We start from the raw sequence: 144,179 nt of genomic DNA on the forward strand, positions 1-144,179 counted from the left end.
CTACGTGGTTTTTCTTGCCTGCTGGGCTAGAGCTATATCTGCTAGGCGTGTGCCTTATATTTCGATGACATGTTATAACTGTTCATGAGCATAATAGGTTTTCTTGCTGGGCTTCAGCTCACGGGTGCTATGTGGTGCAGGTAAAGGCAAAAGAAAGTTGGACCATCCTTGAGTTGGAGAGCTTAGGTGATGATATGTACATATGCAGCTACTCGTCCACCACGGCCGAGGTTTGAAGACGAACTGGGGTTAAACCCTGTTTTGCCGCGTAGAATGGCCTGTTGTAAATATTTTCTTGTAGTAGACTTTTAAATTATAATTTTGGGATCCCAACATATATATGTTAAACGTTATAATGAAACGTTATATCTTATCCAAAATTTTTAATCCTTAAACTGCTAATCATACTTAGTTATACGATTTTGGCCAAATAACTCGATTAGCAAGTTTTAGCACTGTTTACAAGGCACACCGTAACGGTCCCTAGAGTTTAGGGCGTTACAGAACCCTAGTTCTTTAATCACTCCTTTGAGACCTCATATCAATAATAGCTTAAGAGGACGTAGGTCATTACCAGTTCTTGGGGCCGAACCACTATAATTTCTTGTGTCATTTACTGTTTTTGTCATTACATTCATTCCAACACCTCTATCCACGTCAAGCGTTTTGACTTCGTGTCAGTTGGCCAAATCGAGGGTCAACAAGACCCTATCCATGTTGATTTTCATTAATGGAGGTTATAATTGGTTTGTGATTAGATAACCGCTAAGGAATCAAAAGTCGATCGTTCTCAGGAGCCGTTCTTGTTATTGTTTCTCGCTCGAACCAGAGGTAAGAAAACTGCACCCCATATGTGACATGCATGGTTATTCTTGAGGCATGTTGATTGTGTAAATGTGGACATGGATTGATTACTGAATGCTTAGCAAATCTTGCTTACTTGTGCATGGTACTGACTCATTAGTCAGATTTGGCAAAGGTGTCTATATCAACTGTGAAGCTGTGACTCATTAGTCAGGTTCGGTAGTGGTTCTGGCACTGCTCACATAGTGCTGACTCATAAGTCAGGACGGCCTTAGCGTGTTCAACGCAAGCCAATAAAGATTAGATCTAATCAATAACTGCATTGGATGACTCAAAGAGCATTAATGCCGGACCGACCTCAAGTTCGATGAATATTATAAGCGCTTGTGTGGCTTACCCATCAGTCACTCATCTGTTAAGTTAGAGACTTACCTATCAGTCTCTCATCTGTTAAGGCTAGTGGCTTACCTAGCAGCCACTCTTCTGTTCAAATTAGTGACCTGCTTGACAGTCACTCAGTATGGTTTTCTAGAACCTCAAGTGATATTCACTCATCTGTTTAAGAGCTATAAGCTCTGTGTGATTATAATGATAATCATTTGATAATGTTTATATCCAATACTGTGTTTTCTTGCTGGGCTTTGGCTCATAGCTACTATGTGGTGCAGGTAAAGGGAAAGAAAAGCTCACCCAACCTAGAGTGGAGAGCTTAGGTGGTGATGTGTACATATGCGGCCGCTTGACCACCACGGCCAAGGAGTTCTCAGAGGAACTAGGGGGTTTACCCTATTTTTGTCGCTTAGGTCAGCGAGCTTGTAATTTTTGAAATAGTAATGACCTTTTTGAGTTGTAAATAACTTGTAAATGTTCTTGTGGGCCCATGAACAGTTTTATGTATTAAATAAAACATATCCTTTCCTTTTTGTTGAATTTTCTACCTTAGCCTGTTAATAACACTTAGAACACGTTTTAACCAAAGGACTCGGGTAGCGGTTCAAATTTCCGGTTCACCGTAACGATTCTGGGGTATCCAGGGCGTTACACCACCCCAGCCACTCGGACGCCCATGCCTTCGAACAGGCTGCTCCTCGGATGCCCCCAACCGCTCGGACACTTGCCACCATCCACTTGGACACATGCCACCATCTGCTCGGACGCAGCCCCAGCTGCTCGGACACGCAGCCAACATCCGCTCGGAAGCAGCCCCAACTGCTCGGACACACAGCCAACATCCGCTCGGACGCAGCCCCAGCTGCTTGGACACGCAGCCACCATCCGCTCAGACATCAGCCATCACCCAACCTATCGGGCGTATGGCATAGCTATTTAAGCATATGCCTAAAACTTATCCTTCCAAACACCATCAAAACACCTTGTTTGAATCTCTCCAAAGTATTTTGAGAGATTGATTTCTCTCAACCAATCTTGGGGAAAATTGACTTCTCTTCTCAAAGACATTTTTTCACCATGTAGTATTTACTTTGCATTCATTTGTTCGTGTTTGTTTGATTCATTCCAGGGACTCATCGCTGTCAGTCATGCTCAATAACAGATTTTCCTACTCGACCAGTGATATATGCTCAGCCGACCAGGGAAGTTGTATCTGCTCTCCTGACCAGGAAAACTTTGCACCTGATCAGCTAAACTTTGTACCTGGCCAATAGTTTACTCTTTTTTCTTGTGAAGACAATTGTTGCTTAGCAGCTTTGATCTTTTTCTCGTACAGCCAAGCTGTTGGCATTTATACTTTACTTTTCTTTGCTAACTTGAAACATTCTAAGTCTTTTTAGACTTAAAACATTATAAGTTTTTTGTGAATAGTAAAATCACTCTGATGTATGCCTTATATTTTCTCATGAGTACTTAGTTTTCTAACTTAGAAATTCTAGGCATTTCATAAGTCCATACTAAGTATACTTTTTCACACTCTTATTGCACTAACATTTTATGAGCATAATGTTTATTGTCACACGAATATTTGCTTCTAATTTGAAATTTTGAAACATTCCAAGTTACTTAAGCTTTGTCAAACAAGCTAGCTTAATGGCCTTTTTTGACTTCAAAATTTTACAAGTCAGCCTAAAAACAAATATGTTTACTTGTGCTCTTATTGCATGTGTTAAATTATATACCAGTATACCCCATGTGCCCCACAAGTGATCGAGGGTTGAAAGATCCTTAGTCACTTGCTACTTGACCGAATCTGTTCGAGTAGTTAATTACTTGTGAAACACATAGAATATATGGAAAATATTCGAGCAGTTGAACACTGCTTGAATGTATCGACCAGTTGAACACTGTCCGATTTTACCGACCAGTTGAACACTGTTCGGATAATTAACACACATGCATATTTGTAGCAAAAATCGTCCACGCTGCGCGTAGTCTCTTTTATTACTCGTAAATTAAAAAAGGACAAAACGTGTCTAATAACGAGTCTGAAACAAAAAAAATTGTTCAAAAATAAAATGACTGGTTAGCAAATAACCAGCTCATAAACCAAACTTAAATAACAAGTCAAACAGCTTGAAATTAAGCTACCACTCTGAAAGCGGTATTTAGAAATAATATATTCACAGACGCTCCCCGTTCCAGTGGTTCCTGATCCTAGCACTCCCGCTCATGTCGAAGTGTCTCGACATACCTCTCCCTTGCTTTGTTGCTATCCTCAACCAAGTGTGGACCTCCACATATAGTGTCTAAGGTAAATTCCACAGGCCCGGGCTGCAAGGGTGGAGATCTTTGTCATTTGAACCTAGGATTGTTGCTGCCTCCTTCTCCTTGGGGTGTCTCTGCCTGGTACTTTCTCAACTTGCCTGACCGGAGAAGAAATTCTATCTCGTCCATGAGGTGATTGCATTAATTTTTGTCGTGGCCATAATCTCCATGGAACCGACAAAATTTGTTCATGTCCCTCTTAGATATCTCTTTCCTCATGGGTGAGGGTTTCTTGTAGGGAACCTCTTCATGACTAGCAAGACATATTTCTACTCAGCTAGTCGAGAGAGTGGTGTAATTAGTGAACTGAGGCTCATACATGGTTGGTTTTTCGTTTGAACTCAACTTAGCCTTCTTTTCTTCATGGTGGTCAGACCCGTTATTCCCACGTTTCTTTCCACCATTCTGATCGTTCCCACCATTCTTAGGGAGGTCAGCTGATCTGCCCGGATTGTTTATGCCATTCTCCTCTTTCTCGATTGCATCATCCAATTTCATATACTTGTCTGCTCGGTCAAGAAATTGTTGAAGTGTTGAAATTGGATTTCTATGTATACTATCCCACAAAGGGCTCCGATAAGTTATCCCAAGGGATATGGCAACCATCTTCCCCTCGTCTCCTACAGCAGTTGCTTTATTGGCTTCTCTCATGAATCTCTGTATATAATACTTTAAAGACTCATCTTTTCCTTGTTTGATATTTGCCAAGTGGTTTGCATAAACTGGTGGAGTCTGGGCAGCGCTGAACTGTGTACAAAACTCCTTCCTGAATGCTTCCCAAGAGGTAATGAAATTCGGCTTAAACTTCCAATACCATTCCTGGGCAGTATCCGACAATGTAGTCGGGAAAAATCTACACCGATAATAGTCACTTACTCCGAGCAATTCCATCTGGTCCTCGAATTTCCCAACATGTCTAATGGGATTTGTCTTTTCTGTATATACTGGCAGAACCGGTGCTTTATATTTTGCCGGTGGCTGGGTTGCTCTAATCTGAGCACAAAATGGACTGCCACTCCGGTGGTTTATCGCATCCATCGCGGAAGGTCATTTTGACAAACCTTGCACTGCAGCCGTTAGCACGTCAAGCTGGGCTTGGATGGTTGGCGCAATTGACGAAGTTCCGAGGTCTTGACCGCCTGGTCGGGCATTACCATTTGGTGCACTGTCGTCAAGTATTTCTACTTGACTGGCAGGGCGGTTCAGATTTTGCCCTTCGACCAGGACGGTCCTCCTCTTGTTGGTGATAACGTCCGTTAGATCCTTCCGGGAAACATGCTCTCCTACCCGATCGAACACCGTACTTTTCGATTTTTCAGAGGGCTTACTACGCGGAACTTGCTCTCTCCCACTACGATGCTGGTCGGGGTGTAGTGGAGGCTTTTCGGTACGTCTTGGGTAGTCTTTTCCTCCTTGTGGCACTACAAAAAACCTCACTTTTGCCGACGCAAATTTGTGCTGGCAAAAGTAAGGTTTTGCGCTGGCAAAAGCCATATGGGTTTTGCCGACGCAAATTTGCGCCGGCAAAGGTCCACGACGTACCCTTGTCGCTAATTTCACTTTTGCCAACGCAAAACGTAATGCACCGACAATGGTATCTTTTGGCGACGAAAAAATGTGTCGGGAAAAATAAGGATGCTCCGGCAAAAAAATTTGTCCCGTTGTTGTGGAAAACACTTTTAGCGGGGCAAAATTGCGCTGGCAAAAGATGACTCTTTTACTGGCGCATTTTTGCGCTGGGAAAGTTGTATATATGCAGTGAGGGTTGAGATTTTTGCAGACGTAATTTTGCACCGGTAAAAGTATTTTTTAAATAATTTTTTTTGTTTATATTACTAATTTTATTTTCAATATATTAATTAATAAATTTCGATTTTAATATATTAATAATTATTTAATTTTTTAGTAATATTATTTAATTAGAAATAAAATTAAAATTTTATAAATAAATAAAAAAAATTACAACTATTAATATTTATTGTCTCCACCAAACATGAAAATATAAAAGTAGTTTAGTAAAATAAATGTCTAATAAATTAAACTTTAAATAAATAAATAAAAAGTTCTATAAATGAGTACTGCCCGCCTCATCATCCCTGCCCCCGTCAGCATCATCGTCTTCGTCCGAATCCTGTTCTGGTAAGTCAACAGTAAAACCAGGAGTCATTTCACCAACCTGCTTCAACAAAGCACTGAGCAGGAGATCTTGACGCCGTTGACGACTCTCAAGTTTAGTCGTATGCTTTTGTAGATTCAGATTTTCTAGCATAATGTCCTGATTTTGCTGCAAAATGGTTAAGAGAAACAAATAAATATAAAGCATTAAAATAAAAATTAATGTTAACGACTATAATTTTTGTAATTAATGTTAATTTTCCTAAGACTAACGAAATTTTACCAGCATATAATGACTATATTTTAAACTATCCCAAAATTTTATAAAACCTGCAAACTACACACAATATACAGAATATTCCCAGAGCAATATACAGAATATTCCCATAGCATGCACAACATAAACCAAGATTAATAACATATATCAAATCTTTTTATATCAGTAACATCAAAACAATTTATTTAGTAAATATTTATAAACAAATAATATTTAATATAAAAAAATATAATATATATATTTTTAATATACATAATCTAATCTATTTTTTAATATACATATAAAGCATTAAAATTAAAAAATATACATACTCAAATAAGTTTTTTTTAATAAATACTAAAACCATATATTTTTTTCATTATTAATCTCATTTTTCTAAAACTACACAGATTTATTTGTTTTTTTTAACAGAAAAATATAATTATAATACCAAATATCACACACATACATATATATATATTAATAGTTCACAATTAATTAATCAATTTTCTAAAAAAAATTAACATTAAATAAACATATGTACACACACATTTACATATATACATATAAACATATATACATATATACATAAACAAACATATATACATATATAAAAAAAACAGACATATAAATATAAATATATACATATATACAGACATATAAATATATATACATATATATATAAACAGATATATACATATATATATAAACCGATATATATATAAATAGATATAAATATATACATAAACTAACCTTTGGAGTTGTTCTACCGAAAGATTGGAGCTGTAACACCTATTTATAAAGAGAGAATAACAAAAAAAAATACAATTACAAAATGAGATATAGAGAAAAAAATCTAAAAATGTTAAAAATTTTCCCATTGGATTTACTAACCTTGAGAGAGAAGAGCATCACTATATGAGCTGAGCCACGGTGGGATTATGGCATGGGGTGGTCGGATTCCATTAACACAGAGGAGAGAAGAAGTTTTTTCTGAAAAAAATCTGAAATGGGGAAGAAGGGCTCACGACGGGTCTAATATCGCTATGACTTTTGCCGACGCGTTTCGTTGCGCAGGCAAAAGTCTTTAATAAACCCTAGGACAAAACGGTGTCGTTTTACTTAGTCCGACTTTTACCGACGCAAAATAGACTTTTGTCGGTGCAACAAAACGCACCGGCAAAGGTCTAGCCACCCACTTTGTTGAAAACATGCACAAATTAAAAATGCACGTTTGACTTTTGCCGGCGCGTTAGGTGAAATGCGCCGGCAAAAGTCTATGATATTTTTTTTTTTGAAAAACTGATGTTACTTTTGCCGGCGCAATTCACTAAATGCGCCGGCAAAACCCTTGTTTCTTGTAGTGTGGGTTGTTGTCTTCTTTATCCTTTGACTGGTCGGTGTGATGACTATCAGCCTCATCACGACCATGCCCATCTTTGAACTGTGAAGTCCTCTTATCTTGAGGAGTCCTAGTCTGATCCTGCCTGGGTGGAGTCCTTTTACTGCCCGATCGGTGACTCCCTGATCTAGACGTTTTTGATTGGTGGCTCCTGGAGGGGGTCCTAGAGTTCTCCCTTTGCGTCGAGGCAGTTCCGGATCGGACCCCATCATCTTCCCGACCAGTGGGGTTACTCCTGCTTCTGTCCGGTCCCCGAGAATTAGCTCTGTTAGTGGTCCTCCGACCGACATTATTATTTCTTGCTCCCTGGGTGGCTGCTTGTGCCGCGGCTTAAGCATTGGCTTGGGCCAATTGGGTAGCCGCTTCTAGAGCAAGTTCCGCTTCACGATGTCTCCGGTCGACTTCCTCCTGTCGTTGTCTGAGCTCTTCACTTCTGGCCTCCATATCGCGCCTTTGCTGCTTTAACGCTGCACTCTGCCTGGCCATCTCTTCAGCGAAAGACTCCTGCCGAGCATTGAATTGCATCATCTCCTCTTGGAAAGCGCCTATTGCTTCCTGAAGTTGTTCAACTTCTGGAGTGGTCTCCTCGAGAGAGACCCTGGGCTCAGTCTCTGGGTTCTGCGGTCCAGGACCTTCTGATCTAGCAGGATCTTTTGACGCGCCTGACTTTTTGGATGCCACGTTGGTATTCTTGGGCGCCATCTTGATATGATAGTCGTGTGTTTCTTCTCTTCAGGCTCTCAATGAAAGCACCAAAATGTTGACCACGATTGAGCTCAGTAGACGTCAAAACTACAATAAACCTTCAAGAGAAAAATACGACACTGATAATTTTATAGTGGTTCAGCCCCAATTTATTGGTAATAGCCTAATCCACTTGGAGTTGTGATATATATCCTACACTTAAGATCAGATGAACTTGAGCCAACTGAGTTTCTTAAGTATAAGTAGAAAAATACATAGTTTCTCTCTCTAAACTCTCTCAGATAATACCCCAAGAATACCCCAAGTATCAGTCCCAAAGTCTCCAAACTAGAGAGTTTTTCTCAGTCTAAAAAGATCATATCCCCCCAAAATGATGCCATGAGCTATTTATTTATAGGCTCATGGATCGTACATCAGATATCTCCCTTTGACCGGATCCTTGGTTCTTCCAACAGATTTTAATTAATCAAATATAAATGAATTTATATTACAATAATATAGCTATTATTTTGGGATATTTGAGAGATTCCCGCGGCAGTTAAGAATGATTCGGGTTGAAGCTGTTACTGAGAACATAGGCAAGCACCTCTCATCGGCAAAGCACACCTCTAGCACACCTCTGGTCGGTATAGGCAAATCACTCCTCTAGCACACCTCTGGTCTAGCATGACACATCTCTGGTCTAGCAAAACACTTTACTGGTCGGGCAAAACGACTGACTGGTCGGCCAAAAAAGATGACTGGTCGATCAAAACGACTGACTGGTCGGTCAAAACGACTGACTGGTCGGCCAAACAGATGATTGGTCGATCAAAACGACTGACTGGTCGGCCAAACTCCTAACTGGTCAGTCAAAAATATTTACCGGTCGGACATAAATTCTATCAGGTCGGTCTGATCACTTTATCACAACTCCGAAGAGCCAACACATTTATTGACTATTAATGTGCCATTTACTGACCATGCATTGCCACTTGTCACTTCTGATTGCCACGTCATCAAACTGAAATTTTGGGGATAACATTAAGCGTGCTTGACCTGGAGTAATCTCATGATGGGTGAACTCCAGGAAGCAACCATGAGGACAAAGCACGCTGGAAAAACTTGTGTTGGTTTGTAGGGCAAGTCATCATTCCAGGAAGCAGCCATAGTTACGTGGGACGCTACATGTTGTCTGTCTTTCCGGGTGTTTTTTTTTGGATTAGCCATTAAACATATACTTTAAATAGATAATCAACTTACTTGGTTGGAAGATATTCTACCAATGTGTATCAATACTTTTATATATGAAATTTGTCAATGTCAAAAATAAAAATAAATGGAAGCACTTCAATATTTTAAAATAGAAAATTAACTTAAAAAGGCAGGCGCCTCCTCCGCTCTCTGGTACTTTTCCGGCAACAAAAACTCCACAGCCACCATCTTCTTCCCCCCCCCCCCATTCGGTCTTTGTCACCACCGGCGCCGTCACAGCAATCTTTTCGCCTGTTTTGATGATCACCGATGCGGCCATGTTGATCTTCTCCGGCTTAGTGTTTTGGGGGTTGCCCAAGGCGCCTATGTAGTTGGCCAAGAGAGTGAAACCACCGTCTTTGTTGCCTCAGAACTCGGATGGGTCATAGGTGACTTGGGCCACCACGGCTGGTGGGTGTCGCCGGATTTCGTAGTCGGCCGTGGTCTGAATTACTTCGTGGTTGGGAGTTTCGACGCTGATTTTTCCGAGCACTGAAAATTGGGTTGGTTTCGATTTCTCGAGAAAGCTAGCTTTCAGTGAGTGGGCTGGTGTTGATCGAAAGGGTCTGAAAATGGAGGACAAGAGTTATGTGTAAGTGTGTATATATATATTGGCCGTGATTTTGCATGGCTGAATATGGTGATGTACGTGGACTGTCTTCTTCCACTAGTTTTTCCTTTGAATACGTTAAAGTAGAATGAAAAGCCCGGACATGGAAGGTAACAGTGGAGGTGGAACTCTGCAACAACCCAAGAGTAAGGCGTTTCTTTACTGTATATATATAGTGTGTGGAGATAAGCTCGTCTCTATTTTTCTTTTGACAAATTATTTTCAAAATTTCAGTTTTTACAGATAGACGTTACTGCTGCTGCTACTACTTAACTTAAAATTTTAATTATTGTCACAACGATTAGAGTTAAACACTGTTTGTAGCATTGCATTGTAGGTTTTTTTTTTCGGTTCATTTGTGGAACATGGAGTTCATCAGTAACGAGATAGTTCACCCCTAATTAATTAATTTTCATACATCAAAATTATTCCACCATAATTATATCATATATTTTGATCATTGCGGTAAGTGTGTCAACTATATAAGATTGTTATTCATATAGTTCTAAGATTATTTTTTAATAATAATGATTTGTAGTGTATATGATTGTGAATTCAATAATTTTAGGCAATGTTGCTTTTCATTGACTTATTCATATATTCTGACACTTTGTTATTTTAATTATAAAGGTAATGATTCGTAGTGCACGTATTATTTCAGTTAAGTAAGTATTTATTTATTGATTTAATGAACATGCTCGTATCTGTTCAAATAAAAATATCTTATTTCAAATTAGTTTGTATTGTTTCAATAATTTGAGTAGTTTTTCAGAATTACTTTCTCAATTCAACAATTCTTTTGTTATTATTATTATTATTATTATTAGTGTTATTTTTTTCTCTTCCATATATTTTCATTTTTAACAAAGCGGTTACATTATTTCAACACTGTTCCATTATATATAATGTATTTTATCCAAATTATGTATTTTAGAATATTTATTATTTTATTTTATAAATTTTATATTAATTTTCAACAAAGATTTTAAACGTGTATATAAAGTATTTTATCCAAATTATGTATTTTAGAATATTCATTATTTTATTTTATAAAATTTATATTAATGTTCAGCAAAGATTTTAAACGTGTATATATTTTTTTGTTATATTAATTAAATACAATAGTAATTATATTTTCCCTACATGTATCCTTGTTATTGGTAATTTGGCTTTGGTTATTGGGTTTTCCTCACGACAACACTACAGAGCTATGGTAACACCTTCATGACTTCAAAGATAAGTTTTTTGTTTCTTTGTTCTTTATACCTCACATGAATTTTTTTCTAAAACTTATATTAGAAAACTTATCTACCAATGTAAAAAGTATATATTTTTCTTATTATTTAGTAGTTGCTTGATTAGTAGTGAAAAATACACATTTATTGATTTTAATTGTCAAAATAAATTAAGTTTTAATTAATATTTTCATGGAATTAATACAACTTATTTTATAAATGAAAATATTTGATTATGATTTAATTTATTGTTATTTTGTAGGAATTAAAGATGCATTTTGTCATAAAGAAAATAAAAAAGAAAAAAGAAAAAAGAAATAAAGTTGAAGAAAGGAGGAAAAGTTGACATTTTTGCAAAATGGAAGCCCAGAAATTCGGCCCAAAGCACCACAGGCCCAAAGCTTTCCCTTCTCTCCAGCAGCCACTTGTCGCGCTCCCAGCCTGCCACGCGTCCCAGGAGCAACTCTCTAGCGCGCCACTTGTCACGTTCCTCGCATGCCACGCGTCCCAGCATCCATCTTTGACCCACCTTTGACCCATGTTAGCCATTTGCTTCATTTCAACGTGACCCTCCAAACGCCCAGCAGACTCCTTCAACGTGGCAGAAACCATTCAAAGCCCAGAACCACATTAGCCCAAACCAAAGGCCAAACTGAAGCTCCCCCAACGCAGGCCCATCTAAACCAGCCCAATCCTCCCAGCCAGTGCCTACGTGGCGCGCTCCCATTGGTTGGGAGTGGGTCAAAACCCTCATCTGCCACAGCCACTTTGATGGACCCAAAACGGGTATGTTTTAAAAATTTATACTCGCAAGCGCACGAATCATATTTATAGAATAGTATTCGTGTAAGCACGAGGTCGAACCCAAATGGGTTGACTTAAATCAAAAGAGAAAACTATTTTTACCAAAGTGAAATAAATTTCTAACCTAGTTCCAAAGATTAATGTGTTTTGTTTTAAAATAAAGAAAGAAAATACTAAAAGAAATTTTTTTTAAATAAATAAACTAAAAAGATTTGTTTTTAATAGTTATTTATAAAATTATTAAGATTTTAGAATCCACAAAATATAAATAATAATATTTATTAATATGTTGACTTCCCAATTTTTAGTGATAATTGAAATCAATCTAATTACCTTTTCCAAAACATTATACTTCCCTTCAGTTCTCTTTAATTAAAAAATATAGATTTTCCTTCACTTCAATAGTATAACTTCAAAGCATTAGTTGTGAATCAATTTAATGAAACTACAAAAAAAATCAAATAATGTTATTTCTAAAGCAAAATATAGTATTTTTGTTCTAAGCATTGGATGTGAACAATTTAATGACACATCTTAATCAAAGAATACTATATTTTTGCATAATTAAGAACCAAGTAAAATATGTTCTAACAATCTAAAATACATGATATTATAGATGAAAGAAATATTTAGAAGAAGAAAAATCATAAACTTTATTGCTCATTTTGGGAGGTCAACATAAAATAAACACTATATAGTTATATCTTGGTTCATCATCCACCTTAATAATTTTAAGTGGATTAGAAACCCATAACTATCAAAAACAAAATAAAAATTACAACATAAATAGGAAAATTTGGAGGAGGAACCTCCAAATTATTCCTCTAAAAATACATAAAAACTAATCTAAGAAAAGAAAAAGATGGAGATAATAGAGAGATGGAAGAAGTGGTGTAAGAGAAGGTGTGCTTGAAATGGTGAAATGAGACTCTTGTTTATAGATAAATTCTTTGGTAAATGATAACACTCCTATTGGTCTAAAAAAAAAAGCACATGGATTCATGCTCAAAATTGTCATCTTTTCCTATAGTTACAAATCCAATGGTGAAGAAAGAAGCACATGGATTGATGACATGGCATTGTCAAGAATTGGATTGGGCCTTTCATTTTGGGCTTAATTTCTTCATTTCTTTATACCAACATTTTATCAACATTTCATTTGCCCCAACAAATACACCTACATAAAGAAATTAAACACACATAAATTAGTAACAACATAATTAAACAAAATAAATACAAAAAATAAATAAAAATACATAAAATCAAAATAAAACTAATAAATTCAAAATTACTTAAAAAATTGATAAATTAATTTAAAACTCAAGAACTAAGCAACAATTGACTTATAAAATGTGGTAAAATAACTCTATTTTGTAGAGTTATCACACTTTCAACCCATATTTTGTGGGTATTGGGCCTTGCGAAATTGCCATTTTGAGCTTTAAAGCTCATCTTTTTTGGTGTTTTTGAAAAAGGGCATTTGACCATACACCAAAATAACTAGGTTAATATTTATAATAAGATTTGATTTTTCAAAATCATATTTTATTATTAATATTTCAGATTTATTTTGTAAACCTCAAATTGTTATTTAATTTCTTTTTAGTCATTTTCTCCATCTATAAATAGAGACGCTTTCTTAACATTTTCTATGTAATTTTTAGGTAGCAAAACTCTACCAAATTTTAGTCTCATTTCTCATATTTTCTCTCTAGAATTTCATGAGAATATCTAGCATAATAGGCTAACCTTCTTAGGAAGGTTAGGATGATCCTATATGCACTATGACTTTGTTTGGTATTTTTGATTCACCATGTGCTTAAAGTTTATATATTTTAGTGATTTATTTTCTTTCATCTCTACTTCTTCATCTTATTATCTATATTTATGTTTACTAATAGTATATAGATTTTGTCATGCACTTTCTATGTATTATCAAATTAGTGAAAATAATATAGATAATATCTTTATCATTTTCTCCATCTCACTCATATATATGTACTTTTGCTAAAATCTATATAGAATTAGTCATGCTCTTTCTATGTATTTTATAAATAGTAAAAGTAATATTTGTGTTAGGTTTTATGTCCAATCTTTTATTGCATTATTGCCAATGGTATAATGTCATTTTTAGATTTCTCATAAGATTTATCTCATCATTTCATGGTAAAGAATATTAATCACTTGAATGCATTTTTGTGAAACATATTTGTGCTTTAATGTTAAATCTTCCAAAGAATAGTTGGGATGTGAACTATCCATTTGTGTAATTTTTGTGAATCAAATATCCAAATAAATAAGTATGCATATTGGTGACTCTTGATCTTTCCTATTTGTTACCTATTGTTACATCACATTTTAATCTATCTTTATTTCTAATATTTGAATTTCAAAAACAACAAAAATATCACTTGTTCTATTTTCCTCACATTATTTATCTCTTAAACTTTATTTATTGATTAACTTTATTTTCTTGCCTCCTTGTGGAATCGACCGCCCGATCTATACTACGACAACCGCTAAGTGGAAGTCACGTTTGGGCGTTAAACAAATTTTGGCGCCGTTGCCGGGGAAGTAATAGTGAAAAAAAAAAGTTTTTTAATAAATTTTGTAAAAGAGGTAAGTAATTCTATCCTTTTTTTTTTTTTTGTATATTTCTCTTAGGATTTTTTTTTGTATATTTATCCTAAAAAAAAAATCACTATATTTTTTTTATTGCTCATTTTTAGTTAGTTTGTCATTTTTTTGTTTGTCATTGTTGTACTAAAAGAAAAAAAAATTTGCTATCATTTATTTTCTAGGATTTGGTAGTTTTATTCTTGGTTTATTTTGTTATTATTTTTCTTTTGTTATTTTTCTTTTTCTCTTATTCTATTTATTCTTGTTGCAAAAAAAAAATCAAAATCAAAATCAAAAGCTTGTTGTGTGTGTATTTAATTTGTTAATTTATTTTTGGTAACTTATTTCATTTTTTTTTCTTTTTGATGCTCTCTTTCCTTGTTAATTTAAGCTTGTTGTAAAAAAAAAAAAAGTTTGTTGTGTGTTTATTTAGTCTTTTTTTCTTGTAGCTTATTTTATTTTATTTAGTTCTTTTTTTCTTGTAACTTATTTTACTTTATTTATTTTTTGTTTTGTTATTTTTCTTTCTCTTTTTTTTTTATTATTGTTAAAAAAAAATTAAACAAAAAAACTTGTGTGTGCATTTAGTTTCTTTTTTTTTAATTTATGTTTGGTATCTTATTTTATTCTATTTTTTCTTTTTTTTATTGTAGTAAAAAAAAATAATAAAAAAAACAAACTTGAAAATATATATATATATTTAAATTGGTTGCTTGCCTATTTGTTGGTTTAGTTTTAATTTATTTATTTTTTTTATTTTAATTATTGGTTTCTTAGTTTATTGGTTGCTTATATTTGGTTAGTTTAGTTTGTTGGTAAAATATTTCTTTTGTTTAAATATTTTTTTTTGTGTTATTTTCTATTGTTAGATTTGTATTTTTATTTTATTTATTTATTTTTTGTTGTTAGTTTTTTATTTTTATTTTTAGGTTTTAAATCTTAAAAAAAAAATCATAAAATACAAAAAAAATTATAATAATAATAACAAAGCTTGTTTTGTCAACATAAGCACTTTTTGCTTAAATGCCAATTTGAGTAAAAGTTCCCTCCATGCTTACTTAGTAACCTCGGGGAAGAGGACTGTTTTTATGAATTGTGGCCCCTCCACAATTATCTAGTAACCTCGGGGAGTTCTAGATGAAGTGTGGGTTTTAAGTGGGACCGTTCTAAAAACCTCAAATCGACATGGAAACAAGTAAAACCAAAAATAACAACAAAATAAAAAAAATCAAAAATCAAAAAATCAAAAAATAACAAAATAACAAAAATCACAAAAGCCAAATAAAAAAAATGAATGAAGAAGAAAAGAAACGTTTCGAGATGTATTTTCCCATGTATTATTCTTCATTCAGAAATAATCGTAATTCTAGTGCTTTTGAGGGTACTAGCCATTTTAGGAGTGCATGCAAACTTAGTGTAAGAGAATACCGAGAACTTGAGGTCTTAGAAATTAAGTTTGAAAGAGGAAGTTACGAGGTTCCCGAGGTAGATTATGATGAACATTATTGTGAGTTTGAAAGAGTCGACCATAGGAATCATAATTCTAGTTGGACCAACCCCGTAGATTTTAGTTGGAAGCCTGAGTACAACTACCATGCACCGCCTCCCATGAATTTTGAGCCACATTTTCCTAACTTCCCACATGAACCTCCATATAATGTCTACACTAATACAAATTCCTTAGAGGACACTTTACACACATTTATAGAGGAGCAAAGAGAATTCAATAGACAATTTGTGGAAGATTTTAGGGAAACTAGTACTCAACTTTCAGAATTGACCAACGCTATTCTTTCACATAATTTAAGTCAATTCACGTCCCAACCTAAGGCTATAACACCATCCCATACTCCTAGTGTTATACCCAGATTTCGAGCCGTAGCAAATATGACCTCGAAAGCTGAGTTCGCATTAAATGGTCTCGTGAGGGTTAAGGGTATGCTCTACGATTGTAAATCGGAGCCTGCAAAGTATGGTACAGACCTCGAATATGGTGACCTCGAAATGATCTCGATCTCGAAGGATAGCTCTGTGAGCCCCTCATCTTCAGAAGCAACTTCGGAGCAGGGATCTCGAGCTCGATATGCCATCTCGAAAGAAATGTCAGCTCGGGAAGTGTCAGTGGCTCGCACAATGACGTGAAACCTTGGAGATACGCAATGACTACCTTGAATATCTACAAGTGTTGTAGATATGGGATATGATCCTCATTTATTGATGTAAATCCCCAAAAATCGTGGGATATTATTTAGTCAGTTATGCGTTTCCTGATCTTTGGGGAACGTTTCCTTCTATATCTGATTATTGGCATTTAAGGCTATTTATTTTTATTCACAAAAGAGTAACTACCCAAAATATGTGGGATAGTATTCTGCATCATTCTCTATAAATAGAGAAGTGATGCACCATTGTAAAGGACCGAATTTCTGATTCTTGAGAGAAAACTCTGGAGAATTCATGCTAAAGGATTGTTCAGAGATAATCTTGAGATTAATAACAGAGACTCGTGGACTAGGCAGATTTAACTGCTGAACCACGTAAAAACCGCGTGTCTGACTCGTTTGTTTGTTTTAGCCATTGTCTTTAATTGTTTACGTGCTCTCTTCTTTTATCTGTTGGCGAAAAACGGCGTCAACACCTAGTTCAAAACTCGATGAGGATGATGTTATTACCATTTGGAGTGAAACTTTTTCCAATACCGAAATTCTTCCAACCACTCCAAAGAAAAATGGAAGCTATCATACTGATGTGATAGACTTAATCGTTGAGGAAATCATAAACATATTTGCAATGAAACTTTCACCCAATTTCCTTCACGATTTTGCACCCAAACATTTTCTTTATCCTGAAAATATTACTAACACTTCTATTTTTGAGATGCAGGATAAAATAAAATTCATTTTTGATACAGGATAGTACGCAAATCTGCAGTTGGTAGACTTACCTGAGAGCGATGCTTTTGTCTACCAAAGACTGATCAAGTTTTATCTTTCTTTTTAGTGTGTTTTATTTAAATTTGTGTCTTTATTTTATGTTGCAAATTTTACTTTTTGGGGTTTTGTTGTTTTTGTTGGTGATCATATTCCATTTTTCTTGCACAATGCGCTTAACGTTAGACATTGAGGACAGTGTCTCCATTAAAGTTGGGGGTAGTAGGCATATTCATGCGTTGACATATATTTTGAGTACTATTTTGAAATTTTGAGTTAAATTTTTGCAAGATTCATGACAACAAAATTTTTGTGAGATAGTTTTTGCTATTTTTACTATTAGGAAGTAATTTTTTTAAAGTAATTTCATGCACAACCAGACATTGAAAAAAAAAAAATTTGTTAACACATTCAATTGAGAAAAATCCCAAAGTTTAAAGCTTTTAATTTTTGTGAGATGTGAGAATGAGAAAACAACTTTGAAAACTTCTATTCATCATTTGAGTTGGTAAAATTAATTTTTGGGATTTAAAACATGACATTTACTAGAGGGATAATTTTGTTTTAAAGAGCCTTTTGTTATATTTTAATTTTCCTTTTAATTTCTTGTATATTTATGTTGTCTCTTGTCAAAAAAAATTATAAAAAAAAATAAAAAAAGAAGAAAAAGAAGAATTATTTAAAAAAAAAAAAATCAACATTACTACATTTATTTTCAATTTATGTCATAAAAAAAGAGAAAAAAAAGAGAAAAAAAAGTTTGTGTATTTTATTTTTGTTTTGTTCTTTATTTTGGCTCTCAACATCATTTTGTAAAATCCCGAAGGTTCTAATGTCATTTAGATTCCAATTAATTGATTAACCTATCTTTTGATCAATATTCGTTAACATTGTTTGTCCTAAAACGATAACATCCATTTTTAAGTGTGAATTGATAAATTTCCAACTCCAAGAGTGTCAACCATCTCCCATAAAAATACTTTCAATACCTTTGTGAGGATTTGGAGTTGAGACTTTATTCTTTGGTGATTTTTCAATATTGTTTGTGTTAATTTTGGAAAGAATGATATGGTTTGGTGCACACACACAAAACTCTTGAATTACAACTTTGATAGTTTTAAATAGCATTTTCTAAATTCTCACTAAACATTTTGTTAAATTATTTTGCATAATTTAGCTCACTAATTCATCTTGGTAATAATTTTTATTCGCTTGAATTGCTAGGGACTAGCAATAAGCTAGTTGAGGGTTGTGATTAGTAGTGAAAAATACACATTTATTGATTTTAATTGTCAAAATAAATTAAGTTTTAATTAATATTTTCATGGAATTAATACGACTTATTTTATAAATGAAAATATTTGATTATGATTTAATTTATTGTTATTTTGTAGGAATTAAAGATGCATTTTGTCATAAAGAAAAGAAAGAAGAAATAAAGAAATAAAGTTGAAGAAAGGAGGAAAAGTTGGCATTTTTGCAAAATGGAAGCCCAGAAATTCGGCCCAAAGCACCACAGGCCCAAAGCTTTCCCTTCTCTCCAGCAGCCACTTGTCGCGCTCCCAGCCTGCCACGCGTCCCAGGAGCAACTCTCTAGCGCGCCACTTGTCGCGCTCCTCGCATGCCATGCGTCCCAGCAGCCATCTTTGACCCACCTTTGACCCATGTTAGCCATTTGCTTCATTTCAACGTGACCCTCCAAACGCCCAGCAGACTCCTTCAACGTGGCTGAAACCATTCAAAGCCCAGAACCACATTGGCCCAAACCAAAGGCCAAACTGAAGCTCCCCCAACGCAGACCCATCTAAACCAGCCCAATCCTCCCAGCCAGTGCCTACGTGGCGCGCTCCCATTGGTTGGGAGTGGGTCAAAACCCTCATCTGCCATAGCCACTTTCAACCCATATTTTGTGGGTATTGGGCCTTGCGAAATTGCCATTTTGAGCTTTAAAGCTCATCTTTTTTGGTGTTTTTGAAAAAGGGCATTTGACCATACACCAAAATAACTAGGTTAATATTTATAATAAGATTTGATTTTTCAAAATCATATTTTATTATTAATATTTCAGATTTATTTTGTAAACCTCAAATTGTTGTTTAATTTCTTTTTAGTCATTTTCTCCATCTATAAATAGAGGCGCTTTCTAAACATTTTCTATGTAATTTTTAGGTAGCAAAACTCTACCAAATTTTAGTCTCATTTCTCATATTTTCTCTCTAGAATTTCATGAGAATATCTAGCATAATAGGCTAACCTTCTTAGGAAGGTTAGGATGACCCTATATGCACTATGACTTTGTTTGGTATTTTTGATTCACCATTTGCTTAAAGTTTATATATTTTAGTGATTTATTTTCTTTCATCTCTACTTCTTCATCTTATTATCTATATTTATGTTTACTAATAGTATATAGATTTTGTCATGCACTTTCTATGTATTATCAAATAAGTGAAAATAATATAGATAATATCTTTATCATTTTCTCCATCTCACTCATATATATGTACTTTTGCTAAAATCTGTTATACCCAGATTTCGAGCCATGGTAAACGTGACCTCGAAAGCTGAGTTCGCAATAAATAGTCTCGTGAGGGTTAGGGTATGCTCTAGGATTGTAAATCGAGCCGGAAAAGTACGATACATGACCTCGAGTATCGTGACCTCGAAATGATCTCGATCTCGAAAGGTAGCTCTGAGAGCACCCTCATCTTCAGGAACTTCGGAGTAGGGGTCTTGAGCTCGATGTACTATCTCAAAATACACGTGATCTCGGGAGATGTCGTTGGCTCGCATAATGACGTGAGACCTGGGATGCTAAAGCCTTAGAGATACGCTATCACCACCTTGAATATCTACAAGTATTATAAACATGAGATGTAATCCTCATTTATTAATGTAAATCCCCAAGAATCGTGGGTATTATTTAGTCAGTTATGCGTTTCCTGGTCTTCAGGGACGTTTCCTTTTATATCTGATTAAAGGCATTTAACGCCATTTATTTTATTCACAAACGAGTAACTACCCAAAATATGTGGGATAGTATTCTGCAGCCTTCTCTATAAATAGTGAGGCCATGCACCATTGTAAAGGACCGAAATTCTGATCCTTGAGAGAAAACTCTGGAGAATTCGTGCTAAAGAATTTTTCAGAGATAATCTTAAGATTAATAACAGAGACTCGTGGACTAGGCAGATTTAACTGCTGAACCACGTAAAAAACCGTGTGTTTGATTTGTTTGTTTCGTTTGGCCATTGTCATTCATTGTTTTTGTGCTCTTCTTTTATCTGTTGACGAAAAACGGCGTCAACAGTTTGGTGCTTTCATTGAGAGCCTTAAGCATCCATCCCTGAGAGATTCATGGCTACAAACAATCAGAACACCCCTGATGAAAGCTACCCAAGGCGTCCTGGAAAACAACCAATGGAGAACCCGGAGTCTGAGGAGAGAAGTGGGTCCTCCGATTCCCGGGGACCACCGCCTCCACCGAGGGATGAGGATATGTACTACAATCCTGAGCGTTACGTTCCTATTGTAGAGCTGGAAAACCGGCAGTTGAAACAACTGTTGGCAAAAGCCAACAAACGGAATGAGGAGTTGACTAGGATGGCCGCAGAGGCGCAGGTGGCTCAGCCCCCGCCTCCGCACGAAAACCAAGTCCCTCCTCCAAGGGACGTGCATGTTCCTCCCCAGAGGCCCCGTGGACGACCGCGAAAAGATGCTGCCACGAGGAGGCCGACTCAACCTCCGGCACCAGCAGAGCCATCTGCTCCTCCTAGGCCCCAGAGGAGTAGCCGAGCTCGGGTCCCGCCTAATCCACCTGTGGAAGTGCCTGCAGGAACTGAGAATAACCGAGCTCCCACCGAGGCTCGGACTCAGGTTCCTGGTAGCGCACCGAACGCGACTGACCCATCTCGGGCAAATTCTGGACCCTCTAGGCCGAGGCAAGGGAGGCAGCCACCGTTGCATATACGGTTCCCTCCGTCTCCCATAAGACATCCTTCACCTCCCCGCAGAATCGCTCAACCTGTTCGAGATCAGGATCAAGGGCGTACAGGGGAAAGACAAGGAAACAGGAAGACATTCCAGGAGCGGAGAGACGCACCATCTGAGAGAAGTCAGACGTCTCGGTCTCGAACTGCGGAGACGAGGCGACGTGGGAAGAATCCACCACGAAATGACCGATCAATGAGTTTCACCAGTGATGAGTCCGGAGAGACCAGGTCCGTCAGTAAACACGACCGAGGTCGTAAAAATACTGGAAGTCGCAAGAATCGTTCTGACCTGCGAAATCATCTAAATCAAAGCAGGGGGAAGGGAGATCAGACAAATTCGGACCTAAGGAATCACCTAAATGGGCGTAGAGATCCCTCACGGAGACGCGAGACTGGGATCATGATCAATGACTGTCAATTCCAGACACCACCTAAGGACCCAGTCCAAGAAAGGATTGATCAGCTCGAAAAAGCCTTTAGGCTTTTAAAGAATGAACGAGGGAATGGTCAATACGAGGACTCTGATGAGGAGCTCGAGCCGTTTGCTCCCAATATTTCTAATACTCAGTTTCCTCAAGGGTTCCGGATTCCTCACGTCCCAGCGTTTGAAGGAAAAACTGACCCATGTAGCCACCTGAGTACATTCAACACTATTATGAGAGCTAGTAACGTGGGTTACGAGCTCAGGTGCATGTTGTTTCCGACATCACTGGCCGGACCTGCCAATAGTTGGTTCGAGAAGTACAAGAGACACTCGATAACTTCATGGGATCAGTTGTCTAGAGACTTCAAGAAGCAGTTCCGGGCTATGATGGGAGTCAGACCAGAGGCATCCACTTTGACTAACGTCCGACAACAGCCGGGCGAAACACTGAAAAGCTACCTGACAAGATTTAATCTAGAGGTCGCCCGAGCTCGAGATGTGGATGACAGTGGGCACCTGATGGCTATCCGAGCTGGTGTGTTGCCTGGAAGTGCCCTTTGGGATGACATGCAAGGGAAACCGGTGAGGTCAATAACCGAGTTTAACAGACGGGCGCAAAGATTTGTCAATGTAGAGGAGGCGAGGTCAACGCTCAAGGCAACCTCGCAGACCGAAACTACAACGATAAATATTAACTCCGCCTCAACCTCGGCTGACCCAGCGGCTCCACAGCTTACCTCGGAGAATCCCTCCAAGAGGAAAAAAAGTGAGGGAAATAACCCCGAGGCTGAAGGAGGAAAGAAAAAGAAAGGAGAAAGGTATTTCTCCGTATATAAAGTGCACACCGAGCTCAACGAGTCTCAGGAAAACATATACCTGGCTAATGAAAACCAGGTCCCCTTCAGGCGTCCGGACCCAATGAGAAATCAAAAATCCAAGAGGGATTCCAGCAAGTATTGCCGGTTCCATAGAGACACCGGACACACCACTGACGAATGTCGACAGCTGAAAGACGAGATCGAAGGGTTGATCTTGAGAGGTTACTTCCGGAAGTATGTCAAAAACCAGAGTACTGGACAGACTACTGCGAGCCAGAGAGTAGCCGCGCCTTCGACGACACAAAATAATAACTCCCGATCTCGGGAAGAAGACAGGCCCCCGCCGATAGATGGAGAGGACGTAATAACCATCTCGGGTGGGCCTCATCTCGCAGGAGGGGGTAGAAATGCTCAAAAGCGATACGTGAATGAGCTGAAGACAGGGGACGGGTCTCCTTATGAACCCGAACCTAGGGCACCAAAAAGCCAAAGAGTTGAAACACAACCTATAACCTTCACTGAGGAAGACGCCTCCCATGTCCAGTTCCTTCATCACGATCCACTGGTCATTACCCTGCAGCTTGCCAACAAAAGAGTGCGCCGAGTTCTCATAGATAATGGGAGCTCAGTTAACATTCTTTATAAGGCAACACTAGAGAAAATGGGACTCTCCCTTCGCGACCTGAAGGCTTGTGCAACAACTTTGTACGGCTTTTCAGGAGAAGGGACTGCCTGTATGGGATCCATTGAACTCCCTGTGACCTTGGGAGACTATCCAGTCTCGGTGACCAAGATAATGGAGTTCGTGGTGGTAGATTTACCGTCTGCCTACAATGTACTGCTCGGGAGACCCGCCCTGGTCGGGCTGGGGGTAGTGTCATCTGTAAGGCATCTGGCCCTTAAGTTCCCGACCCCAAGCGGGGTTGGGACATTAAAAGGAGATCAATTGGCAGGAAGGGAGTGCTATAGCATTTCTTTGAGGGGAAAGAAACAAACGAGCGCTCAAGCACTCGTTATCATACAAAATAAAGATGGGACGGTTTTAGAAATTGATGAGGAGATCGATCCAAGGATCGAGGAAAAAGTTGACCTCCAACCTTTGGAGGAGCTCGAAGAATTTCAGCTCGAGGAAGCAGATCCCTCGAAGAAGGTGAAGGTCGGAAAACACCTCTAAGACGAGGTAAAATAGCAATTAATTTCCTTTCTGAAGAAAAACCAGGATGTCTTCGCATGGTCACACTCAGACATGGTGGGGATAAGCCCGAATGTAGCGAGCTACGCATTAAATATAGACAAAAGCTTTCCCCCGAAGCAACAAAAGCGAAGACAGCTGGACGAAGACAGAAAGAAAGCACTAAAGGAGGAAGTTGACAGGCTGAAAGCAAACAATTTTATTAGGGACGCTTTTTACCCTGACTGGGTAGCCAATCCAATGTTGGTCCCGAAGCCCAATGGGACGTGGAGAACCTGCATTGACTACTCAGACCTCAACAAGGCCTGCCCAAAAGACTGTTTTCCGCTGCCAAGAATTGACCAGCTCGTGGATGCCACGGCGGGGCATGGCCTGATGTCGTTCATGGATGCCTATTCTGGATATAACCAGATTCCCATGCATGCCCCCGACCAAGATCATACGAGCTTCATCACAGATAAAGGGCTCTACTGCTACAATGTCATGCCATTCGGACTCAAGAATGCTGGAGCCACGTACCAGCGGCTCGTAAATATGATGTTTTCAGAGCAAATAGGGAACAACATGGAAGTTTATGTTGATGACATGCTTGTAAAGTCTCAACTTAACAAGAACCATGTTGATGATCTCGAAGAGTGCTTCGGCGTACTCAGGAAATACAACATGAAGCTAAATCCTCAGAAGTGCACTTTTGGGGTATCTTCGGGAAAATTTCTGGGCTTTATTGTCAACTCTCGAGGGATCGAGGCTAATCCCGACAAAATAAAGGCCCTGATTGATATGCCTTCACCTCGGAAGCATAAAGATGTCCAAAGCTTGACTGGCAGGATGGCCGCCCTGAGCAGATTCATCTCGAAGTCAACGGATCGTGGCCTTCCATTCTTCAACTTATTGAAAGGAAGTAAGAAGTTTGAATGGACAGAGTAGTGCGAGCTGGCCTTTCAGGAGCTCAAAAAGCACTTAGCTGAACCGCCCATCCTATCGAAGCCTGAGACGGGAGAAGTATTGTTCCTATACCTCTCAACTACCGAACACGCGATAAGCGCGGTGCTCGTTCGAGAAGAAAATAAATTGCACAAACCCGTCTATTACATCAGCAAAAGATTACTGGGGGCAGATTCAAGATATCCATTGATGGAGAAGCTTGCCCTCAGCCTAATCCACTCATCTCGCAAGCTCCGCCCCTACTTTCAAGCACATCCCATCCATGTACTGACAGATCAACCACTTAGGCAAGTCCTGTCTAAACCAGAGGCGTCAGGTCGGCTCCTTAAATGGGCTGTTGAGCTCGGACAGTTCGAGATCACTTACCATCCAAGAACGACCATTAAGGCACAAGCCTTGGCAGACTTCATAGTGGAGTGCACTGGTATAGCCAACGACGAGGTAAGAACCACGGCCCACGAGCTGTGGAAACTTTACGTCGACGGCTCGTCAAATGAAAATGGAGCGGGGGCAGGAGTTATTCTGATCACTCCTGCAGGAAGCAAATTTCACTCTGCTTTAAGATTTGGTTTTAAAGCATCTAATAATGAAGCTGAATACGAGGCTCTACTTGCGGGACTACGAATAGCAAAAGAGCTCAAGGCCAAAGCTATACATTGCTACAGCGACTCCCAGCTCGTGGTTAATCAAATCTTGGGAGAGTACCAGGCTCGTGGCACAAGAATGCCAGCTTATCTGGAGAAGGCAAAATCCGCATTGGAGTATTTCGAGTTTTATGCAATCGAACAGGTTCCCCGAGAACAAAACTCAAATGCAGATGCCTTAGCTCGACTCGCCACTTCCGCCGAAAATGAAGAGCTGAATGTTGTACCCGTAGAACACCTATCAGCACCCAACATTACTGAGCCAGACGAGGAAGATGTGTGTATGATTGAAACAGAACCGACCTGGATGAGTCCAATAGTTGATTATCTCGAAAATGGAATTTTACCGAAGGATCGGAACCAGGCTCAAAAATTGATGTATCAACTTCCTCGTTACACCATTTTGGACGGAAAGTTATACAGAAGAGGGCATTCCATGCCGCTGCTTAGGTGTGTAACACCTCCCGAAGCAAAGAAGATCATCGAAGAAATTCATGAAGGGTTCTGCGGAGACCACACCGGGGGGCATAGCCTGTCAAAGAAGATCATACGCCAAGGATATTTCTGGCCAACCATTAAAACAGATTCTTTCGAGTATGTGAAAAGGTGCGACAAATGCCAGAGATTCGCAACGATACCCCGAGCTCCACCTTCCGAACTGACCATGTTGACATCCCCATGGCCTTTCGCAGTATGGGGCATCGACCTCATAGGCTTTCTCCCAACTGGAAAAGGTGGAGTGAAATATGCTGTAGTCGCCGTCGATTACTTCACGAAATGGACGGAGGCTGAACCGTTGGCAACTATAACTTCGAAAAAGATCCTTGATTTCGTGGTAAAGAACATCGTATGCCGATATGGAGTACCGAGAAAGATCGTATCCGATAACGGAACCCAGTTCGATTGCGACTTATTCACCAACTTTTGTGAAAAGAACGGCATAATAAAAAGTTTTTCATCAGTGGCTCACCCTCAAGCGAACGGTCAGGTCGAAGCCGTTAACAAAACCCTCAAGAGTTCTCTAAAGAAAAAGTTGGAGGAGGCAAAGGGACGATGGCACGAGTAATTACCTCAAGTCCTTTGGGGATATAGAACTACAGCTCGGACATCAACGGGACATACCCCGTTCTCTCTAGCGTACGGATGCGAGGCAATGTTGCCCATCGAGGTCAAAATCCCAACAATTCGAACTCAGATTTACGATCAGGATTCAAATCACACTCGGCTCGAAGAAACCCTAGACTTGATCGAAGAAAAAAGGGAAGAGGCTCAGCTGAGAAATGCTGCTTACCAGCAACGAACCACAAGATATTTCAATAAGAGGGTTCGAGATCGAAAGTTCGGAGTGGGAGATCTGATATTGAGACGCGTATTCTCAGCAACGCAGCTGGAGTGCTCGGGCCAAACTGGGAAGGACCGTACCAGATAGAATCAGTCATCCGACCTGGCGTATACAAACTTGCGAGATTAGATGGGAGCCTGATACCACGAGCATGGAATGGCGAACACCTTAGACCATATTATCAATAGTGTAGGAAGTGTTGCCTGTAACCATGAATTTCTATCTGTACTAGATTGTTTGTTTGTTTCTGAATTTCATCAAATAAAAGGTCTGCTTTGTTTCACATGTAATGTATTTTTATTTTTGCAATCTCTCTTAATTTAATAACCTATGGTCACACTCATAGGATATTAAGGGGGCATCATTGGTATACATACCACCAGCTTAAAAAATAAAAAATAAACATAAAGTATTTGGATGTAACCAAGTACGCGATCTTAGATAGTTCGGACATAACCGAATTATCAAAAACATAAAGTATTTGGATGTAACCAAGTACGCGATCTTAGATAGTTCGGACATAACCGAATTATCAAAAACAAAGTATTTGGATATGACCAAATACGCGAGCTTAGATAGTTCGGATATAACCGACCATCAAGAACGTAAAATATTTGGAGTTAACCAGATATGCAAACACAACAGGTTTGGAACAAACCAGCCAAATTATCGATCAATGATAAATGGGAGCCTAAACCTATTGCGAAATATGTCGAGATCGAGGCTGGAATATCTTAAAGAAAAATAGTTTCGAACTCATAACCTCGGAGCCAAAATACTGAGGATGAGGAAAAGTGACTAAAAAGATAACCAAATCATTCATATTACATACCATATAAGTACTTTTCAGTTCATGGTTAAAGTAATATCCGACCTTGATAAATAACGAGGTCGGAAGCGGATAATTCGAATAAACTATGCATAAGTGCATCGAATTTCGAGCCTAAGTCCAAACTATGTTTGTATGAATAAATAAACATAACTAGTTCATCAATATAGAATATGCAAAATATTTCGAGCCAAGAAATGTAAAGCATATAAAAGAATAGTAAAGGAAATTGTATCAACCCCGTGGGCATAAATTAAAATAATTACAGAAATAAGGGGACGCAGCCCCGATAACTGATCTCCCCGAGGCCAGATTCAAGGAAGAGGAGTCTCCTTGGCCTTCTCAGCATCAGTAACACTGGACCCACCAGGATGAATAGCATGACTATACTCCTGAGCTTCCACCGAAACGGTGCCCGGAGCAGCATTTTCTCTCTCGAGCTGCTCAGCCTTTTCCTTCTCGAGCTGTTCGGCCTCTTCCTTCTCGAGTCGAGCGTTCTATCGCTCGAGAAGCGGCGCCTCGTGGGGACCCAAGAAGCTGGTGTCCAGCTCTTCGTTATAAGCCCACATCCGGTACATGGCTGAGTCGACTGCCTTTTCCTTCTTTTCTTTGTACTCGGCAGTAAGGCGAGCTTTGACATCCTCTATGAGGTCGAAGGTGGCGGTCTTGTCCTCCTCGAGCTTCTTATTGGTCTCCCGAAGCTGGGTGTTATCTTTCTTTTGCTCCTCGAGTTCAGTTTTCAGCTTTCCGAGCTCCTTGGCCATTTCCTCACGCTCCTTAACCACTGCCTCGAGCTTAGCATTCGCCGCCTTCAGATCATCGTTCGCTCTAAGGTGGAGGTCCTTCGCCTCTTGGGCATGAGTCCTGCTCGAATGAATCTCGTTATTAAGCTCGTAGTTGAGCTGGGCCGTGAAGGCAAGAGCCTGAAAAAAGGAAGAAACCACCATTAGCCTCAAGACAGCATGGATATAAGCGAAAGAAATATGGAAAAATACTTACTGCAACGGTGTGCTCGATACTCTTCTCGTAGAGAACAGTGCGGTCTCGGGTGCCAGTTAGGCACTGCCACTGGGGAGCTTCGAAACTGTCGTAGCTCTGGCCGATCCGGGACATGACATCCAAAATCAGCGTAGATCCATGAGGTCCAACAGCGTTATCCACCACATATGAGTCCATATGGGTGGAGATGGTTAGCTTCTGAGCTCGAGAAGCAGAAGTTCTCTTGGCGAGCTGAGCAGAAGACGTTTGACCCACCACAGGAGGTTGGGACTCAACCACGACAGAGGTACCAGCCATCGAGGCCGGTGCCACCGCAGAGACGACGGCCTGCGAGGATGGCATTGTCGTGGGGGAGCTGATCTGGCCAGTCGACGCAGCAGCAGAGCTCGAGGCCGGCGGGGCAGGAGGAGGCGTTTTCTTAGATCTCTTGGAGCCTTTCCCCGACTGGCTGGTTTTCAGTGACCCTGCCCTGGGGCGTTTGCTCCTCTTGGCACCCGCATTGTCAATAAGGGTGTCAAGGTTGGAGTCCATCTCGCCTGCACAAATCAACACAGTGAGTCAATAAAAGAGGTGTACAAGTTACTTCAGTATCACAGACGTATAGAGTGATGGTAGAAAAAACCTTACTGGAACTTTCCCCCGAGCTCGAGCTTGGGGACCATGAAATTCCCCCGTCTTCAGGAGAGGCGGGGGGAGTGCCTTCCCTATAAGTTGGTGATAACCTCGAAAGGTCCCTATAATCATTGGTCCCATACTGCACAGCTATCCCATTCCACACCTCGTCCGTGGTGTACATAGTGTCGTATTTCCCGAGCCCACTATCAAACCTATGGACACAATTGTCTACCCAACTCCATATGTAGAAGTGGTATCTATCCTGTGGGCACGAGACTAACCTATTGGGCCTGTGTTTTAGCAAAGTGGGGGACCACATTCTCGAAGTAGGAAGGGTTTTACCTTCATCTGAGTCCGAGCTCGAGGCCTCTTCGTTGGCTTCATTCCCAGATCGCGGACTCCTCAAGCGAACTGGGAGAGATGCCCTCTTTTCTCTCCTCGGAAGAAGGGTGCTTGTGGGCTGTGGCACCTCCTCCCAATGTTCGTATTTTTTGTTAGACCAGTCAGAGGTTGACTGGCCTTCTCCCAACAACCCACAGGCTCGGAGCTTGCCCTCTTGAAGAAGATACGAGAGAGACCTCCTACCATAAGGAAGTCGGAGCAAGGCCTCTCTGTGCTCCCTCATTGCCTTGGTCGGGGAGGGACGCTGAAAATTAGCTAAAAGGCGAAACACATTTCAGCTAAGTATGGTCTTAAGGGCTAAAATTCTGAGCTCAAAAAAATAAAAGTAACAAGAGTACTTACGAATCCGCCTGAACGAACAATGTCGAGACGGGGACAGACCGTCTGTCCAGAAAAAAGCCTTTTTGGAGTCAGGAGGGTGGTTTGGAAGATCTTCAAAAATCTTCGTCTCCTTGGGGTAGCTCGAGAGATAGTAAAAACCATCCCCTCCCCGAGCTCGGGAGGGGTTACTTTTCAAACAAAAGAGATACAAAATCTCTTGAGGTGAGGGTCCTTTCCACTGCAGCTCATGATACAAGGACCTCAGGGCAGACAGCACCCTGTACGAATTGGTGTTGAGTTGGAATGGAGCCAACCCAACGAAATCAGTGAAGTCTCTGAAAAAGGACTTCAAGGGCAGCAGAGCTCCTGCCCTTATATGTTCCTGGATCCAGGCCGTGTATTTCACACTGGCATCGCGGCCCCCAGGGGCGAAACAGCTCCGTTCATGACTAGCCGGAGCTCGACACTTCAGGGTGTCCAACGAACTAAGGCCATGGAGGGCCAAGATGTCAGTTATTTGGTCGGTGGTGGTAACCGAGCTCTGGTAGAACTCGGCTTCGAACATCTCCCTCCTAGGCTGCGAAGACGAAGGCTCCGCCATTAAAGAAAATTGGAGTTCCCCCGGATGATATGCAACCGTGACTTTTAACGCAGGGTCGAGGGGGATTGGCCTAGGTCCTGGGTTGGGCTCCGGATAGATGGCCTCCCAAAGAACTCTTCTCTTCTTTTCAATGACCTCGTCTATCTGACGGCGATAGTGGGCTCGAATGTCCTCCTGCTCGCGCGCAAGCTCATATTCTTTTATCCGACGTTGATTCCGGACAAACGGTGATTCTGGACTCGGAGATTTAGGCTCGTAAGGGATGGCTTGCAATGACCCCCACCGTCTTTCCAGATTCTGTGACATCTAACGAGAAAGAAAAAATGGTGAGGGCCATACATGCAAGAATCACGAGCTCGATGGGATGAACTCGGAGATTTAAGAACAAGAAACTAAATATTGAGACCCTTACTAAAGAGTCAGAGCGTGTGTTCCACAGGAAAGAAAAGGAGCGTGGATGATCTTTTGAAAATCCTGAAATTCAAGGGAAAGAAAGGTGGCGGTTAGCCAGGAAGGGCATTCTTGGGTTTCGTGCATTTGTCAAGGACAAGGGTTTTTACCCGAAAACTTAGTAGACAAGAAACATGGCCTAAGATTTTCAAAACCCAGAAAATTGAAACTTCACTCAAACGTTAAAACTGGATATAAACCAGTGATGCGAAATCCAGCAGGGGAAGTTTAGGAGACTTGAAAGCCTATCGAAACGAAACCCCCTATCTTATTATGCTAAGAACGTAAACTAGCATACACAATAAGAACAGTATGGATAAAAAACTGAAAATAAAAATGGCATACTTACACAGTGATGGTGATTGCAGAGAAATCGTCGATTGGAGAAGAGGTTGCAAGAAAGAACTCACTGACTCGAACAGACCAGGATTCCTGTGTTTCTTTGGCCGAGAAAACATGCACAGAGTAGAAACTGTGGCAAGAGGTTTCTGGGTATGTTTTTCTTCTTCTCTTGCTTACGAGGAACAAAAGTGAAGGAGAAGATGAAGCGGGGTCTTGTATATATAGGTGGGAAAACGGAATTAATCAGGAGCATTGAATAAAATCCTCACTAGATCGAACGGATGGGGATCAATGGCAAGAAGGCGCCGAAAAGTTGTCAGACGGACGATCGTGGGCGTGTTTCCAAGGTACTCAAGTACCTAAAGTGAGCAATACCTAGCTGACGCGTGTCCATGTTCGAAAGTGTATGACGGTGCGGTTCCCAAAGAAAGTAGTTCAAAAGTTTCCTTCTCTTAGGATTCGAACAAATACTTTTGAGGGGGCAAGATGTTATACCCAGATTTCGAGCCATGGTAAACGTGACCTCGAAAGCTGAGTTCGCAATAAATGGTCTCGTGAGGGTTAGGGTATGCTCTAGGATTGTAAATCGAGCCGGAAAAGTACGATACATGACCTCGAGTATCGTGACCTCGAAATGATCTCGATCTCGAAAGGTAGCTCTGAGAGCACCCTCATCTTCAGGAACTTCGGAGTAGGGGTCTTGAGCTCGATGTACTATCTCAAAATACACGTGATCTCGGGAGATTTCGTTGGCTCGCATAATGACGTGAGACCTGGGATGCTAAAGCCTTAGAGATACGCTATCACCACCTTGAATATCTACAAGTATTATAAACATGAGATGTAATCCTCATTTATTAATGTAAATCCCCAAGAATCGTGGGATATTATTTAGTCAGTTATGCGTTTCTTGGTCTTCAGGGACGTTTCCTTTTATATCTGATTAAAGGCATTTAACGCCATTTATTTTATTCACAAACGAGTAACTACCCAAAATATGTGGGATAGTATTCTGCAGCCTTCTCTATAAATAGAGAGGTCATGCACCATTGTAAAGGACCGAAATTCTGATCCTTGAGATAAAACTCTGGAGAATTCGTGCTAAAGAATTTTTCAGAGATAATCTTAAGATTAATAACAGAGACTCGTGGACTAGGCAGATTTAACTGTTGAACCACGTAAAAAACCGTGTGTTTGATTTGTTTGTTTCGTTTGGCCATTGTCATTCATTGTTTTTGTGCTTTTCTTTTATCTGTTGACGAAAAACGGCGTCAACAAAATCTATATAGAATTAGTCATGCTCTTTCTATGTATTTTATAAATAGTAAAAGTAATATTTGTGTTAGGTTTTATGTCCAATCTTTTATTGCATTATTGCCAATGGTATAATGTCATTTTTAGATTTCTCATAAGATTTATCTCATCATTTCATGGTAAAGAATATTAATCACTTGAATGCATTTTTGTGAAACATATTTGTGCTTTAATGTTAAATCTTCCAAATGAATAGTTGGGATGTGAACTATCCATTTGTGTAATTTTTGTGAATCAAATATCCAAATAAATAAGTATGCATATTGGTGACTCTTGATCCTTCCTATTTGTTACCTATTGTTACATCACATTTTAATCTATCTTTATTTCTAATATTTGAATTTCAAAAACAACAAAAATATCACTTGTTCTATTTTCCTCACATTATTTATCTCTTAAACTTTATTTATTGATTAACTTTATTTTCTTACCTCCTTGTGGAATCGACCGCCCGATCTATACTACGACAACCGCTAAGTGGAAGTCACGTTTGGGCGTTAAACATTGCTCCACTTCTATTTGTTTATTTTGTAGGTTACTATTCTATCAGCACATAATAGAGGATCATCCTTCTTGGTAGCTGATGCGGTGAAATCACATGAACTCAAGGCTCTGTCCACTTATCTCGCTTTCCTTTTGATGCTTTTGTTTTTGGTGGCACACTTCGTAGTTTTTGAAGCTTCCTAGGAATTCTCTTAGTTTGCTGAGGCCAACCCATATGGATATTTTAATGCTTTGACCCTTTCACTTCGTGCTTCCAAAGTGGCAGAGGCATTGTCTATTACTTATGTTATACAATGATGTTTGGAGCTTGGTTTCAAAGCCACTTTTGTAGGGACTGATTCTGAAGTTGAAAATTTTGTTATTTCTTCCTAAGAGGATGTTTATCTTTGGGGTTGTCTTCTTAGGAATATTATATCATTGTTATCTGTCTTTCCGGGTATGTGTCTGACCCATGTATTGCGCAATGGTAATAATGTTACTCATGAATTAGTCAGATATGCACTACAGATAGAAAATGAGATTACTTGGTTGGAAGAGTTTCCACCATATATTATGACCCATGTACTTGAAGATTCAAATCAATGAGTATTGGGTGATTTGTAAACCAAAAAAAAAAATGGAAGCACTTAAAAATAAATTAAAATTGTTGCCATATATTGTTTCTAAATATTTAAAACTACAACATCACTTTTTTATTTTTTATAATAAAATACAACATCACTTTTATTAAAAGTATTTCCATATATTTTTTAAAATAAAAAAATTAAGTATAAGGTAACAATTTAGAGAAGCTTTCCCTTATACTCCTACTTCTATATTATTTTTTGAGTAAATGACAGGTAAAATACTCAATATTTTTAAAATGTTGCATTTTTATACCCAATTTTTTTTTGCGGTAAATATACTCAATCTTTTCAAAATGTTGCACTTTTATACCCAAATTTTTTTTGGCAGTAAATATATCCATTTTTAAAATGTTGCACTTTAATAATTTTTTTTAATTATTTTGATAAATAATAAGAAAGTGAAGGAAAAACATAGGATTTTAGTTATTTTTAAATTTTTAAATTATTTTCAGTTTCAAAATAATAATAAAAAAAATTAAGATTCTTAAAATTAATCAAAATAATTAAAACTTATATTTTTCATTTACTTTTTTTTTTTTAAAAACTTATATTTTAAATTGATGAAAATATATAAGTTTTTAATTATTTTTGTTAATTTTAATAAAACATTTATTAATCGTAAATTTAAAATAGTTATTTTGAGAAAGAATAAGAAAAAGAAAATAATTTAAAATTTTAAAAATAACTAAAATCCTATATTTTCCACACTTTCTTATTATTTATCAAAATAGTTAAAAAAATAAGTATAAAAGTACAACATTTTAAAAATATTGGGTATATTTGTTAGGAAAACTTATACATGATCTTTATTTATTTTCATGTATATCTAATATTAAACAAATTAATACGAGATAGCCTAAAACATGTTTTTAAAATTGAATTAAAAGAGAAACAAAGAATAGAATACTTACAATATACGCAGCGGAATGAAACAGTCATTCTTTCAGTTTCTCTAACTCTTGTATCCTCTTTGTCGCAGAGTATTATCAAGAAACTGAACCGATCTTCTATTTTCTTCACAATTAATCTTCCAATATCCTTAGAACCACCTAGACTAGTGTGAGCAATTCTCAACACATGAAATAGATATAGAGAGAAGAAGAGAAAATAACAAAGAGGCTTAGAAATGACTTGTGTTTAGAGATGTTATCCCCATTTCCTGCTTTGGGCCTGGGACAGTGGTCTGGCCCACTAACTAGGCAATGGGGTTTGGCCCAGCCCAGACTCGTTTGGCAGGAAGTGGCCAGGGTCGACGGCCCAAGTGTGGGTCTAGACCCGGACGATGTCCAGGAAGGATGATCTGGGACGATCATCTGGGAGACGTGCAGCCGTTTGGGGTTACGGTCGAAGTGTATGCAAAACGGTCCCGGAGCCTGGTAACGATTCGGGACCTGTGTGAACGATCCGGGCCTATGGTAAACGAAGAGGGAAAGAGGTAAACGAACCTGGGTCAAGTCCTCAGGGTTGGCAGGATAAAGCATTCGAGACCCTGACGCCGCCCTATGACGCGTGGGAGTTGTCCCCACTTTTCACCTGCGGAAAAGGCCACTTCGGGATTGCACGCCGCTGGTTCAGACCTGTGCCGCCACTACACTGATTGATCTTGTCCCCTGAATCTACCTCATAACTCGGAATGCCCAGACCAAAAGCCCCATTTTGTCAGGCGAAATATAGGCTTTGGGCTGCCCCAGTGGGCTTCGATCATTCTCTGTCTTTTATATTTTTATCCTTTGTATTGGGCTTCCGATAGAGAAGCCAGGGGTATTTATATCCTTGTTGGGCTCGGGTCAGCCCCGGCCCAAGCCCAGTGCTTTGTGAGCCTATAAATACAGGTGATAAAGCACTGGAGAAGGAACCTCTTTTTGGCTTGTATACAGTCACTCTGCTAAAACATAGAGAGAAACTCCATTGATAAAGACTTTCCAAGCTCTAATACAACTGTCTCGTGGACTAAGGCTCATTAACGCCCTAACCACGTAAAACCCTTGTTTATATCTTCCAAATCTCCCATCATTAATCTTGCTTAATTTTTATTAATATCGTTTCTAAAAATCTCGGTAAACAAGAGAGAATCTAAAACTATCAGAAAACCAGTGATTAAACTTATTTGTCGTCTCAGAAATCTTAACTGATGACTTCTCTCTAAGCACTCATTTTATAGACTCAATTAGGCCATTTAATTTAATTAAAAAATCAATAAAATAATAGTCATTTTAAAGCCCTAGGTCGAAATTATCATGGACTATAGGCCCGTGAAATTTCACATTTGATTATAAGCTTATTGGACTTAAAATCAAGGCCTGTATTATTTTCTATTGATTTAATTAATTAAATAATTATTTAAATCCTTTATCAAATTAATTATTTATAATTTGAACCTTGATTTAAACTTATTTATTAATTTAGATATCAATTTATCTTAATTAATAAATCTGCTATAAATTCTCTTTTCTTCTCAAAATTATATACAATTCTATGAAACTATCCAAAATTGACCTGGTCAACTTTGATAATTCTAATTCATAATTAAATCAATTAATTGAGACTATCTAGATGATTTTATCCAAGGTACAATAGGGACCATGGGCCTATGAAATCAAGCTTCAATAAGTTATCATAAATCTAACAAATAAATTTACAAACTTATTAATTCCTCGTGACTCCACTATAGACTCAGAATTGCACTCTTGAATTCATAGAACGCTCTATAACAAATATAGATACACTATTAATTATCCATTGTAATTGTCACTCACAATCCTCTAGGTCTACAATGAGATAGGACTTAAAACATCGTTTTACCCCTCATTGTATTTTATCCTTAAAACACTTAGTTCCTTGTAAATGATATTTCAGTAAACTAATTTAATTACTGAAATGAGATCTATATCATTTAACACATTGAACCAAACTAAAAGGAAACCATCGTTTCACTTCTTCATCAGAAGCTATAGATGTTCATATCTATGATTAACACTCCCACTCAATTATACTACCGAGTTCCCAAGATGTAAGTATGGGCTAGTCCGTAGGGTAAGCTGGTAACGAACAAGTCAAAGAACTCAAATAATACAATTAGTTAGAATACTAACCACTCAGAATTGAGATTGAATTGACCTATGGTCAACTAATATGACTAGAATATATAATAACGGTATGTTTACTTATCTTATTAACTGTCAATATCGGTCATGTCCGATGTAACAAATACATCCGATCTTATCTACTTTGCTAATGTTCTGGAAAGAACATAACACTGTAATGTGTAAGTAGATCATATCGTAGATTGACAAGTTAGTGTAAATCCTGTGCACTGACTAATCTTAGGACTAACTTATTTTGAACATATAATCATATTTATATTCCACTGTGATTACGTCACTATAAATAAGATTAACTATATGCTCGGGATTTAATAAAAGTTTATATTAAACAAATAATCATGAAAATAAAATATGTGAGCAAAGTGATTGACTAAGTCAAAAAATGATTTCTATTCTTTTATTGATAATAAAATGAGATTACAAAAAATTTGAGTTTTAATTAGAGCAGAAAACCCCACCAATATTTACCGCAAAAAAAAATTGGGGTATAAAAATATAACATTTTGAAGACATTGAATATATTTACGGCAAAATAAAAAAGATTGGATATATAAGTGCAACATTTTGAAAATATTGGATATTTTAGCCGTCATTACTCTTTTTTTTAAAGAAAATTTTCCTCTTTAATTCCGCTAAAAAATAATGTTGCCAAAGCTAATTTCTTCCAAAACTTAATTAAGAAAGCATGTTGATTTTTTTTTTCTTCAAATGCTGATTTTCTTCTATACACTAATCATAAGGATTTTTCATTATTTATTTTTAAAAAATACTATAATAGGATGGAGAAGTCTTCAAAGCATAACAAATAATAATAAAAGTATATACATATACAAGCTATACCCTAACGTTGATAACAATAGTACAATACACATCAAACTGTCATCACAATAATCAGACAAAAGAATATGCTTAGAGTGCTCGATTCTCACAAGAAATGAGAGCACTATAACTATGTTGTCCCACTTCTTTTCTAAGAGAAATTTCAATTGATGCAATAAAATTATTATCCACAAATTAATTAAGCTATAGAGATATATAATAGATACTTTATCATGTGCTACATAGTTGATTGCTAGTTTCGTCCCAATTCAAAATGAAATCAACTCAGTGCAATTTTTCATTGATAGTTGGCTACTTATGGGTTGCTATCGTTTTCGTCCAGTGTAGCTTTTCATTGGATGATTCTTCTTCTCCACCCTTGGTTGATGCACCTGGTAAATATGTTTGCACATTTTACACTTTGGATTTTGTCCTTTTTAAGAACTAAATCTTTTTATTTATGCATACCAACAACCACTAGAATTTAGCATATTTTTATAAATACAGAAATTGGTAACCATTATATCAATATAGTTATTAATCAGACTGTTTTGGACTTAACAGAATTTGTCATCACTTTACAACAAAATCTCATCCATATTTGTGATTTAAAAAAATTATTGTAGTGTAGTACTACTATATAAAAGAAAAAATAAATTGTTTCTTTATCGGCATTTTCGATTTCTCATATACGTTTGGTAACACTAACCAGTTCATATATATCTCTTTTCAATATTTTATATATAAATTAAAGTAAAACATGTATTGTCAATAGAAAAAATGGTAATAAAATACTCTTTCAAATTAAAAAAAAAAAAACTATAAACCCTCCTAAGAACTAATTGTGGTCCACACATGTTTAATTTTGAAAATGTAATGTTTTTTGGTTTAGTTGGATTTTTATTCACCTTATAATATGATCAAGTTACAAATTCTAATTTAAGAAAACTATGTGTGACTTATTACATAATGGTGTTAGGCACCCACATAGCAACACTCTACAATTTATTATCCATTTCATGAAAATACATGCATACAGGGATTTGTGTATTGAATTTTACGCAAAATCCATACCAACCAACCGGAGAATGCTTAAAAAAAGACCAAGAGAGAATAATGCAATGGGATAGCTTCCGCACAACCGTTTGCTGCCGCAACGCAATGACGGCATTGTCTCAAGCCCTAGCCCTGCGGACACTCACGCAGCCACCTGCCAACGCCACAATCTTCATCGCCAATGACCTCTGGAAAAGCTGTACAGTTGGCCCTTTCTCCAGGCAACCCTCAGTGTCTGCAGACTTGTGCGGCTTTGGTGGCTTCTTCTACGGCGATAGTACTATTACTGGTAGTCACTGCTCCAACTTAACTTTACAAGACGTAAAACAACTTAAGACGTATCAAGGTGCTGTCACCGCTTGCAACACTCCTTACGACGATTTTAATGGTGCCTGCTCTAATTGTACGATGGCATTAATGATTTTGAGGGATGAACTAGTGGTCGGATCTGCCGAAAAAAGCGATCAGAAGACTGAGACTGCCGTCTGCGCCGTTGCTGCTGTGGTCTCTATTGTGTCAGCGATTTTGGATAGTAGTTTGAGTACTGGGGATCTGTACCGGTGTTTGCTTTTGTTAGACAAGTCAGGTAAGAAAATATATATATTTAGATTAACAACTTAAACAAATATAAACATCAAGGACTGAGGATATATTTATGAACTTATAAAAAAGAGATAGTACATTTCTAAATATTTGGTTTGTGATATGTTGCAGATCCAGATTACCTGAAGATTAAATGTAAGTAAATTACGTACGTACGTAGAAACTTATTTTGTTTTTCTTCTGGTAAATAACATTCTCATCATATATAATAAGAATTTGATGGATGATCAGATGCGTTGGCTCAAGTATTGTTGGCAATCGTAGTAGGGATAATAGGAATGCTACTGATCATAGCACTGGTAAAATATGTGAGCAAGAAGACGAAGGGTATGAAAAGGAGTGAATCATCGAAAGAGCAGTTTCCGTCTTGGTCGGGGCTGTATAGATTCTCAAAGACGGAGATAGAGAAGGCGATAAGCTTCGGGAACTACGAGAGCCTGGGAAGTGGGAGCGCAGGGCATGTATTCAAAGGAATTTTGCCGAGTGGGCAAGCGGTGGCCATCAAGCACATAAACCAGAACAACAACGAGCATGCCGAGTCTTTCAAACGCGAGGTCGAAGGTCTTTCCAGGATTCGACACCCCAACCTTGTTTCCCTCTTTGGTTTCTGCATTGAAGACGATTGTCTTTATCTTGTCTACGAGTACTGCTCTGGAGGAAATCTTTCTCACCAACTTCTAAGTACGTATCTCTCTCTCTCTAGTAATGATACAATTATAACTACGTACTCTAAAATAAGGCTATTATTCCACGTAAATTCTAATTTAATAAATATTAGGTATAGCTAATTAATCATGGCTCACATCTCACTTATGGTATATATTCAACAAGTTAAAATATCAAATATCAACACTCGTTATTATACACTCTTTAAAAGTAGTACAATGCTAGCCACTTGTCCCCATAATTAACATGTATTTTTGAAAAATGCTTGAGAACTAGCTTAAAAGACAATCTTAATATTGTCACTTTCTAATTGTTCAGTGCTATGCAAAAGTTGGCTTTTCACAATTTTTGCATCGTCTTCGACCAATTAGAATGGGACGACAAAGATGAAGACATTGGACAAAAATTTTAAAAAAAAACCTATATATATGGCTTGTTACAAAGCATTTTAATTCCCTAGACATTAATTTTTTTATTTATTATGTTTGTTTATATGTATTTTGGATATATATCCAGGGAAAAATACCCTTCTAACATGGGATATACGAGTGAAAATTCTACGAGAGTGCGCCATTGCACTTAGGTATCTTCACCATTACGGAGATGGTTGTATTGTTCATAGAGATATCAAGGTACGTACGTGTGTATATATATATATATATATATATACTAGATAGAAACAATGATGCAATTAGTTTTATTTATAAAATTGATTAATTATTTTTATTAAATTTATATTAATATTATATAAATTTTGAAATAAATATCATATTTTAATTAAATAATTTTTTTTTATGTTTATGTTTATATTTGTTCTAGTTTTTGAATTTGGGAGTAACAAGCAGATATTATATATTATATGTTTAATGTAATATTAAATATTATATGTGGATTTTAAATTTAAGTTTATTGAGTTTGTTGAAAAAAGTAATTTGTTGCTAATTCATAGTATATTATATTATATGTTTAATATAATATTATTAAATTAAGTTTAAATTTAATTAAATTTTATTTAAGTTATAAAAAGTATAATTTTATTATTTTTAAATAATTATTATTGTAAAATATCTAAAAAATATCATATTTTAATTTGTTTAATTATTTATTACTTTTAAATAATTATCACTGTAAAATATCTCAAAAATATACAATTTTTATTTTTTTTAATTATTTATTTTATTTAAGTTTAAGTATTTACAAATTACGGTTAAATATAATAATATTCTGTTAAAATTAACCTTAAAAAAATAAAAAATCATTAAAACAAAAAATTTCCATTTCTACACATTTATCATAGGGTTTATACTTTTTTGGACCCTGTGTTTTGACAAATTATTTTTTGGACCTTATGTTTTGTAAAATGGTTAAAATAGAACCATAAACCTGATTTTTGTTAATGTTTTCTCAACTAAAATCACAAATAATTTACCAAACTAATAATTCATAACAAAAATAAAATCATTCTACTTAAAAACTGTGTTATTATATTCAATTTTTTCTTTATCAAAATGGAATTTAGGGTTCTATTTTAACCATTTTACAAAACATAGGGTCCAAAAAGTAATTTCTCAAAACACAGGGTCCAAACAGGTAATGGGAAAAACACAGGTCCAAAAAAGTATAAATCATTTATTATATAGAAGTGATATATATTTAACACTTATATTATACCTATAAATATTATTAATTCTCAACCAGCTTGTTGATGATGAAGATGTTTTATTATTAATCTCATATGGATGTTGATAATATTATATATATATGTGTGTGTGTGTGTAGCTTACGAACATCCTTTTGACTGAGAAATTGGAGCCAAAGCTGTCGGATTTTGGGTTGGCAAAGCTGTTGAACGTGGAAGAAAGTAGAGTATTCACTGCTATTAGAGGAACCATAGGTTATATGGACCCTGAATACATGAGCAACGCCAAGTTGACATGTGCCAGTGATATCTACAGTTTTGGCATCGTCACTCTCCAACTTTTGGCTGGCCAGAGAGTTATCGAGCTTAATCTCGTTGCTAGTGATCAACTCACAAGAAAGGTATATAATATAATAATAATAATAATAATATTCGTATTAATAAGAATTTGGAAAAGAAAAAGAAATGTATATATAATATTAATACATATGTGCAGGCAAGAGATGTGAACTTGGGGAATCGTCCTATTGAGGATTTTGAAGACCCTCGACTGAAAGGGAAGTACAATAAGGCTGATTTCAGAGCCATACTTTCGATTGCTATTCTCTGTGTTGCAAGCTCGAGTGAAGATCGCCCAACTATTGAAATGGTCGTTAATGAGATGAACAAGGCCTGGAAGAACACCGATGAATACAAGGTCTGCTATTTCATAGGAATTTAATTCAATATATATATATATATAATTTAACATATGTTGTGTGACTTTCTTAGATGCCGATATACTAAATATATACCTTGCTAATTAACATATATAGTACTCGGAAATAACTATGGCATCTCTAGCTAGTACGTAGAATACTAATTAATTCATGTATTAATGTTAGGCGTTATTTATAATGTTGTTATTATATGAAAATGTCACATAGAAAATTACGTTTGTTTCATTATTTTTCTCTTGAAGCGTGAAAAGAAGAGGACAAAGCAAGGGTCATCGAGTAATAATGCATCAGCAGCGTCTCCATCGTTAGAAGTGGTTCTTGGTTGAGAACCATGGCCTAGAGTTGAAGATATCAATGTGTACGTAGTTTTGTACATTAATGTATGTACGTTACTATATTTGTTATTGAAGAGTGCAGAGGAGAGATTTGTGTATCTCTGGATTAGGAAATTAATTAAAAGATATGTTACAAGTAAATGGAGCTCCCAGTACAACACTTGATGATGATGAACTACAAAATTATAATTAACCTCTTCTACATCCATCAAGACCATAGATCACTACTCAAATCAGTAGTATATAGCTTACCTTTCTCTTGTCCGGACCAAAAAATGTTGAGTACTAGTGAAAAAGAAACAAGTATTGGAAGCTGCCCTTTTAAACTCCTCAGATAGCAATGATGTAAATCTAAAACTTTTTCTTTTTTAATGGTAAAGAGACAAGGTTATTGTGTAATTTGTTCTACACGAAGAGAAAGAGATCAGGGGTTGGAATATCTTGAAACTCTTACTTTCATGGACTCTCAAACATATCTAATCTACCTAAGAATACATTTTTAAGATGCTTATTAAAACAGTCAACATATAAAGATGTGTATATGCAATATTGGGAAACATCAATGGTGGCAAAGCAAGCACTTTAATTAAGAGACTTGTCTAAGTTTACAAGATAATATAAAGTTTGAAATTCTGGCCTTTATACTTTTATGCTAGCTCAAGACTCAAATATATGCTACTTGATGAAATTTGATGTTGACAAAATCAATACAATAATGACAAAGAAGAGGATTCAAGTTCTACATCACTAAAGATCATTTCAAAAAGAGTTCACAGCAAAAGAAGTTGTTCCATTAAGATTCAAAGTCAAACCATCAAGTACAGCCGGTGGCCTTGTAATCAAGCTTCTCAATAATGAGATTCATACCAAGTACCAACCACCTGTTCATGAATAACAAAGAAATACCCCTAAATTAAATAAGTAAATGAAATAAAATTTACAAAGAAAAAAAATGGTATTTTTCAAATTATGTTCATTCAGTCTGACACTTTCCAAAACGAGTAATATTTATCTTAAAACAACAAAGTTTGCTATGTAAGTCCGTGATTATGTTTTTTCTTGTTTAATTAATTTAATCCTAGTTGCTAATGTATAGGATTCTCAACAAATACCAATATTTTCATGTTTTAAAAAAACCCACATGTAAATGAAGTTTTGGAAAGTACCACATTTTAATAAATTCTATGAAAATGCAGCTCTGCATTTTTTTTAATTTAAAAAGAAAACGTTAAAATGAGAAGTAATTTTAGAGGAGTACGTAAGAGAGTAGATAAAAAAAAATGCTTACCATTCAAGATAATGTTGTAAAGCTTTCACAATAGAGAAAATTGTCCCATAGGACCTTCAACTCGTTCTTAAGCATCTCGTTAATAACACTCGTATCGACCTCTCGTTTCTGAATATAAACAGAACCGGAAAAAAAAAGTGATCAATTTACGAAAGAGAATTATATAAATATAAATTTCGATAAGCTATGACATTATTTCTATGTTATCTGCAAGTTTCACAGAATCTATATATGTTAAATGTTAAATAAGAAAATTTATATACCAGTAATTCTGAAGACAATCCTTTCAAAGACATAACAACCTCCTTTGTAGCTAGCCCCTTTGAAGACTTAAACTCATACTGATCGACATCATTGATCTTCAGCTTCAACGATGGACATTTGTATATTTTAGTTGTTGTGTGCGAGACTAAACGAACACAAAATTTATCACCAGAAACAGTCTTCCCTAAGGGCCATCTCAGACCACCCTGAACATTGCTATCGACTATAGCAGAGCCAATCAAATCTCTGATCATTTGCATGTCATTTACCTGTAGCAGTATGATGAATTTAGCCGTAAAAAATATATCATTGTAGAGAGAATGCTACAACACAAAATCTCTAGTCTTATAAAAATAGTATTTATTTAACCACATAAGAGAATGAAGAGATTTCGAGGTTTTGAATTCTACAATGGTGTGTGTATGTCAAGTATATATATGTGCATTTTCAGTTAAAGAGACAGGGAACTCACATTTAGATCAGTTGTAGTTTTTTTGAAGATTACATCCAATCTCATGTCCAAATTCTTTTCAAGACAAGATATGTTCTTTAGCAGATTGCGCATATAGCAGGGTTGAATCTGAAAGAAAACATACTTTCAATGTAAGGACTCTAAATTCTTGTCAAAACGTCTCTAACTTTCTTGTATTTCTGATCTGAGAACACAATGTTGAATTTCCAAATATGTGTTCAGATTACAAGTTGTTAACCTCTTTAGTCAATAGTAATTTTCAATAAGAAAGGAAACTTTTATGCAGTTACAGAAGAAAAGTAAATGGAAAACAACTGAATTAACAATAAGCCTTAAGCTGATCCAATTTGAAAGAAATACATAACAAAACAGAAGGTTGGTGAAGAAGGCACAAGCCCCAGAACTTGACTGAAAGTAAATGTAATCAACCTGTTTTCTTGTTACAAAATTTAGAAGTCATGTATGTTCACTAACTGTGGTATTTGTAATCCACATAAAAGAAACAAGAAGTCTTAACTATATGATAGTTAATGTTAATATAGTTAAGGTGGTTAAGTTAGTTAATAGTCTCGGGTTAGTTTAGTCTTTTGCTCTCTATTTAAACAGATGGTTAGAACTCTTTGAAAAACAGAGTATTATGAGTTAGTGAGATTGATTCATACTGAATCATAGCTAAGGAGATTAAAGTTTGAACAAGAATCACTTTTCTTGTTCTCAAGTGATTTGAGAGGCAAAAGTTTTCCCGAGAGTATTTTTTGTATTTGTTCATGATCATGGTGTTTTGATCATTGAGAGATTGAGCTGCTGTAATCAAGAGTTGTATACACATTGTATCAAGATCAATAAAGGGGAGAAACTGGAAGTAGGAACTACCATTTGGCCGAACCAGTATAAAACTGTTTGTGTTTCTTGCTTTATTTTCTTTTCTGTTTTGCTGAGAGAATTGCTGTAGCAATACTTTATCATTCGACTGTTTGATTGGCTTTACTGTGTTCTTGTGCATCAGTTTTATTATTGCTAACATTTAGTATTAGTTTGTAGTTGTGCTTGCTGTTTAATTGTGTTAGCAGGGATTACCACACTAACCAATCAAGTAGGTAAGAAAAAAAAACTTGCCTTGTAAATTTGAAGCATTTCATCTTCTTTTAGCACTCTACATTAGCAAATAATGCATTCATCTGGTTCTCTGGTGTCACCAATCTATAGGAAAAATGAAACAAGTTAGACATTTGATAGGCAGTTAAGTGTTAATTTGATGCAAAATATTGTTGAACAAAGACTTACATATACACGGTACACTACTTTTTCCTTTTCAAATTCAAGTCCACTCTTTGAGGCACCTTCCCTTGTAATGTATTTTACATATGAATTAGGAATATTTGTGTGAAATGATCTTTTCAGAGGTGCCAGTGCATCAACGGAAAGCGAATTCTTTGTGACAAATTCTTGACCGATCGAAGGCCTAAAGAAACAATAATCATTCATGAAATAATTTATTTTGGTGTTCTTCTTATTTGATCTCATAAAGTGGGAGAAGAAAAAGATAGACTAACCAAAAGAAGAGAACTTTGCCAAATCTAACGATTATAGTTGGCTTATATATTACGTCTTCAAACTCCCTTTCACTCCTCCAATCTTTAAAATAAGAAAGCAACTCTTGCAGCACATTTTCTGCTATGTATTCCCATGGTCTTATTGTAAAGCTCTCTTTTACTCTGCTGTAATTTTCTGTGAAGCAAAATTATTAACATAACCATAAAAGATGTAATGAAGGTAAACAATTTTGACACCCAACCATTAAAAAAATTACTTACTTTCAGCTAGATCACTGTTAATTAAAGCCAGAGCCTTAAAGACAACATATTTCTGCTGGGGAGATTGTGATGAAAAAGGTAGGAGATGAATAGAAGGTGGAAACTGATCAAGATCATCCAAACCAACAGCAAACCATTGGGGTCTATGTCTATCAATGTCTTCATCAGTGATATCCTTTGGAAATCTTTCACAGCAAAGAATGTTGTTCCATATAACCTTCAAGTCATTCTTAAGCATTTCACTTATGAGATTCCTATCAGCATCTTGTTTCTGAATATTGAGAACAATATAATAAAGGGCCATGAATCATTAACAAAATAAATAAGTTACCCAACAGAAGATAGCATAATCTATGTTCTATGTTCAGTAGGCTTTGAAGAATGTTTTATATACCGTTAATTCTGAAGCTACTCCTTTCAACATTATAACAACTTCAGTTGTAGCTTCCCCGGGTGGAGACCGCTCAACATCTCTGATCTTAAGCCTTAGCGTTTGATTTTTGTATGTTTTACCTCTCGTTCGCCAGACACCAACCACGCATAATTTTCCCCCCAAAAATGCCTTTCCCTTAGGCCATGTTAGTCCACCCTTAACTTCTCTGTCTACAACAGCAGAATTAATCAAATTTTTGAGGCTTTCCAAGTGATCGTCCTATAATAGCATGAAAATTTAGCAATAATCAGCATCATTATGAAGGGCTAAACCAGATATATTTCTAAACAAGTTTTCATCCATTTAATCCCTTTGTTTGTTTGTTTTTTTAAACACAAATGATAAACTACCTTCATCAAGTTTTTTTTTTCTTTTCAAATGTTTTGATATGCAATTAAACAAAGAGGACTTACAGGAAGATTAGTAACAGTTCTTTTGGTGCATAGATCCAGCCTTATGTCCAGATTCTTTTCCAGGCAAGATATGTCCCTGAGCATGTGACGAGTATAGCTGTGTTCAATCTAAAAGAAAAAATCTTTCAATGTAAGTCTCATCACTAAACTTGACCCCATAACACAACCAAAAGGAGAAAAAAAAATATAATTGGAAAAAGCACAAGCCTTAGAACATGATAGTGAAAAGTAAATATCATCAACCTGTAACCTATTACAAATTCAACTGTCATGAATATCACTAGTGTACTGTGGTACTACACCTCTTCTTGCAAAGATAATCTCGCTCTACAATTTCAAAAATATCAAATAAAAAAAGAACAAAATAAAAAAACTTGCCTTGTATAGATTAAGCTTTCCATCTTCTAGTACCCTACATTTGCACATACATACATCCGGTTGTGATGCATCACGAAACTACATAAGAGGGATAAATATTAGAAATTTGATATCAGTACTCATAAGACATGTTTGTAGATTATGATAAGATTGGATAATTTTGTTATGAAAAATTTGGTAATGATTAGTGAAGATTTTAAAAAAAAAATTAATCCAACAATAAACCATTGAAAATTTTGGAATATTTTATAATACAATGCCGCTTTCCAAATGGGATTAGAAAGTATAAAACAAATACAATTGGAGAAGCATCTTAACTAGAACCCTTTTAAAGGTCATATTCTGCCTACTATCCAATACATAAGAAAAATACATTTATTAAAAATTGTGATACAACAAAACTAGTACATTTTTACCATAGCATTCGATTCAAAAGTTTATGCTGAGCAAAGACTTACAAATACACGATACACTTCTTTCTCTTGTTCAAATCCAAGTCCACTCTTCGAGGCACCTTCTTTTACCAAGTATTCTATGAATGAAACCGGAATCTTTGTGTAAAATGAACCTCTCAGTGGCCTCAGTGCTTCTTCAGAAAGCGATATTCTTGTGACACTTTTTTGTTCACAATCTGAACGCCCCCTAAAGAAACAAGTCCTTTTCAGTTATGATATTAAAGTTGGTTTGGCCTGTGAAAGCATGCAAGTTTTTAATATATTTATATAGTAACACTAACCCACGAAAAAAAACTTTGCCAATTCTAGTGATTATGGTTGGAGTAACTTTTCCATGGTTCTGATCAGACTCCTCCATTGTGTTCCTCCTAATATCTTCAAAACAAGAAAGCAAGTCTTTCATCACATTCTCTGCTATGTATTCCCATGGCCTTCTTGTACAGCTTTCGGTTACACTGTTGCTACTTTCAGCTGAATCAATGTTGTTAAACAAAGCTAGACGCTTTAGGATCTTTCCATCGAATGATTCCACTGAAACAGGTTGGAGATGAACAGAAGGTGGAAAGTGATGACGATCATCCAAACCAGCAGCGAACCACCTGAATATATCTTCATATTCATAAGTCGAGCTCCGGTAGTGGGCAGTAGAAGTAGTAGTAGTTCTTGCAGCATACTTGTGTTTGGGATTTTTGTAGTTTATCAGAAATGGAGGCAGCTCTGGCTTTGGTATGGGACTCTGCGAAGAACCCTCGCCATCATCGTTCTTTGGGAGTCGTTTATGGGGTGGAACATAAGCCATGCTCGTTGCTCTTCTCTTCAAATTCTCAAGACAAGTCTTTATATATTCCCTGCTGTCTGCTCTCCAAAGTGATTAGAACCATTGGATGATACTTCATCGACGGTTCAGAAAGAATGATTGACTTGACGATTCACTTAACATTCCATTATTTTTCTTTCCCTTAGTCCGTAAGTAGTCTTTTGGTTGGTTTTAGGCTTAGCTTGATTGTTTTTTTTAAAGGGTATTGTTTTCTTTAAGAAAACGATAAAATATTTATTCCTTTGCAATTTAACTAAATCGCTTAATATTTTTATTTATTTATTATGCTTTTTAATATTTGAAATTAATTTTTTGTATTTTATGACAATAATGAAAATTTTCTCTATTTAAAATATACTAAATTAGTTATAATAAAATAAAAATATATTATTAAAAAAAATTGAGTGAACAAGCTCTTGTCACAATACCATGATCAAATCATGGTAATGGTAAGTCAAGAGGAAATTATGATGACAAAAGAGATAATTGTAGTCAATTAGGTTCTTGGAGATAAGTTGAATGTTATTATTGTCACAAAAAGGACATGTGTCTGAGAATTGTGAAAAATTGACCAAACATCTTGAAGCATCGAGAAATCAAAAATGCAAAGAGAGTTTAGAATTTACTAATGTTGTTGATGAAGGTTTTTAAAGTGATAGTGATGTATTTTTTTTTTGTCATTACTAATGAAAAAAAATTTGACTCTTAGATTTTAGATTCTGGTTGTTCATTCCACGTGCGCCTATATGAGGAGTGTTTTGATACTTATAAGACATATGATGGTTGTATTGTTTTGATGGATAATGATTCTAGCTCTAAAGTTGTTGAAATAGGTACTGTGAAAGTGAAGATGTTTGATGGTGTTGTGAGAATATTGACTAATATTAGACTTCTTCGTAAATTGAAGAGATTAATCTCCTTGGGAGTCTTGGACACTAGGTTGTGACTATTCTAAAAAAATGGTGTAATGATTATTAAAAAAAAGTGATTTGGTAATCATGAAAGGTCAGGAGGAGCAAAATTTGTATAAACTAGTTGGGAAGATGATTTTAGGTGGAGTTGTGATGATGGAGTCAAGTTATAAAATATCATCATTTTGTGTTGTGAAAGAATGCAATAAGGTAGTGAGGACCCCTATAGTTAGATGTTGTTTGAAGAAAGAATACATAACACTCTTAAGAGGGGTGAGTCTTTGAATAATGTGAAGACAAGTGCTCGTGTGAAGTTCAAAGATAGTATGAACTCAGTGCATATATATTTTTATTGATGATTTTAATTGTGAATTTATAGAATTTGAGTCAAAATAGAGAAATTAATTTATTACGGTTTTTTATATATAGAGTTTTATTTTAGGTAATTATTAATTTGTGTAAAATGAGTATCTTGTTGGGAAAGTTATCTTGGTGCCCAAGTTTTACAACTTTATAAATGTGTTATTTATGTGTATTAGTGTGTGGGGTTTTTTTTTAAGAGAAGTGAGGGTGGATTTTTTGAAGGCAGAAGTGAAAAAGGGTTGAGAGTGAGAAGCAAAGAATGTATTGGAATGATTGAGAAAAGATTCAATACATATAATATTGAAGATTGAAATGAAATAGAAATATTTTTGTGGGTTTGGTAACATACCGAGTAAATTTCTTTACTTCTTTTTATTGTTTTTTATGCGCTTGAAAGTTATTTTTTTCCAGCATAATCCAATGACAGGAGCAAAGCCTAATAATATACCTTATGGATTCTCAAACCTCTGGCCGAAAAAAGTTTGTGCAAATTATTACCAAAAAAAAAAAACATTTTTAAGATGCTTAAAGTAGAGCAGTCGACTTATAATAATGTGTACATGCAATACTAGGTAGTAGCAGTATGTATCGTTCACAGCAAAAGAACTATGCTCAGGACTCAAATGTTTATATTCTACTTGATGAAATTGGATGTTGTTGATACAAAATCAATATACTGTTGATCATGACAAAGATAGAGGGTTCAAGTTCTACATCACTTGAGATCATTTCAAAAAGAGTTCACAGCAAAAGAAGTTCCATCAAAGTCAAACCATCAAGCACCAGCCGGTCGCCTTATAATTAAGGCTTCAAATACCAATCACCTGTTCCTTATTAACAAAGAAATACCCCTAAATTAAATAAATAAATCAATCAAAGTCTGTGTGGATTCAAAATAATTAAAATCTACAAAACACAAAAAATGGTATTTTTAAAATTATCCTCATGTAATCTGACACTTATCAAAGCGAGTAATATTGATCTTAAAACAGCCAAGTTTGTTACGTAAGTCAGTGATTATGCTGTTTACTTATGTTAATTTAATCCTGGTCGCTATTGTATAGTTTTTTCAACAAATATCAATATTGCCATATTTTAAAAACTACCACATTTTAATAAATTCTTTGAAAATGTGAATCTGCATTTTTTTTTTAATTTTCAAGGAAAACCTTAATATATATATTTTTTTGAATAAATTGCATTTTTACTCCTCGAATTATGACCACTGTGTGATTGTGTCCTTGAATGATTCGCGATGTTAAAAACTTCCCCTGAACTATGCACGTTACTGAAATTTTGGTTTTTTATTAGAGTTCGCCCTAGCTGGCTAATGGATTGATGATGTGGTATTTTGTCTTTTGATGTAGCACTACCATATATAGTATAATTAACAATTTTGCCTCCCAAACTTTGACCGCTACCAAATAATATCTCTTTTATTAAAAAAAATTTAATATTTTTTCTAAAAATAATAATTAAATCCTTAAAAAAGTACAAATTTAATTAATAACAAATAACTCTTTTTTAGTTTTAGTTTTTTTTTTTTTACAATATAAAATAAATTTATTTTAGAATAAAAATTTAAAATAAATACTAAAACAGAGAAAAAATATTTAATTAAAGATGATGATGAATGATGAAGGGCTTAAATAAATAAAAACTTTTAATTCAAGAGGAGATGATAAAGGGGAACAAACTTTCTTTTAGAAATTATTTTTAATTTTTATTTTAAGTTATATTTATTTTATATTGTAAAGAAAAGAAAAAGTAAAAAAAAAGTTATTTGTTATTAATTAGATTTTTAATTTTAAATATTTATTTAATTAGTTTGAAGCATTTAGTATTGTTTATTTTCTTAATCATTTAAAATGATTTTTTTAAAATTTTGAAGGATATAATTATATTTGGGCAATTTTCACTTATATACAACAAAAGTAAAAAAAATTACTGTAATAACATCAATTAAACTAATTACAAAAATATATACAATCTATACCATTTTAATATATAAAATTATGAAAATGCAATCCCTCCCATAACAGTTACGGTGAACTGGAAATTTGACTCGCTACCCGAGTCATTTGGTTAAAAACGTGCTTCTAAGTGTTATTAACAGGCTAAGGTGGAAAATCAATAAAAAAGAAATGACATATTTTATTAAGTACATAAAACTGTTCATGGGCCCATAAAAAACATTTACAAATTATTTACAACTCAAAATGGTCATTACTGTTTCAAATTTACAAACCCGCCGACCTAAGCGGCAAAAATAGGGCAAACCCCCTATGTAACGCCCTACCACCTTAAAGCCGTTACTAAGTGAGTTTAAAATGTGCAATTAGCTCGCTAGACGAGGTTTTAATAATAAAAGTGTGATTAAATAGGAATCTAGGCTGTAATCTTTAAAAGTACTCTGTTACGTTAAAAGTTTAAGAGTTTAACATTCGGAGTATGCTCGTAAGGTTTGGAATATGCTCCAGGATTAAGTATCGAGCCTGCAAGGGATAGACGACCTCGAATATGATGACCTCGAAGTGTTCATGATCTCGAAAGGTAGCTCTGGAGACGCATCCATCCTCAGGGATGACCTCGGATCAGGGGTCCCGAGCTCGACGCACAGACGATCTCGAAAGCCATGTGACCTCGGGAGGTGCCTCTAGCTCGAAAGCTGGCGAGAATCCTGGAAAGCTAAAAGCCTTGGAAATATATGATAAAGACCTTGAGTATCCATAAGTATTGTCCATACGGGATGTAATTCTCATTTATTATTGTAAATCCCTAGAATCGTGGGATATTATTTAGTCAGTTATACGCCCCCTGGTCTTCAGGGGACGTTTTCCTTTTATATCTGATTGTAGGCATTCAAAGCCATTTATTTCATTTATACAAAAAGAGTAACTACCCAAATATGTGGGATAGTACTCTGCAACCTTCTCTATAAATAGAGAGGTCATGCACCATTGTAAGGGACCGAAATTCTGAACTTTGAGAGAAAACTCTGAAGAATTCATGCTTAAGAATTTTCAGAGATAATCTTGAGTTTAATAACAGTGACTCGTGGACTAGGCAGATTTAACTGCTGAACCACGTAAAAATCGTGTGTTTGTGTTGTTACATTTCATTGGCTATTATCAGTTATTGTTTACGTGCTCTCCTTTCACTGATTGACGAAAAACGGCGTCAACAGTTTGGTGCTTTCATTGAGAGCCTTAAGCATTCCTCCCTGAGAAAATCATGGCCGCTAACAATCAGAACACACCTGAGGAAAACTACCCAAGGCGTCCTGGAAAACAACCGATGGAGAACCCGGATGCTGAGGAGAGAAGTGGGTCCTCTGATTCTCGGGGACCACCTCCTCCACCAAGAGATGAGGATATGTACTACAATCCGGAGCGGTACGTTCCTATGGTGGAACTTGAAAACCGGCAATTGAAGCAACTGTTGGCAGAAGCCAACAAACGGAATGAGGAGTTAACAAGGATAGCTGCTGAGGCGCAGGTGGCTCAGCCCCCGCCTCCGCGCGAAAACCAAGTCCCTCCTCCAAAGGACGTGCATGTTCCTCCCCGGAGACCCCGTGGGCGTCCACGAAAAGATGCTGCCACAAGGAGGCCAACTCAACCTCCAGCACCAGCGGAGCCATCCGCTCCACCTAGGTCCCAGAGGAGTACTCGGGCTCGGGTCCCGGCTAACCCGCCTGTGGAAGTGCCTGTAGGAACTGAGAATAACCGAACCCCTGTAGAGGCTCGGACTCAGATACCTGGGAGCACACCAAATGGGACCGACCCATCTCGGGCGAATTCTGGACCCTCTAGGCCGCGACAAGGGTGGCAGCCACCGTCGCCTATACGGTTTCCTCCGTCACCCATAAGGTATCCTTCACCCCCCCCCCCCCCCCCCCCCCCGCAGGAATGCTCAACCCATTCGAGATCAGAATGAAGGGCATACGAGGGAAAGACAAGGAAACAGGGAGACTTTCCAGGAGCGGAGAGGCGCCCCATCTGAGAAAAGTCAGACGTCTCAGTCTCGCACTGCGGAGACGAGGCGACGAAGGAAGAATCCATCACGAAATTACCAAGAGATGAGTTTTACCAGTGAAGATTCCGGAGATACCAGGTCGGTCAGTAAGCATGACCGAGGTCGCAAGAATACTGGAAGCCGCAAGAATCGTCCCGACCTGAGAAATCATCTGAATCAGAGTCGGGGTAATGGTGATCAAACAAATCCGGACCTGAGGGATCGCTTGAATAGGCGTAGAGATCCCACGCAGAGACGCGAGCTTGGAATCACGATCAATGACGATCGATTCCAGACAGTACCTCCTACTGACCCAGTCCAAGAAAGAATCGATCAGCTCGAAAGAGCCTTTAGGCTTTTAAAGAATGAACGAGGAAACGGTTGATATGAGGATTCTGACGAGGAGCTCGAGCCGTTTGCTCCCCATATTTCCAACACTTAATTTCCTCAAGGGTTTTGGATTCCTCACGTCCCAACGTTTGAAGGAAAGACCGACCCGTGTAGTCATCTGAGCACGTTCAACACTATCATGAGAGCCAGCAACGTGGGTTACAAGCTCAGGTGCATGTTGTTTCCAACATCATTGGCAGGACCTGCTAAAAGTTGGTTCGAAAAATATAAGAGACACTCAATAACTTCTTGGGAGCAGTTGTCCAAAGACTTTAAGAAGCAGTTCAGAGCAATGATGGGGGTCAGACCAGAGGCATCCACCTTAACAAACGTCCGACAACAGCCGGGCGAAACACTAAAAAGTTACCTAACGAGATTTAATCTGGAAGTCGCCCGAGCTCGGGACGTGGATGACAGTGGGCACCTAATGGCTATCCGAGCTGGTGTATTACCGGGAAGTGCCCTTTGGGATGACATGCAAGGGAAACCGGTAAGGTCAATAACCAAGTTTAACAGATGAGCGCAGAGGTTTGTCAATGTAGAGGAAGCGAGGTCGACGCTCAAAGCGACTTCCCAGTCCGAAACTACAACGATAAACATTAACTCTGCCTTAACCTCGACAGGCCCAGCAGCTCCAAAGCCTTCCACGGAGAATCCCTCCAAGAGGAAAAAGAACGAAGGAAGTAATCCCGAAGCCGAAGGAGGAAAGAAGAAGAAAGGGGAAAGATATTTCTCCGTGTATAGGGTATACACCGAGCTCAATGAGTCTCGGGAGAGCATATACCTGGCTAATGAAAACCAGGTTCCCTTTAGGCGTCCAGACCCGATGAGAAATCAAAAATCCAAGAGGGATTCCAGTAAATATTGCCGGTTCCACAGAGACACCGGTCATACAACAAATGAATGTCGACAATTGAAAGACGAGATCGAAGGGTTGATCTCGAGAGGTTACTTCCGGCAATATGTTAAAAACCAGAGTACTGGTCAGACGGCCGCGAGCCAGAGAGTAGCCGCACCCCCAACGACACAAAATAATAACTCCCGAACTCGGGAAGAGGACAGGCCCCCGCCGATTGATGGAGAAGATGTAATAACCATCTCGGGAGGGCCTCACCTCGCAGGAGAGGGCAGGAATGCCCAAAAGAGGTACGTTAACGAGTTGAAGACAGGGAACGGGTCTCCTTATGAACCCGAACCTAGGGCGCCAAAAAGCCAGAGGATTGAAACACAACCAATAACCTTCACCGAGGAAGACGCCTCCCATGTTCAGTTCCCTCATCATGATCCGCTGGTCATTACTCTTCAGTTGGCCAATAAAAGGGTCCACCGAGTTCTCATAGATAATGGGAGCTCAGTCAACATCCTTTATAAAGAAACACTCGAGAAGATGGGACTCTCCGTTCGCGACCCGAAAGCATGTGAAACTACTTTGTACGGCTTTTCAGGAGAAGGAACTGCCTGTGTGGGATCCATTGAGCTCCCCGTGACCTTGGGAGACTATCCAGTCTTGGTGATCAAGATAATGGAGTTCATGGTAGTAGACTTACCATCTGCCTACAATGTGCTGCTCGGGAGACCCGCCCTGGTCGGGCTGGGGGCAGTTTCATCTGTAAGGCATCTGGCTATTAAGTTCCTGACCCCTAGCGGAGTCGGAACATTAAAAGGAGACCAATTGGCAGGGAGGGAATGTTATAGCATCTCCTTGAGGGGAAAGAAACAAATGAACGCTTAAGCACTCATTATCATACAAACCAAAGACGGAACAGTTTTAGAAATTGACGAGGAGATTGATCCAAGGATTGAGGAGAAAGCTGACCTCGAACCTTTAGAGGAGCTCGAAGAAATTCAGCTCGAGGAAACTGATCCCTCGAAGAAAGTGAAGGTCGGAAAACACCTCCAAGATGAGGCGAAATAGCAATTAATTTGCTTTCTGAAGAAAAACTAGGATGTCTTCGCGTGGTCGCACTCAGACATGGTAGGGATAAGCCCGAATGTAACAAGCCACGCTCTAAACATAGACAAAAGCTTTCCCCCAAAGCAACAAAAGCAAAGACAGCTGGACGAGAACAGAAAGAAAGCACTGAAGGAGGAGGTTGACAGATTAAAGGCAAACCATTTCATTAGGGATGCCTTTTACCCTGACTGGGTAGCCAATCCGGTTTTGGTCCCGAAGCCCAATGGGACGTGGCGAACCTGTATTGACTACTCAGACCTCAACAAAGCTTGCCCAAAAGACTGTTTTCCGTTACCAAGGATTGACCAGCTCGTGGATGCCACGGCGGGGCATGGCCTGATGTCGTTCATGGACGCCTATTCTGGATATAACCAGATTCCCATGCATGCCCCCGACCAAGAACATACGAGCTTCATCACGGATAAAGGGCTATACTGCTATAATGTCATGCCATTCGGGCTCAAGAATGCTGGAGCCACATACCAGCGGCTCGTAAACATGATGTTTTCCGAAAAAATAGGGAACAACATGGAGGTTTATGTTGATGACATGCTTATCAAGTCTCGACTTAACAAGAACCATGTTGATGACCTCGAAGAGTGCTTCAATGTGCTCAGGAAGTATAACATGAAGCTAAACCCTCAGAAGTGCACTTTCGAGGTATCTTCAGGGAAATTTCTGGGCTTTATTGTGAACTCTCGTGGAATCGAGGCTAACCCCGACAAGATCAAGGCCCTGATTGATATGCCCTCACCTCGAAGGCACAAAGATGTCCAAAGTCTGACTGGCAGGATGGCGGCCCTAAGCAGATTCATCTCGAAATCCACTGATCGTGGCCTTCCATTTTTCAACTTGCTGAGAGGAGGTAAGAAGTTTGAATGGACAGAGGAATGCGAGCTGGCCTTTCAGGAGCTCAAAAAGCACTGATAGACCCAAAACGGGGTATGTTTTAAATATTTATACTCGCAAGTGCACGAATCGTATTTATAGAATAGTGTTCGTGTAAGCACGAGGTCGAACCCAAATGAGTTGTCTAAAATAAAAAATAAAACTATTTTAAATCAAAATTAATAAATTCTAACCTAGTTCCAAAGATTGATGGGATTTTTGTATAATAAAAATAAAATAAAAGATAATAATAAAGATATTAAAGACAAATATATACTTAAATTAATAATTGTAAACAAAATGATAAAACAAGATTATTAAGGATTAGAATCCACAAAATATAAGTTCAATAATATTTATAAGTACATTGATTCCCAAGTTTTAGTAATAGTTAAGATAGATCAAACTATCATTTTCTAAATAGATTTATAATTTTAAGCACAAATTTCTTCCAAAAAGATAAGATTTTTCTTCACTTTTCAAAGTTATAATTTCAAAGCATGTAGTGCAAATCAATCTAATGAAATAACAAATAAATCAATGAACATTATTTATAAGGCAAAACATAATATTTTTGTTCTAAGCATGGATGTGTACAATTTAATGACACATCTTACACAAAGAATATTATGTTTTTGCACTAATGAAGAACAGAGTGTAAATATATGCTAACAATCCAAAATACATGATATTTAAGATGAAAGAAGATATTTGAAGAAGAAAATTTCATAAACTTTGTTGCACAAAATGGGAAATTAACATACAAAATAAATACTATCTAGTTACATATTGTTTCATCATCACCTTAATAATCTTAAAAAGATTAGAAACACATAACTAGAATAGCAAATACAAACTAAAAATTACAAACATAAATAGGAAAATTTGGAGGATGAACCCCCAAATATTTCCTCTAAAAATACATAGAAAATAACCAAAAAGAATAAGAAGATGAAGAGAATTGAGAGGTTTTGAATGTGTAGAAATTATGGTATAGTAACCTCCCTAAAATATGACACCCTAAATAGTCTTCAAAACTCCCTATTTATAGCCAAAATGAGATATTAAAATAATCAATTTAAATTAATTAAATTGATTAAATTAATTTAATTAATTATAATATGGTAAATAGGAGTAAATTATAGAGTGTAATAATGATGTTTTGGGGTAAAATGTGTAGAAAGTTGGGTAAAAAATTGGTATTTTTGGCAAAGGGGACAAGTAGACAAAATGTATTTGTTGGGCTCAAAAAATAGGAAAATGGCAGCTGTAGGAGGCTCATGCATGTTGGGGTCTTCGGGCTGGGGCAGCATGCTTCAGGCGCGTACGGCTGGAAGGAGATGCCTGCTGAAGAAGCCAGGCGTGAGCTTGCTCCTGGTGGGCTGGTGGAGATAGGCGGGCTGGGCCTTCATTGGTGCATGGCTGTGAGGAGTGCTTTGGGTGGCATCAATGAAATGGCTGGATGCATTTGAACGTGAGGCACAACAAGGGAATGGTTGGAGGAAATGGTGGGCCTGGGCCATGGCTGGTTTGGGCTTTTGATAAATACCATTTTTTCTCCTTTCTTTTCCTTTAAAACACCATATTTTTTCTTCATTATTCTTGCTTTTCAAGAGCACAAATACACCAAAATCCCTAACAAAATAAACATAAATTAAATCAAAATTAAATATTTTCAATTATCCAATAAATCATATTAATTCATTGAAAATATTAATTAAAATTTAATTTAATTTAACATTTAGTTTCAATAAAACACATATTTTTTACCACTAACTTAACAATAATAATTCAAATAATTAACTACAACATTTTACAACAAAATAACTATAAAAACACACAAAAGTATATAAAATCATGATAAAACTAATAAATTCAAAATTACTTAAAAACTTAATAAATTACTTAAAAACTCAAGAATTAAGCAACAATTAGCACATAAAAAGTGGTAAAATAACTCTATTTTGTAGAGTTATCAAGCACCTTGCGGAACCACCCATCCTGTCAAAACCTGAAACAGGAGAAATACTGTACCTATACCTTTCGACTACCGAACACGCGATAAGTGCAGTGCTCGTCCGAGAAGAAGAAAGGGTGCAAAGACCCGTTTACTACATCAGTAAAAGATTACTGGGGGCAGAGTCAAGATATCCACTGATGGAGAAACTCGCGCTCAGCCTGATTCATTCATCCCGTAAGCTCCGTCCCTACTTTCAGGCACATCCCATCCATGTGCTGACTGATCAACCACTTAGGCAAGTCCTGTCAAAACCAGAAGCTTCAGGTCGACTTCTTAAATGGGTTGTTGAGCTCGGTCAGTTCGAGATCACCTACCACCCGAGAACGACTATTAAGGCACAGGCATTGGCGGACTTTATAGTGAAATGTACTGGTATAGCCGACGACGAGGTAATAACCACGGCCCACGAGCTGTGGAAACTTTACGTCGACGGCTCATCAAATGAAAATGGAGCGGGGGCAGGGGTCATTTTAGTTACCCCCGCAGGAAGTAGATTTCATTCTGCCCTAAGGTTTAGCTTTAAAGCATCGAATAACGAGGCCGAATACGAAGCTTTACTCGCGGGACTTCGTATAGCAAAGGAGCTCAAAGCTAAAGCTATACATTGCTATAGCGACTCCCAACTCGTGGTTAATCAAGTCCTAGGATAATACCAGGCTCGTGGCACTAGAATGGCAGCTTATCTAGAGAAGACAAAATCCGCATTGAAGTATTTCGAATTTTACGCAATCGAACTGGTTCCCCGAGAACAGAATTCAAATGCAGATGCCTTAGCTCGACTTGCCACATCCGCCGAAGATGAAGAGCTGAATGTTGTACCCATAGAACACCTATCAGCACCTAGCATCCGCGAGCCAGAAGAGGAAGATGTCGGTATGATCGAAACAGAGCCGACCTGGATGATCTCGATAGTAGATTACCTCAAAAATGGAACTCTTCCAAGAGATCGGAACCAGGCTCGAAAGTTGATGTATCAACTTCCCCGTTACACCATTTTTGACGGAAAACTATACCGAAGGGGATATTCCATGCCATTACTTAGGTGCGTAACCCCTCCTGAAGCTAAGAAAATCATTGAAGAAATTCATGAAGGGTTCTGCGGAGATCACACCGGGGGGCATAGCCTGTCCAAAAAGATCATACGCCAGGGATATTTCTGGCCAACCATTAGAACAGATTCTTTCGAGTATGTGAAGAAATACGACAAATGCCAGAGATTCGCCACGATACCCCGAGCCCCACCATCCGAGCTGACCATGTTGACATCCCCATGGCCTTTCGCGGTATGGGGCATCGACCTCATAGGCTCTCTCCCAACTGGCAAAGGTGGAGTGAAATATGTTGTAGTCCCCGTGGATTACTTCACAAAATGGACGGAGGCTGAACCATTGGCAACTATAACCTCAAAGAAGATCCTTGATTTCGTTGTAAAGAGCATCGTGTGCCGATACGGAATGCCGAGGAAGATCGTATCCGACAACGGAACCCAGTTCGATTGCGACTTGTTCACTAACTTTTGTGAAAAGAACGACATAATAAAGAGTTTCTCATCAGTGGCGCACCCTCAAGCAAATGGCCAGGTCGAAGTTATGAACAAAACTCTCAAAAGTTATTTAAAGAAAAAGTTGGAGGAAGCAAAGGGACGGTGGCCCGAAGAATTGCCCCAAGTACTTTGGGGATACAGGACCACAGCTCGAACCTCAACAGGACATACCCCGTTCTCTCTAGCATACGGCTGCGAGGCAATGTTGCCCACTGAGGTGGAAATCCCTACGATCCGAACTCAGATTTACGATCAAAGTTCGAACCACACTCAGCTCGAAGAAACCCTAGACTTGATTGAAGAAAAAAGAGAAGAGGCTCAGCTGAGAAATGCTGCCTACCAGCAACGAACTACCAGATATTTCAACAAGAGGGTTCGAGATCGAAAGTTCGGAATGGGAGATCTAGTGTTGAGACGCGTATTCCTGGAAACTCGAGATCCAGCAGCCGGAGTGCTCGGGCCGAACTAGGAAGGATCGTACCAGATAGAGTCAATCATCCGTCCTGGAGTGTACAAACTTGGGAGATTGGATGGGAGCCTAGTACCGCGAGCATGGAATGGCAAACACCTTAGACCTTACTATCAGTAGTGTAGGAAAAGTGTTGCCTGTAACCATGATTTTCTATCTGTGTTAGTTTATTTGCATTTGAATTCCATCAAGTAAAAGACCTATTTCGTTCAATATGTTATCTCTTTTTATTTTTGGCAATCTCCCTTAATTTAATAACCTATGGTCACACTCATAGGATATTAAGGGGGCATCATTGGTATATATACCATCAGCTTAAAAAATAAAAAATATATAAAGTATTTGGATATAACCAGATACGCGAGCTTAGATAGCTCGGACATAACCGAGTTATCAAAAATATATAAAGTATTTGGATATAACCAGATACGTGAGCTTAGATAGCTCGGACACAACCGAGTTATCAAAAATATATAAAGTATTTGGATATAACCAGATACGCGAGCTTAGGTGGTTCGGACATAACCGAACTATCAAAATAATAAAAAAAGAAAACGTTTGGAGATAACCAGATGTGCAAACTTAACAGGTTTGGAACAAACCAGCCAAAAAACTAATCGACGATAAGTAGGAACCTAAACCTACTTCGGGATAAGTCGAGATCGAGGCTGGAATATCTTAAAGAAAAATAGTTTCGAACTCTTAACCTTGGAATAAAAACCGAGGACGAGGAAAAGTAACTAAGCAAAAAAAAAAGATATAACCAAACCATTCACGTTACATATCATATAAGTACTTTCGAGTTCATGGTTAAAGTAACATCCGATTTTGAAAAATAACGAGGTTGGAAGCGGATAATTTGAACAAAATGTGCATGAATGCATTGAGCTTCAAACCTAAATCCACAATATGTTTGTATGAATAAATAAACATAAATGATTCATCCATAAAAAATGTGCAAAATATTTCGAGCCGAGAAATGTAAAGCATATATAAATAATATTTAAAGAAATTGTATCAGCCCCGTGGGCATAAATTAAAAATAATTACAAAAATAAGGGGACGCAGTCCCAATAGATGATTCCCCTGAGATCAAATCTAAGGAAGAGGAGTCTCCTTGGCCTTCTCAGCATCAGCAGCGCCGGATCCCTCAGGACGGATAACATGGCTGTCCTCCTGAGCTCCCTCCGAAACGGCCTCCTGAGCAGCCTTTTCCTTCTCGAGCTCGGCAGCCTCCTCCTTCTCGAGTCGAGCATTCCACTTGTCAAGAAGTGTCGCCTCGTGAGGACCCAAGAAACTGGTGTCCAAGTCTTCATTGAAGGCCCATATTCGATACACGGCCGAGTCAACCGCTTGATCCTTCTTCTCTTTATACTCAGCAAGGAGATGAGCTTTTTCATCCTCCATGATGTCAAAGGTGGCAGCCTTCTCCTCTTCAAGCTTCTTGTTGGTCTCCTGAAGCTGGGTGATCTCCTTCTTATGCTCCTCGAGCTCAGCCTTCAGCTTCCCGAGCTCGGTGGCCATGCCCTCACGTTCCTTGGCTCCTGCCTCAAGCTTCGCATTCGCTGCCTTCAGATCATCGCTCGCTTTGAGATGGAGATCCTTCGCCTCTTGGGCATGAGACTTGCTCGAATGAATCTCGTTGTTCAACCTATAATTGAGCTGGGCGGTAAAGGCAAGAGACTGAAAAAGAAAAAGTCATCATTAACACCAAGTCTGTGTGGTTATAACCAAGAAGAAGAACTATAGAAGGATACTTACAGCGGCAGCGAGCTCGATACTCTTCTCATAGAGGATAGTGCAGTCTTGGGTATTGTTCAAGCATTGCCATTGAGGAGCTTCGAGACTGCCAAAGCTCTGGCCGATCCGGGACATAACATCCGAGACCAGCGTAGATCCATGGGACCCAGCGGCATTGTCGACCACATATGTATCCATGTGGGTGGAAATTGATAGCTTCTGAGCTCAAGAAGCAGAAGGCCTTTTGGAAGGCAGACCTAAGGATGACTCAACCACCGCAGGAGGTTGGACCTCAACCATGGCGGAAGGACCGACCCGTGAATTCGGTGCCATTACAGAGGCGACGACCTGCGAGGACAGCGCCATTGTGGAAGCACCGGCCTGGGAAGTCGCTGCAGCGATGGAGCTCGAAACTGGCGGAGCAGGAGGAGGGGTTTTCTTGGACCTCTTGGGGCCCTTGCCCGGCCGGTCTTTCTTCAGCGCCCCCCCCCCCCCCCCCCCCGACGCTTGCTCCTCTTGGCGCCGGCACCGTCAATGATGTTGTCGAGGTCGGAGTCCATCTTGCCTGCAAAAGTCACAACATAGAGTGAGTTAATAAAAGAGAAGCATACAAGTTGTTTCAGTATCACAGACTTATAGAGTGATGATAGAAGAAACCTAACTGGAACTCTCCCCCGAGCTCGAGCTTGGGGACCATGAAATTCCCCCGTCTTCAGAGGAGGCGGGGGGAGTGCCTTCCCTATATGTGGGTGATAACCTCGAAAGGTCCCTATAGTCGTTGGTCCCGTACTAAACAGCTATCCCGTTCCACACCTCGTCCGTGGTATACATGGTGTCGTATTTCCCAAGCCCACTATCAAACCTATGGACACAGTCATCTACCCAACTCCATATGTAGAAGTGGTATCTATCCTGTGGGCATGAGACTAACCTATTGGGCTTATGTTTTAGTAAGGTGGGGGACCACATTCTCGAGGTAGGGAGGACTTTACCTTCATCCGAATCTGAGCTCGAGGCTTCATCATTAGCCTCATTCCTCGACAGTGGACTCCTCAGGCGAACTACAAGTGGCGGCCTCGTTTCTCTCCTCGGAGGAAGGGCGCCTGTGGGCAGGGGCACCTGCTCCCAGTGTTCATATTTTTTATTGGACCAGTCAAAGGTGGACTGGCCCTCCCCCAAAATTCCGCACTTTCGGAGCTTATCCTCGTGTAAAAGGTATAAGAGAGACCTCTTGCCATGGGGGAGTTGGAGCAAGGTCTCTCAATGCTCCTTCACTGTCTCGTCAGGAGTGGGACGCTGAAAATTGGCTGAAAGACAAGACATATTTCTAAGTACGGATCTATAAGACAAAGTACCGAGCACAGAAACAAAAATAACGGGAATACTTACGAATCCGCCTGAACGAATAATGCCGAGATGGGGACAGACCATCTGTCCAGAAGAAGGCCCTTTTGAAATCAGGGGGATGATTGGGAAGATCCTCAAAGACCTTTTTCTCCTTGGGATAGCTTGATAGATAATAGAAGCCATCCCCTCCCCGAGCTCGGGAGGGGTTACTTTTCAGACAAAAGAGATACAGGATCTCTTGAGGCGAAGGTCCTTTCCACCCCATCTCGTGGTATAAGGAACTCAGGGCAGACATCACCCGGTAAGAATTGGTGTTGAGTTTGAATGGAGCCAACCCAACGAAATCAGTGAAGTCTTTGAAAAAAGACTTCAAGGGAAACAGTGCCCCCGCCCTCATATGTTCCTGGCTCCAGGCCGTGTATTTCACATTGGCATCGCAGCCCCCTGGGGCGAAGCAGCTTCGTTCATGCTTGGCCGGAGCTCGAAACTTCAAGGAGCCTGACAGGCTAAGGCCGTGGAAAGCCAGGATGTCAGTTATCTGACTAGTTGTAGTAACCGAGCTCCAATAGTGCTTGGCCTCAAACATTTCTCTCCTTGGCTGCGAGGAAGAAGGTTCCCCCATTAGTGAAAATTTGAGCTCTCCTGGATGGTATGCGACAGTAACCTTTAAGGCAGGATCGAGAGGAATCGGCCTAGGTCCCGAATTGAATTCCGGATAGAGGGCCTCCCGAAGAACTCTCCTCTTCCCCTCTATGACCTCGTCTATCTGGCGGCGGTAGTGAGCTCGAATGTCCTCCCACTTGCGAGCAAGCTCGTAGTCTCTTATCCGACGTTGATTCCGGACGAACAGCGATTCTGGGCTCAGAGATTTTGGCTCGTAAGGGATTGCCAGCAACGACCCCCACCGTCTTTCCATATTCTGTGACATCTAGCGAGAAAGAAAAAATGGTGAGGGCCATGCATGCAAGAGTTGCGAGCTCGAAGTTATGAGCTCGGGGTTTAGGAACAAAACAAGCTAAATGTTAAGGCCCTTATTAAAGAGTTAGGACATGTGCTCCACGCGAAAGGAAGGAGAGTGGATAATTTTTTGAAAATCCCGAAAATCAAGGGAAAAAAGAGTGGCGGTTAACCAGGAAAGGCAGCTTTGGGTTTCGTGCATTTGTCAAGGACAGTGTTTTTTACCCGAAAACTTAGTGTACAAGAAACGTCGTCTAAATTTTTTTTCAAAACCCAGAAAATAGGAACCTCACTCAAACATGAAAACTGGGTATAAGCCAGTGATGTAAATCCAGTATGGAAGTCTAAAAAGCATAAGAGCCTATCGGACCAAAACCTTCTATCGTATTATGCTAAGGATATAAACTAATATATACACAAGCACAGCAAGAACAGCATGAACAAAAACTGACAAAAATGGAAAACAAAGGTTGCATACTTACACAATAATGGCGATTGCAGAGAGATCGTTGAATGAAGGAGAGGTTGCAAGTAAGAACTCACGGACTCGAACAAACCAGGGTTTCTTTGTTTCTTTGGCATAGAAAACATGCACGGGATAGAAGCTTTGTCGGGAGGTCTCTGTTTTCATTTTTTCTCTTTTCTTGCTTCTAGTGAACAAAGATAAAAAGGAAGATGAAGAGTGGAGTCTCGTATATATAGATGAAAGAAGGGGGATTAATCCGGGGCGTTGAATGAAATCCTTGCTAGATCTAACAGATGGTGATCAATGACAAGATGGCGCTGAAAAGGTGGCAGACGGATGATCGTGGGTATGTTTCCAAGGTACTCAAGTACCAAAAATGAGCAATACCTGGTTGACGCGTGTCCATTCTCAAAAAGCATATGACGATATGGTTCCCGAGAAAAGTAGTTCAAAAGTTTCCTTCTCTTAGGATTCGAACAAATACTTTTGAGGGGGCAAGATGTTATACCCAGTTTTCGAGCCATGTTAGGTGTGACCTCGAAAGTTGGATTCACTAGCAATTGGACTCGTAAGGTTTGGAGTATGCTCCAGGATTAAGTATCGAGCCTGCAAGGGATAGACGACCTTGAATATGATGACCTCGAAGTGTTCATGATCTCGAAAGGTAGCTCCGGAGATGCATCCATCCTCAGGGATGACCTCGGATCAAGGGTCCCGAGCTCGACGCACAGACGATCTCGAAAGCCATGTGACCTCGGGAGGTGCCTCTAGCTCAAAAGCTGGCGAGAAACCTGGAAAGCTAAAAGCCTTGGAAATATATGATAAATACCTTGAGTATCCATAAGTATTGTCCATACAGGATGTAATTCTCATTTATTATTGTAAATCCCTAGAATCGTGGGATATTATTTAGTCAGTTATACGCCCCCTGGTCTTCAGGGGACGTTTTCCTTTTATATCTGATTGTAGGCATTCAAAGCCATTTATTTCATTTATACAAAAAGAGTAACTACCCAAATATGTGGGATAGTACTCCGCAACCTTCTCTATAAATAGAGAGGTCATGCACCATTGTAAGGGACCGAAATTCTGAACTTTGAGAGAAAACTCTGAAGAATTCATGCTTAAGAATTTTCAGAGATAATCTTGAGTTTAATAACAGTGACTCGTGGACTAGGCAGATTTAACTGCTGAACCACGTAAAAACCGTGTGTTTGTGTTGTTACATTTCAATTGGCTATTATCAGTTATTGTTTACGTGCTCTCCTTTCACTGATTGACAAAAAACGGTGTCAACACTTTAATACTAACCAATCCAAAACCACTTCCCAGGACCAATCCCACACTCTCGAAATCTCCAAATTCCTAAAATAATTCATCAGAAACATCCCCCGAACCCCCGGAGCAAAAGCTCAAAATTGCAAAATTCCATGTTCTGAAACTAGCCTAGCGCCACGGCGCCTAACAAGTCAGAAAGCCTTCCCCTAACCTGAAGTAGCCTCGCGCCGCAGCGTCCAAGAACAGGGTCGCGACGCTCCTTCGCAAACCCATAAATCTGGGTTTTCCTCTGCATTTTCCCTGAGCCAAAACACTCCCAATTCAACCCAAACACATACCTAAACCCCAAAATCAATTTAGAACCCCAAATAAATCATTTAACAACCTGTAAACATCATAAACTAGCTAAATCATAAAAATCACACCCAAAATCCACCCTTTGGTTTCAAATTTCAGAAACTCAAACCAAGACTTGAAAAGCTTAACCCATGCTTCAATATTCTCAAACCACACCAGAAACGAAAATTCAAAGGTGATAAAAACTCTTACCTCGATCAATAACTCAACTTGAGCTTCCTTCAATCCCAGCTTTAGACCAACTCCTCTTGATTGTTAAGCTGAATTCTCATAAAACTAGCCATAACTATCCTTAAATTTCCATTCTTATTTTCTAAAATCAAGCTTAAAACTCAGTAAAACAAGAGAAATTCTTACCTCAGAACAAATCTTGACTCTTGTTTGGCTTCAATTACTTCAAACCACCTTAATTCCTCTCCTAAATCTCAGAATTCCCAACTCCCTTCCTCTCTTCCTTTTTTTCTCTTTTCCTCTAGGTTTCTCCCAATTTCAGCATAAACAAAGCATATGACTTAGTATAATACGTATTCCCTTTTTCCTTCAGCTAAAGTAATCCAAATCCCTGCCAAATTACTATCCTATCCTCCCATAGTTATCCTCTCCTAACTAAACCTCAAGGGCACTCTTGTCCTTTCACTTATATTACAATTCTACCATTTTTTCCATCTAAACTTGTTATACCCAGCGGTTACTAATGGTTACTCAGGTTACCCAGTCACCAATAACCATTAACCACAAATTCACAACTCAACTCATGAAATCCCCCAAAGTACCCCTAGGCTCCTCCCGAGCCGGGTATCAAATCCCGTTGTGACTTTTGAGTTATCTAGCTCTCTAGGACCATCTCAGCACGCGCATCACATTAACAACACCACACTCACGTGGTACAAATCACATAATACCATTAACACATTTACGCCCTCAGCGGGCTAAGATTACCAATTTACCCCCTGACATACAAACGGGGTCCGCATGCATATTTATACTACCTAACACATGCATTCTAATCACATATTCATTCAAATTCATATATAAACATGTTAACTCATTTATTGCCCTCCAGGCACGCTAATCATGGTCCTAAACCTTATTAGCAGATTGGGGTGTTACACCATAGTTCCTCTGAGAACTCCTTGGCCGTGGTGGTCAAGCGGCCGCATATGTACACATCACCACCTAAGCTCTCCACTCAATGATGGGTGAGCTTTTCTTTCCCTTTACCTGCACCACATAGCACCCATGAGCCAAGGCCCAGCAAGAAAACACAATATAGCATGATATAATATCAACAATCATTTAGGACTTTCAGTCCAAAGCAGGTAAGTGACAGTCGCAAAAGTCACGAAGGTGGGTACAACTCCCTTTAGCCATGTGGCGATAGGGCCACCGGGGCTTAACAAATAAGTGAACCTTTCACTAGCTTAAACCGGATAGGTGCATGATGACTGGTCACCAACATAACCTTCCTCATGACCATAGAGTCATAACCCTGGAACATCATTCCCTAGCCATGTGACAAACGGTCACCTAGGCCTTAGGCCCTGGCTCTGAGTAACTAGCTTAGACCAGTCAAGCGCTTATAAGTTTAATCAACCTTAGGGTCGGTCCAGCGTTAATACCTTAGAGTCATTCAACACTGATATCGATTAGATCTATTCTTCGTTCAGCCCTGCGTTCAGGACGCTTATGCCGTTTCTGACTCTTAGGTCAGTGTCCCTGACTAGTCAGTGCCATATACAAGTAAACAATATTCACTAGCATTTAATATGCAATCAATGTCCACATTTATCAATCAACATGCCTCAACAACAATCATGCATGTCATATACACAGGGTGCAGTTTTCTTACCTCCGGTTCGAGCGAGAAATATAATAAGAACGACTCCTGAGAACGATCAACCTTTTGGTTCCTTAGTGGTTACCTAATCACAACCAATTATAACCTCCATTATGAAAATCAACAATGAAAGGGTCTTGACCTAAACCCCACTCTTGGGACCCCGAAACATGCCCACATGGTGAGTAGATTCGATCTTGGGCCTTAAGGATTGAAACACCGAGCCAAAAACCCTTAAAACACACACAAAACGGGATTCTTGAGGAACGGAGAAGCGCTACAGCGCTGCTCCCTAGCCCAGCGCTATACTCAGAACCCCCAACCGCCCAGAAACCATTCTGTGTAGTGCTATAGCGCCCTAAGGTGGGCACTATAGCGCTACCCCCAGACAAAAACTCCCCTGAAACTTCCTTCTTCGACTCCTTCAGTTCTAACCTGATTCCAATGCTCCCAAATCCCATTTTTGGTGCCAAATGAACCCAAAAACCATCTTCACACGCCCCAAGCATCAAAACCATAAGAACCCTAGCCAAAACTCCCAACAAAACCAAGTATTCAACCTAGAAATCTCAATTGAAAACCATAACTAAAATAGGGCAAACCATAGAATTTAATGGCTAGAAACTTACCTCAAGCTCAAGTTATGATGCTCTTCAATGGTGGAACACACCCGTAAACTCCCAAGGCTTACTTCCTAAGCTTGAATCCTCAAGAATGGCTCAAAAATCACAAAGAAAGCTGAAGGAGAAAAGGTACAGGAAAGCTCCAAGTGATACTCTATTTTTCTTCTCCTTTCTACAGCCTTAATGGCTTATATCTATCCTAGGGGTAAAAAGACCAAAATACCCCTAGGTCTAATAAGGGTTTCTAAAGGCTCCCAAGGGCAAAATAGGTATTTCCCACCTATCTCGTTAATCATAATTAATGCTCTCCAATTCCCGCTATTCTCAATATTCACAAACATAAAAAATTCACATCTCGTTACCCTTTAATTCCCGGCAACGTTCTAATCATTAAAATCACCCCGAGACTCGTCCCGAACTTAAACCTGTTATGACTAGACCGCTAATTAATATTCCAAGATCATCTCATGCCGAATAGCTCGAACAAACCCACATTATAATGTGGTCTCAACAATATGTCACCAACATGCATACAATATACAATATACCCTCAACGGGCCAAATTACCAAAACACCCCTGTAATTAAAATGTGGACCCATATGCATGCATTTAACATCATATTATAGTATAATTCACATATACATGCATATTATCAACTAATGGCGTAATTAAACAAGTATGGCCCTCCCGGCCTATTAATCCAGCTATTAAACCGCATTAGGGATTTCAGGGCATTACACCTTAACTTCAGTCACTTTCCTTATATGTTTTAGTTTCAAAATTTGTAACTTCTCATAAATAAAATACATACACATAACCGTAATATTTGATCCACATGAAGATATCTATCAATTAATATATAATATGAGTGATAATGATAGGGGAATAAATATACACAAATAACATCAAACAATTAATATCTTATTTACACAAATAAAATGGGAAATAAATAATCATAAAATATTAGCAGGCGCCATTTTCAAATTTTTTGAATATATATCTTCAACAAATCTGCATTTGTTCACAATGTGATGAGCAACATTAAGAAAAAATGTTGGTTGAAAGAAAAATAAATATGTTTATAATTTAATATAAGAATTAGGGGTATTGATCTAAAGTACACTTCTTAGAAAAATGATGCAATATCCACTTTTGAAGCTGCCATTTTGAGACACCATTCTTTTCGGGAAGGTAAGTTTTTCAAATGATTTATATCTCAATTTTGTTTTTAAGTATATATATATGTGTGTGTGTGTTTGATTTAACATTGTGATGTGCATAATATATGTTTAAGTACTTTTATATTATAATCGACCAAGTTTAAATAATAATGGGTACAATTAACACATTTAGATATAATTATCAATTTAATTAGTTCTAAAAAATAAACTGATACGTTTATTTTTGTAATGTGTTCACATGAACAACTAATTATGTTATGTTGCATTGTTAAGAATAATTAGATGAACTTAAATAACGATATAAACAAAACACAAAAGAAAATAAACTATGATGTAAAAGGAAATAAACAATGCTATTGTAAATCTAAACATAAAATTAAAAAACATAAAAGACTCTTTGAACAAATAATTAACAAAAACATTTACTTTTATAAAACTATAACCTAACAGTGTTATGTTTTTTTTTAATTATTTATTTAGAGATGTTTTTTTTTAAAAACAGAATATGTGAAATTAAAACACATCTATGTAAATTAAAACCTTTTGTTTATTTTCAATGTCATGAGGAAAAAAAATGAAAACGGTCAGTAATTCAAGGGTAATTATCTAACATATATGTTACTGTTTATTTTTTGAAAATATTATACATAAATATGACAACAGGTAAGAATAAATCTTATAAAGCAAAAAAATAAACAATACTAAAAAATAAACTTTTTTAATTGTAGCGTTTAACATTTGCCACAACTAAAAATAAACAACCAACGATTAATATGTATGACATATAAAAAAAATTACTGTATAAAAATAAGTTCAGTCAAAGACCGATATTTTGAAAATAATTCACTTGGGGAAAATAAAAAAAATAAACATATTAAAAATGTCATACATCAGGTAAAAATAAAGATTTGTTTTTTTAAAAAAAATACATGTTTGGTTTTTGATAAAATAAACATAATAAAAAGATCTCATATCAAGAAAACAAAAAGAGAAATTTTTTTTATTAAAAATAAATCAAGTTAAGGACTATAAGGAAAAAAAAACAACTTGGATAATAGGAAAAGAAAACTAAATTAAAAAAACGATGTCAGTTAAAAAAAATAGGTGCGTTTGGTAAAATTTTTGTTTTAAAATTTTTTAAATACAAAAATGAAAATAAAATTTTATTTTATTTTTATTTCTTTATTTTAAAAAAATAAAAATATGTTTGGTAACTATTTTTTTTTGTTTTTAAAAACAAAAAATAATAAACGCGTTTGATAACTTTTATTTTTATTTTTTGTTTAATAATATGAGGTGTTGATTTGAAAAAGAGAAGAAAAAAAGAATTGAAAACTGTTTAAAAAAATTTTGAAAGTGAAAAAAATTCTATTTTCAAAATTTAATAAATTTTAATTAAAATTTAAAAAAATAATAAATAAAAATAGAGTTATCAAACACATTTTTTGTTTAATTGTCAAATTTTTAATTAATTAAATAAAAAACTATTTTTTTAAGTGTTACCACACAACACCAATATTAATTGAAAAAAAATAAATCAATTTAAGGTTTTAGATAAAGAAAACAAGTTAGGAAATACAAATAAAAATAAACATATACAATCCAAACCCTAAAATAAGTGAGAACAATAAAAGATATAATAAAAAAAATAAAATAAGCCATTATCAGTATCAAATCCAGTAGCAGTTACCAAGAAAATTAAACAAGTTAAGTACGCTAGAGCATGACTCCATTCACAAAAACACGACATAAATGTTTATGCTCTGGACGAAATATGGACAATATGCTTAAAATAGTCATAACAAACCAAGTCCACAAAATAAACTAAGTCAAAATATAATAAACATAAGTGTCTGTCTATACTTTCTCAGAAGTTGACTTCTGAGAAATATCAACAACACCTTTAACAGATAACGCCCCAAGAACTTCATTACTGGGCTGAGGTTGAGTGATAATATCTTCAATTATCTTTGAGAAATTAGGGATTTCATCTTCAACGTGATCTTTAGCAACATCATCCTAACATAGACATAAAAAATAATTAACTCGGAGAAATAAATAAAAATAAAAAATACAAAAGATTATACAACAAAATTTCAAGTGTCATATAAGATGATCATAATACTTTTTAAGAATTGTCAACAACTATAATTGATCGATACCTATGGCATTCACTAAAATAAATCAATAATCAATATAATAACCCGTGGAAGTTTGGGGTTTTGTTTTTTAAATGGGAAAAATAGCTTTTTTGGGGAAACGAAAATGAGAGCTGCTTTATGTGATGTGTTAACAAAAAGACAACAAAATTTTAGAAGGTAAGTAATAAATAGATAACCTAATATCACTCAAATCAATAAATAAGACAAAATAAGTATTAGAAATAAAATAGATAATCATAGTAATTAAAATAAAAAAAAGGGTTAGGATTTGTATATATAAATGAAAATATGTTAATAGGTATTAATATAGTAATTAAAAAAATTATTGTAATGAATTGTGTAAAAATCTCATTATATTTTAGAAAAATGCCACATCATTAATCTGTTAGCCATCTAAGATGTTGACGCCGTTTTTCGTCAAACAATGAAAGAAGAGCACAAAAACAATAATAGATAATGGCCAAATACAATAAAACAAATCAAACACACAATTTTTACATGGTTCAACAGTTAAATCTGCCTAGTCCACGAGTCTCTGTTATTAAACTCAAGATTATCTCTGAAAATTCTTAAGCATGAATTCTTCAGAGTTTTCTCTCAAGGATCAGAATTTTCGGTCCTTTACAATGGCGCATGGCTTCTCTATTTATAGAGAAGGATGCAGAATACTATCCCACATATTTTGGGTAGTTACTCTTTTTGTGAATAAAATAAATGGCCTTAAATGCCTATAATCAGATATAAAAGGAAACGTCCCTGAAGATCAGGAAACACATAACTGATTAAATAATATCCCACGATTCTAGGGGATTTACATTAATAAATGAGGATTACATCTCATATTTATAATACTTGTAGATATTCAATGTGGTTATTGCGTATCTCTAAGGCTTTAGTCTCCCAGGTTTCCTGTCACCTTTCGAGCTGGAGACATCTTCCGAGGTCACCCAATCTGTTCGAGATCGTATGCGCGTCGAGCTCGGGAACCCTGATCCGAAGTTGTCTCCGAAGATGGATGTGTTCCCGGGGCTATCTTTCGAGATCATGAACTCTTCGAGGTCACCATACTCGAGATCGTCCATATCCTGCAAGCTCGGCGTATGATCCTGGAGCTTGCTTCCAACCTTATGAGTCCACTTATTTGCGAATCCAACTTTCGAGGTCATAATTAACATGGCTCGAAATCTGGGTATAACATAAGACAAAATCTATCAGAAGTCTCATATTTCAGTAACGTGCATAGTTCAAAAGGAAATTTTAAAATTGCGAATCATTCAGGGGACACAATCATATAATGATCATAATTCGGGGTACAAAAATATTATTTATTCTATTTTTTTTTTAAATTTCTCACTCAAAAGTTCAAAGCGTCAAATATACCACTTAAAAGTGGGGACAAAGGAATTGTTTGGAAAAAAGGTAGGTGAAAACATAAGTTGGCCTTATCCATATAATTCCATAATTCCCGGATTTCATTTATTTATTGTTTAGAAAGATGTGCATTTCATTTCTTTTACGATAATATATATAGGGTATATCTTTGGTGCGGGCGTACGAAACGCCCGCACCCGTACGGTTTTATTCATTTTTTTTAATTCAACATCACTTCATAGTTTTTTTAAGATTTATATATATATTACTTTGTTTTTTTTGTCATATTTATATGTATATTTACTGTGCGGCCATCGTTTTTAATTTTTTTTTTAAAAAAAAAAGTTACAATACCCTCTCTATCACTTACTTTTCTCAAAATCTCTTTTTTCACTCCACCTGCCCCTATTCTACTCTACTCTCTCATATTACACTTAATAAATCCAAAAAATCAAGTGTCTTTATTTTATATATATTAATCTAAAATTAATTATAAGGTGATTTGTCCAAATTTGAAAACACAAATATATATTATATTATCATGTATGTTTATGTGCTAATATTTTTTTTTTTATGAAAAATTTAATAATAATTGGGACAAAGAGAGTATATACTTTTGCATGTAATATTGGAGATAAAAGAAATACTTCAAAAGTTATTCTCTGAGTGCAAATTTTTACTCTATGTTTTGAAGTTTTGAATTATATATATGCCATAAAAATTAATTAAATTAAAATTTAGATTTAACTTTTACATATATACGCCGCTTTTTTTTTTTTTAAAAAAAAAAAAGCTATCGTAATAGCTATATCTAAGTAATAGGTATTTATAAAAGAAAAAAACAAAATCTTGACAAAATAAGTTGAAATAATGTGTCATCAAAATAAGTTATTTTTAAATTGCAAAACATATGAAGCTTTACACAATTAACTAATTAGTGAAGATGTGCTTAAGATAAAATTTAATAATTTTAGCGATGGGTCTCATTTTAATATAAAATATCAACATGTATACATTTGAATACAATTTTAAATCCATTTAAAAAAATATAATTTTAAATATATATTCAATTATTAATGTAAATTTTGTTGAAATTTCATGATTTTGTTGTTCAGAGAATAAGAGTCTGTTTGACATTGTTTTCTATTTTTTGTTTTCAAAATTGTGTTCTCAGAAATGAGAACAGAAAACTATTTTTGTAGTTTTGAAAAAATAAGAGGTGTTTGGTTAATGTTTTCTAAAAACAATTTTTTAGTTTTATTTCTTTTAAATCTTAAATAAAAAAATTAACAAATATATTTATAAAAAGAAAAATATTTTAAAAGTTTGTAATAAATAATAAGATAAAATAATTTGAATGGTGCGGGCATACAGAACGCTCGCACCCCTACGGTTTTATAATTTTTTTTTTGAATCCTTCAAATAGTTTTTTCATTTAAGACTATAGATATATTAGGTTTTTCAGTAACTTTTTGTCAGTAATTTTTTTTAAAATATTTCAAATTGGCAGCTTGTTCATTTAATATTATACATATATATTTTAAAATTCTGTAGCTGTCAGTGACAACGTTTTTCTTTTGAATAATTTTTATTTTGTTTTTTATTTCTAATTACAATTTGGAAATCTACAACTAACTAAAAGTTAAAAAAAATTTGAAAAATACATTGCATTACAAAAATACATAATTTTTCAATAAAAATACAGAGTGGCAAAAGTGTAAATATGGAATAATAAAATCACAAATAAAAGCAGTAAAATATAATTTTTGTGATCAACGTTTACAAACTTGTAAATATTTATTACAAAATTATAAATATCTGTTACATATTTGTAAATAATATTTACAAAAATTAGTTATATAATTGCAGATTTTTTTTTTTAAGATAAAACTTCCAAACAAATTTGTAACTAAATTTTTTATTTTTGTAACAATAGTTTACCAATATAGTTTTACAACTAAGAAATATATTTTTGTAACTAACATTTACGAAAATATTTTATAGTTAAAAAATCATAAACAAAAAATATATAATAATAATATACTTTTCCATATTGTTACAATATTGTACTAAAAAATTACAGGAACTATCAAATTTATGCGATACAACTTAAGAATATAAATTTAAGATATTTATTATTTATAAAATACTTTATTGAGTATGTATATTTATATGAAAAATGTGGTTACAGATGGATGAAATATAATATTTTTTTAAACAAATTTCATATTTTTGTAACAACAATTTACAAAACTAATTTCACAACTAAAAAATTTATTTTTGTAACTCACATTTACATAACTATTTATAAATTTATTTAACATGATTATTACAAAGATTTACAAAGCTAATTTTTTAACTTTAAAATATATTTTTGTAACAAAACTTGAAACTTGGACTAGAATATGGTTTTGGTTTAACATTGAGTGTTGAGATTTGACTAGTTATGATTTAAAAAAAATATATAATATTTTTATAAAGAATAATAATATTGTGATTATCTTTAACTGTATATTGTAACTAGTGGTGTGGTTGGTGCGGTTTTTCTCTAATTTTTTGGACCGCACCGCATATGCAGTTTGAATAATTTTCCAAACCGCAACCCGCACCGCATTGACCTCAAACCGCATGAGTGTGGACTTTTTAGTTAACTGAAGTCTTTGATGAGGAGGTCCAGTCCAACTAGGTTAATATAAGCTAAGTCTCATCCCTAACTCTATATATATGAATAGTCTCATCGCTATTCTGTAGTCTGATAATCTGATCCTAGGGAGGAATGCTTAATTGGTTAGTATTGCACTAATAATTCACGTTTTCTCTATAGGTGAATCAGGTATGTTTTTTGTATTCTTTAAATTTTTATAGTGTTCTAAATTGTATGCAAAATTATTAATAAGATGTTGTATGAATATCTAACAGATCAAAGAATGTATGGTAGGAGAAAACAGATGAAAGGATAAGGTTTTTCTCTCAATTCTAAAAAAGAAATATTAAAAAAATTACATAAATATTTTATAATAATTTTGAAATTAAATTTTGAATCCATTAACTCCCTATAGTCTAAATTTTCATTCTTCCAACCAAACATAGCCTGAATGTCAACTAATTTAGTTCATTCAACATGAATGGTCTCTTATGAGAATTACAAAGAAAAGACTATATCTCACTCAATATAACTCTTATTTGGATGATTCAACACGTTTTGGAAAGCTTAGAAAAATATCTACAACTTCTATTTCTCAAAGAATTTTCAAGACTTGGCTAGAACAGTCCTAAAATCGCTTGTGAAGTTTCAATGCGTCTTGGCCTCCTAACCCACCATCTTTCATACTGTGGCTCACACAAAGAGAAGGAGACAAGTAGATGTCTATGCTATTTGGTAGGATACTCAAGAACACACTTTTAAATCTCAACACATGAGAGAGTCTTCTTCTCACAATTCAGAGTTAACAAAGTTCTCTATTTTTCTCTGTTGGCAAAATAAAGTGAAATGCATCTGATGTCTTATGTCTTCTCACTTGATGTTATGTTCTATTAATATAACAATAGAAAGATGACCAAACCCTAATCTCATTGGGTTTATGCGTGGCCCACAATCCATTTTAATTGTGGTTGACATCAACTACAGGGCTATTGGCCATTGCCGTATTTTATCTCTATAGAATACTATTTGTTGGGCTTTTTCAGTGGGATTGTGACAATATTGCATTTTTTTTATTAATCAAGATTAATATTATTTTGTTATTCAAATACCCTTTTTTTATTTCTATAATAGAGAATAATTAATAAAAATATTTATATTTCGAAAATACATTCTTGATATTAATACTCAACCTTTCATGTTTATGTGGGAACATTTTGAAAAGAAAAACTAGTTTGTAAAGCATAAATTTAAAATATTACATTAGTATTTTAAAATATCCTAAGTTTGTTGCAAATAAATGGTTACATTTTTTATTATTCCTTAGAATGAAAAGAATACAACACTAACTTAGGACTATAAAATTCTCAAAAGAAATCAACATAGTTAGCTAATTATCTTTGCCAACTTTTTACAAAATATATCAAATAAGGAAATATAGAGGGTGTTTGACACCTTAACTAAAAAACTGTTTTTTTTAAAAAAAAAAGCTAAAAACAGTTTTTTGAAAATAAGTAGGGGTGTTTGGCATTGTTTTCAAAAAATAATTTTTAAAAATAAAGTTACAAAAAACAGAAAATTTTGAGAACAACAAAAAGTTGTTTTTCTGTTGTTCTCAAATTTTATTTCCTTACTTTCTCACTTCTTATTTTTCATCATTTTTTCTTTCAAATTATTTTATCTTATTATTTATTACAAACTTTTAAAATATTTTTATTTTTATAAATATATTTGTTAATTTTTTTTATTTAAAATTTAAAAAAATAAAACTAAAAAATTGTTATTAGAAAACATTAACCAAACACCTCTTATTTTTTCAAAAATACAAAAACAGTTTTCTGTTCTCATTTCTGAGAACACAATTTTGAAAACAAAAAATAGAAAACAATGTCAAACAGACCCTTATTCTATGAACAACAAAATCATGAAATTTCAACAAAATTTACATTAATAATTGAATATATATTTAAAATTGTATTTTTTTTAAATGGATTTAAAATTGTATTCAAATGTATATATTTTGATATTTTAAATTAAAATGAGACCCATCGCTAAAATGATTAAATTTTATCTTCAGCACCTCTTTACTAATTAGTCAATTGTGTAAAGCTTCATATGTTTTGCAATTTAAAAATAACTTATTTTGATGACACATTATTTCAACTTATTTTGTCAAGATTTTTTCTTTTTCTTTTATAAATACCTATTACCTAGATATAGCTATTACGACAGCTTTTTTTTTTTTTAAAAAAAACAAAGCCTTAGCTAAGCGGCATATATATGTAAAAGTTAAATCCAAATTTTAATTTAATTAATTTTTATGGCATATATATAATTCAAAACTTCAAAACATAGAGTAAAAATTTGCACTCAAAGAATAACTTTTGAAGTATTTCTTTTATCTCCAATATTACATGCAAAAGTATATCCTCTCTTTGTCCCAATTATTATTAAATTTTTCATAATTTTAAAAAAAAATATTAGTACATAAACATACATGATAATATAATATATGTTTGTATTTTCAAATTTGGACAAATCACCTTATAATTAATTTTAGGGAAATATATATAAAATAAAGACACTTGATTTTTTGAATTTATTAAGTGTAATATGGGAGAGTAAAGTTGAGTAGAGTTCAGTAGAGTAGAATAGGGGCAGGTGGAGTGAAAAAATACATTTTGAGAAAAGTAAGTGATAGAGAGTGTATTGTAGCTTTTTTTTTAAAAAAAAAATAAAAAACGACGGCCGCACAGTAGATATACATATAAATTTGACAAAAAAAAAAATTGAGTAGTATATATATAAATCTTAAAAAACTGTGAAGTGGTGTTGATTTAAAAAAAAAAAAAAACCGTAGGGGTGCGGGCGTTCCGTACGCCCGCACCCAAGAAATACCCTATATATATATATAGATACAAATAATGATAAAATTGTTTAGTTTTATTTATAAATTTTATTAAATTTATATCATTGTCATATATATTTTAAATAAATAAATAATATTATATATAAAAAATAATATAAATATATTAAATAAAAAATTAAACTAAAATATTGTTTATAATTTTTTTTAATATATATATATATAATCTTTCTAAACATAAATGATAAGTTTTTGAATAAAAATTAAGATTAACTATTATATATTATTATAATAATATTTTATAATATTTAAATTTATATTAATATAAGTATTAAATATATAGTTTTATATTAAATATTATTATCATAATAATATTTTATAATATTTGAATTCATATTAATATAATTAGTAAAAATTAAAATTATATACTATTATCATAATAATATTTTATAACATTTAAATTTATATTAATATAATCATTAAATTTCTAATTTTGCATTATATATTATTATAATAATGATATTTTATAACATTTGAATTTATATTATAATATTTAAGTTTATATTAATATAATTAATAAATATCTATTTTTAATTAGTTTTATAGGTATATTCTATTAAATGTTTAGAATATTCTATTAAAATTAACAAAACAAACAGTTAAAACCAAGAATTTCTTGTTATTTATGCACTTTTTATATGATAGAAGATATTATATCTCTTCTATATAATAAAAGTGTAGATAACAGAAATTTTTGGTTTTAACGATTTTTTATTTTTTAATGTTAATTTTAACAGAATATTCTTATATTTAACAGAATATTCATATATTTAACGGTAGTTTTTAAACACTGTTGACGCCGTTTTTCGTCAACAGATAAAAGAAGAGCACAAAAACAATGGATGACGATGGCCAAACGGAACAAACAAATCAAACACACGATTTTTTACGTGGTTCAGCAGTTAAATCTGCCTAGTCCACAAGTCTTTGTTATTAATCTTAAGATTATCTCTGAAAAATTCTTTAGCATGAATTCTCCAGAGTTTTCTCTCAAAGATCAGAATTTCCGTCCATTACAATGGTGCATGGCTTCTCTATTTATAGAGAAGGATGCAGAATACTATCCCACATATTTTGGGTAGTTACTCTTTTGTGAATAAAAATAAATGGCTTTAAATGCCTTTAATCAGATAAACAAGGAAACATCCCTGAAGACCAGGGAATGCATAACTGACTAAATAATATCCCACGATTATTGGGGATTTACATCAATAAATGAGGATTACATCTCATGTTTACAATACTTGTAGATATTCAAGGTGGTTATAGCGTATCTCCAAGGCTTCAGCATCTCAGGTTTCATGTCATTGGACGAGCCACTGACATCTCCCGAGCTAACATTGCTTTCGAGATAGTACATCGAGCTCAAGACCCATGCTCCGAAGTCCCTGAAGATGAAGGTGTTCTCGGAGCTACCTTTCGAGATCAAGATCATTTCGAGGTCACCGCATTCGAGATCATATATCATACTTTGCATGCTCGATTTACAATCCTAGATCATACTCTAATCCTCACGAGACCATTTATTGCGAACTCAGCTTTCGAGGTCATATTTACCATGGCTCGAAATCTGGGTATAACATCTTGCCCCCTCAAAAGTATTTGTTCGAATCCTAAGAGAAGGAAACTTTTGAACTACTTTCTCTGGGAACCGTACCGTCATACGCTCTTGAAAACGGACACGTGCCATATGGGTATTGCTCACTTTAGGTACTTGAGTACCTTGGGAACACGCCCACGATCGTCCGTCTGACAACTTTTCGGCGCCACCATGTCATTGATCCCCACCCGTTCGATCTAGTGAAAATTCCATTCGACGCTCCTGATCAATTCCATTTTCCCACCTATATATACAAGACCCCCTCTTCGTCTTCTTCTTCACGTTTGTTCATCGTAAACCAGAAAGGAAAAAAAACAAGAAAACCAGAGACTTTCTTAAGAAGCTTCTGTCCCATGCATGTTTTCTCGACCCAAGAAACAAAGAAATCCTGGTCTGTTCGAGTCCGTGAGTTCTTTCTTGCAATCTCTCCTCCAATCGACGATTTCGCTGCAATCACCATCACTGTGTAAGTATGCCATTTTTGTTTTCAGCTTTTTACCCATACTGTTCTTGTTGTGTATGCTAGTTTATGTTCTTAGAATGATACGATAGGAAGTTTTGAACCAATGGGCTTTTATGCCTTCTAGATTTTCATTCTGGATGTTCGTCTCTGGTTTGTACCCAGTTTTGTTGTTTGAACGAAGTTTCAACTTTCTGGGTTTTGAAAATTTTAGGCCATGTTTCTTGTACACTAAGTTTTCGGGTAAAAAACCCTTGTTCTTGACAATTGCACGAAACCCAAAAATGCCCTTTCCTGGCTAACCGCCACCTTTCTTTCCCTTGAATTTCGGGATTTTCAAAAAATCATCCACGCTCCTTTTCTTTCCTGTGGAACACACGCTCTGACTCTTTAGTAAGGGTCTTAATACTTAGTTTCTTGTCCTTAAATCTCCGAGTTCATCCCATCGAGCTCGTGATTCTTGCATGCATGGCCCTCACCATTTTTTCTTTCTCGTTAGATGTCACAGAATCCGGAAAGACGGTGGGGGTCATTACGAGCAATCCCTTACGAGCCCAAATCTTCGAGCCCGGAATCGGTATTTGCCCGGAACCAACGTCGGATTACAGAATACGAGATCGCACGCGAGCAAGAAGACATTCGAGCCCACTATCGTCGCCAGATAGACGAGGTTATTGAAAAGAAGAGAAGAGTTCTTCGGGAAGCCATCTATCCGGAGCCCAACCCAGGACCTAGGCCAGTTCCCCTCGACCCTGCGTTAAAAGTCACGGTTGCATACCACCCAGGGGAACTCCAGTTTTCCTTAATGGCGGAGCCTTCGTCTTCGCAGCCTAGGAGGGAGATGTTTGAAGCCGAATTCTACCAGAGCTCGGTTACCACCAGCGACCAAATAACTGATATCTTGGCCCTCCATGGCCTTAGTCCGTTGGACACACTGAAGTGTCGAGCTCCAACTAGGCATGAACGGAGCTGTTTCGCCCCTGGGGGCCGCGATTCCAGTGTAAAATACGCGGCCTGGAGCCAGGAACATATAAGGGCAGGAGCTTTACTGCCCCTGAAGTCCTTTTTCAGAGACTTCATTGATTTTGTTGGGTTGGCTCCATTCCAACTCAACACCAATTCATACAGGGTGCTGTCTGCCCTGAGGTCCTTGTTCCACGAGCTGGAGTGGACAGGGCCTTCACCCCAAGAGATTTTATATCTCTTTTGTTTGAAGAGTAATCCCTCCCGAGCTCGGGGAGGAGATGGTTTTTACTATCTTTCGAGCTACCCCAAAGAGACGAAGATCTTTGAAGATCTTCCGAACCACCCTCCTGACTTCAAGAAGGCTTTTTTCTGGACAGACGGTCTGTCCCCGTCTCGACATCGTTCGTTTAGGCGGATTCGTAAGTATTCTCGTTACTTTCTATTTTTGAGCTCGGAATTTTAGCCCTTAAATCCATATTTAGTTGAAGTGTATCTCGCCTTTCAGCTAACTTTCAGCGTCCCACCCCTGACGAGACAATGAAGGGGCACAGAGAGACCTTGCTCCGACTCCTTTACGGCAGGAGATCTCTCTCATTTCTATTACATGAGGACAAGCTACGAGCTTGTGGGTTGTTGGGACAGGGCCAGTCAACCTCTGACTGGTCCAGTAAAAAATATGAACGCTGAGAGGAAGTGCCACTGCCCACAGGCATCCTTCCTCCGAGGAGAGAAAGGAGGGCATCTCTCCCAATTCGCTCGAGAAGTCCGCGGTCGGGGAATGAGGCCAATGACGAAGCCTCGAGTTCGGACTCCGATGGAGGTAAAACCCTTCCTACCTCGCGAATGTGGTCCCCCACTTTATTAAAACACAGGCCCAATAGACTAGTCTCATGCCCACAGGATAGATACCACTTCTACATATGGAGTTGGGTAGATGACTATGTCCATAGGTTTGATAGTGGGCTCGGGAAATACGACACTATGTACACCACGAACGAGGTGTGGAATGGGATAGCTGTGCAGTATGGGACCAATGATTATAGGGACCTCTCGAGGTTATCACCAACTTATAGGGAAGGCACTCCCCCCGCCTCTTCTGAAGACGGGGGAATTTCATGGTCCCCAAGCTCGAGCTCGGGGGAGAGTCTCAGTTAGGTTTTTTCTTCAACTGGTTTCCATCTTTTTTCAAAGTTATTATTATTGTTTAACTCACTGTCATTGTGCAGGTGCCATGAATCCCGACCTCGACGCGGTGCTTTTTAGCGATGGTGGAGCTGGTGCCCAAAAGAGTAAACGCCCGAGGATACCAAAGAGATCCGACCGACCGTCCAAGGTACCTAAACATCGCGAGACGACTCCCACGGCCCAGACCACTGCGAACACCTCCAAGGAACCGACTGCCCAAATTGATGGGTCAGGCCCGACTGCATCCATCTCGCTGCTTCCCACCGAAACCCGGTTAACAGTTGTTCGGCCCCCGAAGAAACCTTCTACCTCGACGGTTCAGCTGCCAACGGCTCGAACCCAGACTGAGGAGTATGTACTTGATGGTGCCGCTGGGACAGAAGGGGCTTTACTCAGCTCGGACGTCCTTTCTCGGGTAGGTCAGAGCTTTTCTGGCTTCGGCGCCGACCACTGGGATCTCGTGCGCAAGGCCTCGGACTGCAACACTCTTTATGAGAAGAGTATCGAACTCACCGCCGCGGTAGCCTTCTCAACTCTATTTTAAGTATTTATGCCTCAATCCGCAATTCTGATTCGTTTGTGTTTCAGGCCCTTGTTGTTTCAGCACAGCTCAACTATAAACTGACCAACGAGGTGCAAACGAGCTTGTCTCTGGCTCAGAAGTCGAAGGATCTCGAGCTTAAGATGGTTGACGAGCTCAAAGACTCGAAGTCTGAACTTGAAAAACTGAAGACCCGTCTCGAGGAGCTGGAAAAGTCAAACGCTAAGCTCGAGAAGGCCAATGCCAAGCTCAAAGAGGAGAAATCTGCTACCCTCGACCTCATGGAGAGTGAGAAGGTCCGCCTCTTGAACGAGTCTAAGGAGCAGAAGGAGAAAGCAGTCGACCAGGCCATGTACAAGCTTTGGGCTGACAATGCCGACCTCGACACCAGCTTCCTGGGTCCTCTCGAAGCCACATATGTTGAGCGGTGGAATGCCCGTCTCGAGGCAAGCGTAGCTGCTCGAGAGGCGGCCCAGTAGGATAGCCATGCTATTCGTCCTGGAGGGTCCGGTGATACTGATGCTGAGAAGGCCAAGGGGACTCCTCTTCCTTAAATCTGATCTCGGGGAAATCACTTATTGGGGCTGCGTCCCCTTATTTTTGTAACTTTTAATTTATGCCCATGGGGTTGATACAATTAATTTTAACATTGACTTCTATATGCTTTACATTTCTTGGCTCGAAATATTTTGCACATTTTATATGGATGAATCATTTATGTTTATTTATTCATACAAACATATTGTGGATTTAGGCTCGAAACTCGATGCATTCATGCATAGTTTGTTCAAATTATCCGCTCCCGACTTCGTTATTCATCAAAGTCGGATGTTACTTTAACCATGAACTCGAAAATACTTATATGGTATGTAACGTGAATGGTTTGGTTATATCTTTTTTGCTTAGTCACTTTTCCTCGTCCTCGGTTTTTACTCCAAGGTTAAGAGTTTGAAACTATTTTTCTTTAAGATATTCCAGCCTCGATCTCGACTTATCCCGAAGTGGGTTTAGGGTCCTTCTTATCGTCGATTAGTTTTTTGGCTGGTTTGTTCCGAACCTGTTAAGTTTGCACATCTGGTTAACTCCAAACGTTTTCTGTTTTTTGATAACTCGGTTATGTCCGAACTATCTAAGCTCGCGTATCTGGTTATATCCAAATACTTCATTTTTGATAATTCAGTTATGTCCGAACTATCTAAGCTCGCGCATCTGGTTATATCCAAATACTTTGTTTTTGATAATTCGGTTACGTCCGAACTATCTAAGCTCGCGCATCTGGTTATATCCAAATACTTTGTTTTTGATAACTCGGTTATGTCCGAACTATCTAAGTTCGCGTATCTGGTTATATCCAAATACTTTATATATATTTTTATTTTTTAAGCTATATATACCAATGATGCCCCCTTAATATCCTATGAGTGTGACCATAGGTTATTAAATTAAGAGAGATTGCAAAAATAAAAATAAATTACATGTGAAACAAAGTAGACCTTTCATTTGATGAAATTCAAAAACAAACTAACATAGATAGAAAATCATGGTTACAGGCAACACTTTTCCTATACTATTGATAATAAGGTCTAAGGTGTTCGCCATTCCATGCTCGAGGTATCAGGCTCCCATCTAATCTCGCAAGTTTATATACGCCAGGTCGGATGACTGATTCTATCTGGTATGGTCCTTCCCAGTTCGGCCCGAGCACCCCAGCTGCTGGATCTCGGGTTGCCAAGAATACTCGTCTCAAAATCAGGTCTCCCACTCCGAACTTTCGATCTCGAACCCTCTTATTGAAATATCTCGTGGTTCGTTGCTGGTAAGCAGCATTCCTCAGCTGAGCCTCTTCTCTTTTTTCATCGATCAAGTCTAGGGTTTCTTCGAGCTGAGTATGATTGGAACTTTGATCGTAAATCTGAGTTCGGATTGTCAGAATTTTGACCTCGATGGGCAACATCGCCTCGCAGCCGTACGCTAGAGAGAACGGAGTATGTCCCGTTGATGTCCGAGCTGTAGTCCTATATCCCCAAAGGACTTGAGGAAATTCCTCGGGCCAACGTCCCTTTGCCTCCTCCAACTTTTTCTTTAGAGAACTCTTGAGAGTTTTGTTAACGGCTTCGACCTGACCATTCACTTGAGGGTGAGCCACTGATGAAAAACTCTTTATTATACCGTTCTTGTTACAAAAGTTGGTGAATAAGTCGCAATCGAACTGGGTTCCGTTATCAGATACAATCTTTCTTGGTACTCCATATCGGCATACGATGTTCTTTACCACGAAATCTAGGATCTTTTTCAAAGTTATGGTCGCCAATGGTTCAGCCTCCGTCCATTTTGTGAAGTAATCAACCGCGACCACAGCATATTTTACTCCTCCTTTGCCAGTTGGGAGTGAGCCTACGAGGTCGATGCCCCATACCGCGAAAGGCCATGGGGATGTCGACATGGTCAGTTCGGAAGGTGGAGCTCGGGGTATCGTGGCGAATCTTTGGCATTTGTCGCACTTTTTCACGTACTCGAAAGAGTCCGTTTTAATGGTTGGCCAGAAATATCCTTGGCGTATAATCTTCTTGGACAGGCTATGCCCCCCGGTATGGTCTCTGCAGAACCCTTCATGAATTTCTTCAATAATCTTCTTTGCCTCGGGGGGAGTCACACATCTGAGCAACGGCATAGAATACCCCCTTTTGTATAGCCTTCCATCCAGGATGGTGTAACGAGGAAGTTGATACATTAGTTTCCGAGCCTGATTTCGATCTTTTGGAAGAATTCCATTTTCGAGATAATCAACTATCGGGCTCATCCAGGTCGGCTCTGTCTCGATCATACACACATCTTCCTCGTCTGGCTCAGTAATGCTGGGTGCTGACAGGTGTTCTACGGGTACAACATTCAACTCTTCATTTTCGGCAGAAGTGGCGAGCCGAGCTAAGGCATCTGCATTTGAGTTTTGCTCTCGGGGAACCTGTTCGATTGCATAAAACTCGAAATACTCTAATGCAGATTTTGCCTTCTCCAGATAAGCTGCCATTTTTGTGCCACGAGCTTGGAGTCGCTGTAGCAATGTATAGCTTTGGCCTTGAGCTCTTTTGCTATTCGTAGTCCCGCAAGTAAAGCCTCGTACTCAGCTTCATTATTAGATGCTTTAAAGTCGAACCTTAAAGTAGAGTGAAATTTGCTCCCTGCAGGAGTGATCAGAATAACTCCTGCCCTCGCTCCATTTTCATTTGACGACCCGTTGACGTAAAGTTTCCACAGCTCGTGGGCCGTGGTTGTTACCTCGTCGTCGGCTATACCGGTGCACTCCACTATAACATCCGCCAACGCTTGTGCCTTAATGGTCGTTCTCGGATGGTAGGTGATCTCGAATTGTCCGAGCTCAACTGCCCATTTAAGGAGTCGACCAGACGCCTCTGGTTTAGACAAGACTTGCCTTAGTGGTTGATCTGTTAGTACATGGATAGGCAGTGCCTGAAAGTAAGGGCGGAGCTTGCGAGATGAGTGGATTAGACTGAGGGCGAGCTTCTCCATCAGTGGATATCTTGACTCTGCCCCCAGTTATCTTTTACTGATATAGTAGACGGGTTTCTGTATTCTCTCTTCTTCTCGAACGAGCAGCGCGCTTATCGCGTGTTCGGTAGTTAAGAGGTATAGGAACAGTACTTCTCCCGTCTCAGGCTTCGATAGGATGGGTGGTTCGGCTAAGTACTTTTTGAGCTCCTGAAAGGCTAGCTCGCACTCACCTGTCCATTCGAACTTCTTACTTCCTTTCAATAAGTTGAAGAATGGGAGACCGCGGTCCGTTGACTTCGAGATGAACCTGCTCAGAGCTGCCATCCTGCCAGTCAAGCTTTGAACATCTTTATGCTTCCGAGGCGAAGGCATATCGATCAGGGCCTTTATTTTGTTGGGATTAGCCTCGATCCCACGAGAGTTGACAATGAAACCCAGAAATTTTCCTGAAGACACCCCGAAAGTGCACTTCTGAGGATTCAACTTCATGTTGTACTTTCTGAGCACGCCAAAGCACTCTTCGAGGTCATCAACATGGTTCTTGTTAAGTTGAGACTTTACAAGCATGTCATCAACATAAACTTCCATGTTGTTCCCTATTTGTTCTGAGAACATCATGTTTACGAGCCGCTGGTACGTGGCTCCGGCATTCTTGAGTCCGAATGGCATGACATTGTAGCAGTAGAGCCCTTTATCTATGATGAAGCTCGTATGCTCTTGGTCGGGGGCGTGCATGGGAATCTGGTTATATCCAGAATAGGCATCCATGAACGACATCAGACTATGCCCTGTCGTGGCGTCTACGAGCTGGTCAATTCTCGGCAGTGGAAAACAGTCTTTTGGGCAGGCCTTGTTGAGGTCCGAGTAGTCAATGCATGTTCTCCACGTCCCATTGGGCTTCGGGACCAACACTGGATTGGCCACCCAGTCAGGGTAAAAGGCGTCCCTAATGAAATTATTTGCTTTCAGTCTGTCAACTTCCTCCTTTAGTGCTTTCTTTCTGTCTTCATCCAGCTGTCTTCGCTTTTGTTGCTTCGGGGGAAAGCTTTTGTCTATATTCAATGCGTGGCTCACTACATTAGGGCTTATTCCCACCATGTCAGAGTGTGGCCATGCGAAGACATCCTGGTTTTTCTTCAGAAAGCAAATTAATTACTATTTGGCTTCGTCTAGGAGGTGTTTTCCGACCTTTACCTTCTTCGAGGGTTCAGCTTCGTCAAGCTGAACTTCTTCGAGCTCTTCCAACGGTTCGAGGTCAACTTTCTCCTCAATCCTTGGATCGATTTCCTCGTCGATTTCTAAAACCGTCCCATCCTTATTTTGTATGGTAACGAGTGCTTGAGCGCTCGTTTGTTTCTTTCCTCTCAAAGAGATGCTGTAACATTCTCTCCCTGCCAATTGATCTCCTTTCAATGTTCCGACCCCGCTCGGAGTTGGGAACTTAAGGGCTAGATGCCTTACAGATGAAACTGCCCCCAGCCCGACCAGGGCGGGTCTCCCGAGCAGTACATTGTAGGCAGATGGTAACTCTACTACCACGAACTCCATCATCTTGGTCACCGAGACTGGATAGTCTCCCAAGGTCACAGGGAGTTCGATGGACCCCATACAGGCGGTTCCTTCTCCAGAAAAGCCGTACAAAGTGGTTGCGCAAGCCTTTAGGTCGCGAAGGGAGAGTCCCATTTTCTCTAGTGTTGCTTTATAGAGAATGTTAACTGAGCTCCCATTGTCTATGAGAACTCGGCGCACTCTTTTGTTGGCAAGCTGCAGGGTGATGACTAGTGGATCATGATGAGGGAACTGGACATGGGAAGCATCTTCCTCGGTGAAGGTTATAGGTTGAGTTTCAACCCTTTGGCTTTTTGGTGCCCTTGGTTCGGGTTCATAAGGAGACCCGTCCCCTGTCTTCAGCTCATTCACATATCGCTTTTGAGCATTTCTACCCCCTCCTGCGAGATGAGGACCTCCCGAGATGGTTATTACGTCCTCTCCATCTATCGGTGGAGGCCTGTCTTCTTCCCGAGATCGGGAGTTATTATTCTGTGCTGTCGGAAGTGCGGCTACTCTCTGGCTTGCAGTAGTCTGTCCAGTACTCTGGTTTTTGACATACTGCCGGAAATAACCTCTCGAGATCAACCCTTCGATCTCGTCCTTCAGCTGTCGGCACTCATCAGTTGTGTGTCCGGTGTCTCTATGAAACCGGAAATACTTACTGGAATCCCTCTTGGACTTTTGATTCCTCATTCGGTCCGGACGCCTGAAGGGGACCTGGTTTTCATTAGCCAGGTATATATTTTCCCGAGACTCGTTGAGCTCGGTGTGTACTTTATATACGGAGTAATACATTTCTCCTTTCTTTTTCTTTCCTCCTTCAGCCTCGGGGTTATTTCCCTCGCTCTTTTTCCTCTTAGAGGGATTCTCTGAGGTAGGCTGTGAAGCCGCTGGGTCAGCCGAGGTTGAGGCGGAGTTAATGTTTATCGTTGTAGTTTCGATTTGCGAGGTTGCTTTTAGCGTTGACATCGCCTCCTCTACATTGACAAATCTCTGTGCCCGCTTATTAAACTCGGTTATTGACCTCACCGGTTTCCCTTGCATGTCATCCCAAAGGGCACTTCCAGGTAACACACCAGCTCGGATGGCCATTAAGTGCCCACTGTCATCCACGTCTCGAGCTCGGGCGACCTCTAGATTAAATCTTGTCAGGTAGCTTTTCAGTGTTTCGCCCGGTTATTGTCGGACGTTAGTCAAAGTGGATGCTTCGGGTCTGACTCCCATCATAGCCCGGAACTGCTTCTTGAAGTCTCTAGAAAATTGATCCCACGAAGTTATAGAGTGTCTCTTGTACTTCTCGAACCAACTCTTGGCAGGTCCGGCCAATGATGTCGGAAACAACATGCATCTGAGCTCGTAACCTACATTACTGGCTCTCATAATAGTGTTGAACGTACTCAGGTGGCTACATGGGTTAGTTTTTCCTTCAAACGCTGGGACGTGAGGAATCCGGAACCCTTGAGGAAACTGAGTGTTAGAAATATTAGGAGCGAATGGCTCGAGCTCCTCATCAGAGTCCTCGTATCGACCACTCCCTCGTTCATTCTTCAAAAGCCTAAAGGCTTTTTCGAGCTGATCAATCCTTTCTTGAACTGGGTCCTTTGGTGGTGTCTGGAATTGATAGTCATTAATCGCGATCCCAGGCTCGCGTCTCCGTGAGGGATCTCTACGCCCATTCAGATGATTCCTTAGATCCGGATTTGTCTGATCTCCCTTTCCCCTGCTCTGATTCAGATGATTTCGCAGGTTAGGATGACTCTTGCGATTCCCAGTATTTTTACGACCTCGGTCGTGCTTACTGACGGACCTAGTCTCTCCGGACTCATCACTGGTGAAACTCATTGATCGGTCATTTCGTGGTGGATCCTTTCTACGTCGCCTTGTCTCTGCAGTGTGAGATCGAGACGTCTGACTTCTCTCAGATGGTGCGCCTCTCCGCTCCTGGAACGTCTCCCTGTTTCCTTGTCTTTCCCCCGCACGCCCTTGATCCTGATCTCGAACAGGTTGAGCGTTTCTGCGGGGAGGTGAAGGATATCTTATGGGAGACGGAGGGAACCGTATAGGCGACGGTGGTTGTCGCCCTTGCCTCGGCCTAGAGGGTCCAGAATTTGCCCGAGATGGGTCAGTCGCGTTCGGTGCACTACCAGGAACCTGAGTCCGAGCCTCGGCAGGAGCTCGGTTGTTCTCAGTTCCTGCAGGCACTTCCACAGGTGGATTAGGCGGGACCCGAGCTCGGGTACTCCTCTGAGGCCTAGAAGGAGCAGATGGCTCTGCTGGTGCTGGAGGTTGTGTCGGCCTCCTTGTGGCAGCATTTTTTTGTGGACGTCCACGGGGCCTCCGGGGAGGAACGTGCACGTCCCTTGGAGGAGGGACTTGGTTTTCGCGCGGAGGCAGGGGCTGAGCCACCTGCGCCTATCCTGGTCAACTCCTCGCTACGTTTGTTGGCTTCTGCCAACAACTGTTTCAGTTGCCGATTCTCCAATTCTACAATAGGGACATAACGCTCAGGATTGTAGTACATGTCCTCATCCCTTGGTTGTGGAGGTGGTCCCCGGGAATCAGAGGACCCACTTCTTTCATCAGCATCCGGGTTCTCCATTGGCTGTTTTCCAGGACGCCTTGGGTAATTTTCTTCAGGGGTGTTCTGATTGTTTGCAGCCATGAATTTCTCAGGGATGAATGCTTAAGGCTCTCAATGAAAGCACCAAACTGTTGACGCCATTTTTCGTCAACAGATAAAAGAAGAGCACAAAAACAATAGATGACGATGGCCAAACGGAACAAACAAATCAAACACACGATTTTTTACGTGGTTCAGCAGTTAAATCTGCCTAGTCCACGCGTCTCTGTTATTAATCTTAAGATTATCTCTGAAAAATTCTTTAGCATGAATTCTCCAGAGTTTTCTCTCAAAGATCAGAATTTCCGTCCATTACAATGGTGCATGACTTCTCTATTTATAGAGAAGGATGCAGAATACTATCCCACATATTTTGGGTAGTTACTCTTTTGTGAATAAAAATAAATGGCTTTAAATGCCTTTAATCAGATAAACAAGGAAACGTCCCTGAAGACCAGGGAATGCATAACTGACTAAATAATATCCCACGATTCTTGGGGATTTACATCAATAAATGAGGATTACATCTCATGTTTACAATACTTGTAGATATTCAAGGTGGTTATAGCGTATCTCCAAGGCTTCAGCATCTCAGGTTTCATGTCATTGGGCGAGCCACTGACATCTCCCGAGCTAACATTGCTTTCGAGATAGTACATCGAGCTCAAGACCCATGCTCCGAAGTCCCTGAAGATGAAGGTGTTCTCGGAGCTACCTTTCGAGATCAAGATCATTTCGAGGTCACCGCATTCGAGATCATATATCATACTTTGCATGTTTGATTTACAATCCTAGATCATACTCTAATCCTCACGAGACCATTTATTGCGAACTCAGCTTTCGAGGTCATATTTACCATGGCTCGAAATCTGGGTATAACAAACACTTAAACTTAAATAAAATAAAATAAATAATTAAAAAAAATTAAAATAGGATATTTTTGAGATATTTTACAATGATAATTATTTAAAAATAATAAATAATTAAATAAATTAAAATAATGATATTTTCAGATATTTTACAATGATAATTATTTAAAAATAATAAATAATTAAACAAATTAAAATATGATATTTTTCAGATATTTTACAATATTAATTATTTAAAAATAATAAAATCATACTTTTTATAACTTAAATAAAATTTAATTAAACTTCAACTATAATATCATATTAACCATATAATATATAATCTAATGTGAATTAGCAACAAATTATTTATAAAAAAAACTAGCAAAAAACTTGTTATACCCAGATTTCGAGCTATGTTAATTATGACCTCGAAAGTTGAATTCGCAAATCAGTGAACTCATAAGGTTGGAAACATGCTCCAGGATTGCATGTCGAGCTTGCAGGATATAGACGACCTCGAGTATGGTGACCTCGAAGTACTCATGATCTCGGAGGATAGCTCCGGGAACACACTCATCTTCAGGGACGACTTCGGATCAGGGGTCCCGAGCTCGACGCACGTACGATCTCGAAAATCATGTGGCCTCGGGAGATGTCTCTAGCTCGATAGATGTCGGGAAACCTGGGAGGCTAAAGCCTTAGAGATACGCGATAACCACTTTGAATATCTGCAAGTGTTATAAATATGAGATGTAATCCTCATTTATTATTGTAAATCCCCAAGAATCGTGGGATATTATTTGGTATCATACGTCTCCTGGTCTTCAGGAGATATTTCCTTTTATATCTGATTATAGGCATTTAAAGCCATTAATTTTATTTATACAAAAAGAGTAACTACCCAAAATATGTGGGATAGTATTCTTTAGCCTTCTCTATAAATAGAGAAGCCATGCACCATTGTAAAGGACCGAAAATCTGATCCTTGAGAGAAAACTCTGGAGAATTCATTCTTGAAGATTTCCTAGAGATAATCTTGAGATTAATAACAAAGACTCGTGGACTAGGCAGATTTAACTGCTGAACCACGTAAAAATCGTGTGTTTATATTGTTTTATTTGAATCGGTCATTTTCAGTTATCGTTTACGTGCTCTTCTTTCACTGTTTAATATTATATTAAACATATAATATATGATCTATTGTTGTCACTCCCAAATTTAAAAACTAGAACAAACATAAATTTAAACAAAAATAAATAAATTATTTAATTAAAATAAAATATTTATTTCAAAATTTATATAATATTAATATAAATGTAATAAAAATAATTAATAATTCTATAAATAAAACTAAATGCCCGTTGTTTGTATCTGGTATATATATATTAATTTTTTGAAAGAAAAAAAAAACAGGCGAGAAGTAAGTATGAGGAGTACGTAAGAGAGTTGATATAAAGAATGCTTACAGTTCAAGATAATGTTGTAAAGCCTTCACAGTAGAGGAAATTGTCCCATATGACCTTCATCAGTGATATCCTTTGGAAATCGTTCACAGCAAAGAATGTTGTTCCATATAACCTTCAAGTCATTCTTAAGCATTTCACTAATGAGATTCCTATCAGCATTTTGTTTCTGAATATGGAAAACACTGAATAATTTAGTTGCCATGTTATGTAGGCTTTGAACCATATATGTATCACAAAAGAGTTAGAACAGAAAATATACCATTAATTCTGAAACTACTCCTTTCAACATTATAACAACTTCCCTTGTAGCTTCCCCACCTGAAGATCGATCAACATCTTTGATCTTAAGCGTTAGCGTTTGATTTTCGTATCTTTTACGTCTGATTCGCCATACACTCCTCACTCGAAACTTTCCCCTAACTGCCGGATCTACAACAGCAGAATTAATCAAACTTTTGAGGCTTTCAAAGTCATCTTCCTGTAATAGCATGAAGAATTTAGCAATAATCAGCATCATTATGAAGAGCTAAACCTGATATTTCTAAACAAGTTTTCTTCATCTATTTTACTCCTTCCTTTGTTTACTTTTTTCTTTTTTCTTTTTCAAATGTTTTGAACCGCAATTAAACCAAGAGAACTTACAGGAAAATTGGTTACAGTTGTTTTGGTGCATAGATCCAGCCTCATGTCCAGATTCTTTTCCAGGCAAGATATGTCTCTGAGCATGTGACGACCATAGACGTGTTCAATCTAAATAAAAAAGATCTTTCATTTCATTGTAAGTTTCAGTACTAAACCTGAGCTCATAACAACCAAAAGAAAAGAAGATGAAAAGGAAAATATATATAATTGGAAAAAGCAGTACAAGCCTCAGAAGTCAGAACATGATAATAAAAATTAAATATCATCAACCTCTTTTCTTATCACGAATAATTCAATTGTCATGATTCATGAATGTCACTAACCAATATCAAATATATATAAAGCAAAAGAAAAAACTTGCCTTGAATGGATTCAATTTTCCATCTTCTAGTACCCTACATTTGCACCACATACTTATATCTGGTTGTGTTACATCATCAAACTACAGAAAAAATAGTTATAAATTTGATATCTGTTACCGACCATAACTTCTAAACACCAAATATATATATATATATATATGATAAAAAGTATAATAATTTTTTTTATATTACTGTATTTATAAGGTTAGGTTGAGCAAAGACTTACATATACACGAAACACTTCTTGTTCTTGTTCAAATTCAAGTCCACTCTTTAAGACACCTTCTTTTACTAAGTATTCTATATATGAATCAAGAACATCTGTGTAATATGAAGCTCTACGCGGCCTCAGTAATTCTTCAGAAAGCAATTCTGAACCCCGCCACCTAAAAAGAAACAATTCTTTATCAGTAATGCATGATATTATGGTGAAAACATACAACTTATTACAAATAAAACAATTAAATTAATAATTGATGAAAATAATTCACTTTATAGCAAAACTTGTCGTTTTCAGAAAAATGTTGTTTTCCAGTCTACTGTCGTTTTTCGACAAGGATAGGTTGATTTATTTTAAAAATCACATTCTTTGATGATTCTCTACAAAATAGTCTTTCGTAACCAAGTAAAAGAACTTTGCAAAGAATAATATATAATGACACTAACCTCCGAAAAAGAACTTTCCCAACTCTAGTGATTATGGTTGGAGTAACTTTAACATGGTTATGATCAGAGTCCTCCAGTTTGCTCCTAAAATCTTCAAAACAAGAAATCAAGTCTGGTACAACATTTTCTGCTATGCACTCCCATGGCCGTCTTGTAAAGCTCTCGATTACTGCGTTGCTACTTTCTGTGAAGCAAAATTACCATTAAAGTAAACTGTGGAGATAGTTTCTCCAATTCCTAACTAATATCTGTTATAACAGAATAAACAAACTCAACAACCAATGTCTAGGGTTCTCACTTGAACAACACAGATAAAAAGAAGCTCAAGAAATCTGAAAGTCATAGAGAAAGAAAGAAAGAGAGTACGAGAGAAGAAAGCTGGGGTTTGGGATATTGTATCTGAGTATCACCACTGCTTGAACGTGATAACTCAGGGGAAGTGTGAGAGAGAAATACACTTGATTTTGTGAGAGATATCTCATCAAGATTCAGCTTTGTGGATGTACTCTTTTGTTTCAGATTTGATCTAATAAAGGAGAGAGAGAAGTGTTCCTAAAACTGGATTTGCTTCTGTTCTTACCACTCTGTTTTCACACTCTTCATGTTCGTATAATTGTGCCATAGAATATATATATATATTTATATTGTTCCAGTTTTGAGTTCTTGGGTTATTTCATTATTTTACTGCTTAGTTCATGTTCTAACAGAGTTGATCTTGTTGAGTTTCAGTTTGAATAAATTGGACTAACTTTGTGATTAAGTTGTTTGGATCTTGAAGCTGAACTTATACTAGATTTTCTACATAAACTAATAAATAACGATCAAAATCAACATATTCAAATCTCTCCCATCATCGGATAAAAAAAATAAAAAAAACTAACTTTCTTCAGCTGAATCAATGTTGTTGAATAAGGCCACACGCTGTACGATAGTTCCATGGATGGATTCCACAGAAACAGGTTGAAGATCAACCGAAGGTGGAAAGCGAATATGATCATCCAAACCAGCAGCAAACCATCTGTGTATATCTTCACATGCATAAGCAGACTTAGACTTGCTTTTGGGTTTTTTGTAGTTGATCAGAAATGGAGGCAACTCTGGCTTTGGTACCGGACTCTGTGAAGAACCTTCACCATCGTTGTTCTTTGAAGATCGTTTATGGGGTGGAACATAAGCCATGGTCAAGACAAGCCTTGACGATCGTCTCTTTGATGTTTTTGGCTTTATATTTATATATATATATATATTTATATAAAAACAGTACAGAGATAATTGTTTTGGTTAAGTAACATTTGCTTTAGCTTTATCTCTCCAAAGTGATCAGAACCATTGCATGATGTTTCATCTACGGCTCAGAAAGAATTATCTAATTCACTTTTGCTTTTCCAACACTAGATATTGAAAATAGAATCACTTCTTCAAGAAGATAGTTGACTAGTTGGACTTGACAATCCATTATTTTTCTTTGCCTTAGTCCATAAGTAGTCTTTGAGACGGATCCTCCGTCCACACTTAACGGAAAAAAGCTTCCGTTAACCATTTTATATTATCAATGTTGTTATTTTTTTTAAAAATATTTGAAGGAAAAGAGAATTCTATTTACACTATGCCATGTTTTTGGTAAGAACGAAAAGAGAGGGGAAATAAAAGTAAAAGAGAAAAAAAAGTAATATTAAATTATTATTTTTTGGGAATAGGCTGTAACACATAAAACGTAAAAGTATAATCACGAGTATCCGGCCTAAAATTACGCCGTCTCCAACTTATTGCATCATTTATGGTGGAGAATTGTTGAAGGGGACATATCTAAAATTTAATATTAAATCTTACATATTTAAATTTAATAAATATTATAGAGTGGAGTATCACCTCAGCAGCACTTTTTATGATGTTGCATCAACACTAAAATTAAAGAATCTTAGTGTCATATTTTTTTTTTCAATCTAACCACAACACCAAAAATTACACAAAAAAAGTATATTCTTTAATATTTTATTATTTTATCTTATATATAAAATAATATGTATATATTTATTATTAAATATTAATATAAAAAGTAAAATAGTATTGACTTTTGTTTTTGCTCTACTATATTTGGTGGCTTGACAGCATAATAGTGGTATAAATAGAGTTGGGTTGGATTTGATTTGATTTTGTCCATTTTTAGCACTATATTTGCTGTTTTGTAGTCCAGTTGAAGCTGCTCTTACTCTCTAACTAAAGGATATGGTAAACTAATCTATGTGACACATTTTAAAATAATACAACTAACATGAAAAAAAGATGCCTCGTAAATTTAGAAAAAAGAAAAATTTCGCGAAAAAAGAATTGGAAGGATTTCCTTTTGGTTAGAAACTAGATTTATCATCTCTATTTGTAAAGTCTAAAAAAAAACTTCAATACAAGAACATATTAATATGTACTTTACTACCATAATAATGTTTATAAAACTCATGAGTGAAATGAAAAGTTGAACTTAATAGATGCAGAGTAAGGAATAGTTATTACAGAAATTAACTTAAAACCGTTTTAGATAAATCTAAAATAGTAATATATATTTAAAATCTTATGTAAATAACTATACTTAACTACACAAATATGAAAAATCAATATTAATGTAAACAATAAATAACCAGCTTAAATAACTTTAATATTATTTTAAAGAACTAACTTAAATAGCTAAAAATATGAATTAAAAAGAGAGAAGTGATTTTTAATATTTGAGAATTAAATATTAGATATATTAATCAGAGATTATTGTTTCTCTTGTCATAGTGTTACCAATGATAATATCCAATTATAGAGAAATATATATCATGCAATCTTAATTAGGTTCTTACAGATTCACCTATTTTTAAAATTATTTTACATTCTAGTTTAATTTTAATAATTTTTTTATAAAAAGACCATCTAAACGAAAAATTTAGACAATGCTCTTTTCTTTCAAATCCTTAAGACAAATCTTAAAGATAGTCTCTTTATTGGTTTTGGCTTTATATACATAAAAACAGTAAATATACGAACATCTCGAATTGAGTGCTATAAAAGTGATGTATAGTCATTTTTAGTTCATCTTCATAAAATTGAACTCTAATAGTAGTATAAAATTAAAAGTTGTGCCAAATTTGACACAAAATATAACATGTGCCAAATTTGACCCACAATAAATATAACATTTTTTTATTACTTATTTGTCATTCGTTAATACAAATTATTAATGTTTTTAATTTATAATTTATTTTTGAATAAAAAATTAATTATTTTGTATATTTTTAATAAACATTAATGTCTATATTGACTTTTTTTTAGCTAGTTTAAATCTTGTAATTGGAATACAAATACAAAAAGTTAGCCAAATATATCATTAACTAAGTTTTGCACAAATTATACATTATTCATGGGAGATGGTGTAATTATTTTGATTAATTATTTCTCTCCTCGTAGATATATTCCCTACTCTTTAAAGTGATTAGAGTCATTGGATGATGTTTCATCGACGATTTATATACTTGTTGAAGAAGCAAAGGAATCTGGTGAAAGAGATTTTTGCTCAGAGTGCAAGTGGTCTTTGGACCCGGATCCTCGATCCCCCATTAACAAAGAAAAAGCTTCCGATAACCATTTAATAATATCAAAACTATTTATAAAAATTTTGTAAAAAATATATATTTATAATAAATAAAAAAGGCTGCACACAAATCTTGAGTCCCCAATAAATAATAAAGTAATAAATATCAAGATTATGTATCAAAACATGACAACAACTCATTGAGAGTTTTTTTAACCATTCACATTTATTTCAGATAATCTACTGTTTAACAATGTCCATGTAATATTTTGGTACATAATTTTAACGACGTATCATTATTTAAATAAGAAAGAGGGGAAGAGAGAACTTTTTTTTTTTTTTTGGTAATAGAGAAAAGAGAAGAGTAATATCTGTTGTAAAAAAAAATAGAGAACAACAATAATATCAAATTAAATATTAGATTTTCTCTTGCCATGGTGTTTGTACTGATAATATCAAATTAAAGAGAAATATATAGCACCGATGCAATCTCAAAATATTTAAATTAACGTATAATGTGTGTATATACATTTTTTTTTTTAGCAATGTATGTATATACAATATAAATAATAATATAATTAAGAGAAGTTTACAAAAAATACTAAAAATATGAAATGTGAAAAAAAATTTCAAAAATATAGACAAGCATAATCATAAATACAATTTTTTTTAAATTAAAGTCTATAAATTTGTAACAATACACTTATTAACCAAAATATATAATTTTTTTACAAATTTATAACCAGATGCTACAATTTTGTAAACAAGTTAAATATAAAATTGTAATAAATAGTAATAAATCAGTTTCAAATTTTTATTTGTATTTTTGTAAATTTTGTATTTTTTTGGCATTATATTTGCACCTCAAATTTTGATTAAAACACTCTATTTTTAAAAAAAATTAATATATAATATATATTTTTTTCAATTTATACTCACATTTTTATATTTTTGTTTCTTTTTCATATTCTAAAAAATACATATAAATAATTTATATTTTAAATATCTAAATAAATAAAAATTTAAAACTTGATGCAAGATTTTTTTCTAAAAAAAATTATACATTATTTAAAAAATATATGAAAACAAGATAAAAATTAAGAATCAATTAAAGAATGTAAAAAAAATTGAGAAAAAGTGTAAAAATAATTTTATAAAATTAAAATTTTTAATTAATAGGGTGCTTTTATATATATATATATATATATTGGTGCAAATATATTAATTTTTTTTATATATATATATTTCTCTCTCCAAAATTTAAAGCTTCAAATATTTCCCTTAAAAGAGGTGACAAAGGAAATGTTTAGAAAAAAGATGGGTGAATACACAATTTGGCAATTAATTATCATATAATTCCTGGGTTTCATTTATTTATTGTTTTGAAAGTTCTGCATTTTCACTTCATTCTACAATACAATACAAAACGGTATTAACAAATCGTATTCATAGTATGTATATCTACATATGATAAAAAAAAAAAAAACATGGCCAAATTATGAGAAGTCTAGAAGGGTAGAAGTAAAGGAGTACGTACGAGCATATGATTACAACAGAGAAAGTTGTCCCATAGAACCCTCAGCTCGTTCTTAAGCATCTCACTGATAACACTCGCATCGACCTCTTGTTTCTGAATATCAAATGAACCAAAACAAAAAAGAAAAAGCTAAAGACAATTAGATAAAGAAAAGGTGATACTTAAGTTCAACGTAGTTTTCAAGTCAAGTGTTAAACCACAAAATAGATAATATATACCAGTAATTCTGAAGATAATCCTTTCAAACACATAGCAACATCCCTTCTAGCTTGACCTTTTGAAGACTCAAAATCATACAGATCAATATCGTTGATGTTCAGCTTCAACGATGAATTTTTGTATACTTTACGTGTTGTGTGCAAGACTAAACCAACACAAAATTTATCTCCAAAAACAGTCTTCCCCAAGGGCCATCTCAGACCACCTTGAACATTGCTATCTACTATAGCAGAATCAATCAAGTCTCTGACGATTTTCATGTCATCATCCTGTAATAGAAGGAAGAGTTTCATTGTAGCATCTACAAAAGCTGGATTAGATTTCAATTAAAGAGATAGGGAACTTACAGTTAAATCAGTTTTAGTTTCTTTGGTGACTACATCCAGTATCATATCCAAATTCGTTTCAAGGCAAGATATTAAATTGAGCATATAGCCCCTGTTGCAGGGTCGAATCTAAAAAAAACAAACATGCTTTCAATGTAAGCCTCACTACCAAAAACTAGAACCTATATGATAAAACAAAACAAGAATTTAAGTGGAAAAAGTTTACAAGACTTCTTCAACAATGGAGGAAAACAACTCTCTCATTATAAGTGGAATAAGTTTACATAACAAACCAGGAGGGTTAAAAGCTGGAGAAGGCACAAGCCCCAGAACTTAATTGAAAGTAAATGTTATCAATCTGTTTTCTTGTTACAAAATTTAGGAGTAGTGTATGTTCACTAAGCAATCAAAGTAGGTAAGACCAAAACTTAATACTTACCTTGTACATTTGAAGCTTTTTATCTTCTTTTAGTACCCTACATTTGCAAAAAAAATCATCTGGTTCTCTGCTGTCACCAAACTATAGGATAAATGAAACAACTTAGATTTTTTATAGGCAGGTAAGTCTTATATAATTTGCTGCAAAAATATATTGTTGAACAAAAGCTTACATATACATGGTATACTTCTTTTTCCTTTTCAAACTCAAGTCCACTCTTTGAGGCACCTTCCCTTGTAATGTATTCCACATATGAATTAGGAATATCACTGTGAAATGATTTCTTCAGCGATTTCAGTTCGTCAACTGTAAGCAATTTTTTCGCGACAGATTCTTGACTGATTGAAGGCCTAAACAAACATTTATCATTTATGAAATAATGTTACTTTGGTCCAAGCATATATCAGAATCTTGCTGTTTTTTACTCTCATAAAGAGGGGGAAAAAAACAAGATAGACTAACCGAAAGAAAAGAACTTTGCCAAATACAACCATTACAGTTGCCATAGATTTTATGTCCTCAGACTCCATTTCACTCCTCCAATCTTCAAAATAAGAAAGCAACTCTTGCAGCACATTTTCTGCTATGTATTCCCATGGTCTCATTGTAAAGCTCTCTTTTACTCTGCTGCAACTTTCTGTGAAGTAAAATTATCAACGTAACCATAAGAGATGTAATGAAGGTAAACAGTTTTGAAATCCAAACACTAGAAGAAGAATACTAACGTTCAGGTAGATCAGTGTTAATTAAAGCTAGAGGCTTTAAATAAACATATTTCTGCTGGGGTGATTGTAATGAAAAGGGTTGGAGATGAACAGAAGGCGGAAACTGATCACGGTCATCCAAACCCACAGGAAACCATTTGGATCTACCATTGATATCTTCTGGAAAGCGCTCACAGCAAAGAATGTTGTCCCATATAACCTTCAAGTCATTCTGAAGCATTTCACTAATGAGATTCCTATCAGCATCATGTTTCTGAATATTGAAAACAATATATTAAGAGTCACAGATCTTCAAAATGAACAAGTTACCAGACAGAAGATAACATAAATTATGTTCTATGTTCTGTTTTTTGAAGCATGAATAACATGTTCTAGAGGCTTTGAACTATGTTTCACAAAAGAGTTGAAACAGAAAATATACCATTAATTCTGAAGCTACTCCTTTCAGCATTACAACAACTTCCCTTGTAGCTTCCCCGCTCGGAGACCGATCAACATCTTTGATCTTAAGCCTTAGTGTTTGATTTTTGTATGTTTTACTACTTATTAGACATGATGCAACCACACGAAATTTTTTTCCAAAAAATGAACTTCCCCAGGAGCATATTAGTTCATCCTTAACTTTTGTAACGGCAGAATTTATCAAAATTTTGAGGCTTTCCAAGTCATCATCCTGTAATAGCATGAAGAATTTAGCCGTAATCAGCATCATTATGAAGTGATAAACCAGATATTTCTAAACAAGTTTTGATCTATTTTGTTCCTTTGTTTACTTTTTAGTTTTAGGATATACACAAATAAGATTTAACAATAAATCTATCTTAAACAAAGAAAGAAAAGAATAAATTGTTAAGTAGAGAGAAAGAAGTGAATCAAGTATATTCTCATTGATTATTCAAGTGAGCAAAATACTCAATATATATACAAGATCCAGCTGAAGAAACTGTTACATAATGAACAGAATAATAGACTCATAACTAAACTTGGTATGAGCTAACAGAATAACTAATATACTAACTAACACCCCCCCGCAAACTGAGCTGGGACAAAGAAGCCAGACTCAGTTTGGATCGTAATAGTGTAAAACGAGGTGCAAACAGTGGCTTTGTGAGGATATCAGCTATCTGATCTTGAGCTGGAGTGTGTTTGACTTGAAGTTGATGACTGAGAATCCTTTCACGAACAAAGTATAGGTCCAGTTCTATGTGTTTTGTTCTTGAGTGAAGGACTGGATTGGCAGACATTAGAACTGTACTTTGATTGTCACACCAGATGGTCAGAGTAGGCAGCTTGGTAACACCAACTTCAGTTAACAAAGATTGAAGCCAAACTAATTCAGCAGTGGCATTAGCAAGGCTCCGGTACTCAGCTTCAGTACTAGACCGGGATACTGTTTTCTGCTTCTTAGAACTCCAAGAGACCAGATTAGAACCTAAGAACAAACAGAACCCGGAGGTGGATCATCTGTCGTCAGGATCGGATGCCCAATCAGCATCACAAAATCCTATGAGGATCAAAGTAGAGCAGGATTTAGATGCAATCCATAATCTAGAGTACCCTTAAGATATCTCAGAATCTTCTTTACCACTTTGAAATGAGACTCTAGTGGATTGTGCATGAATTGAGAAACTTTGTTTACAGCATATGCTATTTCGGGTCTAGTAATGACAGCATACTGTAGAGCACCTACAATACTGCGGTAATGATGAGGATCAACAATAGGGTCACTGTCAAAAGCGGACAATTTTTCACCACCAGTCATTGGAGTAGGAAGAGAGTTGGCAAACTCCATTTTAGCTCTACATAACAGATCCATAATATACTTCTTTTGACACATATGAATGCCATTATCCAAGTAGTGTACCTGAATTCCAAGAAAGTAGTCAAGAGGACCAAGATCTTTCAATGCAAATGATGCATTTAGATCTGAGATGAGAAGAGAAATTGCAGACTCAGAGCTGCCTGTGATGAGTATATCATCCACGTAAACTAACACAAAAGTGGTGTGGGAGGCTGAGATGCGGTGAAACAGTGACTGGTCCGCTCGGGCAGAGAGAAATCCAAAACAGTTGAGAGCAGTTCTTAACTTGTCAAACTAGGCCCTTGGGGCCTGTTTTAATCCGTACAATGCTTTGTTGAGCTTACACACATAAGTAGGATGATCCTTGGCAACAAATCCTGGAGGTTGAGTCATAAAATCCTCTTCCGTAAGATCGCCGTTTAAGAAAGCATTGTTAACATCCAATTGCCTCACTTTCCAACCATGAGATAAGGCAATTGTCAAAATGACTCTAATCGTTGTTGGCTTGATTACTGGACTGAAGGTTTCTGTAAAATCATAACCATATTGCTGCAAGAAACCTTTATCAATGGAGCCATCCTTGTGTTCTTTGACCCGATACACCCATTTGCAGCCTATAGCTTTTCAACCAGCAAGTAGAGGCACAAGAGTCCAAGTATTATTCTTCTTTAAGGCTATAATCTCACTGTCCATAGCCATTTTCCATTGAGGAGACTGTAATGCAGCAGTTAGAGTCAAAGGTTCATTAGAGACCATGAGAACTTTTGGCTTGTACCTCCCAACTTTAGCTCGAGTAACCATTGGGTGACTATTTACAGGAACAGCAGGAGCAGCTATGACAGATTGAGCAGCTGTTTGTAATGGAGTTTGAGACTGCAGCGAGATGGTATCAGTGACAGCAGCTGGTGAAGTACATGCAGTATTAGAATGAGCAGAATCCTGAGAAGCCGAGAGATGAGGAGCAGGATTGAAACCAGAAGTGGAGGTGTCGGTCTGGACAGTAAGTTGAGGTGGTTGTTGATGTACTTGGCCAGATGTGGGAATCACAGATGATGGTCCAGAAGAAACACAATCAGAGGGCACAGAATTGTTAGTGGAAACAGTAGCAAAGGGAAAAGAATATTCATCAAATAATACATCCCTTGAAATATAAATTCTTCCAGAAGATGCAAGACACTTATAGCCCTTGTGCTTTAAACTATAGCCAATACAAGTACATCTTTCAGATCGAAATTCCAGTTTGTGTTTATTATAAGGTCTAGTGTTGGGAAAACAGACACAGCCAAAAATTTTGAGAGTGGAATAATCAGGCTCTTTGTGAAACAGTTTGTGAAGTGGGGTGTCATTGGCAAGCACAGAAGTAGGAAGCCTGTTTACAACATAACAGGTTGTACGAACGGCTTCATCCCAATAGGACAAAGGCATGGAGGCCTGAGCAAGAAGAGTGAGAGCAGACTCTATAAGATGTTTGTGTTTCCTTTCAGCTACACCATTTTGTTGGTGAGTTATTGGATAGGATACACGATGAGTAATACCATGCTTGAGAAGATATGGCTGTAAAGCTTGAAATTCACCCCCCCAATCAGATTGTACAGATAAAATGGCAGCATTAAATTCTTTTTCAACCTGAGTTTTAAAGTTAATAAAGGTTGGAAGGGCGTCAGACTTTGCCTTTAAAAGAAAGACCCAAGTGTATCGGGAAAAGGCATCAATGAAGTGTATGTAATACCGGTATCCAGAGGATGAGAGCATTGGAGAGGGACCCCAAATATCAGTGTGAATAAGTTGTAAAGGCTTAGTAAATTCAGTTTCAGAATGAGGAAAATGAAACTTATGAATTTTTCCCAAACAACAAGCATTGCAAAAATCATTGATATTTTTATTTCTATGAGAAATGTTACATTTGGCCATTATGGCTTTTACAATTTTGGCTGAGGGATGAGCCAGTTTCTTGTGCCACAAAGAAAAAGCATTACAATCAGTATTATGTAGGGAATGCAAACTAGTATTATTGACAGTATGGAAAACAGGAGGAGAGGTACAGCTTGAATTGAGAGGAATCAAGCACATAGAGACCATTCTTAAGGTGACCTTCAAGAAGAGTTTCCTTCGAAACCTGATCTTTCACATAACAATGATTAGGATGGAACTCAAAAAAGACATTGTTATCAGAGGCAAATTTTGATACAGAAATAAGATTTTTTGTGATATGAGGAACATGTAAGATACGATTAAGAACAAGGTGTTTATGAGATGTAGAAGGATGGAATAGGGTATTACCAATATTTTGGATAGAGAGACCTGAACCATCACCCATATGCACACGATCTGAACCAAGATAGGGCTGCTGCTGTGTTAGATTGGACACATTGGGAGTGCAGTGAGTAGTAGCTCCAGAGTCAGGGTACCATGCTTCATCATGTACAGTTGTTGCAGTGGCAATATTGGCTGAGTGAGAAAGCACATTGGCAGCACCAATTCCAGGAAAATCCATGTTGAATCGTTGATAACAGCGTGATGCAAGATGGCCGGATTTCGAACATAGCTGACATACAGGTCTGGATCCGGAGGCAGAATGAGAGCTTGTAGCTGAGTGAGAGGCGGATGAAAAACGACGACCTGGACCAGAGGTAGGATTGGTGAAAGATTGACCAGCCTGCTGAGCTCGAGATAAAACAGCATATGGATTCCAAGAACCACGGCCTTGACCAGTGGAGGTAGAACTAGTAGCAGTGAGGGATCTTGAATCTGCATTGTTAGAGAAAGTGGAAGTATTTTGCGGCTTAAAACGAAAACCACGATTGGTGACTAAATTGACAGAATCAAGATCCTTGCTGTGATTTTCCATTCGATGTTCTTGAGAGAGAAGCAAAGTTTCAATTTCAGCTACAGAGTAAGAATCATTTCTTGAATTAACAGAAATAACAAATGTATCATAGACAGATGGTAAGCCTTTGAAAATTGCAGCTACATGCTCCTTGACAGAGACTTTGTGACCGACAGACCCTAACCGATCGACAAGTGTTTTAATACGGAGTAAGTATTCATTGATAGAGAGAGATCCTTTCTTTAAGTTTTGAAGCTGAGTAGTGTAAAGATCAATCTTAGCAGAGGTTTGAGTGACAAAGTATACCTCTAATGTTTTCCAAATTTGAGCAGAGGTCTCAGCACCAACAATTCTTGTAAGAATACCATCGGACATAGAGGAAAGGAGCCACGAGTAGAGGAGTTGATCCTGAACCTCCCATTCAGTGAATCTTGGATTAATCTGACCACGAGCTTCATCTTCTTGAATGAGGAATTTGAGCGGAGGTTGAAACAAATCAGAGATGAAATTCTGAAGCTGATGACCTCGAATTGCAGATAGGACTTGAGGACGCCAAAGAAGAAAGTTGTTGTCATCAAGTTTCACAGAGACTTTATGAGAGAATACAACCGGATTGAAACCTGGAGGTGTAGCAGCCATGGATACGAGCCAAAGAACAGAACTGTGAAAGGAACGAATGGAAAAATTATGGAGAAAAAAAAAACCTTTACTCTGATACCATGTTAAGCAGAGAGAAAAAGAGAGAGAAAGAAGTGAATCAAGTATATTCTCATTGATTATTCAAGTGAGCAAAATGCTCAATATATATACAAGATCCAGCTGAAGAAGCTGTTACATAATGAACAGAATAACAGACTCATAACTAAACTTGGTATGAGCTAACAGAATAACTAATATACTAACTAACATAAATGCTATGAATTCTATAAATATAGGTGCATCTGTAATTAAACAAAGAAAACTTACAGTAAAAGTAGTTACAGTTCTTTTGGTGGATAGATCCAGCCTCATGTCCAGATTCTTTTCAAGGCAAGATATGTCTCTGAGCATGTGACGAGTATAGACATGTTCAATCTAAAAGAAGAATTAATTGGAGAAAAACACAAACCTCAGAACTTGATGATGAAAATTAAATATCATCAACCTGTTTTCTTGTTACGAATTCTATTGCTATGAATGTCGCTATATAACTAAAATTCTACCTACCTTGTATATATCAAACTTTCCATCTTCTAGTACCCTACATTTGCACCACATATTTACATTTGGTTGTGATGCATCACGAAACTAAAAAATAGGAAACATGTTAGAAATTTGATAAGTGCTTTTGAAGGATCCCACGAACCAAATAAACTAAACACACACAAAAAACATACATATAGCTCTACTGCTGATACAAAACTAGTATATTTTTGCTGAAGCATTCGATTCATAAGTTTATGCTGAGCAAAGACTTACAACTACACGAAACACTTCTTTCTCTTGTTCAAATTCAAGTCCACTCTTTGAGGCACCTTCTTTTTCCAAGTATTCTACATATGAATCCAAAATATCTGTGTAAAATGAACCTCTCAGTGGCCTCAGTGCTTTTTCAGAAAGCGAAATTCTTGTGACAGACTTTTGTTCATAATCTGAACACCTCCTAAAGAAACAATTCTTTCTCAGTTATGATACTAAAGTTGGTTTGCAATTAAATATATAAGAAAAAGATATTATTGAAATATTCACTGAGGTGAGGAGAACGCAAATCTATTCAGACTTTTTCACTAATAATTGTCAAACACCCACTTTTTCAACAATAAAATTTATATGAAAAGACTAACCCACGAAAAAGAACCTTCCCAAATCTAGCGATTATCATTGGAGTAACTTTTTCATCGTCCTGATCAGGCTCCGTTCTGCTCCTGAATTTTTCAAAACAAGAAAGCAAGTCTGGTAGAACATTTTCTGCTATGCACTCCCATGGCCGTCTTGTAAAGCTCTCGGTTACTGCGTTGCTACTTTCTGTGAAGCAAAATTACCATTAAAGTAAACTAATAAGTAACGAAAAAAAATCAACAAATTCTAATCTCTCCCATCATCGGATAAAAAAAAAAACTAACTTTCTTCAGCTGAATCAATGATGTTAAATAAAGCTAGACGCTTTAGGATATCTCCATTGGATTCCACAGCTACAGGTTGGAGATGAACAGAAGGTGGAAAGTGATGATGATCATCCAAACCAGCAGCGAACCATCTGAATGTATCTTCAAAACTCGTGTCCTGGTAGTGGGCAGTAGTAGAACTAGATGGCTTGTGTTTGGGATTTCTGTACTTGATCAGAAATGGAGGCAACTCTGGCTTTGGTAAGGGACTCCGTGAAGAACCTTGACCATCATCCTTCTTTGAAAGTCGTTTATGGGGTGGAACATAAGCCATGCTCGTTGCTCTTCTCTTCAAATTTTTGCCAAAATGGAAAACTAAACTGAGTGCTCTTCTCTCCTCTCACAAACAAATCCTCAAGTCAAGTGAAGTCAATGATCGTCTCTTTGATGGTTTTTGCTTTTGCTTTATATATATAAATATAGTACAACAGATACTCACTCGGTAGGTAGTCAATTCTTTTTTGTTTAATATTTCTCTCCTGGTACGTACATTTGCTTTAGCTTTATTCCCTGTTCTTCAAAGTGATTAGAAATTTAGAACCATTGGATGAATGTTTCATCGACAGTTCACTACGGTTGGTACATACGCTTAAAATATTGAAAAAAAAGGACAAAACCGCTCCTTCAAGAAGCAATGGTGAAAGATTGTACCAATGTTGACTCACACTTCAAACCAATCCTATTACAAAAAGTTGATATCCAATTACAATAATTGAATTGGATTATATTTAAAAGTTAGATGTTGCGGAATAAAATCCAATTAGATCTTAAAATCTAATTAAAAACAGATTCAATTCAGTTATAATTAATATATATATATATATATATTTGTATAATTATATTATATATAAATATATTTGATTAAATTGTTGTTGTTTTTCAAATGTTATGCTAGCAATTTGGAAATGTTGGTGTTGTGTTAAGTACTTTATTGGTTTTGAGGTATTAATTTTAAATTTGAATGGTTGTATTGTAAACTCAATAGTTTGATGTGATAATTGTAAGAACTAAATTTAGTATTATTACTAAATAATATTTAATTTTCTGCATGATTTTTTTTTTATGCTTTTTCTATTTGTTAATTTCTTTAATAATAAAATTTAGATTTAAAGATAAAATAATCAATCTAATCTAATTACAAATCCAATTACAATTTGATTATATTGGAATGGATGATGATTTCAAACATCTAACATTTAATTGAATTGAATTGGTTAGCAGTAAAAATATTGGAGATATGATCAGATAACCACCCCTAATTTTGATTGGTTGTTGCTTGAGTTTTTCATAAGGAAATGGCGAAATAAAATTTCAATAATATTAATATACTTACAGCATTTATTAAAATTAATATAGAGAAAATAAAATATTTATTTTTTATTACAATTTATAAAATTTAATTTATTTATTATGTTTTTAAAATTTGATTTATTAAAAATCTTGTGACACTATAGTTAAACTTAAATTTTCTCTATTTTATAAATTATTTTAGTTTTGGCTTCAAAATATATATATATATATATATAAAAAAGAAACACAATAATTAAATAAATTATAATAATTATAACAAACAAAATAAAAATATCTTATTGAAAAAAAAAATGCTTGAGAAACATAGAGAGTTGAATTAAAAAAATTGGCAAAAAAATAAGTTTAATAATCAGCTAAACTATTTGTCTAAAATGTTTTTTTTCTTCTAAAATCTGTGGTAATTTTTTAACCAATAACACTTGGACAAGTCATTAAAATTTTATAACTCTAAATACTTATTCATTTAATGAGAAATTTAAACATTTAAATTCCACTAATGATAAATTTCACCACATACTTACCACATTAATATAACTGTGGAATCACTGTGATTTGTATGTATTTGTAGGAATAACCACACTTAATACACATAATTACTTTTTATTTAAAAAAATGAGATTTATACCCTTTTTCTTAAAATATTTGACTAAAATAGCCTTAACATGTAAAAAATGTATTAAAAATATTAATTTTTATTGAATTAAGATTTTTAATTTATATTTATTTTAAGGTAAAAAATACACAAAAAAATAAGTTGCAAAGCATTTTTTTTACATTTTAAAAAATTAATTTAAAATGTAAACAAACATCAAGAATAGTAATTTACGATTTCCTCAAAAATTCAAGTGTAAACAAGTTGTTTACATTATATTCAAATTTGAAATAGTTTACAAATTATATTTAAGTTGGTTTGAAATTGTAAATAAGTAATTTAGGTTTATGTTTTTGTTTATCATTTGAGTTTTTTTTTTTAATTGAAAATTAACTACATTCATTGGAATAAAATTCAAAAATATATTTATGTTTAAATTTGATATTGCAAACAAGTGAATTCATTATCATAGATTTTATGCTTGTAGAGAAAATAAATTTTTATTTACTTACAACAAAATTGTAAATAATGAATTTAGTATTTACTATTTATTTTAATAAAATTGCAAACAACGGGTTTACAATTTAGTAAAGTAAGATATCTATAAGCATACATCCTATAGAGACAATACAATTTTTTATTTAACGAAAATGTAATTAATAAGTTCATTATTTAATTCTTTAAATGAAATTGTAAGTAATGAATTTATTTTGCAATAATTTATTTTTTTAAACTCTCTTATCATTATTTTTAAAATTATTAGTATTAATTGATATAGCAAGTTGTTATCCAAAAAATTAGCATTGATGGCGTGGCAAGTGATCCCTGGACACGTGGCTGACACCTGGGAGCGTTCTGCTAGAGTATCGTCCAGAAGACGCATTAGAAGCAGTCAGCGGCCCAGTCTTACCTGCGACCAGGCTGGTCGATAGTTCCGCATACAAGGCAACATTAATGGGAAGATCTTTGTAAATCCCGAATTTATCTCACACAATCTCCTGAGTATCCGATTATTCAGGGAAGAATATCTGTGACAATCTTTTGTAATCCCCCTTGAGCATATAAATAGCAAGAGATAGCTCAAGGGAGGGACTTTTGGCTTTTGAATCATTTGAGACTATAGTAATTCTCCTAGCAATATTGTATTATTCTTCAGAGGTAAGTGAAACTCATTGAACCCTTGTTCTTTGATCACTCCTTTGATCCTTAGATCAATATCAGTTTAAGTGGACGTAGGTCATTACCAGATCTTGGGGCCGAACCACTATAAAATACTGTGTCTTATTTACTTTTGCCATTACGTTCTTCTCATTACATTCATTCATATCAAGCATATTCTGACTCCGTGTCAGTTGGCCAAATCTTGAGTCAACATTCTGGTGCTTTCATTGAGAGCTTGATTTATCGTTGTTGAGAAAACTAATGGCGAAAGCTGGAAAGAAAACTGGACAGGCGGCCGTCGCTGCACCGTCGAACCCGCCACCTCCTCCTCCTCCTGCAAGCATGGCGGAGGATGAGCCACAACTGGACTTTGAGGAGGAGGAAATGGATGATGCAACGTTGAAGAGTACCCTGGGCGCGTTGCAGGAAGAACTGGCTAGTCTGAGAGCCAGTCAAGAGACTGCCGCTGAAGTTATGGCGCGGCAGCAGCAAGAGATTGAACGGCAGCGCGCAAAATTGAGCGAAAGGCAGGCGGAGGTGGACCGCCGCCAGAGCGAAGCCATGGCAGCCCTCGAGGCAGCCTTGCAACTGGCTAGAAATCAAGCTGCACCTGCTTCGCAGCCTGACCAACCTGCTAATGGGCCACCTCAGAGGGGTCCCAATCCTAGCCCACTGATCCAGCCTTCAAGTCCACAGAGGCCCGAGCAGCCTCAGGTGCCCCATGACGATGTCCCACTAGATCCTGAGGCGCATCCACCATCCCAAGCTGCTCGGGGTAATCCCCTGCAACAGAGGCAGAATAGGGTCGAGCATCAGCCTCGCAGTCCTAGACGCCGTAGGGATGATGGGCCAAACCTACCGAACAGAGGTCAGTACCCTCCTGGCAACAGGAGGGACTCAGAGTTAGGCTCTGCGGTCCAGGGTCCCCCACGGCATGATAATGCACGGGGACACCACGACTAGCGCAGGTCGCCCTCTAACGCTCGGGACGTTTCAGCCAGAGACAGGAATAGAGGGAACAGTCGGTCCCACCATAGCCAGTCGAGGTTCAGAGATGGCCACGGATATAATGAGGCCGACTCAGGTAAAGGAAATGCCGGTGGGAGGAACGAAGAAAGAGGTAAAGGCAGGAGCCAGGTACCTCAAGATGACCAACCCAATAGACAGGATGCTGGGGGCAGCCCAGACAAAATAATGTCTTCAACCGGCTCGGGGGTAGCGAGCAGCGGAGAAGAGAAGAGGACCTGAGAGATGTACTCAACGATCGTCGTGAGAGGCATGGCGAGAACGTCCCCCCGACAACAGAGGCCACAACGATTCCTGCCGCTGTGCAGGCCCAGATAGACGCCCTCAACCAGGCAGTGCAGCAGCTGGTCGGGGGAAGGACTTCTTACATCGACCACGATAGGAGGAAAGGCACTCCTTTCGTACAAAGGATAGCTAATGCCGAAACTCCCAGCAAATTCAAGATGCCTACGCTCCCAAACTTTGACGGATATGGGGACCCAGTGTCCCATGTCAACAAGTTTGAAATTCAGATGGACATTCAGAAAGTGTCCGAAGACGCTCGGTGCAGGATCTTCCCTGCAACACTTTCTGAAGCTGCGCAGGAATGGTTTTTTAAGTTCCCTCCTGCAAGCATAGTTTCTTGGAAAATGTTCGTAAGAGAGTTCTACGGACAGTTCTATGCAGGTCGTGTGCATCCGACTGAAGCGAACCAGTTGGTTGAAATTCGCCAACAGGATGGGGAGTCAGTGAAGGACTACATCCAGCGTTTTATGCGAGCAGCAGCTGGAGCGAAAACGGTCGGAGACGAAGGCAAAATGATGGCCATAACCGCAGGAGTTAAACGTCGTTCTCCCCTATGGAAAAGTCTCTGAAAGGAAGGGGTGAGAACTACCCAAGAATTTTTGGACCGGGCTGATCGCTACATCAAGCTCGAAGAAGCTATTGCCGACGATGGAAAGCCCTCAGGCAAGGATAAGAAGGCCTCCGAACCCGCCAAAGCCGCCAATGGGTCCAGACCTAATGGCAACGGCAACGGCAACGGGAACGGTAACGGCAATGGCAAGAATGGTGGAAAACGGCCGTATAACGAGCCTTCCACCTCCGACAACAAACGAGCCAAGGGTAATCGTTACGAACCTCGGTTCACTAACTACACTGCCCTCGTTGAGTCTCGGGGAGAGGTTTATCAGGCCACAAGTTCGAGTGTGCCTTACAAAAAACCTGGCCCCATTCGAAAGGACATTTCGAAAAGAGATACTACCAAGTTCTGTCGCTATCATAACGACTACGGACATGACACTAATGAATGCAACCAGTTAAAAGACGAGATCGAGTTCCTTATTAGACAAGGACACTTGACAAAGTATGTACGGGCCTCGGGAAATTCCCAACGAGAAGCTCCGGGAGGCAACGAGCAGGCACCCACGCGCCAGCGCTCGCCACCCTTACAGCCTGCCCCCGTGACTGGAACACTCTTAACCATCTGTGGAGGCCCGCACCTCGCGGGAAATAGCGGAAAGGCCAGAGAACGATATGCTCGGACTCTGCGCCATGACCAGGACATCGAGATGATGACTGTGGAGGACCGTGCACCAAAAAAGGCTCGGTCAGAAGAAGGGGAGATAACCTTCTCTGATGGCGACGCCCAACATGTCAGGTTCCCACATTTCGATCCGCTGGTCGTGGACATCCAGATGGCAAACATGATGGTGAAGAGGGTACTGGTCGATACAGGAAGTTCAGTGAATATCCTGTATAAATCAACACTAGAACGCATGAAATTGTCCGTTAAGGACTTGGAGCCCTGCAATCAAACGATATACGGCTTCTCTGGAGAAGGACTCGCCTCAATCGGATTGATCAAACTCCCAGTAACGACGGGTACATCGCCTGCAACAAGGACATTACTCGCCACTTTTGTAGTGGTCGATTGTCCTTCGGCGTACAACATCGTTATTGGAAGGCCCATACTGGTTGATCTACGGGCCGTCATCTCTATGTGGCACCTAGCCATGAAGTTCCCAACAGACGCGGGGGTAGGACGCGTGTTGGGGAACCAAAGGGAAGCCAGGGAGTGCTACAATGCCTCAATTGCCAAGGCAAAGAGTGGAACGTCGAAGAGCACTACCCCAGATAGGTTGCAGATGGCAGTTGATGTACAAGCCCAATCCGGTGAGGAAGTCACCAAATAGGGTGTTGCCCAAAGTGAGGATAGAGATTTAGATCCTCGCTTTGGGGATTTCGAAGAAATTGTTGGACCTGTCGAGGACCTGGAGGAGGTCCAACTCGACAAAGAAGACCCGACCAGAGTCATAAAGGTTGGGACAAACTTAGAGCCTACCACCAAGCACGCACTGGTGGAATTCTTGCGAAAAAACCAGGAGGTTTTCGCCTGGTCGCATAAAGACATGGTTGGGATAGATCCTGCGGTAATCAGCCATGTCCTGAATATAGACAAGTCCTTTCCACCCGTGCAACAAAATAGAAGGCTGCTCGATAAGGATAGGTCGAAAGCCTTAAAAGAAGAAGTCGAAAGGCTGAAGGAGAATGGGTTCATCCGCGTGGCATTTTATCCATCGTGGGTCTCCAATCCGGTACTAGTTCCCAAGCCTAACGGCAAGTGGCAGACCTGTGTGGATTTTACAGACCTCAATAAAGCCTGCCCAAAAGACTGCTTCCCACTCCCGAGGATCGACCAGCTGGTCGATGCAACTGCAGGACATGAGATCCTCTCATTCATGGATGCATATTCAGGCTACAACCAGATTAGCATGCATCCCCCTGATGAGGATCACACCAGCTTTCGGACTGATACGGACCTATACTGTTACAAAGTAATGCCCTTCGGACTGAAAAACGCAGGTGCGACTTACCAACGGCTAGTCAACCACATGTTTAAAGAGCAAATCGGTGTAAACATGGAGGTATATGTGGATGACATGCTGGTAAAGTCTAAGAAGGCAGAAGGACATGTGAGGGATTTACAAGAGTGCTTTGATGTGTTAAACAAGTACCAGATGAAGTTAAATCCCCTCAAGTGTTCCTTTGGAGTCGGATCAGGGAAGTTTTTGGGGTTTATCGTAAACTTAAGAGGAATCGAGGCCAACCCCGACAAGATAAAAGCCCTGATCGACATGAAGTCGCCAGAAAGGATCAAAGATGTACAAAGTTTAATCGGGAGGATCGCAGCCCTAAGTAGATTCATTTCGAAATCAACAGACAAGTGTGTCCCTTTTTTCAATCTACTTAGGGGAAACAAGAAGTTTGAATGGACAGGAGACTGCGAGCAAGAATTCCAGGCCTTGAAGGCTCATATGGCACAGCCTCCCATCTTATCAAAGCCGATCGAAGGAGAAACTTTGTTTATTTATCTGGCGATTACTGAAGTTGCTGCCAGCGCGGTGTTAGTGCGAGAGGAAGAAGGTGTACAAAAAGCAGTCTACTATGTCAGCAAGAGACTGATCGGGGCAGAATTGAGATATTCGCCAATCGAGAGGTTAGCATATTGCTTGATCCTTGCCTCTAGAAAGCTACGCCCCTACTTTCAAGCCCATCCTATTACAGTTTTAACTGACCAGCCCCTTCGGCAAGTCCTCCTAAAACCAGAAGCGGCTGGGCGATTGTTAAAATGGGCTGTCGAACAAGGGCAGTTCGATATAACTTATTCACCGCGAGCAACAGTCAAGGGGCAAGTTTTGGCTGACCTTATTGCGGAGTTCACCGAACTTCCAGACAGCGAGCAGTGCGAACAGCCTGAAGCACCCGTGCCTCAAGACAAAACTCCTTCGTGGAAGCTATTCATGGATGGTTCATCCAACGAATCCCACGCTGGAGCGGGAGTGATATTGATAACGCCAGAAGGGCATCGATTTCACTGCGCCATCAGGTTTGACTTCACCGCGTCAAATAATGAAGCGGAATATGAAGCACTCCTCACTGAATTGAGAATGGCAAAGGATATGAGCATAAAGACGCTTGATATCTACAGTGATTCACAACTGGTGGTGAATCAGGTCCTAGGAGAATATCAAGCGCGAGGTTTGAAAATGGTGGCCTACTTAAATAAAACAAAGGACCTGCTAGCCCAGTTCACGAAGTACACCCTCCAGCAAATCCCGCGGGATCAAAATTCAAACGCAGACGCCTTAGCCAAACTCGCAAGCGCGAAGGATGCTGACACTTTGAGCATTGTGCCAGTAGAAAGACTGAGTAAGCCGAGCATACAAGCAGCTGAGTCCAGTATGGAGATTCTAATGGAGGATACATGGATGGTGCCTTACTTGGAGTATCTGACAAATGGTACGCTGCCAATAGATAGAAACAAAGCCAGAACTCTACAGAGACGAGCTGCTAGATACATACTGGTCGATGGCGTTATGTACCGAAGAGGATATTCAATGCCACTACTCAGGTGCGTTACACCAGAAAAAGCTAAGGAACTCATGAAAGAGGTGCATGAAGGCTTCTGCGGAGATCACGCTGGGGGGCAGAGTTTGTCAAAAAAGATTCTAAGGCAGGGCTACTTCTGGCCAACGATGAACGAGGATTCGATGGAGTTTGTACGAAGATATGATAAATTTCAAAGGTTCTCCAAGATTCCACAAGCGGCTCCAAACGAATTGAAACAGATGCAGAGCCTGTGGCCTTTTGCAGTATGGGGGATAGATTTGATTGGATCCCTACCTACAAGGAAAGGCGGTGTAAAGTACGCAGTCGTGGCAGTTGATTACTTCACCAAATGGTCCGAAGCTGAACCGCTCGCTACCATCACGACCAAGAAAGTTCTCAACTTTGTTATCAAGAACATCGTCTGTCGATATGGTTTGCCTAGAAAGATAGTTTCAAACAATGGGACTCAGTTTGACAGCGACTTATTCACCGATTTCTGCGAAAGACATGGAGTCATTAAAAGCTTTTCTTCAGTCGCACACCCCCAGGCGAATGGGCAGGTCGAAGCCGTGAATAAAACTCTTAAAGACACCCTGAAGAAAAGACTTGAGGAAGCTAAAGGAGCGTGGCCAGAGCAGTTGCCTGAAGTCCTCTGGTCGTATAGAACGTCTCACCGAACAGCGACATGACATACTCCATTTTCCTTAGCCTATGGATATGAAGCTATGTTACCTGTCGAGTTAGATCCCCCCTCACATCGGCGTTTGACTTACGACCAGAGCCAGAACAGCCAGCTAATGATGGAGTCCCTAGACTCAATCGATGAGATACGAGAGAAATCTCAACTCCGAGTTGCTGCATACCAACAAAAAGTCGCCCGGTACTTTAACTCCAAAGTTAAAGAAAGAAAATTCAACGTCAGTGACTTGGTGCTACGACGAGTTTTCTTAAATACCCACGACCCTACTGCTGGAGTGCTCAGACCAAATTGGGAAGGACCTTACCAGATTGAAGAAGTCCTTCATCCAGGCACCTACAAACTTGCACGCTTAAACGGAGATCTCGTTCCACGTTATTGGAATGGAGAACACCTGCGCAAGTATTATCAATTAACATCCCTTTCTAAAGGACTGGCTTGTAATAATTTTTTCTTTTTACAAGTTTAGCAAAGAGGGTTAGCTGCACTATGTGGCTAATCGCTCGTATATGTAAGATTCTATTTCAGAATCACTCGTAAAGACATGTTTAGTCCATTTTTAATACGAGATTATAAGGGACTGTGTGCAGCCAGTCATTCTTGCCAACCTTTGTGAATTTACATTTACAAGTATTTGTTCATTACGCGTGTTGTTTTGCTGTATTACAAGTATCATCTTTTCACACAAACAGAAATGTTCGAACAGGTCATGGTCAAGGCAAGTGACCAAGGACCTAAAGCTCCTCGATCACTTGGGGGGCATATAAGGCACATCGATAGCAAAGCATACCTGCAAGGTATGTAAACACATGAACAAAATGAGTGAAAGCATGCTAGAGTACTTAGAGTATTTTTCAAAATTTATGTTTTGTTAAATCATGCCAAAGTACTATGCTAAGTTCGGTCATACGGACAAATGTTATAATAAATAAAAATATTATAACATCATGCAATCTTTTACACCGCAAGTATCATGGCTTGGATGTAACTGTTCAAGTAAAAGAAAAGATTTACTGCCCGTGCAGCAAATTCAAAAAAGAAAGTATTGTCTTTACATCACGACCCGTGGGTCGTGTAGTCAGAAAGAAAGAAAAAATAATGGAAAAGTTTAAGAGGCATTTGGGGCCGGAGGGTCCTGGGTAGCATTCTGGGTGACAGCATCCTCAGCAAAAACTTCTTCTTCAACACCAGCCAGGCTTGGGGAAGCAGGAACCCTCGCTCTTGCCTCCTCTTCAGCCAGTTGGGCAGTGCAGCGAGCCAACTCGGCAGTCCTGACGTCTTCCAAAAGATAGCTGAAGTCAGCACCCTGATTGTGTTTCCAGAAGTTGTAGAAACATCGGAACGTCGTCCTCTTGTACCTTTCCAGATTTTTGGAGTTGTCAAGCTCCAGCTGCTTCACTTTGCCTTCAAGAGTGGCAATGGCCTCATCCTTAGACTTGTGCATCTCTTCCAACCTTTTGATTTCACGAAGATGGGTTATGCTGGAATCTCGATACTACTGCCTCGACTTTATCGCGGCCTCCTTCGCAGCTTCAGCCTCTGACAGCTTTGTCACCGCAGCATCCCTCTGTTGGACCATCGCCTCCAACTCCTTGGCGTGCCTAGCCTCTGCAGCCGAAAGCTCTTTGGCTGCCTTCACCTGATACCTCTCAATGGCCTTTGCCCGAGCCTAGTCGATCGAGGCTTGGGCACGGGTGCGAGCAGTGGTGGCAGACAACAAGGCCTGTGAATAAAGGAAAAAGTTAGAGCCTGCCGTGAAGAATAAAAGACCAAGACTTGAGAGACAAAGAAGTACTTACGCTGGAAATTTCGTTCAGGGTCCTTTTCAGGATCAGGTCGACCGACATGTTTTCAGCCTCAACCATGGCATCCTTAACACGGTCATTTTTACCAATGTGTACAAGGCGCTCCTTGGCTGATCGAAGAGCGCGGTTCATGAGTTTGGCCCCGAGAGCTTCTTCACGAGTAATTGGCTCTCTGGCAGGCGCAGCCGGAGGATTTGGCGGGGCAGGAGGGGTCTGCCGCTCAGACGGAGTTGGAGGATGGGCAGGAGTTTGCCCAGTTGGCGCGTCCTAGGGAGGGTCTTCTGTTCGACCCTTCTTGGCTGGAGGACCTCGGCTAGATTCACCAGTTCTCCTCTTAGACCTCCGCTGAAGTTGGGGAACTTCCTCTTCCTCCTCAGCCTGATACATGTAGAAAATGTTGGGAGTAGCCATGTCTGCATGTGAGTAAACACAGGAAAATGATAAGACAAGAGGCAAATGAAAATTTATTACACAACAGAAAAGAGGTAACAAAGTGAATACCCGAGCTACAACTACTGGTCGCTACACTATTGACTCTATTAGTCATATACTCATTATCTGGCCTTCGGGGATCAAGAAACTCTCGGACGGGGTCTCGAAAATACAGAGGAAATGGTCTTCAGGAATGATAAAAGCTCTGGTTTTTAGGTTTTCTTGTGAAGACGATGGCGTGCGTAAAAAGAAAATGAAGACTTCGAAGGTCTTATATAAGTTTGTCTGTGGCATTAAAAGGATGTAATCATCAGTTTCCCTTTTTTCAAAGTATGGGGAAGCGGGATGGCCGTCGAAATCATTTCTGGGGAGCCGAAAAGATGTGATTAGACAGAAGTAGGTCACTCTTTCCAAGAACACACGAAGGGTTCTGACACGTCAGGCGGGGTTACCGAAGAGTCGTTCATCCAAAAGTTTATTTATTGCTCGTGATAAATAAACTTGGGGGGCAAATGTTATCCAAAAAATTAGCATTGATGATGTGGCAAGTGATCCCTGGACACGTGGCTGACACCTGGGAGCGTTCTGCCAGAGTATCGACCAGAAGACGCATTAGAAGCAGTCAGCGGCCCAGTCTTACCTGCGACCAGGCTGGTCGATAGTTCCGCATACAAGGCAACATTAATGTGAAGATCTTTGTAAATCCTGAATTTATCTCACACAATCTCCTGAGTATCCGATTATTCAGGGAAGAATATCTGTGACAATCTTTTGTAATCCCCCGTGAGCCTATAAATAGCAAGAGATAGCTCAAGGGAGGGACTTTTGGCTTTTGAATCATTTGAGACTATAGTAATTCTCCTAGCAATATTGTATTGTTCTTCAGAGATAAGTGAAACTCATTGAACCCTTGTTCTTTGATCACTCCTTTGATCCTTAGATCAATATCAGTTTAAGTGGACGTAGGTCATTACTAGATCTTGGGGCCGAACCACTATAAAATACTGTGTCTTATTTACTTTTGCCATTACGTTCTTCTCATTACATTCATTCATATCAAGCATATTCTGACTCCGTGTCAGTTGGCCAAATCTTGAGTCAACACAAGTTTTGAAGAATAATAATAATTTATAATTAAAAGTGTGAACAATAAATTATATTTATTTGAATAAGATACTAAAAGAGGCTACGAGAGTAAATGGAATTGAGAAATTTGAAGAAAAAATTAATGAAGTGTGAGAGTTTGAAATAATTAAACTGTTTAAAAATGACAATTGTAAAAAACAAGTATTTGTAAGGGAAAATAAAAAAAGTGAGCAAATTTATGGAGTGATGTGAAAAAAGAAGTATTTGTGGCCATTTCTGGGATTCGTACGAAGTGCTCATACTACCTTTTTTAGAAAAACCAATTTTCATAATTAAACATCAACTACAAGCACCGAGGGCATAAAAATCAGAAATGTATAATTACAAAAATTATAATGGGTTGATGTAACGCCCTAACCTCTAGGGATCGTTACGGTGCACATTGCAAACAGTGCTAAACTCGCTAATTGAGTTATTTGGCCATAAATGTGTAACTAAGTATGATTAGCGGTTTAGGAATTAAAATTTTTGGTTAAGATATAACGTTTCACTAGAACGCTTACTGTATACATTGGGATCCCAAAAATATAATTTAGAGGTTTATTATAAGAAAATATTTACAACCAGCCGATCTAAGCGGCAAAACAGGGTTTAGCCCTAGTTCCTTTCCTTCAAACCTCGGCCATGGCAGTCGAGCAGCTGCATATGTACACATCGTCACCTAAGCTCTCAAACTCAAGAATGGTCCAGCTTTCTTTTGCCTTTACTTGCCCGTGAGCCGAAGCCCAGCAAGAAAACTTAATATGCTCATGAACAATCATATTATGATATCAAATCATATATGGCATGCCTAGCAAACATAGCTTAATTCAACCATGCAAATAAACTCAAACAATGCTGGGGTATCAAGGATAAGAAATCCTGCCCTTCTGATTGGATGACTATCAAGTCAATCCTAATCAGATGAGTGTTTCAACACTTGAGGTTCTGGTAAACCATACTGAGTGACCAAGTAGTCACTACGGGGCTCAACACCCAAAGCCATGCATATGATGATCAAAATTATCATACAGAGCTTATAGCTCTGAACAGATGAGTGAATATCACTTTGAGGTTCTAGAAAACCATACTGAGTGACTGACAAGCAAGTCACTATGGGGCTCGGTGCCCATAGCCATGTAACGAAATAGTTACCTGGGCTTTCCTACAATGGCTCTAATCAGATGAGTGACTGATAGGTAGTCACTAGCTTAAACAGATGAGTGACTGCTGGGTAAGCCACTAGCTTAACAGATGAGTGACTGATGGGTAGTCACTAGCTTAAACAGATGAGTGACTGTTGGGTAAGTCACTAGCTTAACAGATGAGTGACTGATGGGTAAGTCACACAAGTGCTTTTAGTTTTCATCGAACTTGAAGTCGGTCCGGCATTAATGCTCTTGTTGAGTCATCTAATGCAGAATGTCGATTAGATCTAATCTTTATTGGCTTGTGTTGAACACGCTAAGGCCGTCCTGACTTATGAGTCAGCACTGTGTGACCAGTGCCCAGTACCACTGCCGAACCTGACTAATGAGTCACAGCTTCACAGTTGATATTGACACCTTTGCCAATTCTGACTAATTAGTCAGTGTCATGCACAAGTAAGCAATGCTACCAAACATATGTCATATGTTGAATATTCAAACGTAGGGCATTCAGCATGCTTACTTAAGAGTTGCTAGCACCATTATGATCATGCACAAACACAGAGACTTAAGCTCCGATCAATCTCATAGTCAATATTCATGGCATGCCCTAATCATATGTTTCTCGTGCATCACACTTAATCATCCAGCATGCCTCAATAATAACGATATGCAAATGAGCAAGATTGCTAAGCATTCAATATGCTATCAATGTTTACATTTAAGCATCCAACATGCATCAAGAGCAACCATGCATGTCACATATGGGGTGCAGTTTTCTTACCTTTGATCGAGCTAGAATGAATAAAAGAATGACATTTTAGAACGATCTGACTTTAAGTCCTTCAGCAGTCACCTAATCATAACCAAATAAGAGACACCATCAATAAAATAAACAACATAGGTTCCCAAACCAATATCTAGCCTCTGGGACATCAATCCAAACTAATCCAAGTAGTAGGAACAATCCTGAGGCCTAAAACTATGCTCCCGGGGCCAAAACACTCAAACGAGCTCAAACCTGTCCAAGGGCTGCGGCCCTAACACCTTGGGCTGTGGCCCCCAGCCACTCTAGGAGCAAGGGCCGTGGCGCCCAACATCAAGGGCCGCGGCACCCAGCAAGCACAAATCCTCCCACCTGCTTCTTCGAGCTAGGGCCGCGGCACTCCAAGAACAGGGCCGCGGCCCCCAACCCAGAACATGCCCAAACTCGATTTTCAACTTCCCAAATCCTTCAAAACATACCTAAACATTACCAAATCATCAAATCAAAGTTCCCAAGCTTCCCAATGGTCCAAAACCATCAAAACCCAAGGTTCAAACGAACTAAAAACTCAACGATTCACAAAATCTAATTCAAAGCTTAGAAACTCTAAAAACTCAAAACTTAGATTACCTTCAATTGGGTTGTTTTCCGTAAAATCCTTCGGTTAAGACACTTCTAATCTTTACTAGGATCGCTATGCCTCGATCCTCGCTTGATTCCGACTCCTAGAACTCGAGATTTCTTCAAAAAGGCTTCGAATGGTAAAATGAGCTAACGAAGGAGAGAGGAAATGTTTTCTAACGTACGGTTCTATCTGACAAGCTACTTCAAGCTTAAGTAACCTCAAATAAAACCTAGTGCTTGGGATCCCAAAAACACCCCCGAGGATATTATAGTCAAAACTTCCAGAATTTCCTCCTGATCTCAAATACTCCCAATTTATCTTCAAATAAACATTCTTATCACCCAAAAATTGACCCCGTTATGGCAAAACCGCTAATCCATTATATATGATTATCTCATGCCAAATAGCTCGAATATATCTCCATAATGATGGGATCTCATTCATGAATCACAAAATGCACCCAAATACACAATTATGCTCTAAACAACCCAAATTGCCAAAGCAGTTTAATAAACAAATGTGGACCCACATGCATGTATATAACATCATATTATAATATAATTCACATAAACATGCACATATTCATTTAATGGCATAATTAAACAAGTATGGCCCTCCTGGCCTACTAATCCAACCATTAAACTGCATTAAGGATTTTGGGGCATTACAGTCAAAGATCATGATGTTGGCCTCAAGGGTTAGATGTCTCTCCAGCTGTAACCCCTAAAGCCTCTGTTGCTTCCTCAGCTTCGAGCTTAGCCTCTTCCTCCTCGAGTCGAGTCGAGCTTGCCATTTTTCGAGGAATTCGGTCTCCAAATTAGCAAGGAAGCTAGTGTCAAGGTCGGGGTTGTTAACCCAAATTCGGTACATCACCATGTCAACATCGCGATCCTTTTTGGTCTTAAACTCCTCAAGAAGACGAGCCTTCTCACCCTCGATAACTTCAAAGGTATTCTTCTTCTCCTCTTCCAGCCTGGCATTTAGTCCCCGAACCTCATTGATCTTGGAGTTCCTGGCCTCGACCTCCTTCAAGGTCGCCTCCAACGTCAATTCAAGTTTGGGGATCTTCTGGACCTCTTTCAAAGCGGCCTCCATCCTCGAATTGAGCTTGGAAACCTTCTGAATGGTCGCATCCCTTGCTGCAACCTCCAGCTTGGCTGCTTTGAGATCGTCCTCCAGCTTCAGCTGGGCGTCTCTAGCCTCCTGCACAAGCGCTCTGCTCGTTGTATCCTCGTTATTCAACATGAATTTTTGTGCTAAACGAAGGATATGAATGCATACACACAAAAATAAACACAGGTCAGCAAAACACAACATAAGTTAGTACAGAATAAGAAGGTTAAAGCAAAAATAACTAACCGAGGAGAGAAGCTCGCCACCCTTGTCAAAAAGAGTGTTGGCATCTCGGAAAGAGGTCAGAAATTCCCATTGAGGGGCCCCGAGGTGGCTGATACTTTGAACCATGCAAGTCAAAGTGTCAGAGCCCAGGTTGACTCCGTGAGTTCTAGCTGTACAATTGATCACGAACTCAGGTACATGAGTTGAGATTGATAGGAAGTACTCCCGCACAGGAGCCTGGCCTTTTCTTGTTGGGGCTGCAGGGATTCTCTGGATCGGTTGGGCAGCAGGAGGAGCCAGAATAGTTGGAGGTGCCGCGAGCTCGGTAGCTTTATTCGATCTGACCTGAGAATTGGGTTCGGTAGCATGAATCGGACCCAGGGGAGCCAAGGCCGAAGGGACCACCTTAGTCTTTCTGGACATCTTGGAGGGGCTACCTCATTTCTGTGAGGCTATTTGGCGCTTGGTCGCCTTCGAGGCCATAGGCTTGTTGAGCACGTTGTCCAAATCTGAGTTCGTGTCACCTGAAAATATAAAAATTGCACATGAGTAATCGAACATGAGTTATTAAAAGAAACAAGACTCAATAATAATAGAAACCTAACTAGTACTCTCAACTGAGCTTGAGCTCGGAGACTAAGAAATTCCCCTATCTTCGAACGACTATGGGGGAGTCCCCTCCCTATAGGTGGGGGATAGTCTTGAAAGGTCCCTATAGTCATTATTCCAATATTATACGACTATCCCATCCCAAACTTCGTTTAGGCTATACATAGTCTGGTATTGTCCTAACCAACTATCAAACCTACGGACTCTAAGGTTCACCCTTGACCACGTTAAGAAATTATTTCTAGGGTCTTCGCACACGAAGATCACGTCAGGCTTGTGTTTAAGCATTGACGGAGACCACATGAAGTGGTCTAGCACAATTTTACCTCAATCAGTCAAGCTTGTTGAGGCCTCGTCGTGGGCTTCATTGCCCGAGATGGCTCATTCGTGATAACGGGTGGCAGAGGCACGGAATTGCGAGCCCAAGGTCCTCCTCCTCGGGGGAAGCTTAGCCATGGGGATTGGAAAATCTTCCCACCTCTGGTATTTTCGAATCCACCGAGATCCCCGAGTCATCGGTGGATTCACTTTTGCCTAAAAGGCCACAAGCTTGGAGCTTGTCTTCATGGAGAATGCAGGTCAGGGACCTTCGACCATAAGGAAGCTGGAGAATGGTTGCCTTGTATTCCATCATAGCTTTTGATGGAGTGGGGTGGTGGAAGTTGGCTTCAGGCAAGAATAGTGTGAATATTTTGAGCCTGACTATTCAATGAAAAATGGATAAAAGTGTATTGAAAAACTTATGGGTGCGTTGGAAGGAATAAAATCGGGAAGGAGCGAACCCATCCATCTAGAAGAATGTGGTCTTGAAGTTTGGAGGATGGTTTGAGATATTCTCGAATAGTCATTTCTCCTACGGATAGCTCGATAAGTAGTAGAAGTTGTCTCCTCCACGAGCTCGAGAAGGGTTGATTTTGAGGCAGAAGAGATATAATATCTCTGGTGCCGAAGACCCTTCTTATTTCATCTCATGGTACAATGACCTGAGGGCTAACAAGATCCTAAAAGAGTTGGTCTGGAGTTGGAAGGGGGCGAGTCCGACGATGTCCAAGAAATCCTTGAAGTAAGTCTTCAAGGGTAACAGAGCCCCAATCCTCATATGCTCGCAGCGAGCTTGACTTTAAAGTCAGGATTGCCATCTCCCGGGGTGTAGCAGCTCCTTTCATTCGAGGTAGTCAGGCGGTACATCAGTGTACCAGAGAGTTTAAGGCCATGATAGACCAGTAGCTTGGATATATGGCTGGTGGACGTGATTGAGCTCCAATAGTGCTCAGCCTCGAAAAATTTCTCCTTCAAGGTGGGGACTGAAAGAATTTGGGAGGTGGATGGATGAGCTGAAGAGTCCTCTATTATGGTAAAAGACAGGACACCAGGTGGAAAGGCGACTGTAACTTTAAGCTTGGGGTCTAAGGGAATAGGCCTGATCTTGGGGTCTAGGTCAGGATAAGCCACCACTCGGAGTCTCTTCCTCTTTTTCTCTTCGACCTCGTCTATCTGACATCGAAAGCGGTCTCGTATGTCTTCTTGCTCACTCCTCTCTTTGTGCTTGCGGATCAGTCGCTGGTTTCGAGTGAAAGGTGATTGAGGACTGGGTGTTGATGGGTAATAAAGGATAGCGAACTCGAGCCCCCACCGATTCTCAAAGTATTGCGACATCTAAAAAGGAAGAAACATGTGAGGGTCCATTATATAGAAAATCATATGGAAATTATAATTTTGATAACTCGAGCTCGAAAGCTCGAGATAACAAGATTGCCTCAATCGAGACTGAAGGCTCGAAAGGGCAAGATTGACTCGGATGTCATTCCTAAACTATTGTAAAGTTCGGGCATCGAGGATGCACGCGGATTGGGGAGGTTAATACCAATTTAAAAGAATCCCGGATTTTCAGGGAAAAAGTTGGCAGCTACCCGAAAATGTAATATTTTTGGGATTCGTGCGTTTAAAACCCTAAACAAAAATCCTATTTCTTAAGCTACATGAAACCCTCCATTACCTGAAAAACTCAATTTTTACATGTTTCTACTATAAATTTTTTTGGTCTAAATCGTGATTCTAACTACACCAAATCTACTCGGACCAAAAGCTTTCCTAGTGCCACAATGAAGCCTTAAAAAACTGGTAAAAACTAGTGAAGGTATTCTCATGAACAGAAGAAACACGTAAAAAAAAATATATGTCAAAGTAAGAAAATCAATAACAGAAACTTACACAAAGTTGTGTTGTGGATATGATGAGATCGTCGACTAAAGGAGTGGTTGCAAGAACGATCTCACGGAATTGAAGGTACTAGAGTTGCTTTGTTTCATCAGTTTAGAGAACATGCAAAGGAAAAAAGCTTTGGTTCGTTTTCTTTTCTTAAAAATGGGAGTGATGAAGAAGAGAGGATATATATATATATATATATATACACATCAAAGAGGCACGTCAAAGATCAAATAGATCTAGGCCCTTGGTTCGGGTTGAGAAATGATCTGACGGATGTGGTTTAGTCTTAACAATGGCGACAAAAAGGGGTTATATGAAAGGATGTGTGCAGAGATAGGGAGTACTTGAGTACTCTTGGTGTGCAATCCCCGAGTGACGCGTGTCCATACTCGAGTGTGGTAGGTGGCACGTTTTTCGAAATGTGAAGTTCAAAAGTTTCATTCTCATAGGATTCGAACCAACACTTTTGAGAGGGCAAAATGTTACACCCAAATTTTGAAATCGTCATAAATGAGCCTCGAAATGTAGGCTCGTAAAGTGTAAGCTCGAAAATGTTAAGTAAGGGTTCAACACTTGTATAAATTAATTTGTATCCTAATTTGTTCCTATTGGCAATCAAGCACCAATTAAGAAGGTTCAAGCTTATGTATCAAGCTCAAAAGGATGGATCTTCTCCGGAGTATTTGAGAGCAATTTGGACCTTCATTGCAAACTTGAAAAGGTTGATCTCCAAGTGTTAAGCTCGATGATATTGCTAGCTAAGGGTGAGGCTAACCAGAATAACGAGCTCATGATGTTGGTCGATCTCGAAAGTGTGTAAACTGTATGTTCGAGGTCGGTAACCTAGTTTGAACGCGATGGTTATTAGGAAATCCATATTCCTCGGGAATTTGTTGTTATCTGATAATAAATCTCGATTATCATAAGATATTGCATGATTAATATATTTTATTATATGTATTTCAAATTTGAATTGTAACTTCTTGAAATAAAATGGAAGATATTTTGTTAACCACTATATAAATAGACTAAAGAATTTCATTTGTAGATACGCACAATTGAGTACTGAGAATACTCCGCTAAATTGTTTTGTAAAAGCTTTAAGAGAATATCACTATTCAACAATAGGGAAATTTGATAAATCATGCTTATATTAGCTTAATAATTAAAATTTGAACCAAAGTTAACCACCATATGATATCAATGCCCATCTTTCATTTAATACCAAAAATACCCCTCTCATAACACCTTTCCTCTCTATTCTCCCTCTTCCTCTCTACCTCTCTTCACCATACCTCTCTTCACCATACATTCTCTCTCACTCTCTCTTCACCATACATTTTACACACAAGATTTTTATACTAAAATCTTGCAAGAAAGATACACATTCGGACATTGTGGATTGTTTGAGGAGAAACACCAAGCTTTGTGTTATTTTTGCTCATAGTGAAGAGATTAAATGGGTAAGTGATTTTCTTTGATTCTTGTTGTTGTTGGTTGCTTTTATGATTCATAATGCTGTTTAGATGTTGGATCTGTAGTTTGTTGGTATTTTTGGCTGTTTTTTTGGGTGAAAATCGTGTTATGTGAAAATCTGCGTTTTCTTGGTTTCCCTGAGTTTTTTTCTAAATGCCCGATAGTGTCCGATATAGGCCCGATACAGGCACGATAGTTGTTGAGTTTCAAGGTTAGGGATGAAGGTCCGATGGCAACCCGATGGTTGCCCGATAGTTTGGTTACCCGATTGTTATAAAGGTACGATGGCTACCCGATGGTTGCCCGATTATTATTTTAAATCTATACCCCCTTTTGAGTACGATAATGGATCGATAGTAGTCCGATATGTGCCCGATTGTTATTATTAAGTTACTGCGGGTCTAATAGTATGATGGTACACGATGTTACCCGATACTTGCCCGATATTAGTGTTTTAAGTGATCAAAAACATAAATAAAACATTGCCCGATACCGCCCGATATGGGCTGATACTAGTACGATGCCAAAACATTTGAACTAAATTTCGACATTTTGTTGCCATTTACTCTTTTTTTTTTTCTTTGTACATGATAGGGTCAACTTTGTTCGTGTACTTAATGTATAATGGTGTTTGGGAGCGTGAAGGTAGAGATTGGGTTTTTTTAGTGGACTGAGGGTGTGGATCTGGAGCTGGCCTACTAAGATCTTCCATCATTGTCATCAGCTTCTGCAATTGACCCAAGATTTCGGACTGACCTTTAATAAGGGCACTTTGTTGCCCTTCAACCTTTTCCAACCTGGCCAAAATCATAGAGTAGCCTGGTTGCTTAGCTTGGGAGGAGGTGCTGGCATGAGGTGTTGATGGGGGAACCTCAGGTGCCTCAGGTTGAGCTGGTGGAACCTCCTTAAAAATATTTGCTGCTTCTGCTTGCTCAGCTAACTTTTCAGCAAGCTTTTCAGCCTGGCTCTGTAAGGCTTCCTGTGTAGGCTGTCCATCGGGACCCACCTCTAGTTCCTCTAACCCCATGTCCACATACAATGGGGCTTCATTGTCTGTAAGGGTCCTCACATACTGTTCTTCAGCAGGTCGGGCACACAGGTAGGGGTATACTGTCAACTGCCACAAAAAACAATGCATATTTAGATTGGAAAGCAAAACAATATAAAAAATAAGTAATTGTCGTACCCCAATCGTACCATATCGTACCCATATCATGCAATTATCGTACCCATATCGTACCCATAACATAACAATATCGTACTCGTAAGTGAGAATTACTTGCTAACTATCGTACCATCATCGTACAACATCGTACCAATATCGTACCTCTACAACTACATTAATAAAGAATGCATATCGTACCCCCATCGGACCATCATCGTACCAAATCGTACCCCTTAGCCAATTTTCAAACAGTTGACAAAAAACCACAAAATAACCCCATAATCGTACTCAAATCGTACCCTATCGTATTCCTATCGTGCAGTACCCATAAAATTGCATATCTAGAAAAAAATATAGAACATTCAAAAGTAAAGTAAAAGCTCACCTTTTTGGCAAACAACTTAATAAGTTGCTCTTTGTGTATCTCTACTTTCTCCTTGCTCTGCCAGTTGATCATTCTTGGAATGCCTTGGCCCAATCTCACAACATAATCCTGACCCAACTCAATGATGGACTCAAAAGCCCAATACTACAATGCTGCAGCATACCCATAAATAGAGTACTTGGCCTCCTTCTGAGTCTTTCCTTTCTCAATCTTCTTCTGTAAATGCTTCTTCATTTCAACAAAGTCTTTTTGACAAGTTTGTAACAACTTCTGGTATGATATCTTCCCCCACGGGTACTGGAAAAAGAAGTCAACGTCGTCTACCATCTTCAGCATGTCAGTCCAAACCATCAACTTCTCCTCACGACCTTTCAAAACACCCTCAACTAATAAGCACAAACCCATCTTGTACACATCATCAACTATTTGACAACTCTCAAAAGTTCTGCGCAGTTGCCCTATGCTCACTGGGGAATGACCATTGAAGTACTCAAGAATCAACCGATCCGAAGTGGTCTTCGCTTTAATCTCAGCTTCAGACGGTCCGGCCTCAAAATTTAAACCAGTAACTAAAGCGAACTCCAATTTGCTAAATCTACATCTTTTTTTCCCAATATAAAACTGGACTTCGTCAGTCTTCTCCCCTCTGAATTTGTGCAACAACAGCTGATGGACTAAGGCACCAGAAAAATTTAATGGTTCCGCCATGAAGAACTGTTTGAAAGGGGATTCCTTCACCCTATCCAATAAACCACACTGTATAAATTTTGCTTTAATATTTGGAAAGTACCAACTGCCGCGCCAAGTGATACGTCCCGTAAAATGTTCCTCTACTAGAACTATCAGTTGTGGAGGTCTTAAGTTCTGCATAAAACAAATAAATACCCAATTAAATAGAATATAAAAAAAAACATCAAATTTTATATTCTGCAATATACTATCGAGCAACTATCGGACACTATCGCACCATATCGGACACCAATGAAAAACTGGAACTATAACATTATCGTGCACAATCGTACCTCACATCGTACACCATCGGATTATAACAACACAACCATTTGTTCCCACCATCGGGCACACATCGTACCCTATCGTACCTCCATCTTCAACCTCAAGTTATCATAAAACACAAAACTATCGTACCAACGTCGAACCACTATCGTACACTCATCTTCAACCTGAAGTTATGAGAAACACAAATACTATCGTACCCCTATCGACCCACTATCGTACCCTATCGTACCTCTAAAAAACCCAGAATTTTTTTTCAAAATTTTACGGTTTATCAAATTTCACACAGTCAGATTTCACACAGTCAAATTCAACAATACATATTATAACATTTTCCAATGGAAAAGAAATTGAAAAAAACACATACCCTAGACATTTTTGCGTAATGGGGTGTCGGTTTTTCTTCTCCGGTGGGGCTTGGTTTTTCTTCGTCTCCGGTGGGGGTTGGGGGCTTGGTTTTTCTTCGTCTGCGGTGGGGGTTGGGGCTTGGTTTTTTTTCGTCTCCGGTGGGGGTTTTTCCGACAGTCGGGTGAGGGAGAGAGAAGCGTCGGGTGAGGGTGGGTGAGGGAGAGAGAGGCATCGGGTGAGAGTAGTTATGTTGCTCGATGATTTTGTGGGAGTGAAGAATTTTGGGAGGGAACGGGAAATGGGCAGGGGAAAAGCCGAAAGGTACGGTTTTTATTTAAGTTTTTTTTATCACTATCGTGTACCATCGTACTATTGGGCAAGCATCGGGCCCTTATCGGGTACCATCGTGTGCAATCGTACTAATATGTCCGCATTAACTTTATAACAACTATCGGGCATATATCGGACTACTATCGATCATTTATCATACTTCAAAAGGGTGTGTAGATTGAAAATAATTATCGGGCAACCATCGGGTAGCCATCGAACCTTAATGACCATCGGGTAAACAAACATATCGGGCAAGCATCGGGTGGCCATCGGACCTCATCCCTAACCTTGAAACTCAACAACTATCATTCATGAATCAGGTCTCTATCGAACACTATCGGACATTTAGAAAAAACTCAAGGAACCCAAAAAAACGCAGATTTTCACAGACCACGATTTTCACCCAAAAAACAGCAAAAAATACCAACAAACTACAGATCCAACATCTAAACAGCATTCTAAATCATAAAAATAACCAACAACAACAAGAATCAAAGAAAATCACTTACCCATATGTATCTTTCTTGCAAGATTTTAGAGAGAGAAAGGTATGAGATTTTGTTATGAGAGGGGTATTTTTGATATTAAATGAAATATGAGCATTTGTATCATATGGTGGTTAACTTTGGTTCAAATTTTAATTATTAAGCTAATGTAAGCATGATTTATCAAATTTCCCCAATAATATTAACTCGTGGACTATGCGGATTTGAACTGCTGAATTACATAAAATCCTGATTGTTCTTATTTATTTTTTTAATTTTGTGTTTAGTGCTCTTCTGATTTAAGTTGACGAAAAACAGCGTCAACAATGTTAATTTGTGAGCTGGCAATCAAAAATTCACACTGCAAAGAACAACCATGGCCATGTTCTCATGAATTTTCTTGTTTCTTATTATTAATGTTTAGCTCACAATTCTTTAAAGACAAATTAAAAGGATTTGTGAGTAAGAGAGAAAAACAAATGGTCTTCTACTTGATTATTCCCCATGATAATGTCAACATATAATATGCATATACTGCCTTGATGAAATTTATAAGAAAAATAAGAACGAAAGTATCAAATTCTGCAACACGCAAGAGCAAGATCACATTAAAAGAGAGTTTACAACTATAAAGAAATTTGTTCCATAAAAGCTTCAACAGCTGACCTTACAAGCCTCTCAACAATAATTAGAGATTTATACCCAAGTACTGACCACATGCTCCTGAATATACAACACAAAGTACCCCTTGATAAAAATTATTGAAATCTACAAAACACAAAATGGTATTGTTCAATCCATAGGTTGGCTTGGCAGTAGATTATAAGAAAATCTTAACAAATCTTATTTTATATAAAAAACACGTAAGGTTTCAAAACAAAAATGGTGAAAGAGAAGTAGTTTCAAAGAGGTAGAGTATGTAAAAGTAAAAGTGTTGATAAAGATAAATGCTTACATGTTACATCGATCTGATCTGGATAATGTTGTAAAGCCTCCACATTAGAGAAAGTTGTTCCATAGAACTTTCAACTCCTCCTTAAGCACATCATTAATAACATTGATATGGACCTCTTGTTTCTGAATATCACAGAATTACCAAAGTGAATAAATCAACAAAGAAAAATAAGAAAAAGATTTAGTGATAAATAATAACATTATTTCTATGAATATAATCAGCTGCAAGCTCAAACGAATGTATCTATGTTAAATGTTAAACCAGGAAATAGATAAATATTTACCAGTAATTCGTTAGATAATCCTTTCAAAGACATAACAACCTCCCTTTCAACTTGCCCTTTTGAAGACTCAAAATCATACAAGTCAACATCATTGATCTTCAGCTTCAATGATGAATTTTTGTATACTTTGCTTGTTGTGTGCGAGACTACATCAACACGAAATTTATCTCCAAAAACAGTCTTCCCCAAGGTCCATCTCAGACCACCCTGAACATTGCTATCTACTACAGCAGAATCAATTAAATTTCTGATGATTTGCATGTCATCTTCCTGTAACAGTACGAAGAATTTAGCAGTAATCAATATCATTCTAGTGTAAAAAGCTAGATTGCATGGTTTCGAGTTCTATAATGGTGTGTACATGTTCAAGTTCAAGTATATATAGGTGCATTTTCACTCAAACAGAGGGAACTTACAATAAGATCAGTTACAGTTTCTTTGAAGATTACTTCCAGTCTCATATCCAAATTCTTTTCAAGACAAGATATTTGCTTGAGCACACAGAATGTGTCGCCGGGTTGAATCTAAAAAAAATTGCTTTCATTGTAAGCCTCACTAAACATGACCCTTGTTACCAACAGTAAGTAAGAAAGAAAAAATGAACTTGACTCTTCAACCTGTTTTCTTGCAACCAATTTAGGTGATGTTTACTTATGAAACAACTAGACTTGCCTTGTACAATTGAAGCTTTCCATCTTCTTTCAGTACCCTACATTTGCATAACATATATTCATCTCGTTCTGTGGTGTCACGTAACTACAGAAAAAGTAAAACAGATTAGGAATTCGATAGGCTGTCAACTCAATTCACCAAGAAAATAATGTTGAACAAAGACATACATATACATGGAATGCTTCTTTTTCCTTTTCAAATTGAAGTCCACTCTTTGAGGCACCTTCTTTCATTGTGTGTTCCACATATGAATTGGGAACATTCGTGTACAATGATTTCTTTATCGGTCTCAATTCGTCTACAGAAAGCAAATTTGTTGTGACAGATTCTTGGTTGATTAAAGGCCTCCTAAACAAACATTTTCCAGACTCAGTCATACATTAGGCTAGTTTGGCTTGAAGTACACAAGTTATTTTTTTCTCTCGAAAATGAAAAAGAAAAGAGGAAAAAAAAACTAACCGATGAAAAATAACTTTCCCTATTCTAGCAATTACAGTTGGCGTATTTTTTACATCTTCAGACTGCATTTCTTTCCTCCATTGTCCAAAAGTAGAAAGCAAGACTCGTAGCACATTTTCTGCTATGTATTCCCACGGGCTTCTTGTAAAGCTCTCTGTTACTTTGCTGCAACTTTCTGTGAAGCAAAACAATATTATCAGACAATTTCCTTATCCAACCGTCAAAACTAGAAAATCAACCAAAAACACACAGACAATTACTAACGTTCAGCAAGATCACTGTTAATTAAAGCTAAAGGCTTTAAAACACCAGATTTCCGAAGGAGGGACACTGATGGATGAGGTTGGAGATGAACAGAAGGTGGAAACTGATCATGATCATCCAAACCAACAACACACCATGTGGATCTAAGACTTTGTTCGAAAATGATCTCTTTTGGAAAGTGCTCATCACAGCAAAGAATGTTGTTCCATAGAACCTTCAAGTCATCCTTAAGCTTTTCACTAATGAGATTCCTATCAGCATCTTCTTTCTGAATACATATGGGAAACACTGTATAAGTTAATTACCATAGAGGTTCTTAAGGCTTTGAAGTACTATAATGTATCACAAAAGAGAATATATACCAGTAATTCTGTAGTTAATCCCTTCAGCATGACAAAAACCTCCCTTGTAGCTTCCTCACTTTTAGACCGAAAAACTTCTCTGATCTTCAGCCTTAGCAATGGACCCTTGAATGCTTTACTTGTTATGCGCCATACTTTACCCAAGAAAAATTTATTTCCAGACACAGTCTTCCCCGAAGGCCATCTCAGACCAATCTTAAGATTTGTATCTACAATAGCAGAACTAATCAAATCTTTGAGGCTTTGCATGTCCTCATCCTGTATTGGCAAGAAGAATTTAGCAGGAAACATCATCCAAATAGATGGATACATATATGGTAAATTCTAGTAAATTAAACAATAATGGTACCTTCACTAGATAGATAATAATTTTCAGAGTTTGGAGTTGTATAATTGTGCATACATTTGTAATTGAACATAGGAAACTTACAATAAGAACAGGTTTAGTTCTTTTGGTGACTAGATCCAGCCTCAGGTCCAAATTCTTTTCAAGGCAAGATATGTCTGTGAGCATGTAACGCGAATGGCTGTGCTCCATCTAAAAAGAAAACATGTTCTCAATATAGGCATCACTAAACACGACCACATACCAATCAGAAGAGCAAATAAAGAAACTTGACAAGGCACAAGCTTCAAAACTTGATTGAAACTTAATAACAATATTAACAAGTATCAAATAGGACATAAAAAACTTGCCTTGCATAAATGAAGCTTTCCATCTTCTACTACCTTACATTTGCACCACATAGATTTACCTGGTTGTGTTACGTCACCAAACTACATAGAAATAGAAAACATGTTGGAAATTTGATAACAGTAATATATTCATTAAGGTTGAGCTGGTCAGACTTACATAAACACGATACACTTCTTTCTCCTGTTCAAATTCAAGTCCACTCTTTGAGGCACCTTCATTTAATAAGTATTCCACATATGATTCTGGAATATTTGTGTAAAATGAGCTTCTCAGTGGCCTCAGTGAGTCTTCAGAAACTAAATTTGTTCTCTCAAATTTGTGTTCATAATATGAAGGCCTACAAAACAAAATTGAAATCAAATTGGTTTTGTTTGGTTTGGTCCTAGGGCATACAAGTTTTTTTTTTTAAGAAAGATAAATATATGTATTAAAAAAAGAAAACTAACCCACTAAAAAAAACTTTGCCAAATCTAGCGATTAGGAGGATTGTCTTCGGGTCAACTTTTTGAAGGTCCTTATCAGTCTCCCTTCTGCTCCTATATTCATCAAAAGAAGAAAGCAAATCTTGTAGCAGATTTTCTGCAATGTACTCCCATGGCCGTCTTCTTGTAAAGCTCTCTGTGAAGCAAAATTAACATTAAAGTAAACTAATAAGTAACGAAGAGAAACAAATTCAAACAAATATCCCACCATCATCAAAATCAAGACAAGAAAAGAAGAGTAAATCAGCTGTACCATCATCACTGTCATAATATAAAACTTGACGTTTTAAAATTTTCCCATCAACGGTTTCCCCAGAAATAGTTCGGAGATGAACAGAAGGTGGCAAGTGATTATGATCATCCAAACCAACAGCGAACCACTTGAATATACTATCATATTTATAAGCCGAGACACTACTTGATCCAGCAGACTTGTGTTTGAGATTTTTGTCCTTTTTGATCAGAAAATAAGGCAACGCTGGCTTTGGTAATGGAGACTGCGATGAAGAACCTTCGCCATCATCGTTCTTGGATAGTCGTTTGTGAGGTGGAACATAAGCCATGCTCAGTATGCGAATCAGTTACACTGCTTAGCTAATAACCTTTCCTTTTCTTCTACTCGAATAGGTAATAAAACATAGAGCAAAACAGCAACCTCAGATCTTCTGCTCAATTCTCTCCATTCCAAGTTTTGTGTTTTAACTCTGCAACAAAAGACTCATTTTTGGTTCCCAATGAGATTTCAACCATTGGATCATGTTCTGTTTTAGTGCAAGGTTTGTTGACTACGTTTGACTATTACTGTTCCTTTCTTTTCCTTCTTCAGCAAGGAGTCTTTTCTTTTTTGAAGTTTTATTTCCTATCCGCGTTTGCTTTTTCTTTTTCTCTCTTATTTCACTAATGTTCACATATTTCTTTATATTTTAAAATCAATTATATAAATTGAGTCTAAGATATTAAATATGTATAATTTTAAAATATATAATATTATATGAAGATAATTAAAAATAGAGATTTCAAAATAATAATTTACAAAATGAGTAAATTTCCTATTTTCTTCTATTTTATATTTATTTATTTTAGCTTTTCTATATAGTTAACTAATTTTACTTGACAATTCGGTGTCTGTTCTTTTTCTTTGCCTTGGTCCATAACTAGTCTTTTCGTTTGTTTAGCTTGACTTTTTGACTAAAGAAAAAAAATAAAATAACTTTTATTCCTTCGCATTTAACTAAATGCTAACTTGGTTTTATAAAATTGTAAGGAAATATACTTATTTGTTACATGTGTTTTTGTAAAGAATTATTTTGGTACCATCTGTTTTTAATAATACTCATATGGTATTTTGTATTTTAAAATCGTATATATTTAGTACCATAAACTCCAATTTGATAGATAAAATTTTGTCAATATGATCAAACTGTCATCAGTTATATGTAATTATATAATTAAATTTAAATTTGTAACTTACATAATTGACAGCAGTTAAATTAAATTGACAAAATTTTATCTATCAAATCTGAGTTTAGGGTACCAAATATGTACGATTTTAAAATACAGAGTACCATATGAGCATTATTGAAAACAGAAGGTACCAAAATGATATTTTCCAAAAACATAGAGTAACAAATAAATATATTCCCAAATTTTAATATCAATATAACATTTTACAATATCTATAAAAAATTTAATATATGGACCGGATAAAATATTTTACTTTTTTTTATCACAATTTAGAAAATTTTAAATTATTGATTTTTTTTTTAATATTTGATTTTTTAAAATTTCTTGTGACACCATATTTATTTTTTTTTTAAATATTTTAGTTTTAGCTTCAAAATAAATAAAAAATTAATTAATTAAAATTGTATTAAACAAAATAAAAGATCTTATTGAATTTTTATTTTGAAAAAACATAGAGTTAAATTTTTTAAAATATGAAAAATATATTAAGCACAATTAGCTAAAATATATACTTTTTTCTACTAAAATCTGTTGTAAATTTTTAATCAATAACAGTTGGACAACACATTAAAAAATTAGCACATTCCAATGTAAGAGCAAATTTAGCAAGAGAATGGGTTAAACTATTGATACTTCTAGGACAAAAGGGAAAATAAATATGAGAAAAACCCTTTCTAAGCATATAGAAGAGATTGTTAGAAATTTATTGAGGTCACAATTGTATATATAAAATGTGTGTTGGGTCATCAAATAAATAAGTCAAATTTATGTGGTCTATTTTGGAATAAAGTTTATGACTTAAGGGCATGATTGTCATGATTTTAATATATGGATACCAATTAGACAATTTCTGATTTGATGAGGGGTCAAATTAGAAATAGTTAATAAATATTACTAACTGTTTTGGCAGTTGGTAATATAACGGGTAATGGTCCCCATTTTTGCATCGTATCGTATTTTTCAGATTCCTGAATCCCCATCATCAGGAAAATAAGACTTCAAAGGTTTTTGATGCAAAATTAGAAGATCATACCCTTTGTTATACCCAGATTTCGAGCTATGTTAAATGTAACCTCGAAAGTTGGATTCACAAACGAATGAACTCGTGAGGTTTAGAGTATGTTCCAGGACTAAATATCGAGCCTACAAGACTGAGACGACCTCGAATATGGTGACCTCGAAGTATTCACGATCTCGGAAGGTAGCTCCCGGAGACGCATCTATCCTCAGGGATGACTTCGGATCAGGGGTTCCGAGCTCGACGCACATACGACCTCGAAAGCCGTGTGACCTCGGGAGATGTCATTAGCTCGAAAGCTGACGAGAAACCTGGGAGGCTAAGGCCTTGGAGATATATGATAAAAACCGAGAATATCTATAAGTGTTGACCATAAGAGACGTAATCTTCATTTATTACTGTAAATCCCCTAAAATCGTGGGATATTATGTGGTTAGTTATACGCCCCCTGGTCTTCAGGGGACGTTTCCTTTTATATCTGATTATAGGCATTTAAAGCCATTAATTTTATTTACACAAAAAGAGTAACTACCCAAAATGTGTGGGATAGTATTCTGCAACCTTCTCTATAAATAGAGAGGTCGTGCACCATTGTAATGGACCGAAATTCTGAACCTTGAGAGGAAACTCTGAAGAATTCATGCTTAAGAATTTTCAGAGATAATCTTGAGTTTAATAACAGAGACTTGTGGACTAGGCAGATTTAACTGCTGAACCACGTAAAAATCGTGTTTTGTGTTGTTATATTTTAATTGGTCATTGCTGTTTATTGTTTACGTGCTTTTCTTTCACTGTTGACGAAAAACGGCGTCAACACCCTTTTACAAACGATTCAATGGACTCCGGTACGCTTCCGCTAATCTTTGATTCTATAGTTAGATTTTTCATGAATTAATTAGGGCTAAATTTATATTACAGTATTCTAACATTTGGTATCTAGAGCATCCCTAGATTAATTCTTGAGGATTTAGAGTATTATTGGTCTTCCATAAAATTATTTTTACAGTTGTGCATATGTATATTTCTGTTTGGGCTAAAATTTGTTAATAATATATTCAGTTTTTTGCCATTCGAAATATACAATCTGGGTTGTAATTGTTTCAGTGATATATATACCAGTTTTTTTTTGTCAATTTTGAATATAATATACGATTACAAATATTTTGTTTTGGATATATGCACGATGAGATATTTTGTTTGCTTCTTCAATAAAGAATGATCATATATATGATCGATGGGAATTTTGGATTCAACCATGAATGTACAGGCGTGATAAAGTTTAATACCCTGTAGTTCTGTATTATCATAATCGTTTGATATATAAGAATTTCATTCATATTGAAACTATTCTGACTTTATTATTATTATTATTTTATTAAATATATAGTTTATATGTGATTATATATATAATCATATATAATATAGTTACAGTTTTTTATTTATTTTACTTGTATTATGTATACACGATATATAGATGCGTGTGATACAGTTTATTTTGGGATAATTTTCAGCAACAATGTAAAATTCAAATTTTGCTTTTGAAATTTATTAAGGATATCTTATATTTTAGTTAAATTAATTGAAACAAAATATCACCAAAGTGATCTCTTTTGTGTAGATTAATTTAATTAAAATATCAAGATAATAGTGTGTATATAATTCATGCATTTATTAATTAACTCAAAGGTGAGTTAATATTTGGCCGAATTTTATGCATACCTGTGGTGATAAATATGTGGCAATTGTAAGGTATTTTTTTGAGAATAATATGTTAGTCCAAAGATTGCATATTGTTTGACATAATTTATTATCAATGTTTGATCGCTACAACAAGAGTACCGCTTACAGTTAATATTACTGTCCAAAGACTTAATATTAATGATGTGTTTGGTATCTTGAGATGGGATTAACCATTATTTGATTTTATTGTTTTATATGAATTCTTATGTGAGCTTGTTTTTTGTTATTTTGTTATATATTCAGTTAATTCATCTACTCCTGCCACAATAACTGCCAACATTAACTCTATTCCCATGCTTAATGGGACAAATTTCAAGGCTTGGAAAGGAAATTTACTTGTAAACCTTAGTTGCATGGAATTAGACTATGCATTAAGGCAAGAACAACCTTCACCTCTTACTGCAGAAAGCTCTCCTGATGAAAAGATAGAGTTTGAGAGATGGGATCGTTCTAATTGCATGAGTCTAATGATCATGCAACAATGCATTCCAGAAGCCTTCGGAGGCACAGAATCTGAAGAGAACACTAAGGCCAAGGATTTCCTTGATGCAATTGAAAAACGTTTCGCTAGAAATGATAAGGCTGAAATGACTTCACTTCTGGCTTCCTTGATGTCCATGAAGTATACGCGTCGAGGAAATGTTAGAGAGTACATTATGGAAATGTACCAAATTGCTTCAAAACTTAAGGCACTTAAGATCGAGCTTTCTGAGGACTTGCTTGTTCTTATGGTTTTGATATTGCTTCCTACACATTTTAATCAGTTCAAAGTCAGTTATAACTGTCAAAGGGAGAAATGGACTCTAAACGACCTCATTTCTCATTGTGTGCAAGAGGAAGAAAGGTTGAAGCAAG

General features: G+C 37.5%; 6 protein-coding genes across 11 annotated transcripts; 1 reads left to right on the forward strand and 5 right to left on the reverse strand.

Annotated features, from left to right (window-relative positions):
• The first annotated feature begins 37,988 nt into the window (after positions 1-37,988).
• Positions 37,989-42,723, forward strand: LOC133791326 (proline-rich receptor-like protein kinase PERK3). The gene is made up of 8 exons (XM_062229250.1): positions 37,989-38,109; positions 38,754-39,356; positions 39,485-39,508; positions 39,605-40,054; positions 40,556-40,671; positions 41,819-42,079; positions 42,175-42,375; positions 42,640-42,723. The coding sequence occupies exons 1-8, from the start codon at positions 37,989-37,991 to the stop codon at positions 42,721-42,723; spliced, it is 1,860 nt and encodes a 619-aa protein (XP_062085234.1).
• Positions 42,724-43,525: 802 nt separating this feature from the next.
• LOC133791327 (uncharacterized) lies at positions 43,526-49,071 on the reverse strand. The gene is made up of 12 exons (XM_062229251.1): positions 48,531-49,071; positions 48,253-48,436; positions 47,795-47,872; positions 47,417-47,524; positions 46,965-47,222; positions 46,571-46,841; positions 46,310-46,484; positions 46,041-46,218; positions 44,757-44,864; positions 44,284-44,553; positions 44,021-44,128; positions 43,526-43,613 (listed from the first exon to the last, which is right to left on the reverse strand). The coding sequence occupies exons 1-11, from the start codon at positions 49,046-49,048 to the stop codon at positions 44,024-44,026; spliced, it is 2,253 nt and encodes a 750-aa protein (XP_062085235.1). The 5' UTR covers positions 49,049-49,071; the 3' UTR covers positions 43,526-43,613; positions 44,021-44,023.
• Positions 49,072-50,968: 1,897 nt separating this feature from the next.
• LOC133790601 (uncharacterized) lies at positions 50,969-98,160 on the reverse strand. Of its 4 annotated transcripts, none has more exons than XM_062228278.1 (8): positions 97,807-98,160; positions 96,926-97,109; positions 96,486-96,645; positions 96,259-96,339; positions 95,898-96,005; positions 95,515-95,733; positions 95,256-95,421; positions 50,969-51,164 (listed from the first exon to the last, which is right to left on the reverse strand). In XM_062228278.1, the coding sequence occupies exons 1-7, from the start codon at positions 98,102-98,104 to the stop codon at positions 95,281-95,283; spliced, it is 1,191 nt and encodes a 396-aa protein (XP_062084262.1). In that variant the 5' UTR covers positions 98,105-98,160; the 3' UTR covers positions 50,969-51,164; positions 95,256-95,280. The 4 variants fall into 4 exon arrangements, with proteins under 4 accessions (XP_062084262.1, XP_062084261.1, XP_062084263.1 ...); XM_062228277.1 differs by having other exon boundaries at positions 50,985-51,170; XM_062228279.1 differs by lacking the exon at positions 50,969-51,164 and adding an exon at positions 73,043-73,424.
• Positions 98,161-101,838: 3,678 nt separating this feature from the next.
• LOC133790602 (uncharacterized) lies at positions 101,839-110,941 on the reverse strand. 2 transcript variants are annotated; one of them, XM_062228282.1, is made up of 13 exons: positions 110,470-110,941; positions 110,191-110,371; positions 109,826-110,009; positions 109,574-109,654; positions 109,334-109,441; positions 104,161-104,412; positions 103,740-103,950; positions 103,477-103,651; positions 103,187-103,364; positions 103,015-103,095; positions 102,597-102,704; positions 102,249-102,518; positions 101,839-102,123 (listed from the first exon to the last, which is right to left on the reverse strand). In XM_062228282.1, exons 1-13 carry the CDS (start codon positions 110,783-110,785, stop codon positions 102,001-102,003), a joined length of 2,268 nt encoding a protein of 755 aa, XP_062084266.1. In that variant the 5' UTR covers positions 110,786-110,941; the 3' UTR covers positions 101,839-102,000. The 2 variants fall into 2 exon arrangements, with proteins under 2 accessions (XP_062084266.1, XP_062084265.1); XM_062228281.1 differs by having other exon boundaries at positions 103,740-103,992; positions 110,470-110,938.
• A 15,749-nt stretch (positions 110,942-126,690) lies between these two features.
• LOC133789408 (uncharacterized) lies at positions 126,691-127,434 on the reverse strand. The gene is made up of 2 exons (XM_062227249.1): positions 126,930-127,434; positions 126,691-126,826 (listed from the first exon to the last, which is right to left on the reverse strand). Exons 1-2 carry the CDS (start codon positions 127,329-127,331, stop codon positions 126,809-126,811), a joined length of 420 nt encoding a protein of 139 aa, XP_062083233.1. The 5' UTR covers positions 127,332-127,434; the 3' UTR covers positions 126,691-126,808.
• Positions 127,435-135,391: 7,957 nt separating this feature from the next.
• LOC133790603 (uncharacterized) lies at positions 135,392-139,845 on the reverse strand. 2 transcript variants are annotated; one of them, XM_062228285.1, is made up of 14 exons: positions 139,356-139,845; positions 139,067-139,238; positions 138,777-138,957; positions 138,620-138,700; positions 138,354-138,461; positions 137,924-138,181; positions 137,562-137,829; positions 137,298-137,472; positions 137,006-137,186; positions 136,839-136,922; positions 136,583-136,690; positions 136,167-136,436; positions 135,884-136,005; positions 135,392-135,651 (listed from the first exon to the last, which is right to left on the reverse strand). In XM_062228285.1, the coding sequence occupies exons 1-13, from the start codon at positions 139,663-139,665 to the stop codon at positions 135,928-135,930; spliced, it is 2,274 nt and encodes a 757-aa protein (XP_062084269.1). In that variant the 5' UTR covers positions 139,666-139,845; the 3' UTR covers positions 135,392-135,651; positions 135,884-135,927. The 2 variants fall into 2 exon arrangements, with proteins under 2 accessions (XP_062084269.1, XP_062084268.1); XM_062228284.1 differs by having other exon boundaries at positions 135,392-135,696.
• Positions 139,846-144,179: the final 4,334 nt, after the last annotated feature.

The sequence above is a fragment of the Humulus lupulus genome, chromosome 7 (genome assembly GCF_963169125.1).
Source record: "Humulus lupulus chromosome 7, drHumLupu1.1, whole genome shotgun sequence".
NCBI lineage: Eukaryota > Viridiplantae > Streptophyta > Magnoliopsida > Rosales > Cannabaceae > Humulus > Humulus lupulus.

What these genes read in the sequence shown, in the direction of transcription:
- LOC133791326 (XM_062229250.1), top strand. Translation starts at nt 37,989, where the DNA reads ATGAAATCAACTCAGTGCAATTTTTCATTGATAGTTGGCTACTTATGG. An exon ending in TCTTTCTCACCAACTTCTAA is followed by an intron (nt 40,055 to 40,555) that starts GTACGTATCTCT and finishes ATATATATCCAG; the next exon opens with GGAAAAATACCCTTCTAACA. An exon ending in AGAACACCGATGAATACAAG is followed by an intron (nt 42,376 to 42,639) that starts GTCTGCTATTTC and finishes TTTCTCTTGAAG; the next exon opens with CGTGAAAAGAAGAGGACAAA.
- LOC133791327 (XM_062229251.1), bottom strand. Translation starts at nt 49,048, where the DNA reads ATGGCTTATGTTCCACCCCATAAACGACTCCCAAAGAACGATGATGGC. An exon ending in AAGAAGTGTATCGTGTATTT is followed by an intron (nt 47,873 to 48,252) that starts GTAAGTCTTTGC and finishes CCTCTTATGTAG; the next exon opens with TTTCGTGATGCATCACAACC. An exon ending in GATTGTCTTCAGAATTACTG is followed by an intron (nt 44,129 to 44,283) that starts GTATATAAATTT and finishes GTTTATATTCAG; the next exon opens with AAACGAGAGGTCGATACGAG.
- LOC133790601 (XM_062228278.1), bottom strand. Translation starts at nt 98,104, where the DNA reads ATGGCTTATGTTCCACCCCATAAACGATCTTCAAAGAACAACGATGGT. An exon ending in CATTGATTCAGCTGAAGAAA is followed by an intron (nt 97,110 to 97,806) that starts GTTAGTTTTTTT and finishes TTTGCTTCACAG; the next exon opens with AAAGTAGCAACGCAGTAATC. An exon ending in CAACTGTAACCAATTTTCCT is followed by an intron (nt 95,734 to 95,897) that starts GTAAGTTCTCTT and finishes ATGCTATTACAG; the next exon opens with GAAGATGACTTTGAAAGCCT.
- LOC133790602 (XM_062228281.1), bottom strand. Translation starts at nt 110,785, where the DNA reads ATGGCTTATGTTCCACCCCATAAACGACTTTCAAAGAAGGATGATGGT. An exon ending in GAACTGTAACTACTTTTACT is followed by an intron (nt 104,413 to 109,333) that starts GTAAGTTTTCTT and finishes ATGCTATTACAG; the next exon opens with GATGATGACTTGGAAAGCCT. An exon ending in AAACTAAAACTGATTTAACT is followed by an intron (nt 102,519 to 102,596) that starts GTAAGTTCCCTA and finishes CTTCTATTACAG; the next exon opens with GATGATGACATGAAAATCGT.
- LOC133789408 (XM_062227249.1), bottom strand. Translation starts at nt 127,331, where the DNA reads ATGTCCAGAAAGACTAAGGTGGTCCCTTCGGCCTTGGCTCCCCTGGGT.
- LOC133790603 (XM_062228285.1), bottom strand. Translation starts at nt 139,665, where the DNA reads ATGGCTTATGTTCCACCTCACAAACGACTATCCAAGAACGATGATGGC. An exon ending in AAGAAGCATTCCATGTATAT is followed by an intron (nt 136,923 to 137,005) that starts GTATGTCTTTGT and finishes CTTTTTCTGTAG; the next exon opens with TTACGTGACACCACAGAACG. An exon ending in GATTATCTAACGAATTACTG is followed by an intron (nt 136,006 to 136,166) that starts GTAAATATTTAT and finishes TGTGATATTCAG; the next exon opens with AAACAAGAGGTCCATATCAA.